Source organism: Thamnophis sirtalis, unplaced genomic scaffold (genome assembly GCF_051295495.1).
Source record: "Thamnophis sirtalis isolate CommonGarterSnake01/CBP01778 unplaced genomic scaffold, rThaSir2_p1.2 scaffold_3, whole genome shotgun sequence".
NCBI lineage: Eukaryota > Metazoa > Chordata > Lepidosauria > Squamata > Natricidae > Thamnophis > Thamnophis sirtalis.
The window spans coordinates 34368853-34511831 of record NW_028261383.1 but is presented as its reverse complement, the minus strand read 5'-3'; the positions used below and the strand labels follow the sequence as shown (position 1 = coordinate 34511831).

At 40.9% G+C, this 142979-nt stretch overlaps 8 protein-coding genes across 15 annotated transcripts in view; 3 read left to right on the top strand and 5 right to left on the bottom strand.

Moving 5' to 3' along the window:
* Positions 1-5568, top strand: part of LOC106544376 (uncharacterized) — a 16817-nt gene extending 11249 nt beyond the window's left edge. Inside the window, exon 2 of the mRNA XM_087708191.1 lies at positions 1-5568. This exon is cut by the window's left edge and continues 557 nt beyond it. Coding sequence (XP_087564317.1) covers positions 1-497 — 497 coding nt within the window. The 3' untranslated portion in view covers positions 498-5568.
* A 3370-nt stretch (positions 5569-8938) lies between these two features.
* Positions 8939-12045, bottom strand: LOC106544373 (uncharacterized). The gene is made up of 2 exons (XM_014060625.2): positions 11228-12045; positions 8939-10001 (listed from the first exon to the last, which is right to left on the bottom strand). The coding sequence occupies exons 1-2, from the start codon at positions 11874-11876 to the stop codon at positions 9490-9492; spliced, it is 1161 nt and encodes a 386-aa protein (XP_013916100.1). The 5' UTR covers positions 11877-12045; the 3' UTR covers positions 8939-9489.
* A 3970-nt stretch (positions 12046-16015) lies between these two features.
* On the top strand, positions 16016-36799 carry HDAC11 (histone deacetylase 11). Of its 2 annotated transcripts, none has more exons than XM_087708639.1 (10): positions 16016-16336; positions 18803-18951; positions 23640-23722; positions 25353-25469; positions 26423-26465; positions 28872-28948; positions 30340-30402; positions 31569-31665; positions 32487-32665; positions 33583-36799. In XM_087708639.1, coding segments are annotated over exons 1-10 (1047 nt in total). In that variant the 5' UTR covers positions 16016-16334; the 3' UTR covers positions 33820-36799. The 2 variants fall into 2 exon arrangements, with proteins under 2 accessions (XP_087564765.1, XP_087564764.1); XM_087708638.1 differs by having other exon boundaries at positions 16018-16336; positions 23622-23722.
* Positions 36800-48476: 11677 nt separating this feature from the next.
* On the bottom strand, positions 48477-136225 carry LOC106544375 (pantothenate kinase 3). Its single transcript, XM_014060627.2, has 8 exons — positions 136218-136225; positions 60770-60819; positions 58128-58480; positions 56443-56696; positions 55679-55855; positions 52970-53093; positions 50725-50850; positions 48477-49252 (listed from the first exon to the last, which is right to left on the bottom strand). Exons 2-8 carry the CDS (start codon positions 60795-60797, stop codon positions 49202-49204), a joined length of 1113 nt encoding a protein of 370 aa, XP_013916102.1. The 5' UTR covers positions 60798-60819; positions 136218-136225; the 3' UTR covers positions 48477-49201.
* On the bottom strand, positions 67210-75456 carry LOC106544372 (uncharacterized). Of its 2 annotated transcripts, none has more exons than XM_014060623.2 (2): positions 75121-75456; positions 67210-73117 (listed from the first exon to the last, which is right to left on the bottom strand). In XM_014060623.2, exon 2 carries the CDS (start codon positions 73088-73090, stop codon positions 71906-71908), a length of 1185 nt encoding a protein of 394 aa, XP_013916098.2. In that variant the 5' UTR covers positions 73091-73117; positions 75121-75456; the 3' UTR covers positions 67210-71905. The 2 variants fall into 2 exon arrangements, with proteins under 2 accessions (XP_013916098.2, XP_013916099.2); XM_014060624.2 differs by having other exon boundaries at positions 67210-73097.
* LOC106540579 (uncharacterized) lies at positions 82974-96013 on the top strand. Of its 2 annotated transcripts, none has more exons than XM_087708622.1 (3): positions 82974-83072; positions 85943-86064; positions 94155-96013. In XM_087708622.1, exons 2-3 carry the CDS (start codon positions 85977-85979, stop codon positions 95684-95686), a joined length of 1620 nt encoding a protein of 539 aa, XP_087564748.1. In that variant the 5' UTR covers positions 82974-83072; positions 85943-85976; the 3' UTR covers positions 95687-96013. The 2 variants fall into 2 exon arrangements, with proteins under 2 accessions (XP_087564748.1, XP_087564747.1); XM_087708621.1 differs by having other exon boundaries at positions 94152-96013.
* On the bottom strand, positions 104503-115631 carry LOC106544370 (uncharacterized). Of its 4 annotated transcripts, none has more exons than XM_014060617.2 (4): positions 114257-115631; positions 111074-111200; positions 108110-109696; positions 104503-105470 (listed from the first exon to the last, which is right to left on the bottom strand). In XM_014060617.2, exons 1-3 carry the CDS (start codon positions 115109-115111, stop codon positions 108138-108140), a joined length of 2541 nt encoding a protein of 846 aa, XP_013916092.2. In that variant the 5' UTR covers positions 115112-115631; the 3' UTR covers positions 104503-105470; positions 108110-108137. The 4 variants fall into 4 exon arrangements, with proteins under 4 accessions (XP_013916092.2, XP_013916093.2, XP_087564725.1 ...); XM_014060618.2 differs by having other exon boundaries at positions 108797-109696; XM_087708599.1 differs by having other exon boundaries at positions 104503-109696.
* On the bottom strand, positions 119452-136211 carry ZNF692 (zinc finger protein 692). 2 transcript variants are annotated; one of them, XM_014060639.2, is made up of 10 exons: positions 135823-136211; positions 134351-134382; positions 132995-133522; positions 131416-131467; positions 128666-128806; positions 127012-127074; positions 125378-125507; positions 124444-124558; positions 124124-124223; positions 119452-122549 (listed from the first exon to the last, which is right to left on the bottom strand). In XM_014060639.2, the coding sequence occupies exons 1-10, from the start codon at positions 136011-136013 to the stop codon at positions 122231-122233; spliced, it is 1671 nt and encodes a 556-aa protein (XP_013916114.2). In that variant the 5' UTR covers positions 136014-136211; the 3' UTR covers positions 119452-122230. The 2 variants fall into 2 exon arrangements, with proteins under 2 accessions (XP_013916114.2, XP_013916116.2); XM_014060641.2 differs by having other exon boundaries at positions 125429-125507.
* Positions 136226-142979: the final 6754 nt, after the last annotated feature.

Genomic DNA, 142979 nt, shown 5'->3' with positions numbered 1-142979 from the left:
TTGACTGTGGGAAGAGCTTCAGTTACAACTCTGGGCTCATCATACACCAGCGAATTCACACCGGGGAGAAACCGTATAAATGCTCCAACTGTGAGAAAAGCTTCAGCCAAAAATCTCACCTCCTTTCGCATCAGAGGACCCATATGGGAGAGAAATCTTTCAAATGCCCTGACTGCGGGAAAAGCTTCAGTTACAACTCCGGTCTCGTCATACATCAACGGATCCACACTGGGGAGAAGCCTTATAAATGTTCTGACTGCGGAAAGAGCTTCAATCAGAGGTCGCACCTTATTTCTCATCAAGGTATTCACACGGGGCAGAAACCATATACATGCCAGGATTGTGGGAAGAGTTTTAGCTTCAATTCTGGGCTTGTTATTCATCAAAGGCTTCATACTGGAGAGAAACCATATAAGTGTCCCAACTGTGGGAAGAACTTCAATCAGAAATCGCACCTTATTTCTCACCAGAGAATCCATATTGGGCAGAAAACCTAAATTCTAAAGGAAATTCTGTATAGTTTATTAATATTAGCATCATCTTTGCTCTCTAAATAGTAGCTTTTGAAGAACTATGTGTCGTCATCTGTGTGTCCAGAAGCAGTGGACTTGTTTTAGGGTTTTGAAATTCTGTTTGTACTTTACAAATTCATTATTTCAAAATGTGTAGCAAAAAGAAAAGTGGCAGCCAAGAGCAGTGGATAGGACAAGAGGACTGAGGTCAGGGGTTAAAAAGACTACAATAAGTATAAAAAATGCCAGAAAGCTTCATGTACTTTAATGTTCATTTTTTTTAATTTTATGAGAAAATAATACTCTAGTTTTAAATGTAAAAGATTTAAAAGTAACTATAGGAAAATGCTTTAAAATGATCATTAAAGTGTTAATATAGATTCTTAGCCTGTGCAAAATATATAGCCCTCCTTCCAAAGTCTCTTCAAGGCATAGAGAGATAGAGGGTAGTTGGATCCCCCACTGCTGAACACGATGCTTTGTTCCTTTTTTGGCTTGGGAGTTTGCTATGCTTAGATTTGAAAAGGAAACCTTACATTTCTACAAACAAAAAAAATCATAACGTGGAATGCTGGAATAAAGATGTGATACAGAGGTAGTAGCCACAGGCCAATCTTTGTTCCTCTACAAATCCTAGACCAGGGGTGGGTTCCTACTGGTTCGGACTGGTTCGGCTGAGTAGAGAGTAACTCGGTCTGCCACACCCTCCAACTAGTTCTATCGTCACCACAAGTGCCACCATCTTGTTTTTTGCTTCTGCGCATGCACAGAAGCATTTTTTTACTACTGCGCATGCACATGCCGTGCACTTGAAGTGCGTGCACGCCCAAAGCGCATCCCTGAGTGAACTGGAAATACCAGAAGCTGGAACCCACCTCTGTTCTAGACTATATTGTATGGAGGCAACTTTGGAATTTCAAAAGGTAGTAAATCAAGAATTTACCCTTGTTAATCTCTAGATTTTCTCTTAATGCTTTTTATAAGAGGTTGCCCAAGTGCAGACTTTAGTATTTAGAGAATGCATTAAGGTTACAAATGCAAATTAAAGTATGGTTTGTTTAAATTAATACATAGCTTAAGTTTTGTTCAATTTAAGTGCTTAGGTGTGCTTCTGAGCATCATCCAAGGTGCTGCTTATTGGCTGCATTATTCAAAAGATTGCCACATGAAGAGGTCCCATCAAGTAATCCTCAGGAATCCTGTTATTTGCTCTTGTGTGATACCAATATGTGGAATTCCCTGCTCCAAGTGGTCTGTGTTGGCCCTTTATTTAGTAGTGGTCAAAATTGGTATTTTAAAAGAAACATTTTGTTCTACCTCTCTTTCTATGCCTTTTGTGATTTTGTTTTAATTTTTGAATATTTGATCTAGGTTCCAGATCGTTTTTAGATTGCTGTTGTTATTCTTGTTGTTATTTACTACATTGGATCCAGATTTAGTCGCGCTTAAAAAAAACCCCACTGAAATCAGAGGGTTAAGGTAATTGTAACTAACCTGTACCATTGATTTGAATGTGCTTATGTGTAACCATGACAATTGTATGGCTTTCTTCATTGTTGCTGAACTCCAGTTTTCAACAGCACTTGGCATTATGGTATCCAGTGAGAGATGGTGGAAATTGCAGCCTAACAACATCTGGAAGGTCATTGGGTATCAGGTCTTGGACTACTGAAGTATTGGATGCTGTCTGCCGCCCTGAGGCCAAGGGGTTGACAATATTAAATGTAAATATTAAGTCAATTGTAAATATTAAGTCAGTCAGTATTACATTTTTAAGCATTGATCATTACAGCTTGATCTTCTGTACATATAACATTGCTGATTAGAATGGTCTATACGGTAGTTTTTAATGTACTGAAAATGTTTCTTTGCAATAAGTGGGGAGTGTACAATGCTTAAATGCATTTTTAAAAGATATTCTGATATTGGTTGCTTGCTTAGATTTTTACTTTTCCCCATTTTCTCTCCCTCCTGTTAAGCTAAGTCCAAGGTTGACGGAACAATTCAGCTACAGTTCAGTTCTTGATTTGCTTACACCCAATAGAAGAATCTTGCCAGACTAAACACTTACTACTCTCACTTTAACAGATATATTTTCAGAGATCCTAAGGAGTGGCTATTCTTACTCTCTTCCTCTGTCTCCTAACCAGCTCTGAGCTGGGCTGCCTCTTGTCTCATTCTTCTTTCCAAATGTGGTCTCTCCTTGCTGGAAAACTACCATTGTAGTCCATCACACTAATCCCCCCATTGAGGACACTCTCTCACACACCTCCTCAAAGTCAAATGTAGCCATTACAACTCTAAGGGAATTTATTTTCTGGAATTAACTTTTTAACAACACAAGTAAAACAGTTTTTTTTAAAAACAAAATCTGGAAGGCAGAAGGCACTTTTCATGTACCAGATAGTTGAAACTTTGACTTTGATAATGTATTTTCAGAACAGTTTTTCCTGCTGATCTGAGTTGTCAAGTTCATACTAAGAGGCGATCCCATAGGCCAGAGATGTCAAACTCAATTTCATTGAGGGCTGAATCAGGGTTGTGTTTGCCCTCGGTGGGCATGGCTAGTTAATATCACTCATGTTGGGGGCGCATGTGGCAGCCTGAGCTTTCTGCCAGTGAAAAGAGGCTCCCAAGTTCCATTTTCAGCTGCAACAGCCTCCTGCAACCTTCTGCCAGTGAAAATAGAGCTCGGGAAGGGTGCCCACAGCCCTCATGGGAGCTCCATTTTCGCTGGCAGACGCACCTCGGGCATATCCTTTGCGGTTTCCAGGGCAGCCCTGCGGGCCAGATCTAAGCACCCGAAGGGGCCAGCTAGGCTGCCCTAAGATGCATAGGGTTTTATGAGTCATTACTGCCCTTGAATTATTCCTTTGTTTTAAAGATAATTTTTAATTAAAATCTTTAAATACAAATACCTTGAATCATTCCCAGAAAACGCCAGCAATTGTTGATCTTTATTACAGGAATCATGTAATTTCTATATACTATGTCGGTCAGCAGCTTAGCTGCCCTGCTTGGTAGTATTTGCAATTTCTAGACCCTTTTCAAGAACAGCCTCACATGCAACACAGTTAAGGCAGATGGTCAACCTTGCCACAGTCCAGGTGGCTCAGGAAAGGTCGCAGTTGATGCAGTAGGTGATGCAGTTGGTGTAACTGTGCAAACATTCTTCTTGCCAAATTTGCCGTCTGCAAGACCGGTGACAGATGGAGATTGAGGGGCACTTCCAGACCCCCAACCTGCTCCCTCTGGGGGCTGCAACCCTGTGCAGAGCAAGCTTTTTTCCAATCCCAGAGTCCTATTTTTTCCCCCCAAACCTACAGTAGCTTCGATTTGTCTGGATTGAATTTCAATTTGTTTTCTCTTATCCAGCCTACTATCAGGGTTACTGATTCTTTCCTTGAAAATTGGGTGCCAGTAGAGCAGGCTTTCCTCAATATATAGGTGGCACCTACTTTGAAGACTCTGGACCATAATTTCATGTAAAGATCTTAGTACTAAAAATTCACTGTTTGACGTTGAAATCTATTTGCAATCTATTTGAGTGTGTGTGCATGTAGCTGAGAACAAGAAGTGTATTATTGTTCCCCTCTTGAGTGGTAATCTCTCTCAGCCTTTCCTTACTTCGTGTCCTTTAAATGGCTGGTGGAATATGGAAGTTATAATTGAGCACATTTGGAGAATACTAGATAGGAGATAGCAGCCTAGTAAATATTTCCTGATGTAAGGTTTTAGGAGTCATACTAAGGTAAAGGTAAAGATTCCCGACTCTAGGGACGGTGCTCATCTCCGTTTCAAAGCCAAAGAGCCAGTGCTGTCTGAAGACGTTCTCCGTGATCATGTGGCCAGCATGACTAAATGCCAAAGGCGCACGGAATGCCACTAAAGTGGTCCCTATTTTTCTACTTGCATTTTTACGTGCTTTCAAACTGCTAGCTTGGCAGAAGCTGGGACAAGTAACGGGAGCTCAACTCCAAACTGCCGACCTTTCTGATTGACAAGCTCAGCGTCTTAGCCACTGAGCCACCTATAAAAAAAGTAAAGGAATTCCAATAGAAATCAACATCTGGGGAGAGAATGTGGTTGCATTTTAGTGTTTTTTTTTTAAATTCTTCAGTGCATGCTATCAACTTTAGGAGTCAACCATGTGTAGCAATGAGGCAAGAATTCAAAATGTTTTGACATAGATAGTCCTTAATTTACAACCACAATTGGAACTGGAATTTTTTTGTCATAAATTGAATGGTTGTAAATCAAGTCATGACATGACCAGACTTAATTTTATGACCATTTTTACCATGGTTTTAAGCAAATCTAACTTTCCCAGTTGATTATTTTTTTTGGGGGGGGGGGGGACGGAAATCAGCTGGGAGGTGACAAATTGGGATCCCATGACTGCAGAATGTTGCAACTGGTCAGAAATGTGGTTCAAGTGTAAAATCACCCCTAGCCCCCGCCCTTCAAGGCTGTCTTAACTTGAAACCATCTTTCAATGAACAGTTGTAAGTATAACCATGTACCTTAGCAAGATACTAAAATATTAGTGACTACATTATTCCACGCCCATAAAGTGTAAACCTTTGGAAAATTAATAGTAATTTTAAATGGTCTTTTCATTGTGTCTTGTCAAACGCAATGTCTTGGATATCTTGCTCAATAAAAATATAATTTCTTTTTACAGTGTTGGATTTATTTGGCTTTTGTCTCTATTAACTCATATCCAGTAGCGCTCTAAAGTAAAGAAGTTGGTTTTGAATAAAGAATGGTATTTAACAGACGGTATGTGCTGTATCAAAAGCAGGAAGGCTTTTTCCTGCAGATGTAATCTGAATGATACTGGCTGGCTGAGGCAGCATAATACTATGAGTATTTCAGAATAGCTAAATGGGGCATCAGAAATGCTAACCTATTTTTTCCTGCACACACACGTTCCCCAATAGATTAACAGGCTCTGGATGACAATCCAGACTAGGGTTCAACAAGATTAAATATGTGGGAACCAAGTGTGGGATGGAAACTCAGCTGTTGCCTTAGTATATTTATTTAAGAAAATGTATATGGCTGCCCAACTCATTCTCAGTGACTCTGGGCGGCTTATGAGGATAAAAGCTCAATATAGAAACAATAAAAAGTAACCCTAATGACAAAAATCAAATGAGACATTTGATGGGTTTCCATCATACTCTGGGGTACACCCAGGACCATTGGCAAATCAGGACTCTAGAGTTTTTTGTAATTAAATAGTGATGGCGAATCTTTTCGGTACCATTCGCTTGTCTAGACCGCAACCCGGAAGAGAAGCTGCCTGGGGGCATGCATGCGCCAGAAAATGAACTTGTGGTTTCCAGCGCGTGTATGTGCGCCAGCCAGCTAGTCTTCTGCATGCACACACAACAATCAGCTGGCCGCCACGCATGCTCACGAAAATGAAAGACCAGCTGTCCCAGTTTCTGGCACTGCCACATGCACGAAGGCCAGCTAATCATTGGGCATGCCTGCGTGCCAGAAACCCAGAAGAAGAATGGATGCCGCTGCTCGTGCCAGGTGACATGGCTCTGCATGCCACTTTGGGCATGCGTGCCATAGGTTCGCCATCACGGTGATAAGAGTGTCAAAAGTAGGGGGCGATCATATCTTCTGTGGGATGATGTTCCACAGGGAAGGAGCCCCCATAGAGAAGGCTTTTCCTTCTGGTCTCAACTAGATGGACCTTCTTAGGAGAGAGGGACCCATAACATTCCCTTGGCCCCCCCGCTTTGGTGGTTTGGGTAGGTGTGACCATCTTTCAAATAACCCGATCCCAAGCCATGTAGGGCTTTAAAGGTGACAACCTGCAGCCTGAATTGGACCTTGAAGCAAATTGACAGCCAATGCAGTCCTTGCAGGAAAGTTGGCACATAGGCACAAAGTCACGTGGCTCATTGCATTTTGAACCAATTGAAGCTCCCAGACACTTTTCAAGGCCAGCCTATGTAGAGAACATCACAACAGTCAAGATGGGAGGTAAGTAGGGCATGGGTGACTATGAGCAGGGATTGGTTGGTCCAGAAAAAGGCATAATTGGCACACAGTTCACAGTTTCACAAAGGGTCTCCTGGCCATAACTGTCACATGCTCCTTGACCAGGGATCATGAGTTCAGGAGAATCTCAAATTACACACTGGATTTGTCTGTGGCAGTGGTACCTCACCCAAGACCAAAGGTAGCAATTCTCCATGAATCGAACAACCCCAAACCCAGAGTCATTTCATCTCGCCAGGGTTCAGCTTTAGCCGCTTGTTCCCCATCCAGCCCTTAACAGCCTCCAAGCACTGCAAGGAGATCTCAGGATTGTTTAATTCACCATGGGCTTAAGCTACAGAAGGATCTTGACAGAGCTGAACATTGAGCGCTATCTAACAAAATGAGTTTCAATGGTGAAAAGAGTAAGGTTCTACATTTAGGCAAGAAAAATCAAACACACAGCTATAGTATAGGTGGTACCTTGCTCGATAGTAGTAACTTTGAGAGGGATCTTGAAGTCTTAAATGGACAACCATTTAAATATGAGCCAGCAGTGTGCAGCAGCTGCCAAAAAAACCAACACAGTTCTAGGCTGCATAAACAGAGGGATAGAATCAAGATCATGTGACGTGTCAATACCACTTTATAATGCCTTGGTAAGGCCACACTTGGAATACTGCATCCAGTTTTGGTCACCATGATGTAAAAAAGATGTTGAGACTCTAGAAAGAATGGTTGCTAGAATTGGGTATATCTAATGAAAAGAAGGACTAGGGGAGACATGATAGCAGTGTTCCAATATCTCAGGGGTTGCCACAAAGAAGAGAGAATCAAGCTATTCTCCAAAGCACCTGAGGGTAGGACAAGAAGCAATGGGTGGAAACTAATCAAGGAGAGAAGCAACCTAGAACTAAGAAGATATTTCCTGACAGTTAGAACAATTAATCAGTGGAACAGCTTCCTTCCAGAAGTTGTGAATGCCCCAACACTGGAAGTTTTTAAGAAGTGTTTGGACAACCATTTGTCTAGAATGGTATAGGGTTTCCTGCCTGAGCAAAGGGTTGGACTAGAAGACCTCCAAGGTCCCTTCCTACTCTATTATTCTGTTATATACAGATGGTTGTCATCAACATATTGATGACATGGTGACAGATGATCTCACCCAGCAGCTTCAATGTAGATGTTAAACAGAAGTGGAAAAAACTACTGAGAAGTGGAGAAAACTCCACAGAAGTGGAGTCTTTGGACAGCGCTGGCTCTTCGGCTTTGAAACTGAGATGAGCACTGCCCCCTAGAGTTGGGAACGACTATCACATATGTGCGAGAGAAACCTTTACTTTTACCTTTACTAACTGGTAGAAAAATGAAGCCTGGTCATGAGAATTGAAGAAGGAATAGTTGTGAATGATACAAACACATACAGTATACTATAGGGCAGTGATGGCGAACCTATGGCACACGTGCCACAGGTGGCACGTGGAGCCATTTGTCAGGGCATGCGAGGCGCTGCCCTGTCAGCTGGCCAGTGCGCATGCGCCTGCTGGCCAGCTGAGTTCACCCTTTTATAAGCCATTTTTAACCCTCCCCAGGTTCCAGAGGTTTTATAGGAGCCTGGGGAGGGTGAAAAGAGCCTCCCCCCCCCCCTGGAGGCCCTCCGGAGGCTTCATGAGCTTCCCTGAAGCCTCTGGAGTGCAAAAAAACGGCCCTGCGGGCAAACCAGAAGTTCAGGAGCAGACTTCCTGTTTGCTCGGAGGGTCGTTTTGACTGCTCCGGAGGCTTCAGGGAGCCTCCTGAAGGTCCCTGAAGCCTTCGGAGCGCTTAAAACGACCCTCTGAGCAAACTGGAAGTGATTTCTGCTTTGCTTGGAGGCTCGTTTTGACTGCTTTGGAGGCTTCAGGGAAGCCTCCTGAAGGTCCCTGAAGCCTTCGGAGGGCTTCCAGGGGGGCGGGGAAGGCTGTTTTCGCCCTCCCCAGGCTCCTATAAAGCCTCTGGAGCCTGGGGAGGGTGAAAAAAGCATGCAAAAATGGGGGGGGGTCGCGTCTGTAGTGCACCCATGCACACGGGGTGTGTGTGTGTGTCGCACATTGCATTATGGGTGCGGCACGCCCGCACATGACTCCCCTGCGCTCCCCCCACTTATGGCACGCGAGCTAAAAAAGGTTCGCCATCGCTGCTATAGGGAGTCCTTGACTTATGACCACAACTGAGCCCAAATTTTCTGTTGCTAAGCAAGACAATTGTTACGGGAATTCTGCCCCATTTTATGACCTTTCTTGGAACAGTTAATTGAATCACAGCAGTTATATTAATAACATGGTTATTAAGTGAATCTTGATTCCCCATTGACTTTGCTTGTCAAAGGTCATAAAAAAGCGATCCCCTGACTCTGGGACACTGCAACCATCATAATTGTGCATCAGTTGCCATGTGTCTAAATTTTGATCACGTGACCATGATGATGATGATGCAACGGCGTAAATGTGAAAAACTGTCATGTGTCACTTTTTTCAGTGCTGTTGTAACTTCAAACGGCTGCTAAATGAACTGTTGTAAGTTGAAAACTATCTGTACAAACAATGCTCCATTGTGAATATATGCAAGCATTTTGTTTTCCAATACCTGCGTTCAGATAAAGTCTGTCCAGAAAAAAAGCCCCAAATAAAATCTGGTCAGCTGGATTTGGTTGCAAGGAAAAGGAAGGCTCCTATCAATAAGCTACTGTGAAGTCTTTTCTAAAGTTTCTTTTCTTTTTCCAAACCAAACGACCTAGATGTACATTATCTCTCTGTTCCACAGGATGAGCAAATTGAGAGATTAGGTAAACCTGGCTCAATATCTTACTGGGCAAGATAAAATGACTATTAAAAATCTCTGAATTTAGCACTTTAGAAAGCACCTCTCCCCCCACCTTCCTAACAACAAAGCTTTCCCATTCAAGACAAAAGTTTTATAGTTGAAAGAGAGACCGAAATTACTTGCTTTCCTTTGATTCCAAGAAGACTCCAGCCCTCATTTTCTGTGCAGGCTGAGATGGTGGCAGTATCCTGCTCGCCACACGCAAGGCCTCTGCCACAGATGCCACGGCATCCACCATCGGATGGAGGATCTCCCTGGTGCGCTGAAGCTCGGCTTCAATCATACCGAGCTCCTTAATCCTAATCTCTCTCTCCAGATGGTTGTCCCTAATCCTGGCCTCTCTATCCAGCTGGGCCTCCCTTGCCCAGGATTCACGGTCTAATTGGGCCTCCCGTGTCCGAGCCTCTCTGTCCAGATGCATTTCCCTCAGCACTGCTTCACGGAAGTCCCCGGCGTTGATTTCACTTCTCTCGTGAAGGGCCTCCATGGTCTCCCAGGTCCTCCTGTAGTCGGTCATGATTTCATGCATCATCTCCTCGTGCGACCGCCTCTTCCTCTCCCGCATAGATGCCATCCTTTCTGCTGTCGTCAGGGGGTGACCAAAGGACTTCTCTCGCCTGCCTCTACCTGTTAAGGGGGAAATGGGTTAGGCATCCGGACAATATTATCTACTGCTCAATGAATCTGTCCAGTGTTCTGACCTAGGCTTCCCAAGAGCCTGAAGCAAACTTCTCTTTTATTTCCTCTGGGAGGGGCCATTCATCGTCCACCTGTAGCCGTACTCCCAAGTCGATCCCTGTTCTTTAGCTGTTCCCTTCGTCTGGCAACTCTGCGCATGCGCACACTAGGAACAGGCTCCAGCTGTTCGTCTGCCTCACTGATGTCTGACTCTGAAGGCAGCTGATAACTGGCATACGGCTCTGGTCCCCTCTCTACCTCTGACACAGAGTCCTCATCAGAGCCTTCCCCAGACTCCAGGACTGGCCCATGTTCCTCCCCAACCTCCTCACTGTCTGAATCTGCTGCCAGCTCTGCTGGCGGGCCACAACATCCAGTTATCTAGCCTGGCAACAGGGCAGCAAAGGTCTGACATTGCTGGATTCTCTTATTTTGCAGGAACAGGGATTGATTGATAAAGTTTAAGTTGGAAAACTACTTCCTCTTTCTCTTTTTGCTCCACAACAAGTCTATGAGATGGGTTGGGCTGAAAGAGAATGACTAGCCCAAAGTCATTCATACCAGCCAGCTTTCATGTCTGAAGTGGGACTAGAACTCACAGTCTCCTGGTTTCTAGGCCAGTGCTTTAACCAATACATCAAACTGGCTCTTGATGTACCTATCACACAGACCATCATTTCGACAAAGTGGAACAGAGACCGCAGGGAAAACAGCTGAATGCTAGAATGAAAGCTGAATGCTTTTTTAAAAAATCTTGGTCACATAGCTGACATCTTCCTTCCACACACACCCTTTTTTAAAAAAAAGCACATCAAAAAACCCATAGGTCCATTTGATTCTATTGACAAGTAGAGATGGGAATCTACCACACTTACTTCTAGCCTGGCTCCTTCTTTGAAATTAAATCTCAGACTGCACTTGTCTCCCCACCTGTAGCTAATTTGGGCTTCTAATCAGGAGAAAATTCAGGTCATTTCTCTCTCTCCCTCCCTCCTTCTCTCCCTCTCTCTCTCTTTTTTTACAAACCAAGAGCCAATCTCTATCTTTGTGGTATCTCAGGCAAGTTCTTAGAGGTTCTCACAACTAACTTAAACCCAAGGTTATGAGATGGCTGAAGAGCTAAGAGCACCAATTGAAAAACAAAATGCCATTGAAGAAAAATGGCTCTTGCTCACCAGTAGCAGTGTGGTGCCCATCTTCACTGCAGCCTGGAACCGGTTGCCCACAAAAAGGCACCACCTTCTCTTCAGGACCGTCCTCAACTATCGTGTTTTCAATCACGTTGGGATCTACCACTGTCACTAACCCTCGTGTAATCCCCACGTTTGGTTCGGTTTCCGTGTCTGTGTCTGCCTCCATACTTGAGAGGGTGTTTGGGGGCGTCATTTGGTTGCTCTCTTCCTCAGAGGCCTGGGCCTCCATGTCTTTTGCATCCTCCCTTTTTACCACCACCCGCACGGATCCATCCATGCTGGCCAAGCTCCGGTTGGTGGCCCTATCCATTTCGCCTCCAAACATTTGATCCAACTCTTGGAAGTAACGGCAAGACACGGGCTCAGCTCCAGCACAGATCTGGGCATCTTTGGCTCTCCGATAACTTCGCTTCAGATCCCGGGCTCGGTTCCTACACTGCGAAGCGTTGCGCTCGTGGCCCCTGGCTATCATCTGGGCCGACAGGTCCTCGTAGATGTCACTGTTGGGTGGCCGGTTTTCAATCCACCTCAAAATCAGCAGTTCACCCCAGAGGGCAAGGAAATCTCGAGTTTCGGTCTCTGACCAAATTGGAGCCCGAGGCTGCAACCGTTGGCGAGGGGTATGTGGCATTTCTGCTTTGAGCCTGATTAATGCAAGCTCCACAGTGCCCCAAGTGATCTAGAAGCCACCTTTGGGTAGATAATGAACCAAGGTAACATAGAAGTGCAGGATCCAGAAAGAAAGCCAAGATGGAACCTTTTGCCTAAGGGAGCGTTCACACGAACAGCTGTTAGTCAGGAGTAACGTCGTGGGCGGAGCTTCGGTCCGGACTTGGAAGGGTCTCTTATAGACACTGGGAAGAGCCAACCCCCGCTTGTAACGTCAGAGCCACCGACCATTGAAGGGGTTGTGGTTAGGGAAGGGTGGAAACAGCCACGCCGCGAGCCAATAGACGAAGCGGGGAGGTGGAGGGCGCTGCTTCTGCAAACAGGAACAGGAAAGCGTCGCGGCCAGTGTATCGCAAGCAGCTCCCGTCCGCGCGTGGGGTAAATGGTCAGACCTGCGAGGTGAATGGGATCTTTCATGCGGCGGGGCTGCCTGGCGAGCTTATCTCCCGCCGCTCCCATTTCCCTACATTATCTGGGCTTTCTCCAGCGTAGAAAGGGGGATGCTTGTGGTTTCGAATTATTATCGAACTTTGGACTTTCGAAAACTTTAGAGATGTTCGTGGGCGGAACCCGGCTTGGCTGGGATCTAAATTTTACATAACAGCACGGTTGCTTTAAAATCCCGGTGGCAAAGTGAAAGGCTGTATTTTTGTTTCCACGTTTGGAGGGGTGTATGTGTGTGTGTATTCACACAAACACATATATGAGGAGTGTAACAAAGGATGAAGACGAGTGGAGAAAGGAGATGATGCTTTTTAGAACTGTGGAAATACATTAAAGCATGCGAACGCGCTGTTCCTGCTCAACTCTTTCAAACTTTTCTGTGACTAATTTTGGCTGTTGACACCTCGACTGTAGCCAAATTGCCTCTGTTGTCGCACCTTGGGGTTCTATTTTAAAAAAGGACCATGGGGGATTAGAATAGAATACAATATAATTCTTTATTGGCCAAGTGTGATTTGACACACAAGGAATTTGAATTTGTATATGCTCTCAGTGTACATAAGGAGAATAAAATACATTCATCAAGAATAAAAAGATACAACACTTAGTGATAGTCAAGGTTACTAATAAACTATCAAATCATACTAAGAAACAAATAAAAACAATATTGATTGAAAGATACAAGCAACATGGTTATAGTCATAAGTTGGAAGAGATAGATACAACTAAGGAAGAGAAGATGCCAACTAATAAACTACAATTATTTCTCATGGAACTTCCAAAACAAAACTTTTTTGAGGACAACTTTTCTTCTTCTAAGTTTTATCAAATTTGTTCACTCAGAAAAATATGCCTCTCAAAGAAGAACATGTCACCACCTGCATGAGTCTTTAAATATAAGATTTTTGCAAGAATACATGATTCTGAAATGCTAGGTGGGGAGTGAAGTCCAGACCAGCTTAATATTTGGTTGGGAGACTAGTCTCCCATAGCTTTAGGTTAGACCAGAAAGTTGAAAAAGCCAAACAAAACACCATCCTATATTGTTAGTTGCAAAGTTGTGTCCGACCCATTGCGACCCCAAGGACAACATTCCTCCAGGCTTTCCTGTCCTCTACTATCCTCTGGAGTCCTATTTAAGCTCATGCCTGTTGCTTCGGTGACTCTATCCAGCCACCTCATTCTCTGTTGTCCCCTTCTTTTGCCCTCCATCTTTCCCAGCATTAGGGTCTTCTCCAGTGAGTCCTTCCTTCTCATTAGGTGGCCAAAGTACTTGAGTTTCATCTTCAGGATCTGGCCTTCTAAAGAGCAATGAGGGTTGATCTCCTCTAGGACTGACCGGTTTGATCGCTTTGGAGTCCAAGGGACTCACAGGAGTCTTCTCCAGCACCATAGTTCAAAGGCCTCCATTCTTTGGTGCTCTGTCTTTGTTATGGTCCAACCTTCACAGCCATACATTGCAACTGGGAAAACCATAGCATATACACACTTTCTTTGGCAGGGTGTTTTTGGCATCCTATATTACTATATTTTTATTCTGCCTTTTTATATGTAACTTAGGGTAGCAAATATTTATTTATCTAACTTATATAAGCAGCCCAAGTGTGAGTCTGGACAGTCAATATACTATACTTAATGCCCCTTCCTCCTCTTTTCCCCACAAGTGGGTTCCACTTGAGTGACAGCCCCAAATCATCCAATTTTCATGCCTAATGTCAATCTGGAACTCAGTCTTCTGATGTTTAGGCCAGCACCACAGTAACTTGTTTTTAAGAAAGCAATGGCCTGCCTATTCCAGCAAGTGCTCTTCAAAGTCAGTCCTACTGCTATCAATGCTAATAGCACTTTATAGCCCCCTTTAAGCGGTTTACGGCATCACCATCTTGCCCCCAACAATGTGGATCCTTATTTTACCAGCCATGGAAGGCTGAGTTTAATGCAGGAAGTCCTCCCAATTTGGCCACCTAATGAGAAGGAAGGACTCACTGGAGAAGAGCCTAATGCTGGGAAAGATGAAGGGCAAAAGAAGGGGACAACAGAGAATGAGGTGGCTGGATAGAGTCACCGAAGCAATAGGCATGAGCTTAAATAGGACTCCAGAGGATAGTAGAGGACACGTTTGACTGCAATGGAGCATGAAATTTCTATTGTAAGTGATGAGATAGTTCTACACTGAAATACTCACATAATTGGATTGGATTTTTACAACTTTTTTTTGCAGTGGTCATTAAGCAAACTCCACAGATATTAAGTGAACGTGCAATCATTAAGTGAATCAATGTATTACCATCAGTGGTTTTTTACCAGTTTCTGACAAAAAGTCATAAATTGTCATAAAAATTGCTGTTTTCATAAACTTCATTGTCTTTATTCACCTTGTTAATTATGTGCTTTTAAAGAAAATAACAACCAGGCTAGATCAACCTATCATACCATTCTATCCAGGAATCTGCTAGTGGGACCTATTAGATGTATTTTCAAGCTTACAAGCCTAGGGTAATAGCTTATTTCCCAGCAGCTAGTATTATTGAAGGCAGATGTGATTCACAACACAGTAAATAGCTATCAATACTGAAGTTATCAATATATCAAAATATAACTATCAATACTGGGAGTCATTGATAGCCTGATCTTTCATGAAATGAGTTATTATAACTGTCAGCAGTTAATTCCACAATCTAACTATATATTATGAGAAAATGTTTCTTTTGGGGGGGGGGAGAATGGGATTTCTTTACATTTGATGGATGACTTTGCTGGGTTCTAATATTGGGCATGACAGAGAAGAAACCTTAAATGTTCTCTATTATTTCAAATATTTTTATCGTGCTTCCTCTTATGTTTCTTTGTTCCAACCTAGAGATCCAGTTGCTGTGCACAGTATGTAAACTTTTGTTTAAACGGATGCTACTCCAACCCATTAATATTTTGGTTGCCCTTTTTCGCATCTAATATTTTTTAAAACAGCAGTGATTAGAAATGAGTAAGTATATAGGCTCACCATTGGTCAGTATGATAAGTGCAATTCCATTTTTTGTCCTCATCTGTGCACTAATTTCACTGTGATGAATTTGAACAATAGCCAAATACCAGAGTTGTAAGAGACATTGGAGGTCATCAAGTCCAACCCCCTGGCTCAAGCATGAGACCCTATACCATTTCAGTCAATTTAAAAGAAACTACCAAAAATGTAACCTGTTTCAAGCCCTCGGGGATACTTGAAAAGTTTTGATTATTTATTTAGCGCTAGAGAACATAACTTGGAGAAAACCTGTGCAGTCACTGGAAGTTAACGATTCAATGGCGCATAATCAGATAGAAAGAAAGAGAGAAAGATAGATAGATAGATAGATAGATAGATAGATAGATAGATAGAGATAGATAGATAGATAGATAGATAGATAGATAGATAGATAGATAGATAGATAGATGATAGATAGATAGAATTTTAGATAGAATTTTAGATAGAATTTTAGATAGAATTCTTTATTGGCCAAGTGTGATTGGACACACAAGGAATTTATCTTTGGTACATATGCTCTCAATGTACATAAAAAGACAAGATACATTCATCAAGAATCATAAAGTACAACACTTAATGATAGCCATAGGGTACAAATATGTAACCAGGAAACAATATCAATATCAAAGTGTCAATAATATCAATAATCAGAATGTCAACTACGTAAATAAGTCAACTTTCGCATTTTAGTTACCCAACTTGAGCCTAATTTGGCTGATTCGGTGAACAAGAACTCCGGGTTCACACAACCTGCCGACTACGCCACAACGGAGCGTCACATCCCGCCTGTGTTTTTAAGAACGCCGAGGGCAGGGCAAGCAAGGCTCAGATAAGGGCAAAGTGGCCTCATTGGAAGAGTCTGAGCGTGCTCAAGAACAACTGGGCATGCTCAGCATTGCCCGGGCAGGACTTCGACACGTCGGGGGCTCGGACGGAGCTTCGCTTTAGGGCAGCATGTGAGTTGCAGGAGACGGGGTGGCGCAGGGTTTGCCCGGCGAGGGAGAATCCCCCGGCGAGGAGCTGTTTCTCCCGGGGGAGGGAGGGGGGAAAACAGCTGCTGCTGCAGAGCTACACCCACCGGGTGGGGGACCAGACGGGGGGCAACGCCAAAGCGGCGGGGGGGGGGGGGCGGCATATTAGGTTGCGGGAGGAAAGGAAGCAGACCTGAGTCCTGAGTCTCCATCGCGTCTTTCCTCGGAGCGGTTGCTGGGACGGATTTGTATGTTCTCACAATGGCTGAGCTCGGGACGGCAGGTTGCTGCCCCTGGGATCGGAGCTGCACCTTGAATCCTGAGTTTGATCGACACTCCTTTAATTCTTTTAACCTTTAACCACCCGGGCTGCGGCTTATACATAACATGCTAGTCTTGAGAATACAGACGCCTTGGAGGTAGTTGTTGGGATGTCTTGGCTCAAGAGAGTTTATAAAAATGGCGATACGGACTTTTCGTCCCACAAGGTTCGTGGGTTGCGTAGGTGTGCACCTATGTGGGTGCCTGCGTGAACACCCCGACGCCCGTGGTAGAAAATGGGAAAGTGAAGTGTTCAGATGAGCATAATATTACAGAATAAGGGAGTTGCAAGGGATCTTGGAGGTCTTCTATCTAGTCTCTTGCTCAGGCAAATGGTTGTCTAGTATCTTCTTTAAAAACCTCCAGTGATGGAGCATCCCCAACATCTAAAGGAAAGCCGTTTCACTTATTAATAGATACAAACTCAAAGTTAACTGGATTGCAGAAAATAGAACTTCAGCAACAGAATGGTTAGTGCCTGGAATGCACTATCTGACTCTTGGTTTCTTCCCCAAACCCTCAAAACTTTAACCTTAGACTGTCTACTGTTGACCTCACCCCATTCCAAAGAAGTCTGTAAGCAGCATGCATAAGCGCACCAATGTGCCTACCGTCCCTGTCCTAATGTTCCCTTATTATATTTATTTATTAGACTTATATACCGCTTCATAGGGCTTTCAGCCCTCTCTAAGCGGTTTACAAATTTTTTAGCAAATTGAGTCAGCAACTTGCCCCCCACACACACACAATCCGGGTCCTCATTTCACCCACCTCGGAAGGATGGAAGGCTGAGTTGACCTTGAGCCGGTGAGGTTTGAACCGCTGAACTGCAGATCACAATCAGCTAAAGTGGCCTGCAGTACTGCACCCTAACCACTGCACCACCTCGGCTCTAGTATCCATTTCATGTATTCAAAATCATGTTTATACATATATGTTATCTAATACATGCTTGACAAAATAAATAAAATAAATAAAATAAATTATATTATTCTCACTGTCAGGAAATTTCTCCTTAGTTCTAGGTTGGCTCTCTCCTTGATGAGATTCCATCCATTACGTCTTGTCCTGCCCCCCCCCCCACAAGTGCTTTGGAAAATAGGTTGATCCTTTCTTCTCTGTGACAGCCCCTTAGGTATTGGAATACCGCTATCGTGTCATTCCTAGTTTTTCCCTTTGTTAAACTAGACATCCTGAGTTCCTGCAACTGTTCATTTGTATGTAAAATGTTTACTCCATAACAATTGAAATAAACGATACTATTTGATAGAAACAATTTTGTTATATTCATATATAAGAAATTATATATCCTTGACTTACAATCACAGTTGACCCCAAAATTTCCATTGCTAAGCAAGAGAGTTGTTAAATGAACCATGCCCAATTGTATGGCTTTTTTTTGGTCACAGTTGCTAAGTGAATCATGCAATTGTTAAATGAATCTGATTTCCCCAATTGACTCTGCTTTTTGGAAGTCACCTGATAAGGTTGTTAAATGGCAATCAGAAGCCGGGATGCTGCAACTGTCATAAATATATCCCAACTGACAAAAAGTGGAATTTTGATCACATGACCATGGGTATGTTGTGACAATTGCAAGTGCAAGGACACATCATGTCATTCATGCCATTGTAACTTCAAACCGTCAGTAAACAAATGATAAGTTGAGAACTACCTATTTTCATGTTTGTTATTTTAGAGCTGTCACTTAAGTGAAACTTTATATGTCTAAGTGCTATTGCTATCCTAAATTTTAGATACTAATGAATTAAAATTAAGTAATTTATTGTTTTGGTTTTAATACTTGGTAATGTAATAGTTTTAGAAATGCTGTAAAATAAGTCTGTATATTTTAGATTTTTTAAATCAGATTTTCTTAAAATATTATCCTTTTGCTTCCTAACCTTAATAAAATTAATTTAATGCCTTTAATTATTTTGGCTCATTACTTTTTTCCTGCAGTTTGAATAACACTGCTGGTTTCTAAAGGAAATTAATGTGATGAACATAAATGAGATTCTTAATAAATGTAGCAAAATGGTTATGTAATTCAGAAGTATATGTATGAAATGTGGTTTATTCTTACCTATCAGTATATTGAATGTCTAATGTCATATTTATTTCTTCAAGGCCTCATAGGACAGAACTATATCAAGATACTCCGTCCACTTGCTGGCCTATTGTTTATTCACCAGACTACAACATTTCATTTCTGGGCCTGGAGAAACTGCATCCGTTTGATGCCGGAAAATGGGGGAAAATAATAAATTTCTTGAAAGGTAATAAAAACAAAGTAGTGATATAAATGTTGTTGGAAATTAAACTAGTCCTCTCTTAGAGAAGTCAGCTTGCAAAAAAGCAAACAGAAAAATAACAATTTTTATATCCGATATTTTCAAATGAGAAAATAGGATATCTTGTGTATCTAGAGTGTTTAATATACAGGCAGTCCTTGACTTACAGCCATTCATTTAATGACAATTCAAAGTTACAACGGCACTGAAAAAGGTAATTTGTTACTGTTTTTCACACTGAAAACCATTGCAGCGTTCCCATGATCACAGGATCAAATTTGGGACAACTGGTTTGTATTTAGGACAGTTGCAGTTTCCAGGAGTCATGTGATCATTTTTTTGGTTTTCTGATAAGCGATGTCCATGGGGAAGCCAGATTCACTTAACAACCATGTTACTAACTTAACAACTGCAGTGATTCACTTAACAACTGTGGGAAGAAAAGTAGTCAAATGGGGCAAAACTCAATTGTCTTGCTTAGAAACAGAAATGTTGGGCTCAACTGTGCTCATAAGTCAAGGACTACCTGTAATCACATGGGAATTTCATCCTCTCCCTAGTATAGAAATCAACTCCTACAATGTTTGCAACAGATGGCCATTCTATTTAAATACTCCAAAATCATTAGGTTTGTGTTTATTTATTATTTAGAATTTTAGGCCACTTCAATTGTACAATAGTTACATAATTATGAGCTCAGGATGTTTTGCAAAGGAAAAAAAAAGGTAGGGAATATATATTTGTAAGGCTGTGCACATATTTCTGTTTGCTTCTACGGCATTCATGAGGGAAAGTAGAGCAGGGGGAACAATAGAAACATTCTGAGGCTGGGTTTGAGTGACATTCATCTGATTTACTGTGAAGAAACAATATATTCAATATAACCAAGATATGCAGCCAGTTGCTTTTCAGCCTGTCCAGTTTATAAATGCTGCACGGATCAAAAGATTGGATCCTGGAACCTTTGATACTCACCACCAAGAATCTGGCTAGGCACTCGCAACACACTAGGCTAGACTAAATGGAATTGGGAGATTGCAATGGAGAGTTTTATGGGAATCCAGATGTTGCTTTTTAAGTAACCCATTCACATTAAATCATAATATGGTTTATTTATTTGGGACTAGTGTATCACGTGAACACAGCAACTATGTTTTACATGAACACAGCCTTTAAATAAAAGAAGAAAACCTGGTCCCCAAATTAGCTTGCCAGGCCACTTAGTCCAGAATGCAGCCGCGAGCGATTGTGGGTGCACCAAGGTACACCCACGTTACACCTATCCTCCGCGAGCTGCCCTGGCTACCTATTAGTCTCCAAATCCGCTTCAAGGTGCTGGTCGCTACCTATAAAGCCCTACATGGCATCGGACCTGGGTACCTGAGAGACCGCCTCCTGCCGATTACCTCTCTCAGACCAATTAGATCGCACAGGTTAGGTCTCCTCCAGATTCCATCTGCCAGCCAATGTCGGCTGGCGACTCCCCGGGGGAGAGCCTTCTCTGTTGCAGCTCCGGCCCTCTGGAACGAGCTCCCTGTTGAGATCCGGACCCTTACTACCCTCCCGGCCTTCCGCAAAGCCACCAAGTCCTGGCTGTTCCAGCAGGCTGGGGGGAGGTGAGAAGCATCTACCTCCACGGAAATTGTGAATGTTGGTTTTGTTTTTAATATGTTGTCTTTGTCTCGTTTCCCCTCTTTCCCTTGTCTTTTGTGAGCCGCCCGGAGTCCTCCGGGAGTGGGCGGCATACAAGACAAATAAATAATAATAAATAAATAATAAATAGTTGCTAAACATGGCAGTGAACAGAAATTGTATGAAAGGCTAAGACTAAAATTGTTCCAGTAACTCCTAAAAGTGAACTTAATACTCTCTAGATTTCTTTCTTTCTTTCTCTAAATTTAAATCCCGATTTAAATCACTAGTAAAAAGGCTTGATTTAAATCAACTCAGTTTAAATCATAATTTTTAAAGAGCAACTGTCATCTCTGTCCCGCAGCAGTTCCTCCTCTGACCCACTGTTGACTCACCGACAGTCCCATTCACTTTAATGGGACGGCTGGTGATGTGGCAGTGACACAACAAGGTGAGGGACATGGCGGGTAGCAGGTGCTGCCATGATGGATCTGAAATGACAGGTGCTCTGTAAGGACTCATTCTTGCTGGTAGTTAGAATATTTTAATATTATTATTTGCAAACAAAATGAAGGTTTCCTATTCAGCTTGCAGAGCTTGGATTCATTGAATGAGTTTACCAAAAATGTAAATATTGCTGAACATACAGCCTCATGCTGCATAACTAAGCTCCATTTCATGCTGAATAAACTAAATCATTAATGTATCTTAAATAGAAAACTATCTTTAGATAGATTTTTTTACTCCAAAAGCTTTTTATTAAAATAAATTTGATTAAAATAAAAAAAATCATTTTTTTAAAAAAATCATAGATTTTTATCCATCCTGCTCCCAAGTAAGTTAGACTATCGCTTCTTTCTTCCCTAGTCAGCTATACAGTAGGCATCATTGTCTAGGATAAAAATGTTTTCAACGTTTGTTGAGATATTTGTTTGGGGAAATCTGTGGTATGCATTCAAATTATGATATTTAGGAATGATAGGATTCATTATCCTATCTTCTCTTGGCAGAATCTCAGAGCTGCCCTTGGAGAAGGATCTCCAACCTCATCAACATTCTCTTGGGAAGCTGCGGGAAAAATGTGCTGCCAGGAGAATTCCAATATTAGAATAGCCAAAAAATAAGCTGGCAGGACATTGGAGTCATTGTATTTGCAGGATCTTCAGTTTCCCTGGCATGAATGCCAACCCATGCTAGTAGATGACCTCATTTCTCTCCCGTAGACTCAGTGGGAAAGAGCTGTAGGGAAAAACATATCCCACAAGCATTTAATTTGTAGATTGATCTATTGGTTTGTATTGCCAACTTCAAAATGACACTATGATTCACAGCCAGGAAAGTATAAAAGCATAGCATCATAGAATCATCATGGATAAAAAAGACAGTAGCTAATTTAAATACACCCAAATAGCCCCATCCTTCAAGGATACCAGGCAAGCCATGTTAGACCCTAAGAATTAGCCTTCACGAATAATTGCAGGCAGGAGCCATAGGGGGTTCCACCACAAAACCGCGCTCGACTAAACCGCGTACCTGACGTCATCAACAGCGCGACAACAGCGCGGAGACAGAAGCACTCTGTAAACGCTAAACCTAAAATTAACCCCTAAACCTAACCCCCCTAAACCTAATCCTAAACCTAACCCTAACCCTTAACCTAACCCTAAACCTAACCCTTAACCTAATCCTAACCCTTAACCTAACTCTAAACCTAACCCTATCCCTTAACCTAACCCTAACCCTTAACCTAACCCTAAACCTAACCCTAAACCTAACCCTTGAATCGGCTTGCTTTCAAAGCGCTATTTAAAGCGTCCTTCTTTCTCCGCGCTCACTGTTGTCGCCCTGTTGATGACATCAGCGACGCGGTTTAATCGGGTGCGGCTTAGTCGAGCGTGGTTTTGTCATGCCATGGCCATAGGGATCTCTGGAAGGAGAGTGTTCAAGAGGGCAGGGGCAACCAATGAGAATGCCTACCTAGGTGCCAAGGTGGCGCAGTGGTTAAATGCAGCACTGCAGGCTACTGCTAGATCAGCAGGTCAGCGGTTCAAATCTCACCGGCTCAGGGTTGACTCAGCCTTCCATCCTTCCGAGGTGGGTAAAATGAGGACCCAGATTGTTGGGGGCAATATGCTGACTCTCTGTAAACCACTTAGAGAGGCCTGAAAGGCCTATGAAGCGGTATATAAGTCTACTGCTATTGCTATTGCTATTGCTATTGGTCCCTCTCTTCCCCAAAACTAAAGTGGTGGATCTGAGGCACCCCCTCCATGAGAAGAATGCATGTCACCCACATTCCATGTGGAACGGGGTGGGATTGAAAAATTTAGGAACCAGTTCTCTGCCCAGTTGCTGGGTGGGCGTGGCCATGGGGGCATGGCCTACTCGGCCTCCTGCACCACTGCGGGGGTGGGGTGGGACCATTTTTGCCCTCTCCAGGCTCCGGAAGTTTTGCTTGAGCCTCTGGGAGGGCGAAAGCGGTCTCCCCTGGGCTCCAGAGGCCCTCCGGAGTCTGGAAACTGCCCGTTTCCAGAACATCCAGCAGGCCTGTTTTTCACCCTCCCGGAGCCTCTGCGCGGGCCCTGCACTTAACTGGCATGATGAACACGCCATGTGGAGAGTCCTGGGAGGGGAGGGGAGGGGTGGGCAAGGCCAGCCAGTCCTTCCAACTACCGGTTTGGCAAACCAGATGCAAAATTAGCATCCAGTTCACCCGAACTGGTCCAAACTGGCGGAATCGCACCCGTGATGTGGGAGAGAGGGCCCTGAAAGTGCCTGGGAATCAAAGTAATAATGAGTTTTAAAGGATAAAATCAGCTTTTTGAATAGCATGTGGAAACCTGAAAATATAGTAGCATCTAAGGTTAAGTAGGTTTTTTATTTGATCCAGCATAAGTTTTTTACTTAAAATTTAAAAAAATTGAGTTTGGCTTGGCTTTCAAAGTGTTGTAAAAGTGAATCTTATTTGTGTATCATTTATTAACCCTCCATATACCCCCCCCCCTTTTTTTTTTAAAATTCAGAAGCAAATTTAATTACAGATGACTTGATTGTACCGGCTCGAGAGGCAACCGAAGAGGACCTTTTAGTAGTTCACACAAGACATTACTTGAATCGATTAAAGGTATGATGTCATCTTCAGTGAAACGTTTTAAAAATCTTTCCTCCCTAGCGTATATTGCATCTCTCCCTCTCACTCCCTCTTCTCTCTCCTCTCTCCCCCTCCCTCTCTCTCCTCTCTCTCTCTTCTCCCTCCCTCTCTCCTCTTTCTCCCCTCTCTCAGGCAGTGATGAATGTCACAGTTTGCAAATTAATTTTGGTTACAAGTTATGCAAAATATTTGAATATTGGTTACCATTTTTTATTGCTTACACAAGCATATATATCAGAAAGTTTTGAAGAGGTATTCTAGATTCCGTGCTTTTGCCATACAGTGGAAAGTCCTATCTTTAGAATACAGCTTAGTTATTTGTTGCCTTGTCCTTTCAGTTGTGCTGTTGCTACATTAGCTCCATCCAGCAATTGAAATCATTGTCATTCATTGCTGCTCAATACTTTTGCCTTTGCAGAATGTTCTTGCTGTTAATATTTTTCTTCACCAGTTAAACACAGTTATCTAATTGTAGTTGGGCATAAAGTGAGGTGTAAAAAACATTGTTCTAAGCTAAGTGGTCTGTCTACATGGAAAAAAAAATACATAATATAGTTGTGGGCTGTTTCAGATGATTGAATAAGCAGAAGGCAGATGAACCTGTGGTTTTTCCCCCTCTTCCTTTTTCTGTTCTTATGTGGCTTCTTGGATGCCTACCTGCTTGGTGTGTCTCTAATCTAGATTATATGGGGACCTCTGGAACAAGTGGGGGATGCAGGAAAAAAGGAACAGTTATCTCAAATCATTTTTAGACAGACATAACTACAGATAGTCCTCGATTTATGACTGTAATGAACCCCTCCATTATGGTTGTTAGAGAGGGGTTGGTCACATGAGCGTGGGATTTTAGTTTTTTGCAGCAGTTGTTAAGTGAATGGGGCATTCATTAAGCAAAATCAGTGGTCATAAGTATAAATGCATTGTCCATTGTAGGTGTGATTTTGCAGAAAAGGAAAGGCTAAGTCCCCCTTTTCAGATAAGATATAACTTAGTGACCGGTCTTAAGTCGAGGACTATTTTATAAGGGGAAGGATGGCTGAGAAAAATCAGGAACATAAGTCATCTTCTCAATCTAGAATCCAGCCTTAATCTGCTCTTCTTTGTTTATCAACTTTTTACGCCTCTGTAAGAATGTCGCATATGTTTTTTGTGGTGATCTACATTGTTGAAATAAATAAATGCTTTTCCTTTGCATACAGCTATAGTAATAATGTTACAGTTGAATTATTAGCCATTCTTTTTTGAGTTAGCCCAGTTTAACTTGATTGGACTTACTTCGGAGTCAGTACATTTAAATTATGTTGTAAAGGGATCATATCTTTGCAGGCTCTCATCCTACAAATGCTGATTTGGTATAAATCTCTTGATTTGAATAAGTGTGACTTGGGTAGACATGCATAAATGTATTGAGAAAAATTAATCTTGAGTCAGATTTGGATATATATATATATATATATACACACACACACACACACACACACACACACACACACACACACACATACATACATACACACACACACACACATACATACACACACACATACATACACACACACAAACATGCATACATACATATAATTTCCTCCTTCTCTTCTTCCAGTGGTCCTTTGTAGTGGCTACAATTACAGAAATCCCGCCAGTCCTTTTTATGCCAAATTTCCTTGTTCAGAGGAAAGTGCTCAGGCCTCTGAGAACCCAAACAGGAGGAACAATAATGGTAAGCATGTCTTACTTGGTTTCTAAAGCTGAACAAATCTGCACATTGGTCTAAGCAATAAGAAGGAAATGATCAACTTGATGAAAGAAACTCTTATAAAACTCAGATCTTGTCCCATCTCAGCTGCATTCACATGGCAGAGTGACCCATCAGTAACTTTATAGCATTTAGCCTTATGTACTGCTTCATAGTGCTTTTACAGTCCTTTCTAAGCAGTTTACAGACTCAGCATAATTGCCCCCAACAATCTGAGTCCTCATTTTACCCACCTCGGAAGGATGGAAGGTTGAGTTAACCGTGAGCCTGGTGAGATACAAACTGCCAAACTGCTAGCAGTTGGCAGTCAGCAGAAGTAGCCTGCAGTCTAACAACTTCTCCACCATGACTCTTTATCATTGCTTTCTCAACTTAATCCAGCTTTCCTGAGCTTGCATAGCCCATTGAACCAGAAATCAACAACAATTGAATTTGATACAAGTTATTTTTTATTCACTGCATCATTTAAATGCAGCCATTTTAAAATTCTGATTGTTAGTGGTTCTCCAGATTTTACCTACTTCCTTTATATTAAGGACCTTAATATTAAGGCATCAAAGAAGTGTGAAAAGAATATCTCTTATGGCCCTCAGAACTTCATCCAGTGCGGGTGGCCAAAAATATTGTCTCCTTTTTAATATTTGTGGGTGTTTGGGATGGTTTTATTAAATGAAATTGCACCTTAAATCTTGTAAAAGCAAAGGGCACTCATTGAATCCCTTAAAAATCTCTCAACTTCTTCCAAAGAAAGCAGGTTAATAGAAATTTCACTTTGAAGTTCAAAATCCCATGCATTCTGGTTGAGTAAATAGGAAGGGTTTAATTTCACAACCGTGCTTAAATGTTTGCAGAATTCTTTGAGGGGGGGGATACTTTTCATAAGCTAATGCTTTTCCCCCCCTTCTCTTTATCTTAAGGCAGGGAAACTGGCTATTGAGCGAGGATGGGCAATTAATATTGGTAAGTAGGAATAGATTTACTTCCTTTATCACAACCAATCTGTATATATAAAAGCCAAATACCACTCACTCATCACAAATTCTCCAGAACTGTAAAGCCTACTAACTTGAAATTGCGCAGGTATGTTCCTCTTGGCTTCTAGGTGCTCGCTAAGAAGGATTTTTCAAAATGACCATCAGATCATCAATATTTCTTATACAGTATTATATTAACACATGTTGATGCTAAGGAGTTAGATGTTCTACTCCCTCTCCCCACCTAAAAGGAACTCTGTTCCAACTGCCAGTTGCCTTATATGAGTGTGGCCAGCATGTGACTCATCCGGCCTGTGGGCTGGGAGTTTAGACATTCTACTTCCCCTCCCCACATGAAAAGAACTCTGTTCCAACTGCCAGTTCCCGTATATTAACATGCTCTGATGCTAAGGATACACATTCTACATTACTTTTCAAGCTTTAAGTGTCAATTTATGAAGCCTGATCACATAGTTTTGTAGCGAAGCTCGGGTGTCTGGCTAGTTCTAGAATATAACCTCATTGCCTCTTACCTACTTACAGCCATCTGGGGTGTGTATGTGTGTAGATATAGATACAGATATATATCATGTTTCCCTGAAAATAAGACCCTGTCCCGGAGTCCTTCGGGATTGGGTGGCCTATAAATCTATTAAATGAAATGAAATGAAATATTTTTTTTGCCACCAAAAAAAGGCACCAGGTCTTATTTTCAGGGGGATGTTGTCCACTGAATCACCTCACTTGTGCACATTGCCCCAGCCTCTTTTTTGCTATCAGAGGCCTTCAGGAAAGCCATTCCTGAAGGCCTCTGAAGCTGATAACAGAGCTCCGGATTGATCCAGAGTTCTGTTATCAGCTACAGAGGCCTTCAGGAAAGCCTTGCTGACTGCAGCAAAAGAAATGGATTGAGGTGTGCGAGGCCTGTCTGCAACTGTCCATAGGTAAATAATAGGGCAGCTTCAAACTCCCTCCCCCTACTCTAGCTTAATTTTTACCTGTGCACCCTGGAGTGGGCTGGGTCTTAATTAGGGCATATTTCGGGGGTGGTAGGGCTGATATTGGGCACGTGTAAAAATCAAGTTAGGGCTTACCATATTTTTCGGAGTATAAGATGCACCAAGGTTTTGAAGAGGCATTTTTTTTAAAAAAGTAGGTAGGTAGATAGAGGGATAGAGAGGGAGAGAAAGAGAGGGAAATACAGTAGGTAGGTAGGGAGAGAGAGAGAATAGTTAGGTAGGTAGCTAGGTAGGTAGCTAGGTAGGTAGGTAGGTAGGTAGATAAAGGGATAGAGAGAGAGAAATAGAAAGAGAGGGAGAAATACAGTAGATAGGTAGGGAGAAAGAGAGTAGGTAAGTTGGTAGGTAGAGGGATAGAGAGAAAGAAATAGAGAGGGAGAGAAATACAGTAGATAGGGAGGGAGGGAGAAAGAGAGAGAGTAGGTATGTTGGTAGATGTTTCCAGGTGTATTTATCCATGTGCTGGAGAAGGAAATCACTGACAATCTGCAGCACCTTGTTTCTGCTGGCACTTTATCAATGTAATTCTCATCAATCAGTTAAAGAGCTTCCCAAAAGGGGGGGAAAAGTTTTTGCACTCTGCAAATCTCCCAAAAACAGCCCGTTTTTCACGAAAATGGGCCCAGTTTTTTTTTTTTTAAAGCATGAATAGCCTTGGGGGGGGGGGGGGCTTGCAGAGTTCTCCTGGGGGGGGGGATGAGGAAAAAATGACCCATATTTTGCTAAAACGGGCTTGTTTTTTATCAAAAGAATTGCATACATAGCCTTATGGAGGCTTATAGAGTGCTGCTGGGGGTGGGGGGGATGGCCCATTTGTTGCTCATTTCTGCACTCCCCAGCCCCCAGGAGCTCTCTGAAAGCCTGCATAAGAGTATGCACAGCAGTGGTGGGTTGCAGGCGGTACGCCACGGTACGAGCGTACTGGAGCCACCCCGGAGCACAGGATACTGTTCTGGTACGGTGCTCTGGAGGGCTCACCCACCCACCTGAGCTCCTTACCAGTTTTTAAAGGCTTCTGCGCTTCCGCACAGGTGCATGGCACGTACAGTGCCTGCGCGATGCTCCGCGGAGCAGCTGGAGCGTTGCGGAGACACTAAGACGTGCGCACTGCGCGCGTCCATGAGGATGACGCCGGCTCCGTTCCAACCGGTATGGGAATTAAACCCCACCACTAATGCACGGCCATTTTAGGTGAAGGGGCGTGGCTTCGTGAGGCAAAAAGCTGTATTCGATGTATAAGATGCACCCAGATTTTCAGCCTCTTTTTGAGGAAAAAAGTTGTGTCATACTCCGAAAAATACGGTATTTTCTGAGTAGGCTGTATTTTCAGGGAAATACGGTAGATACACCAGATTTTCTACTTCTTTCTCCAGGTGGTGGCTTCCATCATTGTTCAAGTGATAAGGGTGGAGGCTTCTGTGCATATGCTGATATCTCATTGACTATAAAGGTAAGCAAAAAGTTTGATTCTTGATAGAAAATGCAAAACTGTCTCACATCTGCAAAATCAATAACTGATTTTGTTCTTAGTAATTTATGTAATGAAAATAATTTTCTTCCGCTTGAGAGAGATCAGGAAATAAGATAATCCTTCTCTAAGGATGTACCTTTCCCCAAGGATTAAATTAACGTCTATATACTTCATTTCTTCCTGCAATATTATCTGACACAATTATCACAAGGTTATTTGACTGTGTTCACAGATCCTGGCTTGTTTTGGCTTAGCATAAAATTGAACTCAGTAATTGTAGCCTGTAACCTCTTGGTTCAGCATTGTGTATGAACTAAGCCAGCATAACTTGATCGACAAACGGGGTGGAAACCAAATTTTACAACACGAGTAAAGTTTTTGAGTGTGCTTATGATTAAGACTGAATGATTTTATTGATAAGGGAAGGAGCCAGAGATAGTAACACAAAAGCCCCCCTCCCAAATCTTGTACAGAATCCAACAAAATTTTGTACTATACACAAAAAAGCTCAAACAGCTCAACAGAGATGATTGAGGCAGTAACCCATGACCAAACCTGCTTGGTTAAGGTCATGCCTGTTTCTCTTGAGTTGTTCAGTTGCTAAGTTGTGTCTTACTCTTTGCAACTCTAAGGACCATAGCACACTAGCGCCCTCCTCCCCGCACTCCACTGTTTCCCAGAGTTTGCCCAAATTCATGTTCATTCCGTTGATGACACTGTCTAACCATCACATCCTGTGCCATCCTCTTCTTCTTTTGCCTCCAATCTTTCCCAACATCGGGATCTTGTCCAGCAAGTCCTTTCTTCTCATTTGGTGGCCAAAGTATTTGAGTTTCAGCTTCAGTATCTGTCCTTCCAAAGAACAGTCAGGATTGATTACTTTTGGGATTTTTTTCTTTAGCTTTTTACAAACAATTGGGAATTGGTAAAGAGATGAGAAATAATACATATATTTATGGAGTTTATACAAAACATTGTTCATATATTAGAGTGTTTGAGACTTAACATGGTATATCGAAAGAAAGAAGATGTAACTTACAAACCGTAATTGAAAGATTAATACAACAAACTAAGCTTATCAATGTTAACTTGAGCAGGATGTGTGAACTAGATTCTTGAATAGATGACTAGGATGTTGCTTTTTCCCTGTGTGTTTTATGAATGAAAAGAAGTAAATTTCAGTGCAAACTATTTGAAATGTTGGGAGTGTTTTCAAATGGATATTCTGTATTATAGTGATAAAATAAATAGCCCATGATATATGCCTTATATGACAAATTTCTTTAAAATGTTTATAGCAATGTTGTACAAAATTTGTGCTTTAATTTTGAATTTTTTTTTCTTTCCTATTTTTGATTTATTTTGCTCAGTTTTTATTTGAAAGAGTAGAAGGAGTTTCAAGGGCAACTATTATCGACTTGGATGCACATCAGGTGAGTGATCAAATTAAAATGTCCTGAGACATACTGTCATAAAGAAACTTAATTGCTCAACTGGAAGGTTCAGGATATTTTTACAAAGCAAAACTTAACAAGTAATGTTTAATGCAATATAGATATTCCTCAGTTAACTAGGCAATTGGGATCAGAATTGCTGTTGCTAATAAGCAGCCCGATCATAAAAAACAATGTCATGTGATAGGTCTTTTAATGATGGAAGTTCTGGCACTACCAGTTACCATCATTAAGCAAATTACCACTCATTGTTCAATTCAATGTATTATTACAGTCATGGTCCAGAGACCAGAATAAAACCACTCCGTAAATATATAATTAAAAATTCTGGTATAAAATAATAAATAACTAAAATCTATGATAAACACCAGTCTGTCAATTATACATGGTCTAACTATACTAAAATTATAATCCATAAAATGTGTGGCCTGTTGTCAGTTTAATACTAAAAGGAAAAGGAATAAGCAGTGCAAATGGTTTACCACATTTGTTATATAGCATAACATTATTATGGTGGATTAGACATGTGTTTCTGACAAATCCCCTGTGCTGGCACACTCATCATTAAGCAAATTACTTTAGTTGTTAAGCAAGGACATCATGTGGTTACTGTTGGCAACCTCCTGCAATTGATTTTGCCCATCAGAAACCATTAAAGGTTGCAGATGGTGATGGCTGGAACTCCAAGGTCACAAATTTGAAGAGTTGTTGAATAAGTGGTCATTAAGTGAGGACCACCTATAATTAATTGTCATCTCCAGGGAACTTAAAAATTGCAGACATTGAGTAAAAATGATCTTATAAAAGTGTCTTAAAGGTGAGAAGAAAAAATATAGGATGGAAAAACAGTAGTTCCCTATGCTTTGCCAAATTCATATTTGGAAAGAATGCTATATGTAGGTCTGAACATAGAAGCTGAACTAGAACAGTCTAATAATTCAAAATTATTAGAATTAACAATTAGGAGGAATCCTATAATAGGTGCTTGCTATAATTAATCTTGATATCAATAACAGTCCCACACAATCACATTCTGTTATATCACAATAAACAGCTAAAGTTGTTTTAACCTACATATTAAAAAAAAGAACCAAAGTCAACATGTTTTGGCCAAATTAATGCGTTTTTATTATTTCAACTTGTAGGGAAATGGGCATGAAAGAGACTTCTTGGAAGATAGGAGAGTATATATTATGGATGTTTACAACAGGTATATTTATCCAGGAGATGGACTTGCTAAACGTAAGTAGATAGTGTGTTTGAAATTAATATGATCTAATTAGTGCAATCTAATTTGTAATCATGAAATTATTACACTCATAATTTAATATTATTCCCTGAAAATTTACTGCAATCTGTGGGGGTTACCTCTTAAGTAAATTCTGTAGATTTACACTGTAAATGTTTAAAAACCTATTTACCACAGTATATTTGAATGAAGTCAAAAACCAAAAATCCTATTCACAGAATGAACCATTAATGTTTACTTGTAAGGTTCAAAGAGGGGTTATTTATCATATTTTTCAGAGGATAAGATGCACCAGAGTATAAGACCCACCAAGGTTTTGAAGAGACAAACTAAAAAAAAGAGGCAAACTAAAAAATACTCTGCAAATCTCTCAAAAATGGCGTTTTTTGCAAAAGCGGTCCCGTTTTTTTCATCAAAATAGGGCATGGATAGCCTTTAGGAAGCTTATAGAGTGCTGCTGGGGGGGGGGGAATTGAGCAAAAAACTGCCAGTTTTTTGCTAATTTCTACCCTCCTCAGCCCTCAGGAGCTCTTTGAAAGCCTCCTATGCATGGCCATTTTGGTGAAGGGACGGAGTTTCGGGAGGCAAAAAATGCTGTATTTCATGTATAAGATGCACCCAGATTTTCAGCCTCTTTTTTGAGGAAAAAAGGTTCGTCTTATATTCTGAAAAATACGGTACATTATTTTAAATAGTTTCCTCCTAGATATGACTAAAGAGATGTGTATCCTTAGCGTCAAAAGCTGTTTTTTCTATTCTTATTCCTTATCTTTCCCACCACCTTTTAATTGTGTATAATCCTTGTAATTATTAGGAGCCATAAAACGGAGAGTTGAATTGGACTGGGGCACAGAAGACTTTGAATACCTTCAAAAAGTAAAAAAACACGTGGAAGGTGCACTGAATGAAATGAGACCTGACATTATTATCTACAACGCTGGAACTGATATTTTGGATGGTGATCCTCTGGGGGGCTTAGCTATTTCACCTGAGGTTTGTAGATCACAAAATATTTGTTTATTAAAATACAGTGGGATGTAGGAGCTTGTCAGTATCTGAACTATGGCGCCCACCTCAGTATTCTGATATCCTATTTCAGCCCTACTTCACCTCCTGAGTTAATCTCATTTTTTATATTTCTTTTTCTGTGTTTCTACTCTCAACTATTGAATGTTTTTATCTTGTGCTACGTACTCTATGTCTCCTCAATTATTGACTGGGGCTGTGTAGTGCTCAAATGTTATTCCAAAAATATTATGAGAGTATGGGAACATAAGAAGGTACATTGTCTGCAACTCTTTAAAGCAGCTGTGTCTTTCTCCAGGATCCACACCTGTCCTTTGCGGTTAAGGCACACAGTCTTGTGGGGAAATGCAAGTGGTTTAAGGAGTTGCAGAAAGGCACTAGGCTTGTGTTGCTGCATTATTTAATTTAGATGTTATTCTCAGAATTCTGGTGATTTTCCTACTGCTTTGCCTGGAATGGTTCTGGGGAAAAAGTTTCACTGCTAGCAGTTGTTATCTGTTAAACGTTTGCAAAGAAAGTGAGATCCTGTCTGCTTGATACAGAGAGAATTAAAAAAATGCTCAACATTTCATGCCAGATCTGATGTGATCCATCCTTACTGCCTCAATAATACACCTCATGTAGCTGCTGAAAGGACTTACTTTGACACACAGAATGCAGGAATTCAAAAATTCATTGTCAACTATTTGCTTCGTTGGCTGTTGATCAGCTCCTAGGTCTTTTTTATTGGTAAACGGCTCACAAGTAATCACAGCTAGTAATATTTAATTCACAAAAGATATTGGTGTAAAGTACATGCAATATTGTAAAACTATGACCTGTACAGTTGATTGTTAGGAAATTCAATATTTGCTGTTTCAACTTTTGGTATTGTAAATTTCCAGGGCATTATCGAAAGAGACGAAATTGTGTTCAGAGCTGCTCGAAAGCACCAAATCCCTATCCTGATGGTGACCTCTGGGGGCTACCAGAAGACGACTGCCCGGATTATTGCTGATTCTCTTCTCAATTTGCACCAACTCGGGTTGATTGATCATGAGCTTGCAACTCGGGAGGCTGGAAGCACTAAGGTAGAACTAATGAGCAAGGAACATAAGGACAATCATCTGACATCTCAGTAAAGGAGGGGAATTTGGGATCCCTGCATAATACACAATTATAATTGTTTAATATTTAAACCATGAGATGAGCAATATCCCAAGTTCTCATAGAATTAATATACACTAATGGAGACTGATACTTAATAGTATCCTACTTGCTTTCCAAGGACAACCCCCATGAGGGTTGTCAACGCAACTTCTTCCAGTTCTTTTAGATGCTGTTTTATGAACTTTACTCTGCCCTGACATCTGGAATGAATTAGGCTTGCTGTGGTCTGAGAAGAGAAATGAGCAGTACATTTTCTTACCTCACTTAATCTGGCTCTTCAAATAAGATTCGCATTGTTTAAGGGAGGCAAGGATTTCTGAAAGTGATTACAAGAACATTTTGAAAGCTAGAGCAGAATTATTTTCTGGAGAACAGCCAGGATAATGGAAACATGAACAAAATGCAAAGCAAACTGAGTGTGCGTGTGTGCGTGTAGCATTATAATGTCTTCCAAATATTTTTAAATAAAATTCTAGTGGGAAAATGGAAATATTTAAATTCTTTATCAGAAAGGGAAGTCAGTATAAGTATCTTTTTGATCATCCGAAATGTGATTATAATTCAAAACTACAGGCAAGGATAACACTGCTAGATTCAAATCTTTTCTTTTTTTCACACTCTTTCCAGAAGTATATAAGAGAATAATGGTCTGTTTCTTATTTTCACTGAAGATTTAGGATTATATGCGCTAAAATACCACAAATAAATGTAAGAGCTTATCACTGATTTAAAATACAACGCTAAGTAGTGCATAGATTGTAACAAAATGTATGAAGTGACATATATAAAGTAATTTGCGCCAGATTTAACAGCAAAAAGATAAAACAGTTGTTACCACTTTTTCTAAAATGGTGCCTATAAAAAATGCATGATTGAGGCATACTTGTTTGATAAAAACAAAGTTCTGTGTTGTAATATTCAATCATTATCTTTGATTATAGATCTCATTGATAATATGTATTTCTTTATAATGGTACAACTTTACTGAATTCTGAAGCCTGGAAACACTATAAATGTAAAGTAAAAATTTAAATGTTTTTGTTTTCAGTCACATTTCTAGAAAGTGTATAGATTTTTTGAGAGGGATAGGACATGCAAAGGTTTCTTTTTAAATGGTAGAAAGCTATTCTATGTAAACATTAAGTGCTTTCTTTAAAATGGCGCTACCCTTCTCATTCAAAACTATTTTTTGAAGAAGTAGTTCCTAAGAAGGGAAAACTTGTCTCTAGTCTCAGGAGCTTTTATTATTAGAGACGATTAATGGTCAGAAAATGAGAAGCAATGGAATTGATTTATATGTATGTCTACAGGTCCTATAGAACTTAAAGGCTCCTCCTGTAGTACACAAAATAACGGTGTAAAATTAATGGTAAAAAAATAATAGGAAAGGCAGTGGTGTGCCAAAGGATGCTAATTCTCAGTGGCCTTGATGTTTGCCAGAGTCTATACATCAGCACTGAAACTGAAATGCAGTAAAAGCAGGCAGGCTGCAGATTCTAAAATATTCCAAGTTCCAAATAAGCATTTTCTCTTTGAAAATGAGAATTACAGTAGTTAGGTGATTAGTTAAACATGTTCCAGTGTGCCCTGAAAAAAAGATAAACTATTGCAAAACAGAACAGAAAACAACCTGCCATAAATTTACTGGGATGATAAGAGCTGTGGTGGTGCAGTGGTTGGAATGCAGTATTGCAGGCTAATTCTGCTGACTGCCAGCAGTTCGAATCTCACCAGGCTCAAGGTTGACTCAGCCTTCCATCCTTCCAAGGTCAGTAAAATGAGGACGCAGATTGTTGGAGGCAATATGCTGACACTGTAAACCACTTGGTGAGGGCTGTGAAGCACTATGAAGTGGTATATAAGTCTAAGTGCTATTGCTATTGTTATTTTGAATTTGGAATGAGTTGTGCAGTGGTGAAATTCAGTCAGTCTGCACCTATTTGGGAGAATCAGTTGTAAACTTTCTAAGCAGTTCAAAGAACCGGTTGTTGGAAGAAATCTTCTTTTGTTTTTTTCCCATTTTACAGGGCTAATCCTGTAAAGAAGGCAGGAAGGAAACATTCTGGTGTTGTTTTTAGCCTAATCTTTATTGCTCTGCTTATAGAAACTGCCTCTTTGGTTAACCCTTATTACATTTTAACAGCTTATGTGAAGTGCCCATTGACCTGAATGACATTGAGTTGGCCACGCCCACAAGTCACATGAGCCACACCTATCCAGCTGGTCATTAGGACAGAGAACTAGCTGTTAAATTATTTGAATCCCACCAATGGTGTAGTGGGAAACAGATACATGTCTTGTGCCTGAACTTCCACCATAGCAGCCATTCCTGCAGTCATTCTATGAAATCACCTGCAATGCTTTTGAAATCGCCAATAAATTCCCTAGCCTGAAAAAATTGTCTGTTCCTGAAAAACAAAATCATATACATCCCAGTGCATTCAATAGGCTAAATTAGCTATTTTGCAGAACAAGCAACATGGCAACTGAAGTGCATCCTTTAGTAATAAACTACCCAGGTTCAGGTTCATAGATATAGTGCTTATATAGCATGGTCATGAAATGTCAATCTTTTTCAAGGGTTAGAATAAATGGCTTGCAGGGCTTGAGAAATAATGTAACGGAGCAATTCAAACTGAGTTAATATTAAATCTCAACCTGAGGTACATTGTTATAGAAAGAATTCAAATGTGCTAGGAATTATTTTCATTTAAGTAAACTTGATGCTCTGGATTAATAATAAATGGCAATATTATCTTTAAACAAGCACTTTCCTCTAGTGTTTAAAACACTTAAGAACTGAGATGTATTTTTTACATGGTCTAATGTATTTTAGAGTTGTTATATGAAATAATTTTTTTACTGTTTACATTTGTATTAATTTCAATCACTGTAATATGTACTAAATGTTTAATTTTATTTATGGATAAAATTAAAATACTGTTAATTTTTCTCATCTTCCTCACTTTTTCAAACATGCACAGTAATTGCAGTCACATTTTTAAAAATGGGGTTTATTTTTAAAATTGTTTTTAAGAAAGAGTTTAATACTAATTTGGGGAGCTTTTAGTCCGTGTATGCTTATTAGGATATAAGTTGCCATAAAGTTGAAGGGGTTACTTCTATTGTAAGTATATTGTCATTCATGGACAGAGAACTTACTCCTCAAATGATTTTGTGCTCTCTCTGTGTGTGTGTAGGGGTGTGTGTGTGTGTGTGTGTGTTTGTGTATACACACTGATGATCCGGCAAATGGACCTCAAAAAGACCAAGAAAATTAAAAAAAATTGCTAGACCAGTGATGGCTAACCTTTTTGTCCTTGCGTGCCAAAAGTGTCCACGCAAGTGCCCACATGCATAAATCAATGTGCACGCAACACCCCTGGCACCAGAATTTCTGTTGCTAAATAAGGCAACATTAGAATCACATTAGATTATACAATCTTTTTTTACTATGATTGTTAAGCGAATTACTGCAGTTCTTCAGGGAAGTATGTGGCTATGAAGTGGCTTCCTCCATTGACCTTGCTTGTCAGAAACTGACTGGGAAGGTTGTAAATCAGGGGTGCCGAACTCACAGCGTCACATGGTCATCACGTGACATATTGCGACTCCCCTCTCCCCTTCACAAAGCCAGGGATGGGCATGGCCAGCAAGTGACACGCCCGACTGGGCCACAAGTTTGACACCCCTGTTGTAAATGGAGATCACAGATCACATGATCTGGTGGTGATGCAACCGTCATGCCATTTGCCAATGCCTGGATTTTGAACACGTGACCCAAGCACTAGTCATAAATACAAGTGCCAATGCACTAATCATAAATCTCATTTTTTATTGCTGCTGTAACTTTGAACAGTCGCTAAATGAATGGTTGCAAGTTGAGGACTACTGGTAAAGAAATAGTCCTGCTGGAAGTTAATTTATTCTGCACCTCTTTCATGGAGCTTAGACAATTAAATCATTTCTTATTTCTATGGACTATGTCCATTATAAGAACAATCCCACTTCCGAGTAGGATCCACCAGATAAGGCTGCGGGCATTTAATGAATACAACAACAACATCTTCCCAAAGGGCAGGTGAGCCATCACTATTTCAGGAGGCAGTGAGCCTCCTAGTTTAAAGTGCTTTACACTGAGAAATGCTTTTCTTCTTCTTCTGAACCTACCTTCTCTACATTTCCTTAAGTGCCACAATTTCTATTGTGTTGAGAAAGGTAGAATAATCTGACAGTTGATCCCTTCTCCATCAATTTACATCCTGCCGTGGCACAGTGGGTAGAATGCAGTACTGCAGGCTACTTTTGCCGACTGCCGGTTGCCTGCAATTTGGCAGTTCGAAACTCACCAGGCTCAAGGTTGACTCAGCCTACCATCCTTCCGAAGTGGGTAAAATGAGGACCCAGATTGTTGGGGAACAATAGGCTGATGCTGTAAACCACTTAGGGCTGTAAAACACTGTGAAGTGGTATAGAAGTCTAAATGCTATTAGTACATACAACATGCATACCCAGACACACGGAAGCATGGAACAGTCAAGCGTCAAGTGTAAAATGTTTTGACGTGCAAACAAGTGGACACAATAATACTTTTAAAATATGAAATGTCTGTGATATAAAGAAGGTCAAAACACCTCAACATTCTGTCCCGGCAATCCAAAAGAAAGAAAATACTTGCTTCTCTGTGTTCTGTACCTATTTGTACATAAATCTGCATAATTGTTGTATGACACATTTGTTGTTTTAGACATAAAAGACCCTTCAACTGAATCTTGCACTAAGAAACCTTCACCAAGATGGGCTTTGATATCTAAAGGAACAGCTGAGAGGAACATCCCCCTCCCCCGCGCAAAAATACTGCCTTTATCTGACATGATCCATCAATAAAGTTACTTCTTTTACTCATTTGGCTATGCCCTGGGCTTGTTCTTAGTATTGACACATTATTTCCCATGGAAGGAAATAAGTCACTCTATCTTGCATTTGTCCTAAGACCTAAGGAGTTAATTTTTTATATATGTGAAGTATCTGGGGGTGCCCTTGAAAAATATTCGGAAGCTTCCATTTGGTTCAAAATATGCAGCCCACGTGGTTTTGTGCAAGTCAGGATTTGCATGTGTCACATCTCTTGCAGGAAATCAGCATTGGTTGCCCATTTGCTTCCGGGTCCACTTCAAGGCGCTGGTTGTCACCTTTAAAATCCTAGGTGGCCTGGGGGAAGGTGATTTCAAGGACTCACTTACATCCACCAAACACACTCACCAGAGTGGAAAGGCAGGGGATGTTATGGATACTCTCGCTTAAGGAGGTCCACCTAGTGGGACAGAGAAGGTTCTTCTTCGTAGTAGCTGCCACATCCATGGAAAGGTAAAACTAGCTCCCACTTTGACAGTATGAAGGCCATGGATATGGTTTTGCCAGTAGGCCTGGGAACCCCAGGATGGTATGAAGCCCATCAAATGGTTTGGCTTATCATATGGAGGTTTTGAATTTGGGATTTTACTTCCACAAGCTATCCAATCACTGTGAGTTAGGTGGCCATATAAATTATCTTCATAACAAACAAAATCAAATCAATCATCTATCCATCCATCCATCCATCATCTATATTATTTATCTAATGCAACATCAAAATTGAGCCACTGTCCCATTTTTAAAAATAATGTAAAACATTTCCCTTACTACATATGAAATGAAGCAGTGAAATGAAGACAGCCAGGCTCTTTAAAACTGGTTGCTAAAAATATCACGTTTCTCATTAGCATTATGACCTAATTCTCCAATTTTAGTTATGCTCTTTCCAAGGGATTTTCTATGTCCTCCTTAAAATGCAATACCCAGAACCAGCATATTATTGTGGATGCAATTTGATCAATACAATTATGTTAATGCTGATTATGGTGCTAACATTGATTGTTCCATTGCATTTCCCTTTCCTTGCTGCTCATGTCTAATTTGTGATTCACCAATAGCAATTCTTTTTGAATACTGTTGTTCAGTATGTCATCCTGTCCACTTGCCTCTGTATGCACGGCTTAGATTTTTCCTATCCAAATGTTAGACTTTGCATTTGTCCCCATTGAAATTCATCTAGCTGGTTCTATCCTAACCACAAGAAGCTGCTGCTTGAATGCAGCCTATGTTTGCAAAGGAATGTTTAGGCTCTTGGTATCTGTTTACCTCTTAGCACAACACAATTTCAGGTAAAACAAAATTTCCAACTCTACATGGAGCAGTCAGGAATTAAGGATGATCCTTCAAAGGCCATATGTAAAGCCTACAGATGTTAAGAGATGCTGGTGACCAAGTTCTCTTAAGGGAATGTACATACTACACCTCAACTCCATGTGTTCCCAGAGAAAATTTTCCATTCAGTACAAAATCATCAGCAGAAGAGATTTCCCCAAAAGATAAGTCAGCTTTCTACCCAGTGAAGCAAACTAAGGTGCTGGTTATCACCTTTAAAGCCCTACATGGCCTAGGACCCAGATATCTGCGAGACAGTCTTCTGCCACATACTTCCCAACGACCAATAAGATCGCACAGACAAGGCCTTCTCCGGGTTCCATCAGCAAGACAATGTTGGCTGGCAACTACCCGGGGAGGGTCTTCTCTGTAGCCGCTCCGACCCTCTGGAATAAACTGCCCCCAGAGATCCAGACCCTACCCACTCTCATGGCCTTCCGTAAGGCTCTTAAGACCTGACTATTCTGGCAGGCCTCGGGCTGTTGAACTCACGATTTGAGTTCTAGCCCCAATTAGACTGAGTGTATGTTGTGGTCTTTTTAATCTATGTTTCTGTGTTTTTAACTTCTATTTTTAAATATATTGTTGTAAGCCGCCTGGAGTCCTTCGGGATTGGGCGGCCTATAAATTTATTAAACATCAACACATCAAACATTTATCCTTAAAAATGATTTTGACTCTATAAGAAAATCAGGTCTTCTAGAGAGAGGTCAGTGTAAGAAACTTTGGTAAGTAAAAATGCAGATAAAAGTTAATGTTCAACTCTGGATTATAACTTGAAACAGAACTTTTATAAGTTGTACTTTTGGCATGTAATACCTGCTAAAATTGTCAAACATGTATATGGGTGTGTCAAATGTTGGAAATGTACACAATCTGAAAGCACTTTTTATCACCTCTGATGGGCATGTAAGAAAGCTAAGACTTTATTGGAGTCAGATACATAATTTAACTCAGAGAATTCTTAACCTGAATGTATAAATAAAGTCAGAGGCTTTTCTTTTAAGGTTTGATGGATAAACAGGTAAGAACAAAACATGGTTCTTTGTTCTTATAGAAAGACAACAGCAGCAAGGCTTCTCTTAGGCGCAGAGATGGAAGGACTTATATACCACAATAGAAGAAAGGTGAAATTAATGTAGTTGGTGGAGATGACAAAAAAACTGATTTGATTAAAGAAAAGACTCATCTAGCTTCATTTCTATACTTGGAGATCACTCCTGGATTTTTGGGTTGAAACTGAAAAAATGCCCCCCTAATCTTAGGTACTGATGATTAGACTACTTTAGGATGAAAGAAGTTACAACTCAGGAGTTACTTTTTTATATACCCTTTTCCTGTGTCTGATTTTGCTTTTTCCCTAGTCTCCCCATTTTTTTATTTTTTTCTCTTTGCTTTTTGTATATTTTTTTCCTGAAAGGTAATAAAGTTTTGCTTAAAAAGCTGATCATCAATTCAATGATTACCAATTACTAGTTATTGGATTTCAGTCTGTTATTATTGGAATGTATATTTGAATGGATCAAATGTATTTTTTAGAATTCCATGGTATTGGAATGCTAAATTTCAGGATGAGCCCCTGAGCACATTCCTAGTGTTACTTTAAGGGTGAAAGCAGGCGACTATGACTATTACTGATTTCCTGCTTGCAGGAACATAAAAATGACTTGTTGGCCATGATGTGTTTTTTTACACACTTTAAAAAAATCACCTAAATGAAAACCTTGTTATCAAACCTAACTCTTTGTTATAGAATAGATAAGGTGAAGAGAGGGCTCATTATGCAGGGGCTTGAAACTTCAAGTAACTAAGTCATACTCCAAAATCTAAAGGAGCAAAAAACAAAACAATGTTGTAATACTTCTATCAGATTTCATTACCTGCTTGCTTGTACACACTCTTTGTAAGAGTCACTGATAAAATATGACTAAAATAAGAAAAAATGCTACAAGGATTAGACCAATCCTTTGTTAGTGATAGCTTACCATAATTATTCTTTCTCTCAGCAGGATTACAATACTTCTTTGTTGCTCTGATTTTATCCACCAAAGTCAAGTTTATTTTCTTAAACATAAGCTAGATTTCTCACTCTTTTATTAATATCTTAAAAAAATAAAATAAAATATGGTCAAGGGAACCATCCATTCGACTTTATTTAGAAAAAAATAAAATTCTGTCTACAGAACACTAAAGCTAGGAAAAAACACACAAAAGCCCATTATTGAACAACAAAATTAGGTTTCACATTTACTCATGCAAGCTGTCAGGAATTTTTATACAATTCTGATGGGAATGAATGCAGCATAGATTTCCATTATTTGGTTGCATGAAAACAATACAGAAAAGCTTTGACATTAAAAATAAATTAAACACTTTACAAAAGATGTTAAATAATTTAGTAACTATGATTTAAATTTGCAAAACATACATTTTTACACCGTTGTCAGAATCCTAAAAGCCTAGACAGTAAGTTTACTGCAACAGAATAAGGCAATATATGAGAAATGGTTCTCACAGTATACTATATATATATTTTGGAAATAAGAACATGTCACGAAGTTTCTAAGTACAATTTGAGTCATTAGATTTCTTTTGTTTTTTTTAAAAAAAGTTAAAATGCCAACTTTGCTGGGAAATATGAAGACTATCTTCTCTATTTCCAAATAACATGGATATTAAAATGTCCTGAATACTAAAACCAGACCATCTATAAAACTTTCATTAAAAAAAACACTTAGTAATTATCATTAACTGCAGCAAGTTAACTATTGCTTAAAATGCGTTTCTTTTCACTGCTTAAAATGAAACCTTAAATTCATTCTGATTCCAGAAAAACTGTCTGCAATTTTAGTAAGTTTTATGGAATGATAGGTTTAACCAAAATACAACAAAAAATTAAAAAATTGTTTTCACAATAAAAATCGGTAGGGAACATAGAAATGGATTCAGTTAACATGGGATATGTTGGTTGAATCATGAACTTTATACAAAGACACCTGAATTACAATGATTGATGAACTCAGGAACAATTCTTTTTGTAACTCTGGAAATAAATTTCTGTATTTTATCATATATATGCTAATTACAGTGTTTTATGACAAACTCTTTGACTACAAGATACAGGGCTTGAAGTAAGACCATGAGAAACAGTTTTACCTTAGACTAACTTGTGATTGTTTTAAAGTTTCTCTCCATGCCCCTCATCTAGGGCTACTAAGGGTCTTACCTATATTTGACTTTAAACAAGCATTTGAAAAAAAAACATGCTTATGTTACACGTCTACTTCCCTTCAGGACACCTTTAATAAAGAGAGGGTGCAAAATATACTACGCAAAAGAGATTTCACCATCAGAGAAGCAGCCCCATCATCCCCTCATTCGCTGAGAGGCCTGTTGGTAATGGTGACTAGGCCCAAGTAATTCATTCTCACAACTTGATATTGTTCTCCCTTCCTTCCTTCCCTCTTTCTAAAAGGCCAAAGACTAGGATGAATCAGCAGGTGAATTATTAAGAGAGAGTAGCAGCAGCAGCATTATCTCCTAGAATGTAGTTGCCTCCTTGAATTTGCCCACTTCCCTTTGGGTCACTTGTGGAGAAAGAAATCCAAGGCAGAATTCAGGGTAATCAAGTAAGAGAACTGCCCTTCTGCAAGGAACCTTCTCTGTCCAAAGGGAGATGCCAAAGCCATAAGGAGGTATGGATATGTTTTTGCACTTCCTTCAGGAAGCTCCAGGGCCTAAGCCTTTCTGCTGTGTGGCCTATATCTTGCTACACATTTCCCTCAGAAAGTGGAAAGCAAGCAGAAAAAGCGAGGAGAGAAGAATAGAAGAGATTGCGGTTTACAGTGTTTTTCCTCCCCTGGTTGTTGGCTAATACTTCAAGTAATAGTTATTTCATTATTAAGGACCCTTAACTGTTTAGTACAGAACTCTAAGGAACAATTCCAGTACTGTTGCAAATTTTCTGTTTGAAAATATGATTTAGTACAAAGCAAACAAGGAACCGCACTCATGTGCTTACACGCACACAGACACTCCTCCTTTCTCTGGCCAAATTGTCTGAATTGGCGCTTGCTAGGGTATTTTTAATACTCTTTGCTTATAAGCCAGAATTATAAAGGGGAGCTGCAGTCTAACCCATCTGGAAGGCAAAAGGCTGCTTTAAGCTAACCAGAATTCATTTCCACAGCTTTGTCTCTCCCTCCCAAATTCCTATTAAAAGAAGTTCCGGGTGTTACAGTATAAGCAGCTGTTTGGGCACATGTTGCACAACCCAAAGCTGAATTCTGCTTTTTCATACAGTAGTCCAGTACAAGTCAAAGGGTATGACTGAGAATAGAGTTCTAACCTGATGCTTCCCTATTTAGCTAAGGCAGCACTAGTTCTGTCCTATATCAAGTTGGCCTCCATCATACCGAGGATAAAAATACTGTAGGGCCAAACCGATCTAACCTTCCCATGGCATGGGCGCACAAAGCTATGGTGTTCTCAGCCTTATGTTTCATGAGAAGTTCTAGTTATGGTTAAGTAATTGAGGCACTCCTTCTATAATTTATTTTCAAGTAACCCAGAGGTTGCGGTTGAAGAGTAGAGCTGCTTTATACAGTACCCTAATGCCCCAGGTTGACTCCCTGGAATCTCCAGTAAAACTGATAAGGACACAATGAGGAATGCTGCCAGTCCATGTTGATAATACTGAATAAGATGGAAAATATTCTGAATTAATAAAGGCAGCTTTCTAGATTCCTCTCTATTTGTCCCCTATGCACAAAATACACAGTAAAGGTAGTAAGAGATGCGAATCGTCATCATTTGTAGAAGTAATGCTTGTGTTCAAATATTTGGCAAAACCTTTAGAAATAGATCAATTAATGCATATCAGTCATGTGACCAACAACTGACCAAGAGGGATACTTCCTGCATCTCAAACATGTCCCAAAATCAAATGTGTCCCCAAATGTTAATTTTTAAGGAAAATTAACATGTGTTAATATAACATAATTACTAAGGTATTTTACCTAGAAGAATGCTTGCTTGCAGGATGATTTCCCATTAACCGTTTAGAATATAAAGTATATTATTTTGTGTAAGAACACTTATATTGTGCTGCAATGCATTCTATAACATATTTAAAAGGAGGTTACTTTTGAATTAAGGAAGCGGCTGTTTCCCCAAAACAGAAAGTTTGCAATGCAAAAGCTTAGTTACTTTAATTTACAACAGGCATAAATAAGTTGATGCTAACATGCATATGACAAAGAAGGGGTGGGGGAGGCAGAAGAGGAAATATCAATCAAAGAAATATGAACGTTCATTGTGTTTTATCAAAACTCTATACTTAAAAGTAAAGCTAGATTTAGTATACCATTAAAATGGTAGTGAAAGGTGTTACTTTTAATGGCAGATTACTTTATAGTCATAATCCCTATCTATTTTTTAAAGTTCTACCATCCATACAGCATTGATTTCCATTTAAGAACAAAAATACTGGCTCCTAAAAGGAGGCTGACTTTTTAGAAAGCTAAAAATTCTAAATTATGTAATTTACCTAGTAAAATATATATTGAATTAAGCATTTAAATTATAAATATACTATCTACAAAACAATTAATTAGTGGAGAGTGGTCATTCAACTGGCTCTAAGTAAAATCATGCTTTTTAAAAAAATCCAAAGATAACTTTAAAAATCAACAGGAGTACACTCACATTAAAATTTAGCATGTTGCTGTTCAGGCTTTCAATGGGCATGATTATTTCCCTTCTAATATATCTATCTATTCCATGAAAGCATATTGCAAAACAAAAAACAACAAAACACCACCTACAGCTGATACTAACAATGTTTTGGTGCATGTTTTGGAGACGATCACCTTAAATTACATCATGCTAAACCTGAAACACTTAATTGCACCCTATAAACCAAATCCCAAAGACATAAGGAACATTGATCAAATGCAGTTCGATTTTATATGCATTGTCAAATTATAAGGTTTTATAATGCTTGGGGTAGGCAAAGCACTAAATTTTCCGATCCCAAGCATCATAAAGAATTTGCAAACGGTCACAATACAATCTTATTATTCAAGATATAAGGAGCAGTACAGTGAAAAGGGCCAACACATTACTCTTAATTCATTTGATCAGTGAGATGCAAAAAGATTGTGCAATCAACCCACACTGCAAACAGGACCACTCTTACAACAAATCAACGGGACCACTCTTGTTATATTCTGAAATGGATAAAAAGAGTGATCTGGTTTTTATACAATCTTGTTTTTCATGGAATGCTTAAAAGGGCAATATAAAAATGAGAACTAATTCAAAGAATGTAGGGGGAAAACTGGTCCATTAATGCTCTAATTCAGTAGTTTAATAAGGGATGATCATATGAGAAGCCTTACTCAACCATACTTTAATAGAATAACTCTTGAAAATTGTATTAGCTCCAACAGCACACTACAAATATGATCTGGTTTAAGAAATAAAAACTGTCTCCTTAGCAGCCAGCATTCTCTTATTTTAAGAGACCGTGTGTGTGTGTGTGTGTGTGTGTTTGTCTGTGTGTGTGTGTGTGTCTGTCTGTCTATCATCTATCTATCTATCTATCTATCTATCTATCTATCTATCTATCTATCTATCTATCATCTAATCTATCTATCTATCTATCTATCTATCTATCTATCTATCTATCTATCTATCTATCTATCCATCCATCCATTCATCCATCCTATCTATCCCCTAAGGATAGAGGTAGAACATTGTTACCTACCAGTAAGGACCCTGGGACTATGTTAGAACTGAAAATAAAATGGGGGAAAAAGAAAAAAAACCAGTATCATGGGTGAATTTTGTTTGAAAGCTGCCAATATTCAAAGCCAAGAAAAGCTGAATATGTCATTGAAACTCCAAAAGGAACCTTAAGGCACTCATGTGACTGTTGGGACTGAAGAGCCACTACACTCAGAATTTCTCAAGGAGAGAAAAAAAGAAATGTCCCTTCTCTTGGCTTATCTTTATCTTTTCAGGAGAGATCTCTGCCGCTCCCAACCAAGAAAGCTTTTGCAGTAGTTCTAAATGAGGTTGCTAACAGCATGAATTCACATGAACAATGGCAGAATTTTGTAACATTGCAATGGCATTTTTGTAAAAGCACTGTTCTTACAAATGCAATTACATAATGCAAAAATAAAAATAGAATTGTCTAAGATAAAAATTGCCAATGAATTCGTTTATGGGGCTTATTCCAAACCTATGATGTTACCAGGATGTAAACCTGTTGAATTAAAAAAACCATTGTATGATAAATAATTTTTAGTAATGCCAAAAATGTCTCTTCACAACAGGAAAGGCAGACAGACTGTTTGCTTCTATTGTTTCAAAACTCAAAATGAAAAACAATATTTTTTTACTTTCCTGGTATGAATTGGGAATTAATCATACTTTGTAAAATAGACCAGGATTAAAATAATCAAGTATAATGTTTCTATGATGAGTTGTTTTACTGAAGTTGTATTTTCTGACTTCCTCAAACCAGTGAGGTACATAAAAATTTCTGGATGTTGCCCTGTGCTATAAAGAGATAATTTCCAAGTTCTAAAAACAGAAAATATTTTAGGTGATTGCTACATACTACAAACCAATTACTAATACTAATCATTGAATATAATTATAGACAAATGATTTTAAAAAAACACCTAAACCAACCAAACTTCCAAGAATGTTGGAGTTGTTTTTCATATAGATATTGCTGTATCAAATATTCATGTGCCAAAATAGCATATCACCTTGATCAAGTAAAATAAGCAGTACCTAAAACTCAAGATGAATTCAAGTCAGTGGTAGATTCCCTTCTATAAAATTTTAATTCATGGATTGGGTAACTGCATATTCCTTCAGGATACAATAATTACATCCTTGTGCATAGAAAGTTTCTTTTCTGAGATTATTCTTTTTTTTGTTTGTTTTGCTGAGGTCTTATGGTAAGTTTTGTTGCAGCAGTCTATTAAATATGCCACTATTGTAAACTTTACCATTGTATCCAAAGTGGCATACAGTAAGTATAGGCGTTTATCTCAAGGCCACACTGTTGCACCACTGGAACAGTTTACTAAGGTGCAATGAACACCGGATCTATTGACTCTGCAGTTCAACCTCTACAGCTGCCATAATGGTTTAAGGACACAGCCTAGTCCCAACTTAATATTCTTAATAGAGGTTCCATGAGATCAACTCACTTTCTTGGAGTTGGGAAGTCACACCAAAGGCATCTTATTAAAGATCTGTCTTTCCAGCCTTTGCCACACCACTGCTGCTTTGATTTCAGTCATATCTGCTGGAACTGTTTATAGCAGTAATTCTGAGATATATGGGATGGTTGTTGTTGTTGTTTTTAACTGTCATCTTGTACTGCTACTGGTAGTTATACACACATTCTTGATTAATTCATTAAATCAATTGTACAAAACAGTTGCTGATGTTTTTACGTTTAATGTTTGGAAACTTAACACTGATGCCTGAATAAGTATTTCAACATGCTGTAACTTACTTGCATTGAAACACAATACTTTGCATCAAAGATCCTTTCTTCGTTCATGGCTACAATCAGTTTTAGAGTTGACTGGATATCTAAATGAACTCTTGAGCACAAGACCATGTCAAACCTTGTGTAATTACATGCAACCCAATTGCTTAAGGATAGTTTTGAAGCAAAACCGGGTTAGTATTGAAGGGTCTAGAGAGTTAAGATTATGTCTTTTGAGTTTAATACACATGCTGAGTATTAAATGTCTATTACGACATTCCCCAGCTCGATGCCCCTTATTTGTGTATTGCAACCAGCATAATTAACCACTATACCAGCTGAGAAATTCGAAGGGGCACCAAGTTGGAGAATGTTGATGAAATGGATTAGAGAATGCCGTATCAAATCCTCTTCTAAGTGCTTCTTTATAGGAGCACCCAGATGTCAACAATGAGATAGTTTTATCCTCCAGTTAAAGACATTTATAGAAAGATGGCAGCCCTTCTGCTCTTCCAGTTGATATAAAAACAATATGTAATAATGCCAGAAAGTTAGAGAACCATTCAGTATTGTGGTGGCTTTGAGCTTCAGCTGAAATTTGGCAATCCAAGAAGGGCACCAACTGCTCCAAAGTACCCCTGCATTTAAAATAAGATTTTTCACAATTCAGTTTTTGATGACACATTATATTTGATAATTTTGAAAAAATATACAGAATTATGAAACAAAGTCTTTTTTCCTTTCCCTTGTATAAATATTTTGGGACAGTTGTGACTTTTCTATCCTCTGCACACTATCTTTCTGTCAAGCTTACAAATACTAAGTCTTAAAAGAATTAACCTGCCTGGACTGTATGAGAGCACCAATTGACATTATATTCCCTTTAAAACTATATGTATCTATGGCTACTTTCATCTTTTTTTCCTACCGGAGATAATTTCTTAAGGAAAAAAATATAAAAAAATTGCCCAAGACTTCCTTGATGGGCTCTGCAAGGAATTCTGTTTGGAAACCTCCTTACTGTCAAGTTCTGAATTCTTTCCAACCTGCTTGAAGGCATGAGAGGCTATCATGATTGTGACTGAGCTCAGTTTACCGCTAGCTTCCCTATCAGTTTAAGAAATTGCATATAAGACTACATGAAAATCAAATCTGTGTGCACTATTTCTCTGTGTGATGGTGTGTTTTACTGGGCTTATAAGGTTGCATCCACTCTTTTTCCATTTTGAGAGAAGTTACTAGAAGAGAATCCCTGAGTCTTTTCTTTTCAACCTGTATTTTTTCAAGCAACTGAAACCCATTTTAATATAAGCCAATCACTTTGAATACTATTAAGTTTTATCATTCTGGAAGTCCCTCAAAATCTGGTAGTGTCACCAGGGCCTCCAGCCTCTTAAGGAACTGGAGACATTCTTAGATGGCTCTGTAATTAATATTTTTACTCTGGGATCTGTGTATTTTAAAATGTTAATAATATTTTCATTTTAAATAATGTCATTTTATATTTTTTGGCATTTTTTATATATTTGTTGTGTTATTTGATTGTTGTACGCTGCTCAGAATTGCCTTTTGAGAGAAGGGTGAGCATAAAAGTGTGATAAATAAATGAGGGAGGGAGTTCAACTATGACTAGGGTTGCACCCAACAGGATTTTGAAGGGCATGGTCCCAAAAAACTAATAAAGTAGTGAAGATTACGGACTGGCACTTGAGAGATCCAGATTCTAGGTTTGCCAGGTACCTTTAGATCAGTCATTTGACTCAACCTCTCTTAAATGGCTGTTGTGGTGGTGGTGGGAATGGGAGAGTGTGAGCTATGAGCTCCTGAATAAAAGATGGGAAATAAATCTATCAAATAAATAAATACATGTTCCCAAACATATTGCCAATAGCTTTAGAATGAAACCTACTGTTCTCTTCAGAAGTGTCCTTCCCCCAATAATAGTAATGCATAAAATCCAGCATTTAAATTTGTCTCCGATAATTCAACTACAAACACATCATCTATGCATATATTTATATCAAATCAAGAATAAAAATAACTACAGGATACTGGACATTGTTACCTTATATAAGTAAAGATATGTAAGAAAGATATGATTGATACATACCTCATGTTCAAGGAACAAAGCTTTCAACTGGCCTTTGGACCAGTAATCCAGTGCATATGCCAAAAGCTTCATTGATAAAGTATTCACACGTAGAAAGTTACCAACAAAGACAACTCGGTTTATTTTCTGAAGAAAAAAAAAGATATTTCTATTCTTGAATATAAACTTGAATACAATTCAAATTTTCCTTCTGAAGTGGAAGAAAAAATGAAACTACAATTTTCAGCAATTATTATCTGGATTTATTCATATATAAATGTGCGTAGGAAAATAGACCCATTGTTTATGCAAGTTACATTCAATAGAATTATTTTACATACTAGAATTATATACTGCCTTTGGCCAGGTGCTGTTCTAGGACAGTCTACATTTTATTTAACTGTAGAAATTTATCAATTTATACACATTACCACCCACTTAAAGCACTATGCAGACCTGTCAGTGAATTGGACAGACATTTTCTTATTTGAATAAAAGCTGTATTTTCCTTCTCAGAGGTCTTCTGAGCCAGTCGAGAAAACTGAGATTTCTGCCAATTCTCCATCTCCCTCTATTCCCAGACCATATCATACTCTATTCTATAAATTCTCCCAAATCTCCAGAATAGATCTGCAGTTAGTATAATGGTTGCAAGGAAGCTGAACCATGTAAATCATTTACCACTTTAATACTCTCTCTGAATAAAACTCAGCTCAGGAATGCAATTGGAATCAGTATGAATATGACAAAAATTCTGCTTCCTACTTAAAATTGTTCTTGAATTTGTTCAGAAAAAAAGAGAAAAAACAGTATTTCCAGGTAAGTTTATTTGATATCAAGATTCATGCCTTCTTCACACAGACAAGACATTTTAATTTGTCAGGCCTCTGAGTAATTCATTGAGTCATTGTTAATTTGAAATTGCTTTATAAATTCTGGTTGCATTTTATTAAGCGTTAACTATACCAACAATGCAAGATCAAAGTAAACTTTGGGCAATGACATCAGATGGTTTGCACATATCCCTATAATCTTTATCCTGCATACACAAAAATACTAAGGGGCATTCCTCAAATTTTTATGTGTTAGGTATAATACAATTCAACCACTGTTTACAGTGAAGCAATACTTAGTGTCTTCATAGCCCTGTACAATGCTGCTTGATCCATATGCAACAAGGCAGCACTGTAAAGAAGCCAAAGACAGCAAGAAATATTCCCAATGAGCAACTAATTCTTTCTCCTGTTGGGCAAAATTGGTTATGTTAAAGTTTTCCATGCATAAAAAACAGATGCAGAAATTCAGAGAGCAGCGCTTCAGAGCAGAAACGTAGAAGTGTGTTCACTATACAAACTTCCTGAGGAATGTATATGGGATAAAAACGATTGATTTACAAGATTTATATGGCTGCCTATCTCATACAATGACCCTACCTAGAACAGACCACAACAATCCATAAAACATAGTTTAAAACACAGACACCTTTTCCCCAAGCACTAGGCCAAACATCATAATTAATTAGCTAATATAGTTGAATGGACTACTGCAATAAGCTGTACATGGGGCTGCCCTTGAAAATCATTTGGAAGCTACAACAGTCCAGAATGATGGAACAGGCAATGACGGCATGCTCTAAAAGCTGCACTGGCTATCAATCAGCTTCTGAAGGTAATACAAGATCAGTATTATCACCTATAAAATCCTTAATGGCCATAGGAACTGGCTGATGGAATGCCTATCTCAATTGTTTCTTTCCACTGGTGAGAATGGAGCATTCCTGATTCTTTGATAAAAAGTGTCATCTAACAGGACCCACGAAGCCTCCCTTCTCTTGGTGCAGGAGCTGTTCAAAGGAAGAGCATCCACCCACAGGTCTGTGCATTTGGATAACATTCAGGAAGTAAGTCACTGAAAATCTGGCTTTCTTCAAGGCTATGAAAAGAGTTGTGGTTGATCTTTGTAGGACATTTTCCCCCCTTTGGTTATAGAGTGTTTGCCTTCTGGATACTAGTTATTTTTTTAATTGATTAAGCCACCTAGAGTCATTTGGAATAGGACAATCTCTAAATTGTATGACAGACAGAGATTTAGATGCCAATCAACTTTAGGATTGCTCTGGAGTATTTCAATTCAATGAAAGAAAAAGGACAAATATTGAATAGACATTATAATGAGAAAGAACTTGCTTATCCTTAACACAAAAATTGTTCCAATCTGTATTTAAGACAACCCAAAGTTTCCACATCCTTCCCCTAACACTGTTTACCTCATTTACAGCACACATTCGTGCTATAGATCCAATGTTATTGGTGATAGTAACCAAGGTTGCTCTAGCCAGGTCTTCTTTGCTGACAGACTCCCGTTTCTCTTTGCAGATCATATTCCCAAAGCTAGAAAAAATGTTTACAATGTTGATGTTCATCAAAAAAAGTATATATTATCATCTCTCTCCACCTGCGATAAGATGTACTTCTTTATAAAAGCTGCTTACAAAGCTTGAAAGGACTTGTGTCATGCTCTGTAAGCAACAATAACTATTCAACAACCTTCGCACTCAAAGCTCAATACAGTTAAGCCAGATGGTGCACTGCCAAAGATCATTATCTCTTTTGATGGATAGAAGCTTTTGTGAAACTCTGAAAACACAGGCTAGGGACAGATTCTCAAGGAGAAAATCTATCTATGTGGTTGCTAAGAGTTGGCACATAATTAGACAACAAAAAGCACCTTTGCACTTATAAAAATAAACTTGCAAAATTCCCCAATTAGAATTGATACTGATCTATATTCTTCCAGTTACACCTATCTACCTATAGAAACGATTTCCTCTTTGGGAGATCAAAAATGTTCAGTGTCAGAGCAACAAGATTTAAGTCTAGCCTATTGGTAGGACTGTAGGATGGAAAAAAGCTAGAAACATCCACGGTCATTAAATGCTTCATAGTATTTTGATATAACTGGCAGACTTTATTTTGTGCCCATGCTTCCAAATCACCCTTATTGATGAATCAATTTATTTTTTTTATTTAGTTTTGCTTTTCCCTTCTGGAAGTAGCAGGAAATTGGGTGACAGTGAATGTATGCAGGCATTCTTGACTTAAGAGAAAGAAGAACTAAGTGCAGTCAAATATATATTTTAAAGTAGACTGTTAATTACTCTGTGAAGAAGAAAATTTTTACCATGTATCAAATAAAGGAAGAGCTATTGTGTCTTCTGAAATAAAAAAAGTCCTGGGATTTGGAAATTGTGAAAGGCAGGTTCATCAGGCAGTACTGAAGATTACGCAATAGAAACATGAACAGGAAATAGTTTTTTGAATTTAATTTTCCAGGACCAGATTAATTGCACCCTTGGGCACTGAAGCAATTAATTGATAGTCTGGCAAAATGATTTTCAACTGCATGATTCTTCTATTTACTGCCAAGCAGTCACCTACCAATCACTATTATCTAAGAAAAAAATGAAAGCAGTATAAATGAGCTAATTCAGTCATTTTTGTGTGCGAAGGAAAAAAATACTGTATTTTTTAGTGTAAAAGGCGCACTTTCCCCCCCTAAGAGGGTGAAAATCTGGGTGCATCTTATACACTGAATACAGTATTTTTGGCCTCCCACCCCCCCCCCCTTCACAAAAATGGACCTGCAGAGGGTTTGGGAGGCCTGCAAAGTGCTCCTGGGGGCTGGGGAGGGCACAAACAAGCGAAAAACAGGCCATTTTTTTGCTCATTTTTGCCGCTGCCCCTCAGCCCCCAGGAGCACTTTGCAGGCCTCTCGAACTCTCTGCATGCCCCGTTTTTGCATCTTATAGTCAAAAAAATACGGTAGATTGACAAAGTAGATATTGAATGGAAATCAAACATAATTGGCAATGGGAAAGAATGTTATTCTGTGCAACAAAACCTTAGTCTGTTAAGCTATAAATCAATCTTCTGCTGTTTTCTAAGCAAACCTAGCTGAAAACCTCTTCAGTCATATTATTATGACTATGATTGCAAAGATATTTCAAGATACCAAGACATACATATTTTATTGTTTAACAGACATTCTGGGGACTCAACTGAAGTGCATATTTAAATCAATTTCAGTTGGCAAGCACTACTTGTGGGTTTGATGACAGAAGTCAGTTCAAGGTTTTCATGACAACTATTGGTGCTAGGCAATTAATTAGAATTTTAACCAGATAACTCTACGAGTTATGATTTGATATATGCCATCAATTTGTTTTTGACTTGTAGTGACCACTCAGGCAGATTTTCTCCATGACAATTGACTCCTAATCTGTTACAAGTCTCCCAATGGCATAATCTTTATCACTGTAATTGAATCTGTCCACTGTAACAGAATAAGAGAGTTGGAATGGATCTTGGAGGTCCTAGTCCAACCCCCTGCTCAAGCAGGATATCCTATACAATTCTGGACAAATGGCTGTCCAACCTCTTCTTTAAAATATCCAGTGATGGAACACCCACAACTTCTGGAGGCAAGTGGTTCCACTGGTTAATTGTTCTGTCAGGAAATTTCTCCTTAGTTCTAGGCTGGATCTCTCCTTGATAAGTTTCCATGTGTTATTTATTGTTCTGCTTTTAGGTGCTTTGGAGAACAGTTTGACCCCACTCTTCTTGCTACCAAAGAACCTTCTATCAATTGTCCTTTTCTTCTCTTTCCTTCCTCCTTCCATAGCATTAGTGCTTTTCTCAGAAACTATATGGCATGAGAATGTAAATTTAACTTAAATGTCTTACTCAATTTTGTTCTACAAATCTTTATTAAAGAAAAATATTAAAATATATAATTTAATGGGTGGAGGGTACTATTAAAGCTACTCTTTCCATGCTACCAACATGTTTTCCATTTCAAAAATATATTACTGTTCTATATTTCTCGGATATTTGTAAATTAATAATATAAGACAATGGATATATTACTAACACATCACGTCATGAATTCAGGATCTGTGTTACTTTGCAGTACCTACCTAGATGCCACTGCCCATCCTGGCAAGCCAAATCGTTCATAGTCTCCCCCATAAATATCCCGGACTAGCTTGTCAGCTTGTGTGCTGTCGCCTTTGGATGCCATTTCTAGAGCTTCTTCAAAACTTTCACATCCGGTCAGTAAACTGCACAAACCAAGAAACGTCCCACCACCTAGACTGAACATGAAATATTTGTAAAATTATACATTTTAACTAATGCAATGATGATCATGTCTCACCTATTTAAAATTAGGAGAGATATATGATCAACTGATATAAAAGGGGAAGTGTATTTAATGAACCAACATATAATAAATACTTTAATTTCTATTACAGTCTGCTACTCCACAGGGTACTTTATGAACATTATTCTGAATGTAACAAGTCCAGCTTAAGATGTCTATCTGGAAACCAAGATAGTCAAATAATCTGTCAACTCACACCACAAATAAATTACTGCAGCTATTACCAAAGGACTGATCATCAGCAATTGGGACTTTCTTAATCTTGATGGCTTGCTTTCCTTTGATTTTTTTTTAACCTATGACGATTTAAAAATAATTTATCTAATAATGATCAGTTCATAATATTCTCAAAAATAAACCTGAGATGGCCATTCAATATATTTCATAAACACATAAGCATAAAAACTCATACTGTAAAATCAAAGATACTTTGAAAAAGACATAGTTCTGAACGGACATATCTGAAAGATAGTTGAGAAAGCACGATATTATAAACTTGGCATGCATTTATATGTGTACCTTGTTCCAGTCACTCTCTTGTAGTTGTCTTTGGAATGAACTGCTAGAATACTGACTCCTGAGCCAATGTTTACAACCAGCAAAGGGTATGGATCATCTAGGTTAAAAGGCATCTTTTGGCATCTTTCAGGTTCTGATGCATTTTCAAAATAGTAACATTCTGCCTGGCCATTAAAACTGACAGAATCTATATATAACAAGCCTTTGACGAGACAATCAAGTTCATCCAATTTGTGCAGCTGGAGGTCTCCAATCTCCAAAAAGAAGAGAAAATATTGATTAGCGTTAACATGTTTCTGAACAAAACTTAAAGAGGCTACAGGGGCCTGATCTTTCATTCTAGATCTAAACCATCTTTCTACCATTTTTATAAAATTTAATTTTTTCTCCATCTACACCAAATGAGAGCTTATGATCTCCTAGCAGTTGAACTACAATTATAGCTCTGGTAAAGGTAATACTGGAAGCTATAGTCTAAGAGCCAGTTTGGGCTAGTGGTTAAGATGCTGGCCTAGAAACCATGTATAAATTCTAGTCCTCCTGTATGCATAAAAGACAGCTGGGGAACTTTAGGCCAGTCATTCCCTCAGCCCAACTCACCTCAGAGTTGTGGAGAAAATAGGGGGAGGAAGGAGTATTAGTTATGTTATTTAGGTTATTTGGTATGCCTTGGGTTATTTATAAAAATTTATAAAAGCAAGATGAAAATATTTTTAAAAAATTTGGAGACCCTTGTGGATAGATTTTATATATTGATATATCAGAGCACCATACAATATATTCACTATCAAAATATGAAAGTCAAGTTTCCACTGCATCACTAATACTATCCTTTTATAAAAATGTTATAATCATTTTTCTTTTTAAAAAAGACTTTAGATTGCTGCAGCTGATGTGTTATATTGCAACATACTGGAGTAGAGGGTTGTTGTATACGTAATATGCAATGCATGAAAATTTATAAGATACATCAGATAAGCATGTGCTACTCAGTTCACATGTTCAGCAAGTATCTAAATTTGTCCAATTGCCTTCCTACTTTACATGTAATAATTGGAACTGCTGGCTGCTAAGCAAAGAAAAAGACAAAAGGAAACTGCCTGAACAGGGCAAGGCCCAATATATCCACATACTCCAAATCCCATCTATGTCACCATATCTTAATTTTTTTTTTTGCTGTAATACTTAAAAGAACGATTCAGGGAAATCTTGCCAGCTCTTTTGTGCAGAATTGCAAAGAAAACAAGGAGTTATTTAGGAAGTTATTCCTCCCTACATGCAGACAGTGATTCTTCAGCAGTCAAATTCCAAAGTACAAATCTAGAGATCTCTTTGCCCTTATCAGACTCTTGCCTTATGAAAAATAAGTGACTGCCCTGGTGGCGCAATGGTTAAAGGGCAGTATTGCAGGGAAACTCTGCCCATAGTCTGGAGTTTAAATCCTGACAGGGCTCAAGGTTGACTCAACCTTCCATCCTTCCGAGATCAGTAAAATAAGGACCCAGATTGTTGGGAGCAATGCCCAAATAATGACATTGTAAACTGCCCAGAGTGCTGTAAGACACTATGGATAGGTATATAAGCCTAAATGCTAATTGCTACATAGATTAATGACTATCACCGCAGATGATCAGTATACATACTCTGTCAATCAGAGTGAGAGAACATGCAACTAAACTACCTACTGTGCGAAAATCTTCTTCAAATTTATAAGCACCACCGCCAGTGGCACAAAGCACCGTATGTAGCGTGGAAAAGTTTTTATTTCTTCCCATTTGAATAAAAGTAGGCAAGTCATGTGTTGGGAATCTGATAAAGTGCAAATTTCCCTTTCGTCCAAAGAGTATCAAGTCTTTAAGTTCAAGGTGGACATCTCGAATACCAGTGGACCCATAGGCCACATTTGATGTTAAATATTTGCGAATACTCTTCAGACTTTCAACCTCTTCCTGCTCTTCTTCTGCAGTAATATCTATAGGTTCAAAATATGCAAGTTTCACTAGCGTTCCACCAATATCCATTCCAAACCATGGAAAAGCTGTGGAGAGAGAGAGAAAGAGAGAGGGGGAGAGAGTGCTTTATTGTTAGAAATACCAAATATTATTTTATTTACCAGGCCACTTTATTCTATTAAAAAATTAATTAAAATTGTTTGGTGTTCATAAAAGCTCTCATAAGAGGATAAATTCACTTCTATGTATTTTCATTGATTCCCATATATTATAAGGATTTTGTTACACAATATATAGTATATGATAGCTTTGCTTAAATTCTGTTATCTCCAATGGGCTGGTCAAGTGTGCATATGCAAATATGTATGCATATGCACAATTCTAAGAACAAAAGCACTTCAGTGTTTTTTCCCCCAAAAGCAGCTATTTAAATTACTCAGGAATCAGTGAATTGAAGCTAAGACCAACCAGAATACTTTCAGAATGGCTTAAGCATTTGAAAACATTAGATGGAAATGTTTGGGTGCAGATTTGATATTATTTTAAAATAATACTTTGCAATAGGCTGATTAATTTGAAGAGGCTGTAAAACAGCCGTTCCCAAATTGTGAGATATATACCATACCTCCCTTGGGGAAATGGAAACAGAGTCCAAGGGAGGTGTAAAGCATCTTTTAGTTTCACATAGTTACAACAAATTCACTCTTCTCTAGTTAATGTACATTTAGTTTGGAGTATTACTTTTTAGGGGAGATATGGAATTCCTGCTTTAAAGCTTTTTACATAGGTTGCTTCATAAATTGTAATCAACATATTACAATCCATACTTCAAATAATATTGGAACATAGGTCACATGTTTATAACTTTTTTTATTATTGTGCAATAAAGTTAAATAAACTAAGAAAACCTTGAACATTCTTTCTGCCAACAAAACAGCTATTATTTTCAGCCTTAAAAAATGAACAACCACATATCTGAAGTTAGATTTTATGGATTTGTTGGGAAACATGAGTTTGAATTATTCTACATGTGATTATCAGAAGCAAGTTAACGCTTTTAGTTTTCATAAAACTTTATTTAGGTACATTTTCATTTGAAGATCTTAAATCTTCCACAGTATCTTTTTGTTTTTACAGAAGCAGAATTTTCGTTAACACAATTTCAGAGAGACCTTATTTCTTTCACAGTCCTGCATTTGAAGGGGTCTGTGTTAATTTTAATCATTAGGAAGGAAAAGCAGTGACCTTGGAGGTGGCCTCAACATTTTGTTCCCAGACCTCAGATAGAGAAGGCACACTGTAACTAAAAGTACTATCCCATACGGTGAGGTATATTTTAATACAAAAGCTGTCTTGTTAAAACAACTTTTTACTAGCTGATTATGCATGTACAGCAGGTTTTTCAGTCATCATGTACACATTGTTCCAATAAATCAGAAAGTATTTTATCCCTGCAAATATGACAAAAATATTCTGTATTGTACTCAAAACTGATGAATACAATTACATATATATATTCTTCTACAAATGTCAAAGCATTAAATTAACCACTTCCCTTTTTTGTACTTTAGCTATTAATACTGGCATTCCAGCTATAGAAATAAAACGTACAAGTAGTATATTTTCACATTTTAAAAAATTGTTTAGGTATAGGGCACGTTCTTATTAAGTTACCAAATGCAATACTTTGTTTTAGTTAAACTTAAACAGTCTTGCATAAATAGTTTTATGCCAAGACAAACAGCAAGAGATGTCACTTTTACAGGTGTTCTGAAAAAGTGAAGTTTTATTTAGGAAATTGTACTTCCCCTTGATCATTTCTGCTATTCTGGAATGGAGTGCTGTACACTCTAGGGAAGTATATAAGCTTAAATGCTATTGCTACTGTAAACATTTGTAATATATATAATCAGTTCCACTTCACAAGGAATTTAGTTCCCTACATCCATGCAACTAGTCAAAAGAAAACAATATTGATTTTTATTTATGTTTTCACTATTAAAAAAAACCCATGTTTTTTCCTCAATACTAAGTTAAATAGGATTAATGGGATTTACTTTCAAGAATGCATTTATGCACTGGATGCTCAACTACTAGTAAATGCCTCTGCTTCCCCCCCCCCCCCGCCACACACACACACACTTTCACAATCATTTCTTGGTCATTGTTTTAAAAAAGTATTTTGCAATACATTGTTTTAAAATAGTACTTTGCAACAGTCATTTCTAATGCAAAGAGAAGCAGAAAAAAACCTATACAGAAGCTACGTGGTGGAAACACCCAGGATTGACTATAATACAGATACCCGTTTCTTTTTCAAAAGCAAAGCAAAAGGCAAGTCTCCAAAAGAGAGAGAGAAAAAGGATCTTTCTTACATGGTTTTTTGGCATCTTTGATCTTCATATCTCCGCCGTTGTCTTTGCGTGGGCAACTCCACTGGGGCGCAAGGCTGTTTCGCGTCTCGATGTTACTCAAGGGGCAGGAGGAGGAGGAGGAGGAGGCGGCGAAGATGAGTCTCCGGGGCTAAAGGAGGCGCGAGCGCGCTTCGGCTTTGCGTCTTGTGGTTTCGTCGCGTGCCGGCAGGGTGGGTGGGGGGGGGAATGAGATGTGGAGCGAGCGAGCGAGCGCGCGCGCCGGCCTGACAGCAGCACCAACCGCTCACGGAGAGACGCTGGGACCGGAGGGAGGGAGGAGGAGGCGGAGGAAGAGCCAGACCAGGTCGGGCCAGGCTGGGTAGAGCCCGGGGTGTGGGGGGGTACTGTTGGCCTTTAACTCCCGAGTGGCAGCGCTTCTTAAGTCGCGCCGTCCCTCTGGAGCCGAGCGTGAAGAAGGCAGGATCACCCCCACACACACCGAGCCGGCCCCACCCACACACGGCCCCGCCCGCCCTCCCAATCCTCCCCCCGAGGGCCGCCTGCTCACATCGATGGCGGCGGGAAGGGCCTCCGGGCTGAGTAAAAAAACCCGGCTCCCAGTCACCCCGGCCGACGGTCTGCCGCTGGATGCCGCAACGCCACCTCCCTGCACCTCCTCCTCCTCCCTCCTCCCACCGCCTCCGCCCCAAGGCAGCAGAGGCGCGCAAGGGCCGTCGGGAAGTTGAACGCGGCTCCGTTCGTCGCTCCTACAACTCCCACAGTGCACCGAGCGATTCCATCCCCTTCACCCCTAGCGTTCTGAGGGCCAGGAGCATGCAGGGAAGCGTAGTTAGCGCGGCGGTCCGAAGAAGGTCGTCTAAGCTTTGCCATTTCCCGTCTTGCAAAGCAGCGATGCTTTCTCCCCCACCTCCCCGCGCAGCCTGGCGGCGAGATCCACCCCCCTCACCCCATAGGAAATAAGCCAATGACGGGCAACGGCTCTCCTCGCTCCACCCTCCCAGGTGTGATCCGGGGCGGAGAAAGAGGAAGCCTGTAGCATTCGCCTCAGAATGGATTAGAATTCCTCTTTCTGGGTGTAAAGGAGAAGGGGGTGTAAATGCGTATAATGTCCTTCTGGGGAGAAACGGAGAGGCTGCTCTGTCCAGTTTCTCCTAGCTTGGACTGGGAAAGCTCTTAAATGCACGAAGAAGAGCTGAAAGAATCTACAAGTTACACACTTGCGCAAACTTACACGGCTGGAAAAATGCGACCGCGACTTGGAATTTTTTTTTTTTTTTGTCAAGCGGAATTTCCATTCAGCCCCAGTGGAAATTTGTACAAAACCAAGAACCAGCACGAGGACAGAATGACACATAATTTCAGAGAGGTAGCTCAGTGTTGTGTAAGACCACGGAAGGAAAACTGCTATAAAAGTCAATTATTGCATCATACCTAAGATAGGAAAAGCACCCCGAACGGTTTGGATGCTTCATAAATGGGCTTTGGATTGTAGAAGGAAAGGTAGTGAGTGGTGTAAGAAGCAGAACATACTGATAACTGTAAATTGCAGAAGTTGAATATTTGAACCACTTTTTGTCAGTTTGCTTACAATTGGCCAATTGAATCCACATCCGGACTAGACTGTTGTTTCTCAGTGTCATATAATACATGTGGGTATATGCATAATTTTGTATTTATTATGTCATTTTTATGTAGTGTATACTGGAGGCGATGACCCTTTGAGAGCTGTATGCAACGAAATTTCATTTTCATGTATGCCGATTAGTGTACATTCAAAGTGACAAAGTTAGTCTAAGTCTAAGAAGCATTTTTTCCTGTTCAAGCTACCAAGTTCCTTAACCAGGAAGACTTTATACTGTTTCAGATAAATGGCTGTCGAAACTCTTAAAAATCTCCAGTGATGGAGCACCCATAACTTCTGAAGGCAAGATGAACAAACAGCAAAAATGTATGCCATTTACATTGTGTTACAATGATGTACTTTTTAGATTTCTTCAACAATTATATATTTTAATCATTCAAAAAAGTTTTGACTTTCCCCTGTTCTGCTATTTTAATAGTGACCTTCCATCTGCTTCCATATTCTGCATCAGCTTACGCCATCGGGAGATTGAGCATCAAAGTTCTCTGATATGTTTGTTCCTCTAAGATTTTTATTGCTGCACTTGAACATTCAGGTCTTTAACCTTTGCAGATTGTGAAACATCTCTGAACATCCAAAATATATAATTCGTCTGTTTTAAACATCACATACCACGATCCATTAGGCAATAAATCTCTCTTGTAACAGCCTTTGCTTTCCTATTAGCTCACCAACTGTAGTACTGGGATGCGATTTGGGGAGTGTCTAATTGCTATTTTATGGACTCCATATTCTATTACTTTGAAAGACAACCGTTTTTTTCATTTTCCGTTTGCCTGAAATCTATTTCAGAATATTGGAATTAGAATGAAGACACAAGCATATTCAAACTTCTCAGTAACTTTTGATACAATGGATGATGCTATCTTATCAAGTGGCACTATGGTGTTGTATTGGTTCCATTCCTATCTGTGGAGCCATTTCCCCAAAATAGTTATGGGCAATACTGTCTCCACAGTATCAAACTGCAGATCCATAGGATATAATCCCATTTTATTTGATATCTATATATGTAGAAAAGCAGGTCAGCAGATTAAATAGCTAATAGACTCAAGCCAAAACTTTAAGATGGGTAGATTGTCACTACAACAATGGTCCCTAATGTATAATACGGATTACCTCAGGGGTGGGATTCAGCCGGTTTGCACTGGTTCGGGTGAACCGGATCTTAATTTTACATCTGGTTCACACGAACCGGTAGTTGCAAGAACTGGTTGGCCCCAACCACCCCGCTCTGCCCCTCCCAGGAATCTCCACTAAGTGCAAGGCCCACGTGTAGGCTCTGGGAGGTGAAAAACGAGTCTCCTGGAAGTCCAGAAACATGCCCATTTCTGGCCTCCGAAGCCCAGGGAGGCTGTTTTTGTTGTCCTGGAGGCTCGAGGAAAGCCTCTGGAGCCTGGGGAGAGTGAAAATGCCCCTCCCTCCTGCTGTGGTGCAGGAGGCGGAGTAGGCCATGCCCACCCAGCAACCGGGCAGAGAACCAGTTACTAACATTTTTCATTCCCACCCCTGGATTACTTGCCTGTAAGCTCTAACTGGTTCTGGATATCAATAGCTGAGAGACTACAAAATGATCAGTACTGGGCAAAGCAACCTGAACTGTTATGATTCTACCCTGCAAGAGGCAGTACATACATTAATGGGCCTTCTCCACAGTAGCACTAGACCTTGGACTGCTGGCACCTCACTGTATATTTTAAGAAAAAAAAGTTAAAGACTTGCTTGTTTACTTTGGTATTCCCTAAAATCTGAATTCAATTTGACAAAGATTTATGACTAATATTTAGCATTCTACTGCTGTTATGTGATTTTATAGGTAGAGTCCACCCTGAACATCATCAGGTAGTAGGTCAGGGCATAAATCTAATAAAAGCAAGCAGGGCTGCTGTTGAGTGCAACTTGCTACTATCTGCACTCTCCCTACTTGTTCTCTTTGGCAATAATATTCTTACTGTGATTTTCATAGCCTATGCTAGGAAGGCAATTATAGTATCTGTGATAAGGGTTATATTGTGTTATATATTAACATAATGGTTATTTAGATTATTATTTTACAGAGTTATATTATGCTTTAACTTCTCATACAAGATACAATGGTATTCAACCAGGGCATTCTGATTCAAGCAGCCTCTTGGTCTAATGTTAGTTGACAGTTATTTCTAAAAGCAGAAAGCCAAGTGGAATGAAAATCTAGGTTATAAATATCACAGAAAGTTCAGGAAATTATTGAGATGACTAAATTCAGGCTGAATTGAAAGACAGGTGGAATATCTGATGCCTCAAGGAATATATGCAGCTGTGTACAGAATGTACTACTGTTTACTCTTGTGTACAAATATTGAGATCTGAAAGCCTGTTATTTTCAGTCAGTGGGGAGATGTCCTAGGAAACTACAAGCACCTGAGCATTGGGTTCTTAGTGGATTTACATGCTATGAATTGCTGTGCTAAGGGCTCACTAAATAGCTGAGTTACTATTGTACTGCACTCCTGGCCAGCTAACAGCTAATTTGGAGATAAAACTCAATTCGGCATTCACTGGTGGCAAAGCAAAAGGGAAACATTGAGAAAATACTCAGAAGAAAGAACAGAACATTGAAGCAGAAGAGTGAGAGAAGTTCTATAACAGGATCAGTGAGCTACTGAGAAGTAGCATAGTTTGGCATAATTTCCTACGATGCCATGCTGGTCTGGAATCTTGAATAACTTTTATGTGGAGAAAGGGAGTGGGAGGGGTTTGGTGAAGGAATCTGCTTGGCTAAGAGATCCCTGGGAATTCAACCTTCAATTTGAATGTGAAGAAGTAATATTAAGTAGAAAGTGAACTTTTGGTTGTGTTATGTTACCTAATTATTGTTATGTTTTATCCAGACTCTATTTTGGCTCAAAGCAATGTTCCTACCTTCTACTTTTCACACAACAATTACCTTGTAAAGGTGGGTTGGTTATATTAAAGATATAAGTGGCCCAAAGCCCTCCAGTTGCCTTCCATGCCTAAGAGTGGACTAGAATTCATAGTTTTCTGCTTTCTAGTCCAGCACCTTAATCATTATATCAACTGTAATTTTTCATTTACTTTTATGTGTTTGGGAGGTAGGAACTTTGTAAGTTGTGCAAACCCCATTCTATCTGGGTTGGTTCTGGGTGATGTGAGAATCAATAAAATACATTAATTCAGCATGGACAAATACAGTAATTTTCCAGATTCCTTTGAATTATCCTTGTTACTATGCCATCCTTTTCACCACTATACAATGGGGGAGGGGGTACTACCCATTTTTGGTTTCTTCCTGTTGCCAGACAATATTAGGAAAATGTTAGGAGAAAAAAAAAACCTAAGTGGATCAACTAAGTATGGACTGAGAATGACTGGCCAAGTCACCTGGCTGGCTTTTATGCCTAAATTGGGACTATAACTCACTCTCTCCTGGTTTCTAGGCTGATGCTTTAAAACATTACACTAAACCAGAGAAAAGTGAATAGAATGTTCTTCCCTAGTTTGCAACAAAATTGTATGTAGGAATTGGGATACAGCAGTATCTTACCTTGCTCATATCCACCAGTTGACAGAAACACCTAGTAGTGCTATGGCTTGTAAGAATGGTCAGGAGCAGCTACTGTGGCTATAGAAAACTCATAGCCAAAATCCAAAAGTTCATTGCTCTGGGATTCTGCTGCTCACCCCAACTCCTCTGCCACCTCTAAATTAGCCTCCAAATATGGGTATTGGGATCTACTTGCCAGTGATTTCAATGGGAAATGGGAATGTTGTCCCTTTTGGAAGCTTTCTACTCAAACATCTGCTACAAATGTCTTCCCCCAAAATGCTACTAATGCTATTTTAATATCTCTGGATGATCTGTTGCAGCCTGTGAAAGCTCAGGACAGCATGTTCATATCCCTCAAACATCTATACACCCCTGTGTTACATGCCAGTGTTTTCATCTCAGAGCAGCATTGGAGCCAAATCTTTTCCAAGAGATACAGTGCAAACTGAGAGAGAATACATTAATTACAGTAATTAGGTTTCAGTTAAGGAGATGGATTACTTATTCATATGAAATGCAAATCTACTTAGCTTGGTGAATGGGAATGAATGTGCTACCTCTTTATATAGCTCCTTAATCATGGTCCATAGTTTTCCCATACTGTACCTGTAACACAATTTAAGGCAGCTGCCAATTTTGGTCCACAGGATCTGATTCAGGTGAGTATTAACTGGAAATGTCTAAAGGTTCAGATGTGTGGAAACCGTTGATCATAATTAAAGACTTGCATGAAACAAGACAGAGAGGATGTAGTTATATGAACTTTCCTGGTTACCAGCCTGAGTGATTAGCATGTTTTGTGACATACTATTTAAATTTAAATTACTCCATTAAAAAACTTTAAATTTAAATTACTCCATCAAAAAACTTACAGTAACCATTTCTCAATCTAATTTACAGGATAGTTGTGAAGATAAAGTAGGAGGTGAGCTGTGCATCCTGACTTAAGGTACTTTTAAAGATTAAAATGAAAGATTAAAAGAGAAGTTTATTCTAAGGCAGGTTTGTTAGAACTTTAAATGTTTTCCATACCAAGGCTTAACTTGTGAGCAAGAATATTCTGAAGTTTGTATTTTCACTTGTGGCTAGTTCACCTCTGCCTCTGGACATATTGTCTGAATTTGCTTCAAAGGGAATGAAGTAATACTGTAGTTCATTTCATTTATAAGTTGGTCGATGCTACCTCCCTTGGCACGGCTTTCTTACAATCTGCTATTCGGAACAGAAATAGTGCTTGAAAAGATAAAACACAGCATTATAGAAAATTTATTGAAAGAAGGGCCTTTAAGGGACAGTTGATTTGGCATTCTGCTATTTGTATCATTTTTTATTTTTTTAAAACATTTCATAACACTTTGATTAAGCATTTTTGGGTAGATGAATTATCTTGACCAGTGAACTATCAGCATGATATCTGGTATATACAATGGCTCAATGCAGTACTTTAAAACTGGATTAAAAATACATTTGCTGTGTTCACATAACAAGCAATGCCCAACAAGTTTTGTTTAAAAAGAAATCACATATTCTTTAAAGTGGTGGTGTAGTTCATAGGAAGTTAAGACTGTCTGGATTTCTATAAGATGCTGAATCATAAATTCCCCTCAACTATTACTGGTATATCCTAGCCTCGTAAGTTGTGTGGAACCAGACAGTCAATACATTATACTGTATGTCCACTTTTAATGCTAAGCAAGTATTCATCCTCCAGATATTTTCAAAAGAGGAAAAAATACAATATCCTGTCCTTTGATATGAAGTCAAAACTGGTATCAGAATTAAATGATAGCAGTTCCTAGAAGGTTTCACACCTATTTGCACTATCCAGCTGACCCTGAGGGCATAGATAAACTTCCAAGTGGCCTCAACAATTCTCAGAAAGAGTGCTAATGACCAAATGACTGCAAGGAATATAAATCCTTCCATTCTCCACCATTCAGTCAAAACTGAAGCAGCTTCTGGGATGAGAAGTGAAATGTCTTCAAGGAAAAACAAAGAAAAGCACCTTTGGAACAACCATGACCTGGATCTCCATAGATATTTATCAGAATTAAAGTAGTAGTGCATATGTACATTTCAAACCATGCTTGATTTCTGTGCTCAGCTTTCAACAGCAGTGTGATAACCTTCCTTATGTAGTACAGAAATGATAATGATATTTGCTATATATATTTACATGGGCCTCCATTTAAATTTCCCTTTGAACTTCTTAGTTATTCTGCAGAGGTGGCAAACAATGCAAAAATAGGTTATAATACAGTATCTTAAGTGAATCTAACACTGTGCTTGATTAGTTACTTCAAGTACTTACAATGAGTATTAAGTACAATATCCACTTTATGATGCTTTTACAGAATTCTAACTAGTGTTTGAATTAGTCATTAAAAACATACTTCATTTTGGAAAAAGTTGGGATATCCAAAAAATGGGACTCAAGATTGTGTTGCAGAAAATACAAGACAAATGGAAAATGGTTTGAACCTTGACCCACACACATATTTGATACAGTTCACCTTGGCCACCAGTCCTGGTACAATTTATTCAAAGGGTTAAATGCATATTATTTTATATTATTATATGATGCACCCTCCAACTTTCCTCATCAACATCAATTTAATTAACGCATTGCAAACAAGACTAAAATGATTTGCCACTTTCAATTTAAAACAAAACTAAGTATACTATGCTGCAGTACGTCAGAAGTAGAAATATAGGATTGGGGAGCCTCAACTATTTTTTAAAAAAAATCTAAAACCATTCTATTTTTTTGTGTTTGAAATACTGTAGCTTCCTTCCTTTATATACATACCTTGGGACAAAATCTCTGCAAATATACTGAACTTCTGAAAAAGCATGGATGGGCATGCACTACACAGTACAAATCACTGGTAAGCATATGACATGTATATATTTTAGGAGCGTAACACATCATCTTATTTTGATGTTCAAGAACCAAGGAAAACAAAAGTCACAACACACCTCTCAATACCGGAAGTAGAAAACTTATCAGGTACTCTTTTGCAAGGTACAAGCAGAATAATATATCTGAACCAGGGGCGGGTTCTGGCAGGCACTACTTCTGCTCCACTCGTGTACGCACTGTATATGTGCGTATGCGCAGTGAAATTAAAATTGTTCTGCGCATGCGCAGAACTGAAAAACAAAATGGTGGCGCCTATGGCACTGCCCGGAGAACTGGTTTGGGGACGTGGCAGGCCTAGGTCGCTGCCAGTTCCAGTGACCCAGGCCACCAAACCACTACTGGTTTGGCTGAACCAGTCCAAACCAGTAGGAGCTCACCACTGATCTGAACCATAATGGGATGGAGATCATCCTGATATAAAATGGAGCAGGGCTTTAAAGGGCAAAGAGGAGAAACGTTGAAATACTTTTAGGTATTCTGCAGCCATCAAAATTAAGGCATCTGTCTTTTTTCTCTTTATTTCTCAGAAAACGAGTCTTTCCATCTGTTCTTTAACTGAAATTAGAGTCACAGTTGCCTCAAGGGAAGGCAAGAGCTTCTCTTGCTCATGTTCATAACAGATTAGTATTCTGAAATTTTTACTCCTTTCCCTACGATTCTTCTCGTGTAAAGAGGAGACTATCTTTCCTGGCTCCTCATTTCCCCCATTACCATAGTTCTGTAAGTGCCAAGGTAGATTTCCATAATGGGAAGCCCTCTCTTATTCTAATAAGTTTCTTTCAAGAAAATAACCGAAAACTCAAGCTTCTCTGCTGCTAAAGATATTCCTCCAATAGGTGGATAGTTCCCTTCCTTATGTGGGTTCGAGGGGCATCTTTATTTGTGTGAAGACCTTTCTAACTAGGGCAGCACTCAAAGAAATACAGGTAGCCCTTGAGTTACAACTGTAATGGAGCATGGTTATTATTGACAGAAGTCAGTATGATCTCTAAAGAAATTGTCTCATTATTGACCCCTCCCTTTCCCCACCCAATACATTTGTCATTAAATGGGGCATCTCAAAAGTGGGGGAGACTCTGGGAGGCCTAATGCAGGCACAGACCTACCTGCATTGGGCCTCCCAAGGGCTCTCCCTACCCCAAGATACTCTATGCTCCAATTCCCACTCTTTGGGGTTCCCACAGCCCTATGGATCTCCCCCTTATCTCAGTCCATCACAATTGCATGCTTACCTTTCAAAGATCCGCAGAGCTAAGGAGATCAAGATAGGGAAGGAGGACAGGTCTAATCTGTTCCTGGTCCACGTGGCAAAATCAAGAAGAAATCCTGCCAGTTTCCCCTTTATTGTTAGCCTTAGCTCCCCCCAGCACTAGCTGCACTAGCATAAAATTAGCATAGCTAAAGCTGGGGGAGCCAAGACTAGTGATAAAATGAAAACCGTCAGAATTTATTTTCCTCAATTGTGCCACATGGCCTAGCAATGTCCCAGCAAGAGCAGCCTGCCTGCTTCCTTCCCTTGACTTCCTGAATCTCTTCAAAAAGTGAGCAAACAATGACTGGGGTGAGGTGGCATATGTGGAACCTGGTGGGGCGGCAACGCAGGCCTAGTGTCTGTGGGGGCCTTGCAGCGCAAAATGGAGGGGGGGAATAGGTAGGTGGACATGCTGCAGCATTTCCATGGTTGGTCAGTCTATGAGGGCACTGCAGGGGTTGTAACTTTGGAACAAGGTCATATGTAGAGGGTTTTTTTGGGGGGGGGGAAGGTCTGCTGTAACTTCAAACGGTCAACCTTCATAACTCGAGGACTACCGGTATTAGAAGAACTCACATTTCCCATCAAGGGGTGTGAAAATTAGCCCAAACCCAAGGAGAAACACAGTAATAGTGTCCGTAGGGAACACATTTAAGCTGTTCAACCTGTATAACCTTTGCAACATTATAAACAAATAAGGGCTATAATTCCCCATACTGCAAATTTTACGGGGCTGACTTACACCAAGAAAATACTTGCCAAGGCCAACAAGCAGGAATCTCAGTGGCGACACTGAAACCGAAGCATTTCCGATGCATAATTCAGTCTTTAAGCCACTATCCTATTGTCACTTGACAGAGAAATCTACTCCAAAATGTTCAATAAACGCCACTAAAAGGTAAAACAAATAATAATAGAAAAATAATGACATATAATTTAAACCTCTGATATTGTCACTACAAGCCTACAAATGCATGGCAGTGACCAGGCTACATAAGATGCCAGATTGTTCTTCAGTAATACCAAGGAAGGCCATCTGCTTTTTGTGCTTCTTAGGGTGTAACATGACATCCGTGGATACAGAACTGGAACTTATATCAGATCGTTCAGCTGTTTCACCCAGCACTTTTATTCCAATTAGCAGTACTGTTCTATGGCAACAGTCTTTCCCACTCATGTTATCCAAAGATATTTTAAGATGAAAAAGCAAGGGATTGAAACCATGACCTGCTGTGGTAGCATGAAGCCATGAAGCAGTCCACTGAAGGGTGTATGTCAATTTCATGTGGTAATATTATTTGCTGTTTTCACATGCTACTAGCAAATAAAAGAGATTTATCTCATCAGAGTTTGATATGAGTGCTAATTGTTTCTCCTCCACTGCTATCGACACAACTTTTCTCAGCCTCATGGAAACATGAGGGATAGTAGAAGGTTAAGATATTCTGAGAATTCCAGGGGAAAAGTAATGGCTGATACGCCTGAAGGTATTTGAAATGGGGTGTCATTTTTAAAATCATAACAAGGAAAAGAATATTCCAGGGAAGATTCTAAGATCCTTTTAGGATCTTGGATGGAAAAGAGGGAATCTTGAAAGTGGATTTTAACCAGTGCCAGGGAAGAAAACATTATATTCTTGCAGGTTAGGTTCAAGGGATTTGGACAAAAGATCCTACAGGAGATGAGGAACAAATTGCTGTTTGAGACATCCATCACTATTTCTTCAGGGGCTGTAATAGAGAGGAACTCTGCAGAGAGCTCTTCTTTAGAAATTACACCGCATGGGTTTTTTGATGTCTAGTCAGATGTGAATTCCGGTTAAATCTCTTCCCGCACCTGAGGCACATATAAGGTTTCTCGCCTGTATGGATTCGCTGGTGCTTCTTGAGACATGAGCTTTGGCTGAAGCATTTGCCGCATTCTGTGCATTTGTAGGGCTTCTCTCCTGTGTGAATCCTTTGATGCTGGATCAGATCGGAGATCCCGCGGTAATTTTTCCCACACTCAGAACAGAGATAGGGTTTTTCTCCCGTATGAATTCTCTTATGAACGACGAGGTGAGAGCTTTGGGTAAAGCATTCACCACATTCTCTGCAAATGTAAGGTTTCTCTGCAGTGTGTATTCTCAAGTGTCTGATAAGATGGGAGCTGACCAGAAAACCTTTTAAACAGACAGGGCACCCAAAAGGCTTTTCCCCTGTGTGGATTCTTTGGTGAGCAACAAGATTAGAGCTCACGCTAAAACTCTTCCCACAGTCGGGGCATTTATATGGTTTCTCTCCAGTGTGTATTCTCTGATGTGCAATCAGGGTTGAGCTTTGGGAAAAGCTCTTACCACACTCGGGACACGTGTAAGGTTTCTCTCCTGCATGGATTCTTTGGTGCTTCACAAGGGCCGAGCTGTCACTGAAACGTTTCAAGCATTCGCGGCAAACGTAAGGTTTCTCTCCGGTGTGGGTTCTTCGGTGCCTGATAAGTGGTGAACAGCGCTTAAAGATTTTTCCACAGTCAGGGCACTTATAGATTCTTCCACCCTTCCGGGCTGTGGCTTGGTTGGGTTCTCCAACAGTTCCTCCCCGTGGCATGGTTTTACAATGTCTCTTTCTTGGTATGTAACCTGAGATCTCAGGACCAAGTTCACTATCACAGGGTATTTCATCCCCTTGGATTTGAAAAACATTGATTTCATATTCTTCCAGAAGGGAACTTTCATCTGGAAGAAGTACCTCCTCTTTTACTAGGTTTTCTTCATTCTCTGGGAGTATCACCTCTATTTTCACCAGACTTTCCTCATCATCCTCTTCTTCCTCTTCCTCTTCCTCCACAAATATTCTCTCTTCTTTCACCAGGTGTTCTTCATCCTCTATAATTGTGAATATTTCCTCCTCTTTTACTTCCTCCTCCTCCTCTGATAGAATTTCCTCCTCTTTCACCAGATTCTCCTCTTCTCCCATCATCTTTAACCTGCTTGAACAAAAGGATTCCTGAAATATAGAAGCCATAGTATCAACAAGTTAAAAGTTAGGAAATCAGGGGCACAAGGGAAGGGGGGTGGGGAAATGAGGTAAACAAAAGCTAAAAAATTAAACAAGAAGTATATTTTCTATATTAAAGAAATCATACTATGAGGTTTTACTCACTCAATCATTACTATCTAAAGCAGGATTTGGCACCTTTCAAATCTATTTCCTTCTTAAAAATGAGCAAAATTCTATGACTCAGTCTCATGATTCAATAGCATTCTACAGCACTTGAAAATATAACTGTTACCTCAGTAATTTGTACAACAGCCCTGTAAGGTGGGTCTTTTGTTGCAAATGATGCAGCTGACAGGTAATATTTTCCCAAATCTGACTAGAAAAGCTGACTGAACTTGTCTAGAGCTTGGAAATGTGTTTGTGCTATTACAGGGTGATCAATGGCTGATCATAGTAAATTTAACTAAGGCAACATTGTGAAGCACAGCATTTTAGAATGTGCTAGGAAATTCCTGAGTCAAATATAAGCAAGGCATAAATTCATAGCCTTGCAGTGGCTTAAATGTGGTTGTAAATTGCATAAAAATAGTAGGACTTACTTCTAAGTAAGCATGTTCAGGATTGTATTATATTTGGCCTTAAGTATACTCAAGGCCCTCACTTTCCAAATAAGTAAGTATAACTGATGAAATATTTGATGAATTTATAGGATTATTCTAAGGATCAGAGTGACCAACGCAGATTATAACTGTGTATAATTATTACATTATTATAATGTAGTACATTATTATTTACAACAGGGATCATCCCAGAGCATGCTGAAATTGTGCTGCTGAAATTTGGCCATAAAATTACCTGATTTCCAAGACATGGTATTTGACTTAAAAATGGAAATACAATTTTTAGGAAATAAGAAAGAAGGTGAAAGATTCCTATTTTCATTCTTAAAAACTCTCAAAAGACCAAATATAATGAAAAATATGGTCCAAAAATGTTCCATTTTCTCCTTCCAATGATGTCAAAAACCTATTTGACTCCTTAGCTGGTTGGGCTGATGAACCTGGGATCCCAATCTCTCAAACTGCCTAATTTGGATATTAAGGTACATGTTTTAGGAACATTGCAATCAGAAATCTAGTTCTTCATTATTTTGACAAGGTCATTTGCAGGAAACTCTGTGTTTCAGTCCCTTGACCTTGAAAGGAATCTAAAAAAAATCTCAGGGAGTGCTTTTGTCAAAATTGACTTAAAGCATGTGGTATCAAAGGAAAATTGTGTATCCCAACTTATTTGAACTCCCCAATTGCCATTTAGAGGCAATTTAAATAATCCCATAAAATGGAACCATTGTTAAAGAATCCTCCCCTACCTGCCCCACCAACCAAAGTACAAATATGAGTTAATCTTTTTCAATCTGATGCCCTTCAGAAATATTATTGCAGCTCACAGCTCACAATAACCACAGACTTTTCTGACTGGAAAATCTGGAAGCTGCTGTAATACAACTCCTGGAAGAAAAGAAGTGGCTGATTTAGGACTGTAGGAGAACTTTCATTCATCCACCTTCATGATGAGCTGGTCCTGCACTCTTGGGTCCTATTTATTGCACAGACATTCTACTTATTTTAATAAAATATTCTGATTCCAAACAAATACCTATGAAGATTGGAAGCTTTTCATGCAACTTATTTAATTGAGCACACAACGGTGGAATAAAGATGCTCTCTATTTCCCCCTCACTCACTCCCTTCTTTCATATTCAGGGGTTGAGCCCTGACATTCAAGGTAACCTTATCTGCCACTTCGTTGTGCTTAGTTTCCCCTAAATTCGACGGGAATTTTGCCCCCAGAAAACGTGTCAGGGCTGCAAACGAAGACGAAAACGAGCCTAAGCTGCCTGGAGGCTCGACGCAAAATTCGTCACGAACAATGCACTCCTCTCCCGTGTCTAATACAATAAAAACCCTAACCCTAACCCCCACCCCCATATATCGTTTCCAAAACGTTACCTGCGGTTGCTCAAGAGTTAATGGCTGCAGCGCCCCGGGAAAGCGAAACGACCCTGAGCTGCGGCGGTTCTCACTCCGGTCCGGTCGTGCGCCCGGTGAACCAGCAATCAGCGTCTATCCCCGGCCCAGAACATGGGGGGTTGGGTGGGCGTAAACCTCAAAGGGAGCGGATTCTGCAAGTGTTTCGCGACGCACTTTCGACGTTAAAGTAACTCGGGGGGGATAAATGAGAAGATACATAAACGAACACACGAGTGGAAGAGCGGGCCGCCTCTCTCCTTTTGTTCTTTCTTTTCTTTTCCCCACCCCGGATCTATTCCTCTGGATTCGTCCGCGGTTGCTGGCCACGCACGGCCCCGCGCTCTTGAGCCAACCCCTTCCTGTGCCGTTACGGTTTCTAAGCCGGACTGCAACCATCTACGCTTCCGCAGCTAAACTGCGCCTCGAATCGCCCGTGGAATAATAAAACATAAATAAACTGTAGTAAAAGGAGCTGTAGTACGAACGTCCTGGACTTGTCACAAGCAGAAATCCAACCATTAAAAACACTGTAGTTAGAACCAGGTTAAAGAAAGGAGGCAAATGATTTCCCCCTTTGTAAGGATTCTCTTAAGTTCTCTCTCAGGGGTAATAAGATTTAGAATTTGTTTTTGGTGGGTGACTCCTTGTCAACTTTTCAGGTCGCTCTTCGCTTGAGGAGTGAGAGGAAAAATTCATCATTAATTCAGCAAATGATTTCCAGCTCAATGGATAGCTTGTGCAATTATATCATATCTGGCCATTAGCCTAACTATAATGACCTGTTAGCAGTGTTATTCTTGATATGTAGAAAATAAGCTGTTTTATTGTGTTTATCTTCACTTTTAATTTTTAGCAGAATTTGTTCTTTATGTATTACAGATTTATGGTTTTTTTAAATGTTCACTTTAACAAAAAAATAAAATGGATTAATTGATAACTTAAAACACTAGGCTCCTCAATTTATCAGTCAGGAAAAATAAGAAAAGAATCTTCATTCTGATTTTCTGTCTCCCCTTCCATCAGGCAATGCTCTCAAACATGAACATTTTCCTCGTAAGGAAAAATCTGGCATTATCAAGAATCTAATTACTTGATGCCATTTCTTGAGCCATTAATCTTTCAGATATTCAGTTTAGGGCTATCATATCTGGGCAGCAGTACATAAAATGTTTCCCATTTAAGAGATGAAAAGAAAGTACAATAAATGCCATCTGAAGATTAGAATTACTGCATTTCCCCAGGCAGTCTGGTTGGATAGGGCAGACTTGATGGGAAAAGCTTAAACTGTTCTAAATGTGTCTTTTATTATGAAAATGAAGTCTGTTTCTGTTCTAGGGACTCACTGCCATTGCCGGTCTTGGGTTAGGGAAGGGGCAGGGAAGCAAAAGGCAAGGGATCCTGCTTATGATTTACATGTGTATATGGGACAATCCATTTGCACTTTAGCGAATAATTTGTATTTAGACTGTGTATTGCAAGCTTAAGATTTCTAGGAACTGCTTTTTTGTTATTTCTGCCATGTTCTGCTCTCTAAGCATTTGTGAAGTGGTTGCCGTAAATGAGGCAACTTCTGAGGCTTAACCTCAGAATTTTGAAGTATCAGAAGCTGACTTTAAGTTTGGATGTCACAAATTCTTAGAGTAGCTGGTTACAGCACAGTCCTGTGCATATCTACTCAGAAGGGATTGCAGAATTGGTCCTAAGGAGTTACTATTGTCCATTGTCACTCTTCTTCTCTTTCCCTGGCTACTTATGACAAGGAGAGGACACTTTACTCATAGGGAGGGAAGTTTTTGTGTGAGGGGTGCTGGCTAAAGTACTGTTTCTACTCTTTCCCAGCGTGAAGGGAAGCAGTGGAAGTCCTTCAAGACTTCATTGCTTTATGGAATCTTGGCAGCTGTGTTGTAATTGTTCAAGAACTCTTTGCCTAGTCTCTTTTGGACAGTGACACCAGGGCTCTGTTGAATCTTTTGTGTAGTGGTCACTTCTAGTCTCTGCCTCGCCTCTTGACTTATCTCAGTTGGAACAACAGGGTTGTCCCTGGCAACCTTTTCCAATATCTAATTTGTGATGAGCTTTGTTGAGTCCTGTATTTTTATTCCCATCTGTTTTCCTGCAGCTGCCAGAAAAACCCAGTTCTTAATTAGCACGTACCATACAAAAATAGTCATGCTTTTTGGTAGAAATGTGAATTCTCTGTTCAAAATATCTACGCAGCTATTACCACAATGGCACAGGGAAAGATTTAGAAATAACCAGTCAATCCTAAATCAGCCGCATTCATACCTAAACATTATTGCAATTTCATCATCTCAAAACAAAAACAAAACAAATGAATGGCTCTAAATCCCTGTTCTGACAAGTTCACTGGACATCCAAAGCCTTCAAATAAGTATATCGAATAAAATCCCAAACATTTTTTTCAGTATTTTGATACCTACCCCCACATTTCCATTTACTGGGCTATTGATTTCAATACACAAAACCAAAGAGAGATGTTTATGTTGACAAGAGGGTACAAATCAGATCAAACGTGCCACTCAAATTAAAATTCTATACTGGGGCTCTTTAAAAAGTTCTGCCATGGCTATGTTGGCAGGGAATTCTGGGTGTTCTAGTACCAACTCACATGGAAGCCACACAGTTGAAGAAAGTTGGCGGTGCATTCCTGAGCACAGCTTCTGAATAGGGGCTTGCATTCCATCATGATGGACAGGTTAAACAAAGGGTTGGTTCAGCATACCATACCACACCTTAATAACCCAAAATAGCTTATATGTCTACAGCAATCTTGTAACGTGGGCTCCTCATTTGCTTATTTATAACTTATATTTATTATTTTTTTGCCACTCATCTATTATCTTTTCTACATACAATAAATCCGGAGCTTGTTTTCTGGTGGCTTCTATTCGGACAACAGACAGTGAAGTGCTCTGCTATTCATTTGAATTGACCACACAGAGCTACTGCATACATTTATAGAATATAGAATTCTTTATTGGCCAAGTGTGATCGGACACACAAGGAATTTGTCTTTGGTGCATATGCCCTCAGTGTACATAAAGAAAAAAATAAAATAGAATATATTCATCAAGAATCATAGGATACAACACAGTGATAGTCATAGGTTACTAATAAGCAATAAAATTATACAAGGGGAAAAACCAATACAAAATTTAAAGATACAAGCAACATAGTTATAATCATAAGTGGGAAGAGATAGGTACTAGGAAGGAAGAGAATAATAATAGTATTACAGTCTTCATAGGTAATATGACAGTGTTGTGGGAATTAGTTGTTAAGCAGAGTGATGGCATTTGGGGAAAAAACGTCCTTGTGTCTAGTTGTTCTGGGGTGCAGTAGCCCTATAGTGTCATTTTGAGAGTAGAAGTTGAAACGATTTATATCCAGACTGTGAAGGGTCTGTAGTTACTTTCATATATTTTATATATTATATTTGTATAATATAATTTTATACATTATATTTGTATAATACTGTACTGCAAGATTGCTATGCATTGACGAGCAGCGTTGAGTTTGAGTTTACAGTATAAAAGCCCCTTGAGATGGTTTGTAGGGAGGGAGTGTAGTTTCTTAATGGAATAACCGAGTTGAAAGAGACCTTGGCGTTCTTCTAGTCTAACTCCCTGCTCAAGCTTGGAAATCATCTACCATTTTAGACAGAGAACTTGCATAAACGAGCTGAGCCAATCCTGGCTCCGAAGCAGAGCGAGTCTGTGAAGGGCTGCCTCTCCAGAAGTCTTTGCTTCCTCTGTGAAGGGCTGCCTCTCCAGAAGTCTTTGCTTCCTCCGATTCAGTTAGACCTGAACAGACAAACCTATGTAATCGAATCCACTCCCTACCCCCTTTGTAAGGCAGCTGAGTCTTAAATCGAGAGTGGGGAAAGAAAAAAGGCAAGGACAGGAAGACAGCCTATCTTCTTTTCGATTTCCGGGCTCTTCTAGGAATCCCAGCACTGTTGATCTCACCGTTGGCAATTTTTCGAGGCATCTGCAGGGACAGTTGTAATCTCCATTCTACTGGTGAAAGTTCTCCAAGCATATGATTAGAGTATCTTGTACTGTCAGAAAAGAGGAGGACACTGTCCTTAAGGTTTAGGTTCAGATGCTAAATTACCGCCCTTCCCAGAACATGCCCTCCAGATGTTCCAGATCACAATATTTCCTAATAGATGCGCATAATACAAGACTGGGGTGGAGGATAAGAATTGTCTTCCCAACACATCTGGAGGGAATGAATTTGTGTGAGACTGAAAGTACGATTGCCTGTACTGCTTGTATTGCTCTTGGCTGTCCCAAGGATTTGCAAGAAACTGTTTATAAATTGGATTATCTGGATGTTATTTCTTTCCTGTGCTTTAATAACATTGCTTTTTAGGTCTTACATGTTTAAGCATTTATATATTTATAAATATAGTACCTATATCTTATTTCTATTGTACATCACAAGTGATGAATTTGACTTAATCTCAGTAGACATTATGTTTCAGGTCTACCACCTACTTGATATGAGTTGGCTATAGCCTTTCTCTCTCTCTCAACAGGCTTTTGGGGCAAAATCTGGTGGCAGGTTCTTGATAATCTGTTACTTTGAAAGAAACAAGATGCAAACGTATTACAATAGAGATGCAGCCCATTCAGTCTCTTTCCTAATAAGCATTACATTCTATCTTCATCCCCTTCTTCTTCTTCATGGGCCATCTGTTTCTAAAAGTGTGATCCCAGGACCCTGGTGGGTCCCCCCAAGATATACTCAAGTCTGTGAAATCAAAGTTATTAGCTAAATATTGAAGATAGTTGCAAAAACATTTTAAAAATGTGCTCTATTTAGTATTTTTTTAGAAAGTGTTCAGAGAGCAAAAAAAATAAGAAACATTGGAAACACATTACATGATTTGCAAGTAGAAAATGTCACATTCATCCCCGATTCAAAAGACTAGTTCCGAAGCTTTGGCTGGATATATGAATATTTTATTAAGGCAGGACCATTCCAGTGAAAGCCTTAAGACCACTGATAAAAATATCAGAATCAAGAAGCTTTTCCAAGAATATCTCAAGCAAATGATTATGTTGTCAATGTTTATTGCTACAATCAAAAGGAAACTCAATGCAATGTTGCTATTTTTAAATTAAAGATCCTTTTACGGTCCTTTTAAATTTCATGGATTACTTCATCACCATTCTATCTGATTTACATGTTCTGTCTCTTGGGGTCAACATGGAAGCAACCATTTGCTGAACAAAAAAAACCTGTTCAAATAGAAAAGAAACTAAACTGTAAGAAAACTAATTTAATATAGGTAAATAGGGTGAATTGGTTTTTTTTTAATTTCAGTTTTTTCCATTCATTCCCATCCTAATATTTTCCCTTCAACATATTTCTTTCATCTTCCAGAAAGGACTCCATCAAACATACATAGGTATCCTTAGTTGCGATTGAAATTTTACAAGTCTGCACATTTGGGCCTTATTCATTATGCAGTTTTGTACAGGAATTAACAGTCCATTTAACATTCAGATTAAAATGAGCTGGGCCATTTGTGGTTTGGTGTGCTGTGGGAATCCTGACATTGTTTTGGAATGTTGTGCAAACTGGACCAATCCTATTAAACAACAGTATGATTTCATTGGAGACAGCATAGCATATAAAAGCAGCAGTTCAGTTTTGTCAACTGGGGTTGTGGTTTTGCATGCTATGTAAACCAGCTACTGTAGTGTATTACCTGACTTGCTTGAATGTGCAGAAGAGTTAACAGCTTCCTACACCCTCTTTACAATTATTAGCCGTTCAAACACAGTGGAGGTACTGCTGCACCTTGCTGTTCACCCCAGACCTGGCTGGGATTTTTCAGAACTTCTAGCAAGGTGCTCTTTTCTGGCAGTAAATGATGGAGTTGGAGTAGTGGTAATCAAGAGAGCGATAAAAAGGCTTGAAACACTGGTGAAAAGGAGAAAGAGAAGTCAGATCAGAATTCGGGCACTATGTAACTGACTGCGGTCAGGAAAATAACATTTGCAAAGACCCTGAACCAGACACTGAATTGATGGTACTTCTACCTCTCTGAACATCTCTGTCGGCAGGCCTGGGGTCGATGAGTTCCCTTCCCCTCTCGAATCATGTGGCTGTTGGTCGTTTTTAAAATTCCCTGTACTTTTTGCTGTAGTTCTTGTGTTTCCTTCCCCTCCTTTGGGTTTGTGCGCCGCCCTGAGTCCCGCTGGGAATAGGGCGGCATATAAATAAAATGAACCTTGAACCTTGAACATGTAAAACCATTGTTAAATACTATCATAAATGCACCCAAAGCATGGTCATGTGACTACAGAGGGAGCCTGACTCTCACAAAATCAAATCTTGGCTCTAAGTCCCCTTTTCCAGGTGGGTCATAATTTGAAACAGTCACTAAGCAACCAGTGAAAACTACCTGTATAAGGATCCTCATTCTTCAGAGATCTTTCAAAAGGTGTCCCTGTGTCAAAAAAAAAAGATGGCAATGCATTTTAAAAAGGGACAGGGCCTTGAAAGCATCATTGTGGTCATCATCTTGGGGTTTTAACCTCCTACCTGTGGAGACCCTCTGGTTCTTGCACTCAAGTATATCCCAAGGGGCACCTCTCTATACCTTATCCTTTGTGTGGGCATGGTGTCCATGGGGTATAAGGCCTGACATCACTGTGTGCCCCCGAGTTTTCATGTGTTTGGGAAACCGCATACATGGGATAAAATGTACCTGGTGATCTTATTTATGTATACTTGACAGTCCTTCGGGTTCAAAGAAGACACACTGTTGTGCAGTTCATCTGTGTACACGGAGGTGGCTCTGCAGTCCCAGCCCAGTAGCGCAGTCTAACACAATGGAGACACTGAAAGTCCATTGTAGTAAGAATTGTGACCCAGCCTGTACGGCATGCCTAAATAGCAATTCTGCTGACATCAGTTTCATTTACTGCCAAGAAAGGATGCTGATTCACAAAAGCTGTACAGGCAGAGCCCGCTGGACCCCAAAGAAAATATGACTTCTGCAACAGAGTGGTCAATGCCTGGAATGCTCTACCTGATTCTGTGGTTTCTTCCCCAAACCCCCATAACTTTAACATTAGTTAGTATGTCTACCGTGGACCTCACCCCATTTCTAAGAGGTCTGTAAGGGGCAGGCATAAGCGCACCAACGTGCCTACCGTCCCTGTCCTAATGTTTCTTTTTATTCGTATCCATTCCATATATCCAAAACCATGTTTATACATATATATCAGGGGTGAAATCCAGCAGGTTCTGACAGGTTCCGGATTTTTGAGTAGTTCTGAGAACCGGAAAACTGGCCCCAGAGTGGGATGGGAATGGGGATTTTGCAGTATCCTTCCCCTGCCACGCCCACAGAACCGGTAGTAAAAAAATTGAATTTAAGCACTGATATATATGTCGTCTAACACATTTTGACGAAATAAATAAACAAATTAAATGAAGCCGCCACATTTTAAGGCTGGAAAATGTCACATGAAAGATCAGATGAGGATGGAGTTGCGCGTCTACGGACTTTAAGGGTTCAAGGTATCTGGATGGCCGTATACCTAATCCCACCCAAACAATCCCGGTCCGGGCTTCAAACCCTTCCAGAGACCCCCGTCGGGGACCCATCTTTCGAGGGTCCCCGATGTGGGCTGTGCCCGCCAGAGGGCTCCTCTTCCTGTTTAGAAGGGGAAGCTGCTCCTTTCTCGGCCGTGGCCGCCGCTCGGCAGCCCCACTTACAGAGGCGGAGTTTGGCGACTCAGTCGCCGCTGCACATCCGGATTCATCTTAAAGGGTTGCCGCTGTGTCCGCCGCCGATCCTCCCCCCACCCCCCCGCAATAGAGGGACTCCCCCCTCCCCGCCCCATCTGCAAACTTGCTGGAGCTGCACCGCAGGCTGATTGCAGGTGATGTTCAAGGCAAATCCTGGCGGAGGGGGTGGGGCCGTTGGCATCCAGGCCTGGATGATTTTTTTTTTTTTTTGGCAAGGATTGATCCCAATGTCCCTTGCCTCGGGTGCTCTGTGTGTCTGTGTGTCTGTGTGTAATGGGTAGGTGGATGGGGAGTCATTGATCGAAATAAAACCAGTGCGGTGGTGGGGATTTGGAAAGAAGAGAGCCCCAATTGAGCATCGGTGGCACGTTCTTGGGATGCGTCCGTGTGTGTGTGTGAGTGTGTGTGTGTGTGTGTGTGTGTGTGTGTGTGAGAGAGAGAGAGAGAGAGAGAGAGAGACGGGGGGGGGCCTTGAGGAGGGTAACTGAGAAAGAGCTGCACTTAGAGGGGGATATTTCTTTTTCTGCCCTTTTTAAACCAAAGAGTCAATCCCTGCATTGGATTGCCGCCCCCTCCCCCTACCTAATACAAGACCTTTTAGGCATAGACTGATCAGATTTGGGGGCCAATTTGCTGCTCCTGGATGGGATCATATATATGTTGCAGTGGCATACACACCTAATTAATTTTCGGGGTGTCTGTATTCTAAGTGGCCTCTTCCTTAAGGAGCAGGTGGCATATTTCAATGTATATTCAGGAGCAGAGGTTATTTTATTATATTGTTATTTAATGTGATTGGGGAAAAACACACAGCATGGGCCTGTTTTTTGAACTATAGTAATAGCATCCTGAATATACATCAGTGCAAAGGCATTGCATTTGTTTCCTCCCTTGTAATCTTCCTGCCACTTCTGGGGATGCCCATCTCTTGTATCCTGAGATATTGCATCTTGCCACCTAAATCTCCTGGGTGGCTGAACAAATCAATAAACTGGCCTGAAATGATTATCGATACTCTTGTGTACATTTGATTTGTTGATAAAATGGTACAGTTCCACTAGCAAAGATCTGAGATAAAAATGACAGCATCACTCTGCAATGTTGAAGAAGCTGAGTTTATGTTGAAAGGCTATATGATTGGGACAAATGACTATAATAAGGCGTGGTCATTTAAATAAAACACCTTTTGTGTTTAAATAATAAAAGAAGCCTTGCAAAGAGATTGTATTTCTGTGTGCACTTATCTGGAGGTTAAGTATAGCTGGATTCAATAGGACTAATCCCTGAATAGATCTGCATTAAGATCTTACAGAATGGCTTAAAATTTCCTTCCAGGGCTGAATGAATTTCTTTTTAAATGTATTTTTAGCCCCTTTGCAAAACTACAGGTTTTCTCACAGTAGCTTATGATACAAAGGCAGACCTGTTCAGTACCAAGAGGATTATAAAAGCCCAGACATACAATTTCAAAGTCAGAATGCCTGCCGTTGTAGATTTTTGTCTCTTTCCAACCCGATTCAAAGCATGTCAAATCCAGCAAGCTAAGTTTACCCATTATTTAGCACTTGGATCAAGACTTGCTGTGGTGGTGGGAGTGAACTTTGATATGAGAGAATTTAAGTTCGGAGCACGGCATTGCTTAGGAACCTGCTGACTGCAGTCAGAAAGGCTATTTGCTAAAAAGACTCACAAAGCCAGCCTCTTTGCTGCAGGGGGCTGCAGGAATCTGCAAGGACAGAAGGGTAGTTCAAAATAGCCATCAGTTCACATATATTGTTAGCGGAGCACTTTTGCTTCCTGGAGGGAGGTGAAGATTCAGCTGCTTCTGGACAGCTAGGTAGATTTTAAGAAAAAAATGAAGGATTTTTTTTTAATCTGCCTCTGAGGGGCGAGAGATGAAATGAACCAAGTTGGAAAAGGAAAGCTGTGGTGAATGTTTTTTTTTTTTAAAAACCCTGCAGGTATCACTAGCTGTGGTCCCAGTGGAATGAGTTTGCTTCAGTTCCCTGCCGATTTTACAGAATTGCAGAATAGCAGAGTCGGAAGGGACCTTGGAGGTCTTCTAGTCCAACCCCCTGCTCAGGCAGGAGACCTGTACAGAATCAGAAAATAACAGCATTATTTTTTAAAGAAATAGTTTGCTCCCCTTCCTGCCTTCCTCCCAGGGCTAACAGGGAGGGACTGGCCCAAGGTCACCCAGCTGTTTTTGTGCCTAAGATACCACTAGAACTCAGGATCTCTTGCTTTGTAGCTTAGTGCTACACTAAACTGCTTGGGGAAATGGAGAGGATTGAGGAAGCTTTCTTTTTTTTGGGAAAAAGTCTGGCAGTTCCTGGGGATTCTTGGAAGTCTTCCCTTCTCCTCTTCCCCCAATGTCCTTGGAAGGATAACATCCAGGGTCTCTTTTTGAGAGAGGAAAACACAGTTATGAAATCAATGTAAGCCTATAATGTAAAAGTCCTTAAAGGCCTGTGAAGGCCTTTTCTGAATTGAAACTGGAAGCCATGGAAACCAAGAGCAACCAAGGCCTGGTCCCCAGATGCCTGCAAGAGTCTGGTGCATGAAAAGCCCTTCAAATGGGCTTTTGTCCTGGGGCCTTGTATGGGAAACTCTGCTTCTGGTTGTAAGAGGAAGCTCTCTCTGTGTATTTATGGTTATGAGTTTTATTGGCATGGAGAGGCAATTACTCCTTCTGTCCTGCCCCCGAACCCCTCTGTGGTAGGGCAGCTGTTGCTGTTTTTACGGGGCTACTGCAGTACATTATTGTTTCCATTTTGATTTTTTTTTAAATCAAAAAAGCTGGGATCAGATAAAATATGCTTTATGCTTATGGGATATTTTGTTAACATTGATCCAATAGGATGCAATGATTGCTACAAGTACCAGAGACCAGATCAAATATGTGGGGAAAAAATGCAGCTGGGCTGCAAAATACGATGGGAGGGCTCCAAGGATGGGAAGTCTACTTCAGCAAAATCCATGGCATTTAATTTGTTTTTGACAGGTGCTGGTAAGCCTCTGGGAACACTGTTGGTATCATGGAGCCATGGGTGTATCTAGACCAGCGCCAGAAGGCTCTGTATCGAGATGTTATGCAAGAAAGCTATGAGACACTGATGTCTCTTGGTAAGAATACACCTTCCCTTTTCTTCTGTTTTGGAGTCACTGTTCTTGTTTGCTCGTATTTGTATTTGATTTCTTAGGTCTAATAAAGACAGTCCTTTTTCATCTGCCATCAGTAGCATTTAACTGGTAGGACATGCGAGGAAAGAGCTGAGTCTTCTTCTCTCTGTTCTTAAGACAAAGGGGTATGGATCCCCCCTAAGGAAATATTTAAATAAACCATCTCACGTACCTCTCCCCCACCACCTCCAGATCTCTACTCAATATAAAGTGAGCTGGGCATTATTGCATATTTCTCAGCTTAGTCTCATAAGGATGTTACAAGGATAAAAGGGATAGGTAGGAAACATTTGGGATTTGGAAGAGGCCCTGACACTTGTGTTGAAGAGTGACAAGGCTTCTAACATACAAATTGTTCCTGGCTACTCCTCCAAGACTCCTGTGTGTATAAGAATGCCTCAGGCTGAATGTTGCTTCATTTGATGTCAGGATTCTGCAGAAGGAACAGTTACTTACTATACCGCTTTTGCATTGAGAGAGTGATGTGAAACAGGGGTTCAGCCAGCCCATTTGGAACCAGAATGCGGAAGTGGTGGGTGAGTGCAGGGGTGAAATGCTCTGAAGTCTGCTACCAGTTCGCTTCGCTACCTGTTTGCTTTGCATGCATGCACGCCAAACGCACGCTACCGCGCATCATTGAAAAAAGAAGATAAAGAAGCCTTTTCTGAGTCTGCAAAGGTAAGTAGAACAGCGAGGGGGGGGGGAACAGCTGTGCCACGCGATTTAGATTCACTAGAAAGCAGGATTTCCTGCTTTCTAGTGAATATAAATCGCGCTGCATAGCTGATTGTCGCAGAGCTTATCGTCGGAATTACTGGTTCGTCCGAACCAGTAGTAAAAAAATGCTACCCGTTCAGGCGAACCGTAGTTCCAACAATCAGCTGTGCGACAATCAGCTAGGCAGCGCGATTTCTAGAGAATGTAAATCGCGCGGCCCAGCTGATTGTCGCCACAGCTGATCGTCAGAACTACTGGTTCACCTGAACCGGTAGCATTTTTTACTACTGGTTCGAGTGAACCAGTCCAAATCAGTAGCATTTTACCCCTGGGTAAGTGCGTGCGCATGAAGCTGAAAGTGGTGCGTGTGCGTGAATGAAACCATCCCCTCCACAACTCCCTTCCCCCCCAATCCCCTGAGCTGGAAAGGTTGGAGATGGCTGATGTAAGAGATCATCTCCACCTCTTTTGCAGTTGGAAAAGTGGTGGTTGATCCCATGGATATGTATTTAAGTTCTTCTTAAGCTTTCTTAGGTATGAAAGCAAATATACATTTCCCAGGATAATGTTGCACGATCCAGTCTGGGTCGGTCACTGGGATCACAAGTTTAGTCTTCCAAGCTTTCGGACTCATGCTGGAGCCCATCCTCAGGGACCTTCTCTCTACCAGAATGTGTCTTGCTTACACACATTTAAGAAGCGCACTGATTTTTTAAAATTCAGCTCAGTGTTCTAAATAGGAATGATTTGAGTGATGGGGGTTAACGGGCTTCTGAAGAGGGGGAAAGATAAACAGTTTATGTCCAGGATCACCATTTGTGATCTTAGGTATAATAATTGGTTGGAACATGTAGGTTCCCAGATCCCTGAAGAGTAAAGAATGTGGTTGAAAGGAAACAAATGCACATGCTTTCCAAAAAGAATAAGTATCAGACTTCTTACGCATGAGCCCAGCTAAGGTTTAATTCAGGGGTCTGCCACCGTAAACACTCAAAGAGCCATTTGGACCCATTTCCCATAGAAAAGAAAACACCGGGAGCCACAAAACCTGGGTGGGCGTGGCCAAGTCAACGTCACTCACTCCCACCCAGTCATCTCTCTCTCTCTCTCTCTCTCTCTCTCTCTCTCTCTCTCTCTCTCTCTCTCTCTCTCTCTCTCTCACTCACACACACACACACACACACACACACACACACACACACACACGCCTAACCAGGTTTTATGGCTCCTGGTGTTTTCTGTGGGAAATGTGGTGGGATCACCTGACAGGGAGCTGCAGCAGATGGGCGAGGGAGCCACAGGTTGCTTACGCCCAGTTTAATTGAACAGTCATTAGTTTTGGATTTTCAGACACATTTTTTTAAAGTTTTGTTTGAGGCTTTGTACAGAATCCAGGGCACTTTTTGGGGGGATGCATAAAGCATTGTGTACATCATTGCATCTTAGGAGAGACGTGCCGAACAGGCTTTATTCCAAGCAGTTCTCAGACTTGTTGAGCTAGAAATCCAAGTCCAGAATGTGTACATTGCCTCTGCACTATTGGTTTGATTTACTTGCGGATGGTGTAGGAAGAGTAAAGAATTTGTACCTTTCGTGACTCAGACTGGAGCTCGTTAGCTCTTTACATCAAATAATCCTTCTACCACCCTCTACTTGGATCATCTTCCCCACTTTGTTGGTCTTCAGATGTGATCGTGCTGGCTGAGAAATGATGTGATACCTGCCACGGACTTCGGTCATTATGTCAGGATGCAAGTAGGAAAGCTTACAGTTTGCATCTTGATGTCACAAGGTCTGTTTTGTCCCTGTAATTTGTATCAGAGGCCTATGAATCCCAGCATTCTTGGATGCCTTGTTGGAGGAGATATCTGATGCCTCCGTGTGCCAAATGAAATCAGCAATAACAAGCAATTTGTGTGGGGTTGTGGTGCTGGAAACAGTAGAATCAGTGGCGGATTAAGCCTCACTGATGCCCTAAGCACTGACAAATCCGATGCCCCCCTCCTTTGTACATACTGTACAAATCTTCATCAGTATTTTTCTTTCTCAGCTTTGTGGTGCCCCCTTTGGACCTGGTGCCCTAAGCACCTGGCTAATCTGCTTAATGGTTAATAACCATTAAGACACCACTGCTGGGAGTGTGTATCAATATATGGAACTGCATACTGGCTGCTCTTTGCTCATTTCAATAAGAAGGTGGCAAAGACAGAACAGAAAAGATGATTTTGTCCACTTCATTGATTCAGAACGTACTACTATTAACTTTTATAAAGAATCTGCTTAATGAACCTGCACAGTTCAGTCACTTCCCTGAATCTTACTAGCAGGTTCTGGTCCTGCCTCATACTACTATTTCTTCTGCATAATCTGCAGTTAGTAAAATAAAAAGTGTTCTCCTTGAATAGGCAATGTTGCCCATGTGTGACTGCAAAATTCTAGCTAATGTAGCTACAGTGGTCAGGTTTTTGAGTAGAAAGGAAGGAGGTTGAGGAACTTAATTAAGTTTGGAGTTAGCCCATCCCCTGCCTGGTTATTCCAGAGTTGAGATGAGTTGTTCCAAAAGCCAAATGGATCTTGGTTCCCTTCATTTGACTCCATCTAACATCTCATTTTACAGAGATCAAGACCGTTTTCTGGATTCCAATCACACAATCTCCCCCATTATAGCCTTGGAAACTTCCAATCCTGTTCTATACAAGACTCACATCTGCAAATACTAGAATATTGGATTGCAATTTCAGGCTGCACAAAAATTTCTTGCAAGATCTATATAAATGTAAATTGGATGTTCTAGTTCATATAGATTTGAACAACCCATCCAAGTAATCAAGTGAAGCTTCCTCCTGCCTTTACAGTTCAGATTCCACGTTTTTTACTTGGAAGTAACTTCCAAACAATGTTTGGGTTAGCAACTGCAATTGATGTTTAGCCAAAACAAAGATGGATCTGAAATCCCATATCAATGGTTTCTATATTTGTTTGATTTATATTCCACTTTTCTACTCAAGCAAGCATACGAGCCGAGGTGGTGCAGTGGTTCAGCTGACTGTTATCTGCAGTTCAGCGGTTCTAATCTCACCGGCTCAAGGTTGACTCAGCCTTCCATCCTTCAGAGGTGGGTGAAATGAGGACCCAGACTGTGGGGGCAATATGCTGACTCTGTAAACCGCTTAGAGAGGGCTGAAAGCCCTATGAAGCGGTATATAAGTCTTAACTGCTATTGCTATTCAAGAGGGCTAAGAAACTGCATATATGTTAGAAATGAAAAAAACAATTTTAACTTAAACTCTCTCAAATGTAAATTTACTTAGCACTTTGTTGGCAGAGCTTACAAAATAGGATAGAATTTCCTTTTAGAAAGGGGAAAAAACGTGAGCGCTAATGTGAGGGAATCAAAAGCTAGGCCAAATTAATTTATCCTAGATGGCCAAGAGACTAGTTTTTTCTCAATGTGGTACCCTCCAGATAGCCCATATCAGTGTTGGCGAACCTTTTTGGCACTTAGTGACGAAACGGGGGTGCGTGCAGGTGCACTGGAAACAGGAAGAGCAGCTCCCTGGTGCGCATATGAACTGAGCTTCCAGTTTCCGGTGTGCACATGCATGCCGGTCACCTGGTCTTCCAGTTTCTGGCATGCACGCACGCACAAAGACCAGCTGGAGACCAGAAGCTCAGCTTCCTGGCTGCTCTTCCGGTTTCTGGCGCTCGTGCCTGTGCACAAAGACAAGCTGCCCAGTGCACTGTGCACGCCGGAACACGAAAGAGCAACAGGCGATGGCTGGCACACCCGGAGAGATGGCTCTATGTGCCACTTCCGGCACGCGGGCCATAGGTCTGTATAGTATAATTTCATTAGCCCATCCAACATGGCTAATGATAGGTTGGGAAGTGAGTATGGAAGCTGGCTTGCAGGTTTAAGAACTTGCTTTCAGGTCAAGACAACGGAAAACCACTATCTAAAATGAGAGAGGGAGGGAGGGAGGGGGAGAGAGAGAGAGAGAGAGAGAAAGAAAGAAAGAAAGAAAGAAAGAAAGAAAGAAAGAAAGAAAGAAAGAAAGAAAGAAAGAAAGAAAGAACATGTTAAATGTCATAGCCACTCCTTTGGAACATCTTCCCTCGGACTTTTCAGACCCCACTTGGTGACTGTGATTTATGGCAGATACATTCATGGTGGGGGAAAAAAACATGATTTAGTCAATTAATATTGAACCAGAACCTGGAGACTGACAACACACTAGGCAGAGATCTGATTGGTTAGTTGTGAGTTAACCAGACTTTCCACTTAAAAGCTGGCTGGAAGTTGAGTGGATTTTAATTTTTGTAGGGTCCTGGCTTTCATGCAGACTTTAATAGTAACTTTTGTCCCAATTAGATATGCAAGTCACTGATTTATTTTTTATTCACTGAGGAAATTTCTTTTGAGTAGGTATCCACTAACCTCCTAAGCACTCTTTACTTAGCTTTGCCCAGAGAAGTAGAGCTATTCCTTGGGTGTTAAAAGCTAGAGAAAAAAGACGAGTCATTTAACCCTTTATGGGAAAGTCTTGGCTGGAGCTTGTTGCATTGGAGTCAATGAGCTTCTCTTATGATGACATTGTCACACTTATAGGCAGACACAGGCTAGCCTTATGGCCCCTCAACTCACATACTAACTTGCTTTCCTTTAGACCAAATATGGCTACTTCAAGTCCTGTGGATTGCAATTCCCAGAATTCCTGAGCCAGTATAGAATTCTGCTTTAGATGTGCAAAGATCTTAACCCCCCCACACAGACATTTAAAAAAAAACTTTTTTAGTAGGATCCTCTCAGGTGACCTTTGAAAAAAGCCATACAAGTTTTGGAAAACTTATCCAGGTGGGACAGGTTACTCAAAAGTTCTTGCATCCCACCTCTGAATTTTGACTCCTCCCATATCCTCTGTGGGAGGGTTGTTTTTTTTTAAAAAAAATTGGTGGGCTCCACCCATTAGACAAATAGCCATTCCCAGGCCTAAAGGCCCTTCAGTCTTTCTCTGGCTGTCTTCCTGGAGGAGAGAGGAGAATAGAACCTCATCTGATGGCAGACAACAGGAGAGCCCAGGAAGACCTCTTCCAGCTGCTTACTGATCCTGGTTAGTATACCTGGTCAATGAAAAAAAGATGAGAAGTAGGACGGGTGGGAAAGCTTCCTTTTCCTTGGAAAGGCTATTTCATGATTTTTCTGCTTGGACTGTAACTTTCTGCATCCTATTAACTGCTTCCTACTCCAATTCTGCCTTGTTAGCTAGGCTTATGTCCCAAAATGGATGTCCTAGACTGAAATTACCTTCCCTGTGCCCTGCCCCTTCCATCTTCCTTCCTTGTATCTTTTACTTTTCTTTCTCCAGGAGCCCCCTTTCTTTTTCTGCTGACATCCTAAATCACCCTTTTGGGTTGCCTTCCCACTCCCTTTGCCCTCCATGTTAAGCAAGGGTGGTGGTGGAGGAGGAGGAAACTATGGCCTCTTTACAACCTGTGGACTTCAACTCCCAGAATTCCCGAGCCAGCCAGCATGAAGTCTACAGGTTGTAAGAGGGCCATATTTGCTCACCTTTGATGTTAAGCATTCATCCTTGGAGTTTGCCTAACCCTACTTCCTTCTCAGTCCATTTTTCCCAATTCTTTTTCCTGTTTGCAAACCTCATATCAGTCACCTGGTTCCAAGCCAATTTTAATTCCTTTAGCTTTTAGACTCAGAGTATCCCAAGAACTTGGACCGTGGTTCTGAGTCTGTTTGGTGTATCTGCTACTTGGTGGGAATGGATTGGAGATGGTGGAAATTTTACTTTTACTCAGAGGGTCCAAGAAAAACATTCCCTATGCAAGTGAAAATTGTTTTCTCTTTAAATAAAGGATAAAAGGATGGGTGAGAGTATAAATGTGAGAGGCAGAATATAATTGTAATTGTAATCTCTAATTGGTAGCTATTGTATTTAGGGATTAGGCTAGTTGGCCCAACATAACATTGGAATGGTGCTTCATTCTTATGGTAATCGCCTCTATTTTAGCGCCCTCTAGTGCTTTAGGCTATAACAGCAGTAATACATTTGCTAGTTTGGGAGAACTGCTAAGTACAGTATATGATAGAAATTGTGGTCTGACACGTGTGAAGAGCATTAGGTTGAGGAAGACTGTGAATATGTTTGCCAAATTTATTTAGTTTCTTTATTTAAAATATTTCTATAGCCCTTTTTCCTTTTCTATTGCTGCTCATAAAGCACTATTATTGTTTTTAATTGCAAAGTCGTGTCCGACCCATCACAACCCCATGGACAATGTTCCTCCAGGCCTTCCTGTCCTCTACCATCCTCTGGAGTTCATTTAAGCTCACGGCTACTGCTTCAGTGACTCCATCCAGCCACCTCATTCTCTGTCGTTTCCTTCTTCTTTTGCCCTCCATCTTTCCCAGCATTAAGCTCTTCTCCAGTGATTCCTTCCTTCTCGTTAGGTGGCCAAAGTACTTGAGTTTCATCTTCAGGATCTGGCCTTCTAAAGAGCAGTCAGGGTTGATCTCCTCTAGGATTGACTGCTTTGATAGCCTTGCAGTCCAAGGGACTCGCAGGAGTCTTCTCTAGCACCATAGTTCAAAGGCCTCCATTCTTTGGTGCTCAGCCTTTCTTATGGTCCAACTTTCACAGCCATACATTGCAACTGAGAAAACCATACCCTGACTATATACACTTTTGTTGGCAAGGTGATGTCTCTGCTTTTTAGTATGCTGTCTAGTTTTGCCATAGCTTTCCGCCCCAGGAGCAAGCGTCTTTTAATTTCTTGTCTATAGTCCCCATCTGCGGAGATCTTGGAGCCCAGGAAAATAAAATCTGTCACTACCTCCAATTCTTCCCCATCTATTTGCCAGGAATTGAGAGGGCCGGATGCCATGACCTTAGTTTCCTTAATGTTGAGTTTCATGCCAACATTTGCACTCTCCTCCTTCACCTGCATCAAAAGCACTATTAAATCAGAACATAATAATAAGCAAAAGTGAAAATAATAAATTATTTTGCTTTTGCAAATTTCTAATGGTTGTTGCGTGGGTGGAGAAGTAAAAGTCTTCTATAGCCTTATTTTAAATATTATGACTTGTTAATTTTTAGGTATATGCATTCCTTTCACAAGATGCTTATAAAGAAGCATTAGAAGAAATAAGATGCTTTTAAAAAATGAAGCGATGCTTATGATATTTTCCAGGAATTTGGATGTTTCGGTGATGAAACACCAAATTAAAAGAGTTGGAATAACATGGGCTGGGTGTGATGTTGGTCAGGAGTTTAATTTTTTTGCCTTTGTCTTAGCAGCTAATCAACTGCTAAACAACAGTAACCACGACGATGATGATGATGATGAGGAGGAGGAGGAGGACGAAGATGAAGGCATGGAAGAATTGCGGCCAGGGACCTCTCAAAGTGCGCCCAGAAAGGTCAAGCCCTTGACGAGACGGGAAACTCCCAAGCAGCCAAAGCTCATCCCAGTGGTGAAGAAGGACAAAGCCACCCAGCGTGGACATGCCTTGAAAAAAAGCCTTGAGAGACGCTGCTCAGATTGTACGAGGACCCTTCATTCCGCCGGCAGAGGGCGCCAGAGGAGTGAAGCCAACGCCGCTCGGGAGAAGCCGTTCCAGTGTAGCGACTGCGGGAAATGCTTCATCTGGAGCTCCCACCTCGAGCGCCACCGCCGGATGCACACGGGAGAGAAGCCCTTCAAATGCCTCAACTGCGGGGAAGCCTACAGCCAGAACTTCCACCTCTTGCAGCACAGCTGTGCCCAGCTGATCGAAAAGCCCTTCAAGTGTCCTGAGTGCGGGAAACGCTTTGCCCAGAGCTCGGCCCTGGAGAACCATCAGAAAGGCCATACGGCAGAGAAGCCCCATAAGTGCTTGGACTGTGGGAAATGCTTCATCTGGGCTTCCCACCTGGAGAGGCACCGGCGGGTCCATACCGGAGAGAGGCCTTTCAAGTGCCCTGAATGTGGAGAGTCGTACAGCCAGAGTGCCCATTTGGCCAAGCACCGGCGTAACCACATGGGCGAGCGCCCTTACAACTGCCCTGCCTGCTGGAGAAGCTTCGCTCAGATCGCTGAGCTGGAGGAACACAAGAAGACCCATCTGGGCTGCGAGGACTGTGGCAAGGTCTACCGGAGTCGGCAGACCCTGATGCGGCACCAGCGGGGACACCACCGCGAGCGCACCCATCTCTGTGAAGAGTGTGGGAAAGGCTTCGTGTGGGCCTCCCATCTTGAGCGCCACCGTCGGGTGCATACTGGGGAGCGCCCGTTCCCTTGCCCCATCTGCGGGGAGAAGTTTGCCCAGAAGGTCCACCTCCTTCACCACAACAAGACTCACTCTCACACCCGGCCCTACAAATGTGGGGACTGCGACAAATGCTTCGGGGACAGCTCTGCTTTCCTAGCTCATCAGCGGGGTCACGCCATGGAGAAGAACCACAAGTGCCAGTATTGCTCCAAAAGCTTTGCCTGGAGCTCCCACTTGGAAAGGCATCAGCGCATCCACACGGGGGAGAAACCCTACAAGTGCCCCGATTGCCCCGAGCACTTTAGCCAGACTTCCCAGCTCTTCAAGCATCAGCGCTGTCACCTAGGCAAGAGGCCCTACAAGTGCAGTGAATGTGGGCGCAGCTTCAGCACCACCCTGGAAGTCCTCATCCACCAGCGGACCCACTTTGGGACCAAGCCCTTCCGTTGCTCCAGCTGTGGGAAGGGGTTCACCCGCCGAGCCAACCTGCTCAAGCATCAACGGTGCCATGCTAAGGAGTCCCCTAAGGAGCATTTAATTGAACTGAAATGTGAAGGCAACGGGTTCTCCGGTATTTAGCGGTTGAGAATCCCGGCAAGAGGAGGCCATTGCCGATGTTCTGGGGTTGTGGAGACTCCAGTCCTTGTTCAGCTCTTAACAACAGGACCCGATGCTATGGACGTGGTGGGAGAGAAGGACGCTTTAGGAAATGTCTAGGACAATGGGAAGGCCACAGAAAAGTCTTGGTGAAGAGGTATGGCTGTCACCAGCATACGAAAGAAGATCTGCCAAGAAGACCAATAATAGCCATGTCCATCGGCGATGAGGATCCTGATTTAGAGTCCACGCGGATGACTTTATTTCACATTTAGTCGATACTGTACATATCAATGTGCCCCAAGAATGGGGGGAAAAGCTTTATTTACTGTTCATCTTTACGTTCGGTAGCCTTTCCTCAGATAGACCAATTCTCCCCCTCTCTCACAATCCTTTTTTTTTTTTTTGGAAACTCTGGATAATGAAGCTTTAACAAATTCTGAAGGCTGACCTCCAGACCTTAATATGCCTGACTGAGACTTTACTAAATGGTGTGGAAATCTGCATGGGGGCCTGAAAACAAGCATTTTTAAGCCTCTTGAATGTGGAGGGGAAAAAAAAGCTTTATTGACTAAAGAACCTAAACACCTGAGGCTTTGTGCTGGCCAATTGTATTTTAGTGACTACCATAATTAGATGGTACAGTAGAACCTGAATATCTAGAGACTATCTTAATATCAAACTATTCCATTCTTGATACATTGTTGGGGGGGGGGACATACGCGCTACATGGATAAAAAAAACCTCCCTATTTTTTCTTGGTTTTTAGAATTCTAGCTGTTTAGTTTCTGCTTAACTAGTTTGGAGATATTACCTGCGCACAGAAATATTTGGATTTCTTTTTCAGCATTAACTATAGAAACACTTGACTCTCCTGTAGTTATGTGGAGTGTTGGTTTAATGAGTCCCAGTCCACTAAGTACACTTGATTTTGGTGCTTTAACCTAGGTGTTTCTGATAGATTGGTCACTCACAGTGGTTCGATCTTACGCAGGGAAGTGGGATCTGCTTAACCAAGAGAACAGAGGGTTCATTTGGGTTGATATGGCCAAAAGGAGTAATGTATGGAGGGTAGACAATAGATAGGTTCCAGAAGAACCCAGATATGGGAATGAGGAACACATTTGTGGATAGTTTATGGATGATGGAACAAGTCAGAATTCAGAGGTGCCAGCCTTTCGTTTTTCAAGAAAATTAGAAGCGGTTTCAGGCATTGACCTGAGTCAGCTGTGTAATTTTTGTTTCAGAATTATGAGGGACATTTATGAGGGGCCTACCGAGGAGGTGTTGACAAACAGCACCTTGTGGTATAAAAAGGAAAGGAACAACGATACCCAGAAATGTTGGATTGTCACGAGGGTAAGGGGAAAAAGAAGCAGAATATGAATCTATTCCAGAGAAGAGCAGGCTAGAAATAGAACAAAAGAGGACAAAAACTCAATGGGAGGGAGGGAAGAAGAGCCTCCTGGCTGTGCAAATTAACCCTTAGCATTTGCCACTGGAGTGTGCATGATGTCTCTAGAAGTGGGGAGGGGAGATGGCAAAAGGCTTTAGTGAAACCTGAAGAAGCTTGGGGTTTGAGAAAACTTGCTTGAGAAGATACCTATCTTCTACCAGGTGACTGGTGACTGGTGATGGAAAGTGAAGTTGTCCACCAGGGAGAATTCTAGGCATGGGGGGAAGGATGGCAAGGGCCTCAAGCAAAACCACCCTTGAGTCCTGATGACCAGTGAAGTCTGAAAGGCTATATGATGAAAACAGAGGGGAGGGTTGCTTTTCCAGTTGCTGAGGAGGTGAATTGTTATTTATCCAGCTGCTGTACTTTCCTCAAATCCTACCTCAGATTCGTGTACCAGGTGACTTAACTGGAAGAATCCATCTCGCCCTTCACGCTGTGCGGCCTGCTTCCTGAAGAGATGCCCACAGAGGACTGGAAGCCTGGCCTTGAGGGAGAGTTTGGAGTTATTGCAAACATCCTGTGATTCTGCACATCCACAACAACTCTTTGAAATACCAAATCACAGGATTAATATAGATGGATGATGTATTGGTAAAAAGGTCTTTGTAACCCCGTCTCTTTCTCATCCTATTTGCCTGTGCTTCCCCAACCAATTTCCTTTGCTTTACTCTCACGTTTTCCTTCAGAAGTTCATTTGCTTTATTGCTTTTGAGGTACCTGTTTGACATGATATGCTTCTCTTGATTTTGCTCTTGCCCTATTCCTCCATTTGTTTTTGTCTAAAGCAAAGAAGCATTTTTTTCTGTTTTAGGACCCCTTTTCCCAACTGACTAATAGAAGTTTCTAATCTCTGATTTTCTTGGTTGATGGTTAGGAGTAATCAAGTAAAAAAACTGTAGCATTTGTAAGTCTGATTTTTCTACTATGCGCCGTGCTGTGTGGTTTAGTTCTATCATTTCAGCAAGCTTGCTGGATGTTTTCAGTGGCAATTCTGAATGGCTATGACATATAGGTATATATAACCCATGGAGCTCATTTGGAAGCCAGCTCCAAAATGCTCACCCAGAAATGTTGCCTAGCCTATTCATGTATGTGTAGGAGTCCCAATATTTATGGAAGGCATCAGGCCCAACAGCTGAGCTAAAATATTTGCGGTACTTTAGTTGAAAAGGTCTTTTTCAAAATAAAAAAGGTCTTCTGCAGTCATGACATAAGCCTAAGACTGAAAATCAGGTTTGTCAGATGTTAACATCTTTTCTATCCTGCTCTACAGAGTAGAGAGTTGGTCTCTGACCAAAAACCACTTGAAGAAACTAGAAGCATTTGAAATGTGGATTTACAGACGGCTGTTGTGTATAGGCTGGGTTGACAAAATCACAAATGAGAAGGTGATAAGCCACCTGGGAAAGCAAAAGGGAAATCATCAAAGCCGTTGAAAAGCGAAAGTTAGAATATTTTAGACATGTGATGTGACACCCAGAAAAATATGCCATACTTCTCTTAATCTTGCAAGGAAAAATTGAAGGCAAATGAGGCCCAGGTAGAAGAAGAACATCATGGCTTCAAAATCTAAGGGACTGGTTTGGACAAAACTCAGCAGCACTTTTTCATGTGGCTGTTGACAAAAATAGGATTGCCAACATGATCGCCAATGTCCGAGGATGGCTATGGCACAAGAAGTTGAAAAGGAAAACGGGTGTATGGGAAGAGATTTGTAAGATTAGACAGGATGGGAAGTAAGTGCCCTTACTCAGATGTTTGGCCTCCCCCAAAGAAAACATTTTGTAGTATTCAGCTAATGTGGCCATTACCAGGGAAACCAACGGATTGTAGATTTTTAAGACTGGCAAAATCAAGACCAGCTGCCATTCAGTGGGATGGTCTCTAGCACTTGGTGGCTTTAAAATGATTTCATTTACCATATATTTTAGACTATAGATGCACCAAGATTTTGAAGAGGTAAGTAAGAAAAACAGTTTTTGTCCTCCCTGCCCCCCAGGAGCACTCTGCAGGCTTCAGGCCTGGTTTTCACAAAAATGGGATGGGGAGGCGGGGTTTCGGGAGACCAAAAATGGCTGTATTTGTTGTATAAGGCGCACCAACATTTCCACGCTCTTTTGGGATGGGAGGTGTGTTTTATACTCCAAAAATATGGTATTTTGCTGAATCCCAATGTTACTGAGGAAATTGGGGGGGGGGTTGTGTTTTCCAGAAGCTTCTGCATATCCATTGTTGTGGGAAGGAGGAATTAGTCTAGCTAGAACCATGGCCTGATCCAGCAGGGATCTTGTGCTCAAGCATATGGCAGGTTGGGAGTTTCAAATACATTCCCAACCAAATTGACTGAAGAAAATACTTGAGGGTGAGGGGAAGAGTAGGGTTGGGGCAGAATTTGAAGTATGGGTGGTGCTACAATTTCAGGACAACTGTAGCCTCTTCATTTTTCTGATAAGCGGTCCCCTTGGAAGACACCAGTCCTCATTATCACTGAACAAATGGAATTGAAGTCACAGAAGTTGTAATCTTCAACACTTTCGTACTGTAATGGCATCTCCAGGGATGGCATTTGCTCTCCAGTTGATTCAATGATTGCAATGATGGTCACCTCTATTCTCAATTGTTCTACCAAATCCAAAACACTAAACAAAAATTCCTGAGTGGATTGTGTGCCCTAAAAGTATTATTTTTTAAACTTTATTTTCAATATTTGTCTCCACCCCTGAGCCAGGATAGTTTTTCATGGTAGTCCTGCGTCTTTTCAGAATAGGAGTTGGAAGAGACCCTGGAGGTCTTCTAACCCAGCCCCCTGTCGAGTAGGAAACGCTGAAACACCATTTCAGATAAATAATTGTCCAATCTCTTCTTAAAAACCTCCATTGTTGGAGCATTCACATTCTGGAGAAAAATTAAACTTGTAAATGGGACATTATTATGATCGGTGGGATAGGATTTGTGGCTTGAGATGTTGATCTTGTTTGTACACCAGGAGTGTCAAACTGGCAGGCCATGCCTACTCCAGCTATGCCAAGGGGGAAAACGTCACGATACATCATGGCAACGCAACACCGCAAATTTGACACCCATGTTGTAGACTGTAATCCTGAATGACTAATTTATGTGGGAAAGGGCTTCTCTTTTTTTTGGGAAGCACTATATTCTGATTTAGAAGCCTTTTCATGACATGCAAGCAACTCTCTGGGGAATAACCCCCATCAGAAGAAGCAGCCGCTCTTCTGCAGATCACAATTTCTGGATCAAGAAGCAACAGGTATTTAGGTGCAATTCCAAGTCACGGGAAACCTGAGTAGCTCCCAGCAAGACCAGACCTCCATCTTCAGTCTACACACATTCATCTTTAAAGGGGAAGGAGCTTGTGCATTTCTCCACACTGCTTTCCAAAAGAACACATACATACATAAATACAGACGGGTCAATATCTCTTCTCTTCTTTTTTCACTCAAAAATCTCCAAAAAACTACCTGCTGAAAATGTCATCTTCCTGGGTCTCCCTTGACAGAAGTCTTAATATATTAAAAAAAACCACATGGTATCCAGAAAGCTATTAGAATTTCTCCCGCCAGGCCTTCATTCTAGTGGTGGGTTCCTAATGGTTTAGACTGGTTCGCCCAAACCGGTAGTGGTTTGGCGGCCTGGGTCGCTGGAACTGGCAGAGACCCAGGCCTGCTAGGCCCCCAATCGGTTCCCCTCATGGTGCCATAGGCGCCACCATCTTGTTTTTGGGTTCTGCCCGTACACAGAACAATTTTAACTTCACTGCATATGCACGAACAATGAGAATCAAGCGCATTCAGCAGTCCCATAAGTAAACCAGCAGTAGTGCCTGCCAGAACCCGCCCTTGCTTCATTCTAACTGGGAGCAGATCTTAAAAAGAAGATCCACTGAATATTTGCCTGCTATAAAGGCAACAGTCATATCCTGTAGCTTTTAAAAGTTCAGTCAAGGGAGAAAGAATGTAATGCTGTCATCTAAAACACAACTATCAGGTCTAAATGTAGGTTAAATTGTCCCCATTCAGTTGATCTGCAGTCCTTTATAATGTGGTTAGTGTGGTTAACACTGGCACATACTGTATGACTAGCCCCTTCACCCCATCTGCATCTCTATGGTTGGTATTTGGTTGGTAAAGCCACAATAAAACATACCCATTTTAATATACGTATATATAGGGCAAATCGTGTAAGAATTGAATGCTTTCTAATTGGTTTTTTTCTTCACAAAATGCATACACATACACACGTGTATGTTTAAAAGTCTGTGGAGATTCTCAGCCATCCAGGTCAGGGTTGTCCCAAAGGTGCTTTTTCAGGAGGCAACTGGATTTTCTTGTTTTTTCTTTGAAGAGCATTCCACTATCCTGTCAGAGCTGAAGAAGCTTCTTGGATGAGAAGCAAAACATCTTCAAAGAAAAAACAAGGAAGTCCAATTTGCCTCCTGAAAAGGCACATTTGGGACATGTGTATGTTTGTTTTTCAGCTTAGCATGGTCCTTTGAGGGTTGGAGTGAAAGACTTTCTGTCCTAAATCAGCATGTCTAATATCCAAGGCTAAAACTGAATCTTCCGAAAGTCCAACATGTTTCTACTGGTTGAGCCGGATGGTTTCCAATTACAGTACCAAGAGGCTCTGGTTGGTTGATTGATTGACTGTTGGTTGCTGTAGTAGTCCTGGCAGGTCAGAGTTCTCACTTTGGTCAGGTGCTTAAGATAAACCAAGCCAAAATTTTGCAGCTGATCTAGGAAGCTCCACCTCTTCATATCCTGGTTAGAAATAATAGAGGTTGAATTTGTGGGGAACAGGCTCCCCTGCTTTAGTACCCAGGGCCCTCTGGTGGTGGTTGTTGCGGGTTGTCAGGATTCTGACGGATGATCTAATTAAATCATGAGCTTCAAACCAATTTCTTCTTTAAAAAAATCCAGTTATTTATTAGGAGCAACATGTCAGCATGTACCCAAGTGAAGCCAGCTCTGACCCTATGTAATTTACTGCCCAATTATGACCCTGTTTCCCCCCTTCCCCCAGGGTGTGTCATAAATCACATTCTCCAATGGAGCATTTTGGGGGCTGTAGAGATCATGCCCCTCTGGCTGTTGCAAGTAACTTGGGATACAGCCTTGAGAAAGATATGCGTGGAATGTGCTTCTGATTGTGGCTGCTGTGCTGCTCCATCAGTTTTCCCACTTATTGCCTATGGCAAATTGAGAGCATGCCAGGGATGCTTTGCGACTTGCCAGGTGCATCTTCTCTGAGGTCATGTTTAATTAGATAGGTAATGGTGCTTTTAGATATCATTGTCATACATTCAAATAAAATAAAAATAAAAATTTAATCCAGTTTTCTGTTCAGAAATTAAGAAAAACAATGAAGCAAGACATTTCTTTACTGAATGTTGCTGCGATAATCTATGCTTCCCTCATTCATCATCAGTAATTATGATGAAGTTGCTCTATTTGTTATGTAGAACTTTAGGGTTTATTACTAACATCTAAATAAAGGTGATACTATCATTTTAACATAGTGTTTATGCCTCCTTTTGAAGTTTAGAAAATCATGTGTTTCTTCGAACCAAAGAATTTTCCTTTGATATGCAAAAACTAGCCTTTTCTGAATCAATGATGAGAGCACTCAGACCACAAGACTGTATTCTTCACATTGCCTTGTACAACTTCTTACCTGACCTGAAAAGTCATTTTGTTCTCCCAAAATCTGGAGATTAACAATAACTTCTGTTGGATTCTGCCTAGCACAGGTCTGTTCTAAACTGGAGAGTAAATCTGGACACAGAAAGTGCTAGAATAGATGTGCCCCAAAAGTAAGGTAAGGTTCCCCTTGCACATATGTGCTAGTCATTCCCGACTCCAGGGGGCGGTGCTCATCTCTGTTTCAAAGCCAAAGAGCCAGCGCTGTCCGAAGATGTCTCCGTGGTCATGTGGCCAGCATGACTAAACGCTGAAGGCGCATGGAACCCTGTTACCTTCCCACCAAAGGTGGTTCCTATTTTTCTACTTGAATTTTTACATGCTTTCAAACTGCTAGGTTGGCGGAAGCTGGGACAAGTAACGGGAGCTCACTCTGTTGCGTGGTGCTAGGGATTTGAACCACCGAACTGTCAACCTTTCTGATCGACAAGCTCAGTGTCTTAGCCACTGAGCCACCACATCCCTAAGTCCCAAAAGTACAACCCCACTTTTCCCAAAAGAATCCCAATCTGAAATAAATTCAATCTGACACAATAAAAAGGTGTACACCATTCTTTATTCCATAATCCATAGAGAAGACACCTTGCTTTTGATGTAGGACTTATTATTGTAAATAATGAAACAAATGAAAATGGCATGGACATAATTATTGGTATCTTTAACCTAATATTTTGTAGAACATCCTAGATTAGAGACTTTTTCTGGCCTAGGATAGCATGAACACATGTGGGACAAAACTGGGATTTGGCTAGCTTTGTGGTAATTGAGCCACAGTGTGCCTAAACTGGCTGTTGCTGTTCTTATCATCATCAGGGAATGCTGCATCTGGAATGGGTAGAACTAAAGCATTTTTTATTCCTTCTGAAAAACATCATACTCTAAAGCCTTGATTGCCCAAAGCCACGTAGATCATATAGATCAATATGTTCCAATGACAACCATGGCAGATTGTGACACAGAATGCAAGAGAAGGAAGTGATAAAAGGTAAAGGTAAAGGTTCCCCTTGGACATATGTGCTAGTCGTTCTCGACTCTAGGGGGCGGTGCTCATCTCCATTTCAAAGCCGAAGAGCCAGCGCTGTCCGAAGACGTCTCCATGGTCATGTGGCCAGCATGACTGAATGCCGAAGGCACACAGAACCCTGTTACCTTCCCACCAAAGGTGGTTCCTATTTTTCTACTTACATTTTTACATGCTTTCGAACTGCTAGGTTGGCAGAAGCTGGGACAAGTAACGGGAGCTCACTCCATTATGTGGTGCTAGGGATTTGAACCACCGAACTGTTGACCTTTCTGATCAACAAGCTCAGCATCTTAGCCACTGACCACTTAACTCCCTTAAGGAAGTGATAAGGAGGTTCAGATAATAAAGGAAATCAAAAAAGAGCCAAGGTGGCGCAGTGGTTAAAAGCAGCACTGCAGGCTACTGCTAGATCAGCAGGTCAGCGGTTCAAATCTCACCGGCTCAGGGTTGACTCAGCCTTCCATCCTTCCGAGGTGGGTAAAATGAGGACCCAGATTGTTGGGGGCAATATGCTGACTCTCTGTAAACCGCTTAGAGAGGCCTGAAAGGCCTATGAAGCGGTATATAAGTCTACTGCTATTGCTATTGCTATAAAAATGAAAGGAAGATAATAGATATGTTCTTTATGGAAAGATTAAATACATATGCATGGCAATAATGAATATACCCAGGGGATTGAAGATTTGGATTTCATTATGAAGGAAAAGGCTATAATATGTAAGAGGGGTATGAATTGATGGAGCAGATCATTCTGGAGAACATCTGTCTACCTGGTCACTAAGACCTGACACTGACTTAATGGCACATAATCAAGGTTGTTGGAGATGGGCATAGAAACAGAGACAACTTTGGGAATTGTAGTTTGCTAACTGACATGAATGGATGGATGAGAATGAAATGGGAGTAGAGAAAGCAATTGGGCTGTTTAGAGACTCCAAACGAATGAGAATCATTATTGTTTGGTGAATTTTTGTTTATTTCAGATAAGAGAATGCATGCATTTGTATAGCAAATAAATACAATTAAAATCATGACTGATTTGATGGTTTAAAATGAAAGACCAAGATAACTAGCAAAGGACACAAAAATGAAAAGAGGGTTTGAGTGTGGGACAGATAATCAGATTAGAAATGCAGTGCATTTTGGTGTGTATTTAAGAGAGACAAAGATAGTTTCAAGTAATGTGCTCAAAGAAAGTAAGGAATCATCAAGAGTCAGAAAAAAATGAGGAGAAATTTTGGTGATAATAAAAAATAGTTTCCTGAGCTCCCAGCTTTTCCCAGTAAGAATAATTACTATCTAAATGATGCAATAACTACACAGGATTCCGCACTGCTACGACAGTACTTGGCTCAGCATTCTTCCCAGATGCTCCCAAGACTCTCAGTCAGGAGATCTGGGTGTTGCTAGGTAGCAACTCCTGTTAATATTAATAAAGTGCTAAATAAGGGTAGCCTTTACCAACCACAATTGCGACTGGCAGCTTGGTTGTTAAGCAATGCAGTTGCTAAATGAAGCTGCGACTGTTCTTATGATCCTTTTTCAGCTTTCCTTTGCTTTACAGACCTGTGAGAGGCATAAATGTGAGGTTTGGTTGTAAAGTTACTTTTTCATTACCGTTGCAACTGCAATCAGTTGCTCCATGAGACAGCAGCTAAATGAGAACTATCTGAATCATTTTGTCCTGGACTGAATTTTTTTTTAAAGAAATGGGAGATAACCTGGAAGGGCAGAGGGGGAAATTGTCAATATATTTCTTAATTTCATTTTTGAAATGTTGAAATTCTAGTTTTCCCAGCTATTGAATTCATAGACGTGTTCATACAGGGGTATTTTGGTAGTAATAATGAAACAGTTCATCACTGGGATGTTTTTGACTTTCCATTCTAAGCTGTCATTCTGTCATCCTTGTTATTATCCAAGCAGATACTACAGTGTTTCCCTGAAAATAAGACAGGGTCTTATGTTCTTTTGACCTCCCAAAATAAGCACTTACCCTTATTTTCGGGGAGGTCTTATTATTTTTGAGGTGCAGGAGGTGGCGAGCGGGGTCACCTCATGGCTGCTGCTGTGTTGCAATATTTTCAGGGAGGGCTTATTTTAGCGCATGCACTCAAAAGTCCAATTGGGCTTATTATCCGGTGAAGTCTTATTTTCAGGAAAACGGGTTACTTAGCTTTTAAACTCAGATTTAGTCAGGCAAATTATGCTAACTTGGATACTTTACTGTTTACCTTTTTACTTTAAAATCACCAAATTAAATTTGGAGCCACCAAAATATACATTAAGAAAGGAATAGCTAAAATGCGTAACACTAAGTGTTATAAAATACTGCTGTAAAAGCAGCAGCCCCCCAAAATCAAGAAAGTTTAAAATTAACCCAGTCATCATTCAGAATCCCTGGGGTAGTAAACCCTTTCCTGGCTCACATTGAGAATAATCAGAGCCAGACATATTTCTCTGGAGGCAGCATCTACTATGAATACGTGGGTGGGAAAACACATTCTACATATAAAAAAATATCCCTCTTACTAAGTATTCAGATTACCAAATGAAAAATATTGACTCAAGAGCCAAGCCCTGAGAAACCCAGCCTCGTGTTGTTCGACCTCTCTGTGAGGGATCTGCTCGCAGGCAGTCTAGCTGGAATTCAAACAGGGTTTTGACCAGGGGTGGTTTACTGCTGGCATTACTGCCAGTTTGGTGCACGCAAAAATGTGTGCACATTTGCACATAAATAGGTCTGCGTATGCGCAAAATGTTAAAAAATGGGGGGAAATTACATTTATGCAATGAAACCGAAAATCAAAATGGTGCAGCCATATGAGAACCGGTTCAGGGGCGTGGCAGGCCTGGGTCGCTGCCAGTTCCAGTAACCCAGGCTGCCAAACCACTACTGGTTCGATCAAACCAGTCCGAATCCGTAGGAACCCACCACTGGTTTTGACACATTTATGAAGAAAAAGACGTGTTTCCTAAATTGAACCATTGTGGTCAAAGGCAGTTTTTTCAAGTTATCGAGACAAAGAAAGGACTCTTTCCTATAAGCCTTGGCCTGCTTCTAGGATTCCCATAAAGAGGTGGATTTACTGGTCGCTGCTGGAATTGGACTACGCATCACATCTGCCCATACAGTTTATTCCTTTAGCAAAATGGCTGCATTTAACTTTGGCTGATGATGCTTGGACGGAAGACTACCAAAGATTCCAGGGATCTGATCTAGGGTGGGAAGTGGAACAAATATCACAGAAGAAGGCAGGAACGAACCACTTGGTACTCTTCCCAAGAAAAGCACCTTTCTATAATCAGGGACTGAGTTCGGTTTAAGGGAATCTTTATAATATGTGGTAAAACCTCTGAGATGAAGAAGCTGAGGACTTAAGATACACAATGGAGAAACTGAGAAGATTTTTCTCTCCTGGCCCACCAATTACTGAGCCTCTTTTTGATTTCATGTTGGAATTTAAAATTAAAAAACAATGCATGTTTACAAGAAAATAGGTCCCATTAACCATAGTGCTTATTCACAAGTAAGAGTGCATAGAAGTGCACACTCAATTATTTGTGTGCATCCACATACAAAGATAGAATCCTATTTTCGAAGGCATTTTGGTTAACACCTAAGCTGCAAGAACATCATGCTTAAAAGAAAGTTATGTGGAATGAGCTAAGGGAGACAATTTACGCATATTACATAATGCATATTTTAAAAGCTTCCTTTTATTTCTCCCTTCCTTTCTAAAAAGGGTCAACCTTTTTAAACAATTGTTTTGCTTCTCTCTATTTGCATAATCTTTTCCCAGAATAAATTTTTCTGACAGATATTCCTCACCATATTATGTTTTGTGTGACAGAAGATCAGTGAGAGGCCATTTTCTTGGTTTCTGAACATGGGAATTACAACAAACTGTTTAAACCTCCTTTTTCCATGTTCTACTTTCAATCCACCGACACAAAAAACCCACTTCATTTTATTATTATGATTACTACTGCTTCTTTTTTGCAGTTTTGAAACGTTTTCTACAAACGTTACTATAAATAAATGTTACTTCTAGAAATGGGTGCTTCCAACTCTATAATTCTATATTCTATCAGCTTGGAATTGAATCTTTTCTTCATGAATCTCTTAATTCATGAATTGGGGAGAGATGTGGAGAATTTCAAGCATGACCACAATTTAGCTCTTACTGCATGGATGTTCCTACCTGTTTGACTTCAGTGGCTTTAATATCATTACAAGACTGCCCAGGCATGATCTTTAGTCTTTTGGGCGGGGTCTTTCAAATCAGAAATCCCACCTTCAGCTTCAACTGTACACTCAGAGAAACATCCATTCTGGAGGCTAGTTACAGTGGAATGCAGGCTGGAGATGGCTGCCTTGATTTCTGCAATATTAGCAGCCACCTGCTGCAGCACAGTCATTACCTGGCTTAAGGTAGGCTCAGCAGCCATTTTGTCTAGAAAGGGAAGAGGAAAAGATCTCTCCTGTTGTTCCATTTGGGGGGAACTCGAAGAGAAAAACCCAGTTGCAGAAAACCTCCTTATGATTTGCATAGCCAGGTACAAAGCTTCACCCATTTGGGTGTTAAGTGTTACAGGTTCAAACTTTGGGAAGTGTTTTAGAGTAACTCCTGATTCAAGAAGCCAGTTTCTGTTTTGTTTAGAGTACCACCAGTTATGCCTAATCAAGCGTTTCTGGAGATTATTTCTTGTGCGAGTTCTATGATGTGCTCCAGATTGGAATTTCAAATTTCTCCTGCTGAAATATTTTCTGTCCACTCTCCTGCGTTTTATTAAAGCTGAAAGGCTACTGATGATTTCCTCAGGATTGGAACAGGCATACTGTTTGAAAGAATTAAAATGCTTATTCTTAGGACATGTCATCAACTGACCTCCAAGGCTGACTTTGGAAGCGTCATCTTCGTTACTATGACTGGCATATCTGTACTGGGCTTCTGAGTCTTGTTGAACATCTGGATGAGGAACCTGTGTTGCTGGTTCCTGTAAAACACTTCCAAAAGAATTAAGTTTCTCCAGCCCTCCTTCATTTCCTGAACTATTAACTAGACCACTTTCCAGAATCTTCTGGTTTTCACTGGTCAAATCCGTACTTTCATTCAATTCAGCAGAACATATTTTTGAGCAAATGAGCACTGGATCTGAATCAGGACTTGGAGAAATCCTTTCCATAATCGTTTCCAATGATTTATCTACAGATCTAAAATCTCTCTGACTGTTGCGTATCAGTGGCTCAGTTTGTTCTATATCATCAATGGTTGCGCACCCAGCATTCCAATTTGTTCTGGTTTCATGGTGGACTCGATTTCTCCAATGGCTTCCATAAAATTTCTCTTTTTCTGACTGTTGCCTTTCCGTATCATTCTGTTCCACTCTGATTAAATTTTGTTGAAAATTCTGGGGATGTATCTTATTGGATATTCCATATGAGCCTCTTAGATTTTCTCCTTTCAGGCTTTTCTGATCATTGATAGATATTTCAGATGCACCACCTTCTCCATAATCAATATGTATGCATTGACTTTGCAGCCCTTCGTCACTGCCTAGAAGAATGATGTCTATGTCTGGTCCCATCACATTTCTTTCAGAACCGGTGAATATTTCTTCCTTCTCCAAGGTTCTCTTTTGCTGGTTATTCAGACAGCTGTTATTCAACTTTTCTTCAGGATGTTGTAAAACTGTCTCCTTGGATTTTTCAAGCCATTCCACTGCTGGTTCAAAGACTTCCTGCAAGGGATCTTCCTCTTGACTTTCTCCTTTGATCTGATCACTTGCTAAAGGAAAGAAACAACCAAAATGTTCCTTAAGCCCATCAATATATATTTGCAGTGAAAACTCTGTTTCAATAAATTAAGCATAATCTTAAATATGGTAATTTTATAAAAGCTTTGCATTCTAAATATATCAAAAAGTTTACCTATGGGTAGCATGTCTTTATTATTTTATTTTATTAAATTTGTATACCACCATAACTTATTCTTAGTTATTCTGGATGGTTATACTTGCTCTTTGTTGCAACCAAATAATATTTCAGATCACTTTTTAATCTTCTGCTGTGTACAGGTAATTCTCAACTTATGACCATAATAGAGCCTGTCCATTACAGTTGTAAGTCATGATGGTCATAAAATGGGTCAATCCACATTAGTGACCCAATTATATAGTGACCCTTTTTTTGCAGCAGTCATTAAGCAAACATGGCAATTATAAAGCAACCGCCACAGTAATTAATCGAACCGATTGTTTGCTATTGGCTGGTTTGAAAGTAAACTGGTTTTTGGCAAAAATGTTATAAAATGTAGTCATATGACCATGTAATTCTGCAAATGGCCATAAATGTGGGCTGGTTGCCGAATGCCTGAAATATGGTCATGTGCAGTGGTTGGATTCAAATAATTTAACAAATGGTTCTCTGCCCTAATGACCAGCTGGGTAGGCGGGGCTCGGCAGTCATGTGACTGGGTGGGCGTGGCCAACTTAACATCACTCAGGTCAATGGGCGCTTCGCCTTAGCTGTTACAATGTAGTAAGGGTTAACTGGAGAGGCAGTTTCTGTAAGCAGGGCAATAAAGATTAGGCTAAAAGCAACACCAGAATGTTTCCTTCCTGCCTTCCTTACAGGATTAGCTCTGTAAAGTGGAAAAAACCAAAATGAGATTTCTTCCAACAACCAGTTCTCTGAACTGCTTAGGAAGTTAACAACCGGTTCTCCCGAATAGGTGCGAACTGGCTGAATCCCACCATTTGTCATGTGATTATGGGGGTCAGGATAGCTGTTGGAACTAGGTCATAAATACTCCTGGGGAGGTCTATCAATACCTTTGAAGATCAGCACCAGTCAAAAATCAGGACTACTTGTAGCCTGTCATTAATCCAAGAAGCTCAAGACAGCATACAAAGATTTGTGAAACCACCAGCTAATTAAAACATTTTTTGATAAACTCCGATAATATCTTTTATCTACATCAGAATTTAGCTTAGTCCCAAGGTAAATTAATCTGAGCCTTCCAAATCTTTTGGCCTTTGACTCCAATTACTTGACCCTTGTAAGCTATGGGAATTGTGGACCAAACATCTAAAAAAATAACAAGTTGCCTTAGTTTTCTAATCTTTAGAAAACCTCCATTCTAGGATTTCCTCAGAATTCTTACCCAGACCGGCTACATTATCATAATTTTGATGCATGACATTCCAATAAAGGTTTTTTTCTTTATGGTTGAGTAGAGTCCATTCTTCCTCAGTGAAATGAATAGATACATCTTCAAAGGTTATCATATCCTAAAATAATCAGAAGGGTTAGTCTGTTAATTGCATGAAATTTTGCAAAGGCTTCGAGATGGGATTACTGATCAAATATCAGCACTAGCCTCAATTTCTTTGATTACCCAGGTCAGGTCCAATTTTATTCCCAATTTGCAAGAGGGGAATAAGCAATGTACAACACATGATTACTGGATGGCTAGATATAAACTGAAAATAACAAAGCAATGAAAAATTATCAATATGAAAAGTAAAAATTTCATCTTCCCCAAATTGATTCTGCTGCCATCTAGACAATTATGCACTTCAGTGATATAACTCACACACAAAAACTCTTTTCTCCAGCCACTGCTTTTATTTCAGAAAAAAATAGTCTTAATTGGCAACTGGTTTGGATGGCTCAAAAAAAGGATTAAACCATTTATGGATTACAAGTTTAGCAACAGCTACTAACCATAACAGCTAAATAGATTCTCTAAATCAGCACTTCTCAAAATCTGGGTAAATTACCGCAAATGGGTCAAAAGCATTTTTCTTTGGATAATGACACCTAAACCCATTACTACAATAGGGATGTTTAAATTGCCTTTGCCACATGCAGTAAAATATATTCAAAAATCACCCGAAGTATTCATATTAAGATGAAAAATGATGCAATTGCTAATGGAAACTTGTTGATAAGACATAAAATCATTCAATAATATTGTTTCATAATACAGGTAGTCATTGAATTATGACCATACATTCAGTGACCATTTTGAGCCGTGGTGGTGCAGTAGTTAGAGTGCAGTACTGCAGGCTACTTCTGCTGACTGCCTGCAATTTGGCAGTCCAAATCCCACCAAACTCAAGGTTGACTCAGCCTTCCATCCTTCCGAGTTGGGTAAAATGAGGACGCAAATTGTTGGGGGCAATATGCTGACTTTGTAAACTGCTTAAGAGGGCTGTAAAAGCACTGTAAAGCGGTATATAAGTCTAAGTGCTATTGCTATTTGAAGTCACGACGGTGCTGAAGGAAAGGACTTATGACCGGTCCTTGTAGTTTGTTAAGACTTCTTGATAAGTGGTTTTTGAGTAATCAAGGAAAAGGTTTGGCAAGCATTGCTCTAAATTTTAGAGGCACTATGATACTGAATACAGGTTGTCCTTGACTCAGGACACAGTTAGGATCAGAATTTCCATTGGTAAGCATTATCTTCTGTGACTTTCCTAGCTGGCTTCTGACAAGCAAGGTCAATGGGGGAAATCAGATTTGCTTAACAACCATGTTATTCAATTAATCACTGCAGTGATTCACTGAACAACCATGGCAAAAACTAAGTTACTAGAGAGTTAGTGCTACTTGGAAAAGGCAGTTCTGGACCATATGTACTAATGACCAGAATCAGCCAGTTCGACTTTAGAATTCTACATCAGGATTATTGACTTGATCATGTTCATAATTTGTTAAGAATTGTATGTACTGTATTCTTAACAAATTATGAACCTGATCAAGTCAGTAATCAAACAATGGACAAGACAGCTTTGTAAGGGACTGGAAGCCGTTTGTGGACTTTCTACAATACAATAATGGTTAATAGATGGATTTGAAAACTAGGGCAGAAGTCTTCAAACTTGGGAACTTTAAGACTTGTGGACTTCAACTCCCAGAATTCTCCAGCCAGTATAGATGGCTGGAGAATTCTAGGAGTTGAAGTCCACAAGTCTTAAAGTTCCCAGGTTTGGGGATCTCTGGACTAGGGTAATGTTCGGGCTAATCAGTTGACTCTTCTTTTTTCATTTTTTAAATATAATTAGTTGTTGGGTCGGTTTGATTATTAGAGATTTCCAAATCTGAAATATCTGTTTATATATTTTTCTTGCTAAATAAGGATGAGAAAATTTATAATTATTTGTAAATCTGTTCAGTAAGAGGAGAAGAAATTATCAGAGTTTTTAAATTTTCTTTTCAGCATCCAGCGATGGTGGATTTTTGAGTATGTTCAATGTTAGACTTATTTATTGTTTGGGTCATTTTATTTCTTGTTTGCACGTAATTATTTTTTGTTACTAATGATGAATGTATGGTTTTCTGTTTTGCATATTATTCCTGTTGATAAAACATAACAAATATATATCTTTTAAAAAAGAACACACTAAAAGTTTTTTTTTCTGTTCCTGCCCAAATGTTTACCTATAAGAGCCTGGCAATTTGCTATTTATACACGGGAATATGTATGCATTTATTATAGATATATTTATTCCAATACTTATTTTACTGAATTCTAATTTTATTTTAGCTCCAGATCTTCCTCCACTATTCCAAATTTTAGCATCTTCCTGCCAAACACTGAATGTTTGATGACAATTACTGTGGAACTATACTTTTACTGAAAAGCTGAGGATTGAAGGCAATCTTTTTATTGCATGTCTTTGATCAAAGACCCCGCCTTTTGTGTATCAGCAAAGCTACCAAATCCATAGCATTCATGTTGGTTATACAACCAGATTACATGTAGGCAGCATAATCTGTGCATGGATCTGCAAACTACCAATTAACCCATATGAACATATGGACAGGAAGTATTTTCATTTTCCAATATACATGGGCTTCGAGAGCAATAAAAGAAGGAGGATAACAACCTTTCTTTACGCAATATATGCATTCTGAACCAGCTTTCACTCTCCCCAATTTCTAAATGAAGAAAGCATACAGAGTCTGCCAGCAAATTAAGGCTGGCTATTTTAGAGGATAGGATCTGAGTCATCCCTTGCTTTTCTGAATGTCTTACTCCGAATAAAGCCTTTTCCTTCCTTAAGGTGCAGACCTCAAATAAATTCCCTGTACTCACCAGACCCCTCCCCTCCTTTTCAAAATACTTCCTTATGGATGTCCTAGCTGTAAAGTAAAGGATTACAGCATTAGAAGGCCAGGCATTTTTCTCCATTCACAACTGCCTGCACTGCTCCCTCTAAATTCAGGAGCAGCAAGGGCACCACTAGAACCTCCAGCATCTTTAAACATCAACTACATTTTTCCATTCTAAAGATAATGTGATTCCAATACATCCTTAGTATACCCCATTCCCCAGCACCTGAATGGGCTTGGCAGGTTCCTGTCTATGATAGGCCATAGCCAGTTGAATGGCCTCCTCGCTGCTGCGTGGCTCCTGGGCTTTCAGCCATGTCTGCATGTCTGCTGGAAGCACACTGAGAAATTGCTCCAGGATGACCATGTCCACAATCTGGTCCTTGCTGTGTTCCTGAGGACGGAGCCACTGCAGAGCTGTGGTGCTCAACCTGGACAGCATCTCCTGCAGAGTTTCTCCAGGCAGGAGGGTGGACAGGCGGAATCTCTGTCGACCGGCTTCCCGATTAGCCTGGATTGAAGGCGAGTTCAGAGCGTGTTTCTCTTTACAAAGAGCAGGGTTTGGCATGTAAGTTCTGTCCACGGAGCTCTCAGGGAACTCATGAAAGCCAGGAGACGTTAAAGCCGATGGTACAATTGGCTCTTGAATAGTTGTTTCAACGGCAGTGACGGGTTCCCGTAAATTGGGTGAAGATTGGCGGGTTGCCTTCAAACACGCCCTCAAACGCTGTATTGTCTGACTTGGATGGTTTGCGCACCATTTCTTGGTACGAACTTCTGACAATGCATTACAACTTGCTGTATTCGTTTTAGGGATGGATTCTGGACCCACGGTGCTTTCTTCTGCGCCATGTGGCACTTGCTCAGCTTCTGCTGGCATCCTGGTGGGAGGATGAAGATGGGGCAAAGACTTTATAACCTGGTCGTGGCTTGTGTGAGCTCTTCCTGTACAACAGTATTTGCGGTATTCAGCACACTTCCAAAACGTTTTGTTCCCGCTTGCTCGGACTTTCTTATACAGATATCCTTTATAAAGCAGCTGATCCTTACCTCTGTCATCCTTGAGGTACTGCAAGGACATTTTCACAGTGACACCGCGTGTTTATATATATTAAGAGGAGCAGAGAGACAATGGCTTTACAACAAGGCAAAAGATAAAAGACAGAAGAAACCAGACAGGTCATGAAAGAAATCCCTTGCTACAATGACGTGCACTCAGATGGCCTCTTCCGGAGAGAACAAATACAAATAGGAAGGGAGATTTGTTGAATAGTTACCGAAGAATGACGGGCTTCCTTCTGGTCCGCTCAGGCTTTCCTGTTTCCCCCCCCCTCGGAGGCGAACATGAATCATGCTGCTCCCATTTTCTCCCAGGTCCTAAGGTTGACAGCCGAACCACATCTGTAAATTGACTCCTACTCCTTGCAGAGCACAAAAGAAGTTGCCACGACCTTTCGACGCGGTCTTCTTCCTCGTTGCGCGTCAGCTCTTGTTCTCCGTAACGTTACTTAAAGTCACGAGTCTATCGCGCTTTTAATTCTATTTGGGGATGAAGAGCCTAGAACTGGCTAGCGGGTACTCCTCCAGTTTTCATTCCGGTCCGAATCTACCGTAATTAGCTGAATAGCCGGAGAAACCCTATCTAGCCACGCCTCCTTCCATTTTAAAGGCATAAAGGCGGAAGTCCCATCACATGGGTGTTGCCTACCCAGCCGTGAATACGGTATCTGAGCGACTGGAAGATAATCCCGTGCGAAGGAAAATTTGGCAGGATATTTGGTTGAGAGAGCCTTCTTGTGGGGATACTCTGTAATTGTACGCGTTTACCTTTGAACAGATCCTTTGAACTTCAGGCTTTAATTTTTGGGAAAGATTATATTGGATTGTGGCATAAACCTGCCTAGGATCATCTATTGCCCAAAAGTTGATTTGCTTTTTTTGGTTTAGTGACTGTGGTTAATAAATCATACTTTTGTACAAAATCAGTTAATTTGTAGTTTATTAAATACATCTTGATTAAACCAGTAGGGCCTAATTCAATATGTAAATAACTTTCTAACCTTTGAATCTTTACAGGATCCTGAATTTTAGAATGGAGAGTGCCTGAGATGCTAATTTTAAAAAATAATTTGAATTGTAGTAGTGTTGGAAAAGATTCACAAGAATAACCCAGGAAAATAAACAGAGCGAAATCAAATCTATCTAGAATACTCAAAGCTTTAATGAACTCATTATATTATTCAGTTCCAAGTTGGGAGGGGGGGGGAAGACACTGGAAACATGGAGACCACTTGGAAAGATGGTTTTGTAGACAGGACCACATGGTTTGAGGTCCTGGGGAAAAAAGGTGATCACATGCTTTCAGGAAAGCTGTAAAAACTTGGCTATTCTGGCAGGCCTGGGGCTGTTGACCTCACTGTTGAGGTCCAGCCCCGACTAGAATGAATGTATGAGGGTGTTTGTTGTTTTTAAATTGTTTTCTTTTATCGTTATGTGTTTTTTTCTTATATTTTTTTGTAAGCTGCCTGGAGTCCTTTGGGATTGGGCGGCATATAAATATATTTAATAAATAAATAAATAAAATGCTTCAAGATGTTGGGTGAAGAAGAAAAAAGGTCAGAGATACTTAAAGTCTCTGGTTTTATGCCCTCTCTGGGCTTTGAACTTGAACTTGTATTCTGACTCAGACTCCCATATTCTGACTCAGACTCCCATGGGGCCATCTCTGTAGGCTGTGTTTTGAGTCCAAGTTTGGTTTAGTATTCCTTCTTCCCAGGTGCCATGTGGTGAGATTGGTAGAGGGTTAATCCTACCTTTGTTATGTAAAATAGACTGGTTCAGGCCTTTAATGGCCCATTGACAAAGGTGGGGGCTGCTGAATTTCTGCCTCTCTTGAGTTTCTACTTCTCTTTTTAGGGGAAATATTCTGCCTTTTTAATATTACCTAAGATATTTCATTTCTCTAGGAGAGGGGTGGGTTTTGACTTCCAACAATATGAAGACTTAGTTTTTAGAAGAAGTTTTAATAGAGGAAAAGAAAAAAGGAGACAGGTCATCCTGGAAAAAGGTCTATTTATATGGATGCCAAAAGTTATCAGCTTCACAGTACAGTATATAAGTTGAGGGTTTACAAACCACCAAGATTGGGTTCATTCATAGAAGCAGCGAACATAACAGATGTTGGTTTAGCATCCCATGCATGAACTCAGCTAAAACATTGTATTATTGCAATCAAGGTGGCTTCTACTGTAAAGTTTACAAAAGACCTCATTTTTAAGAATCTTGTTTTATGCCTGTTTTCCTGGCCTGGAGGTTACTGGAAAAAATAGTTGCACGTCAAAATATGGTTGTTATGTGACATATGACTAATTATATTTTTTCATCTTTTTTATTCTTTCCTGTAATAAACACATATAGTGGTTTAATAGTAGGCAAACATTTTAGATCAGTAGGTAATATAGGGACCCAAACCAGAGGTGGATTGCTAAAAAAATTTACTACTGGTTTGGGCCTGCTCCCGTGCTGATTCTGCGCATTCCCAAAGGCTTCTACGCATGCACAGAAGCATCCAGGCAGGTGGGGAGAGCCTCCCGCTGCCGCTACTACCAATTCAGCTGATCTGGGCTGAACCGGCAGCAGCCCAACTCTGACCCAAACATTAGTTTATTTGCAAATATTTCCCACTGTTTTGTTTCATTCTTATAGTAGGGGAAGATCCTGTCAGAGCGTTTGCAGCATTTGCAACTGGCTATACCAATGCTGATTCGTCCACATTACATCAGCTTTACATTGGCTGTTCAGCTTTAAATCATCATTACCCTGACAGATCCATTTATTCGTTTTCAACCTTCCAACAAATCGTAAAGATTTCATATCCATCTCCAAAAGAAATCAAAACAGCAGCCCCCATCTTCTTTTGGTACTGCAAAATTTAGAAATCCAGAATTTTTAGCATTTGTTCCATCTCCATGATCGTAAATGAAGAAAAATCTTGGGAATGTAAACCGCTAAATCCAATTTCCTAAGAACCTCAGCCTTCTTATCAAACATAACACAACTTTTAAATCTTCACTAGAGTTAGATAGTTAGTTAATATCTATGCAATGTCTGAAATCTCTAATTCAAGGGAAGCAGCCACAGAAAGTGATTACTCTGCATAGCTTTTTTCTCATCCTTTCCCATAATTCACAAAAGTGAAATAAATTTTGCTAAACTGGTTTGTTAGAATAAAAGCTTCAGTAAATTTGGTTTTAACCCTTTGATCAACGTTTCTTTCCAGAAACATATTGTCAGGCCTGCAGTTTTATCCCTTTTAGGATCTTTGGCCTGCTACACACACTCTCTTTTCATTATGCTGTTTCATTAGTGTAGTAGTTGGGAGGAGGGAATAGAAAGGAGTAGAATGGTGGAACGTGTTGTTGCCATTCTTTTCTAGTAGCCAAGGTCATCTTTTGTCTCCGCACCTCTGCACCTGACCAGAAACCAGTTGGGTGGAGATGCCAGCGTGGAAGAAGAAGATTGGACCATGTGATGGATTTGTGGGTGTGGGGACAAGAACATGAACTTTCAACTGGGTGGGAATCCGATGTAACTTCCAGAACTGGGCTTCCACAGATGTGCTAAGATATCTGATTTATTAAATTGGAACTTTAAGGATCATTTTGCCTTGGACTCTGATTTAATTCTACATGATACTTGGAACGCTGACACATATAGAACACAGCAGTGATGGGATTCAAAAATTTTTACTACTGGTTTTGTGGACGTGGCTTGGTGGGCGTGGCAGGGGAACGATACTGTAAAATCTCCATTCCATTCCCTCCCCACTCCAGGGGAAGGATACTGCAAAATCCCCATTCCCTCCTGATCAGCTGGGACTTGTGAGGCAGAGAATAGATGGGGGCGGGGCCAGTCAGAGGTGGTATTTACAGATTCTCCGAACTACTCAAAATTTCTGTTACCGGTTTTCCAGAACTGGTCAGAACCTGCTGAACGCCACCTCTGAAACATAGCTGTATGGACTGAGAACTCTTGGGTGTGAAGTCTCGCTATAGCCGCTTGGCAAGAAAATTCCTTGGATTTAGATCTATGCATTTCTAGGACTCCAGCATGGATGCGTTTGGCATGGCTTGACATAAAACTGGGCATAACTCTCCAAAACCTTATGAAATTGAAACACTTATAAGATACACTGGAGCGTATTTCGCAAACTTATGAAAGCTGAGGTTTTTCACATTTTATTTTATTTTAAGAAAAATGAGACTGTGAGGAATCACTCACTCCTATACTCCAAGTGAGTCCAGAGGTGGCATCCTCATAACAGGACCTCATACAGAGCAGCAATGGAAGCATTCCCTTCATGACGGGAGATGCTTATGCTGCAGAGACAGCACCATTACCTGAGGAATAGAGTTCTCCAACAGCCTTTTAATACATTTATTTCTCTCAACGTCCTAGAAATGAATCAAAGGAGTAATATATTAAGACATATGAATTTTCCCAAGTACATATCTTCTGCGCCTCCTGAAAAAGGAGAAATCTAGATCCCGTGTTGTTCAGGGGATAAACTTAAAAAGTCCTCATCACAAAATATTTTGTTTTTCAGTGTTTATATAATCCTGAGAGTAAGAAGAAAGCTGCCTTTTAATTACCACAACTCAATACAATTCTTATTCGTCTTTTGGTGGCAAAATTCCACGGGCTGGAAGTCGCCGTCACCCTAAATGTCGGGGTAGGAACATCCAAAGCAGATAGGAATTGAGGCCGATGATGACTAAACAGGTCAAAAGCAGAGTTTATCGGGAAGGAAGAATCAAGGTTGGCACAAATGCTAGATTTCATCTTGAAATTGCAGCTTCCTTCCCTCCAGTTTTGACTTGTACACTTCTGTATTTTTTGGAGTATAAGACGCACCAACATTTTGAAGAGGCAAATTAAAATTTTTTTTTTGCACTCTGCAGACCTCCCCAAAATGACTCATTTTTTCACAAAAATGGGTCCTGTTTTTGTCAAAAAAAAAAAGGACATGCATAGCCTTTAGGAGGCTTATAGAGTGCTCCCAGGGGCTGGGGGACAAAAACAAACAAAAAATGGCCAATTTTTCGCTCATTTTTGCCCTGCCCAGCATCACTCTGGAAGCCTCCTACAGGCTATGCATGGCCATTTTTCAAAGGGGGGGGGGAGGTTAGGAGCCAAAAATGCTGTATTCAGTGTATAAGATGCACCCAGATTTTCACCCTTTTAAAGGGGAAAAGATGCGCCTTATACTCCAAACATACGGTATTTTTCTGATTCCTGGTTTGACTTAATTTTTTTCTGCCTGGCAACATCCTGTTTCCAGAAGCAGGGAAGTGCAGCCCTGCTTGGCAAATACGAAACATCGTTCTGGCTCTGTGGAGCACAACAGCAAAAACTATTCCTACTAATGGCTGTTATTGCAATTTAAAATCTGGGCTGGCTAGACAAGAGTGGAAAGTTAATCAATACAATGTGCATTTAATAGTGACATACAAATAGAAAAATAGTAGCGTATGAAATTGTCCGTGGAATATGGCCTTCCAAGGAACCCAGTTTCCACTTTAAAAGTACATTAAAAAATCCCTTGTAACCTTTCTTTAAATGCAGCCATAGGCTTCAATGTTCATGAATGATGCCACGTGGCTGTCAGAAGTTCATACATTCTATTTCAAGTAGCCGGGGCTAAGACTTAAATACCTGACACAATATTTTGCGCCTGGCAAAGTCGATCATCATGGTTAGCAAAACATAATGGCATAAAATATGCATACAGTACCTCCATTGCCCCGTATATAAAAATTGCATTGTTTATGCAGGCTGCAAAAGATTGTTCCCAGAAGCTATAGCAGATCCCTCCATATATTCCACGATCACTGCCTGACCAGGCTGTGTAAAGTCAGGACTGCACTTGTGTTTACGTCAGTTAGCTGTTCTCCATGTCTCTGTAGCCTCTCCCTTTACACTCACAATCTACATAAAAGATTTGGTAGCCAATTGCCACAAAAGATAGGCTTCCGAAAGATTCTGATTGGGCCAGGCATATCCACAAACATTCCCTACTTTGGCTCAAAGAGATCTTCCTCCTTGGTCTTTGGCCAGGTTGAATGATGCAGCTTTGTTCTCATCACTGATCATTGCCTCAAAGGTGCTTTTTCAAGAGACAACTGAACTTTATGGTTTCCAGAAAGTCCAGTTGCCTCTTGAAAAAGCACCTTTGAGACGACCATGACCTGGATGACTGAGAATCCCCATAGACACCCCTGAACCTTGTTATAATGTCCCATTTTGTGTCCTTATTGACTGATTTTGGTTGCTATTGACCTGCCAACGTCCTTCCATGGCCATTTCATTTTGTGCTGACATGATGACAGGACCAAACTGCTGATCAGATCTGTGGAGAAGCAAATGCCCCCATGCCTCTATCCTTCTGAGAGATGTTGCAGTGACCTCCTGGCCAGGATATTTATTTTTACAGAGTTCTGATAGGTACATTACCATACCGAGGGTCAAATCTACTGATCAGAGGACTCTGGGGAGCAGCTTACCTGTCAAACTATGTAAAACAAATATCCAGACATGGAGATGGCTCTGCTACAGTCTCACAAGCAGATTGTCCCAAGACCTGTAGAACAGTACTTACACTGAAAGGTGCGGATAGAAGGCTAAACTCACTGATATATCCATTTGTCCAAACTTGTCTCCTGCCCCCCAGCTCTAGCACCAACCCATATTCAAAGGCATAATTAATGCGGCCAATGTTTTTTCCACTGGCTGAGAAATCCCGATTCTTCAACTTAACTTGCCCTGCAATAAACCGTTAGGACAGCACCACTCACTGGTCTCATTCGTGGCACCAGAGATCAGCTGTGTTAACAGAGCCAAGTAAACCAGTGTACTTTTTCACCCACAGATGGAAGGAAAACACATCAAACTGACTGTCAAGGCATGCCCCACCACTAGACATTCTGGAGCCAGGCAAGGCAGAATGCCAAGATTGTCCTTTTATTCCAGAGCCGAGCCCAGAAGAGCTGAGCGAAAGATTGTGATTGGTGGGACCTTGTTTTAAGGGGCTAGGGCCCATATGTCTCTGCTGATTTTGCAACCGGCTGACGTAATGCAACTGGCCGGCAGGAAAGGTCAGGATTTCTCTCTACTATTGCTTTTTCTCCTTCTGCTCGGTCCGCTATTCGATGAGGACGGTAATTGCAAGGGCAGGAGGCTCCACCTTTCCCCCCATGTCACACGGCTGATCCTGAACCACGTTTGCCATTGGCTCTGCTGCGAGTGGAGTGCTCAGAGGGGGAGGGTCCTGTGCTGGTGGGGGAGGCCCAGTGGCCCCCTCAGGATGGCTCTTACTCTTGTGTGCAGTGACATTGTCCTTCTTCTCAAACTTCTTGCCACAAACATCGCAGGAGAACTGGTAGAAGGAGTCGGCATCATGCTTTTTCATGTGCCAGTTCAAGGACGCTTTTTGGCGGCAGGTGAAACCACAGATCTCACACCTGGGTGAAAAGGAAGGGGGGGAATTCACCAAAGAAGAAAGGGGTCTGCCAGAAATCAATCTATCTATCATCTATCTATCTATCTATCTATCTATCTATCTATCTATCTATCTATCTATCTATCTATCTATCTATCTATCATCCATCCATCCATCCATCCATCCATCTATCTATCTATCTATCTATCTATGTTCCAGCATAACTCCAGAACACTGGGGCTGCTGAAATGAAAAGGACTGAATTATATATAGTGTGAAGTCACAGTACTTTTGACAGTGATAGTGTGCATTTTGGATTCAAATTCTGTTAAGATATAGCCTGTTGTGCCTTAAAATGGCTTCTATTGTACAGCACAGTGGAGTTGCCAGGGTAACAGCTTCGCAGTCCTCCACAAGGGGGCTTATTCTAATACAGGATTGGGATAAATATATACCCAGGCTAAGCCGGGTTATCAGCTAGTAGGTGATAAATCAAGCCTTGGCTCTCCCCATCACCCTCCTGACAACAGAGAAAAGTTGTCTTTGTACAACAGGGTCGGGCAATTCTTTTGCTGGCTCTGGCTGGCTGACTAACTTGATGAAGCAGAGTAGAAAATCAATACCATGTGGATAACCTCAGGAGCAGCCACCAATTCAAATATCTCTGCTCCCTATGTGGAAGCTGGTTGCTTGTCTTTTTCTTTTTTTAAAAAAAAAACCTGTTTAGTTAATGGAGCCATTATAAATATATATATGTTCACAATACTGTTCACCTGCCTGGAACCCACACTGCATTTCGGACATTAAAACATTAGAGAGGGTCCAGAGGTATTTTACAAGAAGAGTACACAACTCCTCTGCTCGTAATACAATTCTGTACACCACCAGGCTTGAAATTTTAGGCCTGGATAATCTTGAACTACCACCGTCTACATTCTGACCTGATCTTAGTGCACAAGATAATCTGCCATAACTTCCTATTGGTTAATGACTACTTTTACTTCAACTGCAATAACACAAGGGCTATCAATAGATACAAACTAAATGTAATCCGTTCTAAGCATAATTGCAGGAAAAACGATTTCAGCAATAGAATAATAAATGTGTGGAACACTCTATCTGATCCTGTTGTTAGTTCCTCTAACCCCCATACCTTTTACCTTAATCTGTCTACCGTGGACCTTACGCCTTTCTTAAGAGGTCCCTAAGGGGGTGTGCATAAGCGCACCAGCGTGCCTACCGTCCCTGTCCTACTGTCCCCATTTATATGTACTCCTTTTATGTGTTTATGGCTATGTTTTGCTTATTTTTATCCATTTGTGCCATTTTTTCATGTGTTTTTCCCACTTGTTTCCTTGACAAATTAAAATAAATAAAAAAAAATAAAAATGTTGGGATGATAATAAGTCAAGGACTACCTGTATTCATGTCTGCAACCTAGAAAGTGTGATTGAAAAAAACATCTGCTTTACGATTTACTGGGAAGGCTTCTCAGTTGATGACTGTGAGAAGGAGGAGGCTGGATTTGATGGGAGTGATCCTGATTGTGCTCAAGTCATTTCTGCAATAGGGGAAAGCATTGTGGAGCATACTCACTGTAGGGGTTTTTCTCCGGTGTGGATCCGCCTGTGGATAATTAAATTACTGCTTGTTCGGAAGAAGCGGGCGCAGAACTCACATATGTAGTCCTTTTTATCTGCAAGTAAAGGGCACAATAAGTCACCGGCCAGCCTGATCCTAAAGGCACATCCTTCATAATAGATACGGGCAACTTATAATTCTTTTCTCCCCAATACTACAATCGGGACTGGTCCAAGACATTTTGATTTAGGCAGACTGCAAGGACAATGAAAGCTGCAGTTCAAAACTTTTAGCAGGCACCAGTCGGATGAAAGACACATAGTTAGATTGCTCACCGCTGTGCAGTTTCTCATGTTCCTTCAGATGTTTCTTGAAGTTGAAGGATTTGCCACAGCTTGGATCAGAGCAGGTAAAGGTCTTTTGGTGAACATGCTGGTATTTCTTGTGGTGCTGGAAGATGGGAAAAAAATAGCCCAGAGGGAATATAAGGCTCTAAAATCTGTACCGCGCCTTAGCTTAGATCAGTAGTTCTCAAGCTTTTCTTCATTATGGACTCCCTTTAAATACCTTTTGTGGCCATGGACACCCCCCCTCCCAAGATTTAAATCACAATCTTTCTTCAAGTGTTCATGGACCCCCTCTAATGACACTACAGGCCCCCAAGGGTCTGGGGACCACAGGTTGAGAACCACTGGCATAGATAAGCCAAAGGAAGATATTTTTTTTTAGTAGCATATCGCATACACAATGATGAGATTCTGTAGTAGCTGGGCCATGCATTCCTTCTATCTCTCTGGATGATGCTTCTAAAGTAAAGGGGGAATTTTTCCTGCTATAAATTCTAAGATTTGTAGCAGTGGTGAAATTAATTTTTTTTTACCATCGGCTCTATGGGCGTGGCTAGGTGGGCGTGGTGTGGCTTGGTTGAAGTGGGCTTGACAAGGGAGGGATATTGCAAAATCTCCATTCCCACTCCGTTCCAGGGGAAGGATACTGCAAAATCTCCATTTCCACCCCACTCTGGGGCCAGCCAGAGGTAACATTCGCCGGTTCTCCGAACTACTCAAAATTTCCGCTATCGATTCTCCAGAACCTGTAAGAACCTGCTGGATTTCACCCCTGATTTGTAGTCTTCTATTAACTTCAGTACTCCTAGTCCAGCCAGAAGCCAACAAACAGTGCATTATAGAAAGTGTCACCTTGCTGCTTGCCTCCAAAGTACTGACACTTTGGAAAATTTAAATGAGACATGGAAGTTCTGTCAGTCACCTGTATCCAGCCCAAGAGACTGGTGACCACTGCTGTTCCTCCATCACTTACATTCAAGTATTGGCGATTGGAGAAAATTTTCCCACAACCGTCATAGTCACAAAGGAGAATCTCTCGCTTGGCTGCCTTCCTGTGAAGAAAGGCAAAGACAGAAGAGACAGGGAAGCCAAAAGGAAGAGGAAACATGTCAAATCTCCAGGCTGGAGATACGCAACAGAATTGCAGAACATAACCTTTGTGTACTCTTAGCTCAACATACAGAAGTATTTTATAGACATCTCTCCCCCACCCCAAAGTAAACAACCCTGGATTGTTTAGAGAACTTGATAGGTCAAAAATAATATGGACAAAGACAGTTAAATATATCATTTTATTTATTTATTTATTTATTTATTTATTTATTTATTTATTTATTTATTTATTTATTTATTTATTTGTCTTGTATGCCGCCCACTCCCGGAGGACTCTGGGCGGCTCACAAAAGACAAGGGAAAGCGGGGAACAAGACAAAGACAACATATTAAAAACAAAACCAACATTCACAATTTCCGTGGAGGTAGATGCTTCTCAGCTCCCCCCAGCCTGCTGGAACAGCCAGGACTTGGTGGCTTTGCGGAAGGCCGGGAGGATAGTAAGGGTCCGGATCTCTACAGGGAGATCGTTCCAGAGGGCCGGAGCTGCAACAGAGAAGGCCCTCCCCCGGGGAGTCTCCAGCCGACATTGGCTGGCAGATGGAATCCGGAGGAGACCCAACCTGTGCGATCTAATTGGTCTGAGAGAGGTAATCGGCAGGAGGCGGTCTCTCATTTTACTTAAACTACAACCAGTGTGATTTTAATCAAATTAATTTGATAGTAAAATTGATTAATTAACAGTTTTGGGGGAAGCAGCTCTTCCCAAAATATTTCACTAGATGTTTTCAGTCTGTAACTATTGAAGTCTCCATGATTCCAAAGAGAAGCCAATTACAATAATCCATTAGGTTTTTGATAACTTTTGTATTATTAGTAAAGGTTTCATGGATATGAATTTTTTAAATAGTTTCTGGTTTTCCTATTCTTGAAAAGTTACTGTGGGCCTTCCTAGCTGCTCTTCTCCTTCTTTGGATCTTGTCGTTGTTCCTTTGAGTGCAGCTGCTCCGTCTTATTCTAATGAGCAAGAGCCATGGTGGCACAATGGTTGGGATGCAGTATTGCAAGTTAACTCTGCCAACTGCCTTCAGATTGATCCTGACCAGTTCAAGGTTGACTCGGCTTTCCATCTTTCCGAGGCTGGTAAAATGAGGACCCAGATTGTTGGGGGCAATATGCTGGTTTTGTAAACTACTTAGAGTGGGCTGTAAAGTGGCCAATAAGTCTAAGTGTTATTGCTAATGATGGTTTTTATTTAATGACACATTATTTTTTGTTGTAAACTGCTTTGAGCTTGTTGGACTAAACAGCATATAAACTGCAATTTGTAAGTAGGATGGATGGATAGACAAGACAGATAGACAATAAATAGACAGAGAAGTCAATAATCTTTGTCAGCCTTGCAGCTTTAATCAACCTACCTAAACTTACTATAATCTTCTCTTTCTACTTTTGGCCCACGTTGGCTGAGGAGATCATGAGCAACCACGGACCTGAACTTACCTGATTCTCTTAGGACCAATTTGGGACACGTCTTCATCTCCTGGCTGTGCCTGCTTCTTGCAGCTAGAAAGAGAGATTGGGATTGCTTTTCATGAAAACTGGGCTAAAATGGCAATAAAAAACATAGAATCAATCAATGACTCAAATCAGTCAATAATAAAAACAAACATTTCTACACAGGGGCTTCGGGCTGACAAATATGGGGAAAGGAACTCCCTGGAAAGCGGGCAGAAAAATGAAGGAAGTGAATAAACCTGTCTAGGACTTGAATAGGTCAAATACTTCATACTGCAGACTAGTATTTCTAGTCTGCATTTCTATTTTAATGGTACTCTAATCTTTAAGACAGAGGTGCAAAACCTGAAACCCCAGGGTAGAACATGGCTCTAAATGCATTGATTAGACTGTTCCTTGACACACTATAATTCTTAAGATAATAATGATAGAACACTATTAACTACATGAAAGGTAATCATTTTTGTTGACCAGTGTAATTATATTTTTAAGAGTCAGTTTGGTGTAATGGTTAAGCTCTAAAAGGCCATAAAGTCCTTAGTTTGAAAAATAGTGTTGCATCATAAAGTAAAAGGATAAAGTAGTGGTTATAGGCCATCTTTTGTAACAAATAACTAAAAAGACATAGATCTGGGACATTGTAAATAACTATTTGAATCCAATGACATTTATAATGCAGTGTCTTATCGTAAACCTGTTATATCCCAGATAAGAGTCAAAGGATTTCCCACAGGATGACAGCACCTACTTGATCTTGGCTGTTCTTGAAAGACCTGGTTATACTTGGATGAAAGTCTATCAAGAAATCCCAGGACTATAAATAGAATGGGAAGTTTGCAAAATATCCCCAAGGTAGACAGTTCTAAATCACTTCCTGCCTTGCTATTGATTTATTTAATTTTAACTGATCTGTATTGTTAAAATCACTTAGCCTGGGTGTTCATTTGAGATGCCCTGTCCCAATGTTTCTCAACCTTGACAACTTTAAGATGATATATGGGGTTCCACCACAAAACCGCGGACGACAAAATCGCGGTTGACGAAAGCGCGCATTTGACGTCATCACAGCGCGACGAAAACATCGCACTGTGATAGAAAAATGTAAAAATAAAGCGAAAACCTTACCCTAACCCCCCCAAACCTAACCCTAAACCTAACCCTTAACCTAAGCCTAAATCTAACCCTAAACCTAACCCTTAACCTAACGCTAAACCTAACGCTAACCTTTAACGTAACACTAAACGTAACCCTAACGCTCTAAACCTAACCCTAACCCTTAACCTAACCCTAACCCTAACCCTTACCTTTATGTGAATCGGCTTGCTTTAATTTTATTTTTATTTCAATTTTTAATTTTTTTCATCGCGCTGTGATGACGTCAAATGCGCGCTTTCGTCGATCGCGCTTTTGTGGACCGCGGTTTTGACGGGTCACGGATATATGGACTTCAACTCCTACAATTCCAGGAGTTGAAGTCCATATACCATTAAGTTGCTAAGAGTGGGAAGAACTCTTTTATTCCATAGGTTACCCGGTATGAGTGGTACCCAAAGGATTAAAGGAGGTACTTCCTTGTTGATCTCTCATTATCCACACTGAAGTGGACTCTGCTGCATTTAAAATCTTCTAATTTCATTACCTATCCAAGGAAGGCTGATAATTTTCATCTCGCAGGTCGTCTATGTATACCATGCTATCTTCCTCCGTGAAATCTTCTGCTTCCTCCTCCTCTGGTGGACCAGGCACTGATTCTGGTGTCTCCCCTGGAAGAGTTAAAATCCTGAAGAAAATACAAAAAAATGAAAGGCCAAGATTCAGTCCGCAAAGATCCTTCATTCTGGATGAACCTTGGCTTGTTTAGTTTGGTACTTTCCTCCTTTTCAGCTGATGTGGTCATTGGCCAAGAATGGTAGGCTGTAAGTCAAGCCTCAGGTTATTTTTATTAGAGATCTGAAGCAGCTATCCCCTAGTGGTCATCCTCCAGAGATATGGACTTCAACTCCCAGAATTCCCCTGCCAATAGGTAGTCACTGCTGAATTTTCTGGAATATCTAGAGAACACAAAGTTGGGAAACACTGGGCTAATAAACCTGGGATCCTGCTGTGCAGCTGGTCATGTTGTGAAGAGCAGTACCTAGAGAATTAGTTTTTATTTCTTGCACTAGCTTTTGAGGCAATTAGAATAATTATTAGGTTAGTTGCAGACCTACTTTCCGCTATTGGTGATAAATGGGGGGATGGAAAAATCTGGTAGAATTTAAATCCTACTATGCAATCTCACTGTGGCAAATGTTACTGGGTCTGTGTGTGTTCTTGGGAGGGATGAGCAAGGAACACTGAGACAATATGCCAAGAGAATAAATTCTCAGCACGATTGCTCAAGACACGAAGGCCATCCCAGCTCCCAGCTAAAGAAAGCAGAACAGCAATATAGGCAGTTATAATATGATAAAATGCTGCAGGCAGATTATCATTTTAGTGACAATGGCATAACTTAATACTGCATGGGATAAGCCAATGATTATCTACAAAGGAAATCCCATAAACAGCAAGATAAAATGAGTGATGATGGGTCTCTCATGTCAGATGACACTCAATATATTATGAGAAGTACTCATGGTGTTTAAGATGTGGCTAGATTAAAGCCTTCAGGACTTAGTTGTGGATGTTGCCATACAAAAAAATGAAAACCTGAAGTGGCAAAGAGAGTTATGGTGAGAATGTAGAACATAAGAACTATGAGAATGGGAAAGCTCAATAAAACGAATGATGAGACAAATTGATTACACACACATTAATGCCAGCACTTTGAAATGAACCAGAATTGGACACTTTCAGTCAGAAGATTACACGGCCTGTTTTTCAGGGCATGGAAACAAAGAAGGGTTGGCATAGCCTTCAGAGGCAGGAAGGATATAGCCTTAGTTTCAGGGAGATCTTATTGTTTTTGAGGTGCCGGAGGCGGCGAGTGTGGTCACCTTATGGCACAATATTATGGAAAATATTGTGTTGCAATATTTTCGGGGAGGGCTTATTTTGGGGGGAGAGTTTATTTTAGCGCATGCGGTCAAAAGCCCGATTGGGCTTATTATCCGGGGAGGCCTTATTTTTTTGGGGAAAGAGTAATAATACTCAACATCGGAACGAACGGTAAAAATTGCTGAGATATCAAAAAAAAAAATGAAGTTTGCATTAAAAAACTGAAAGAATGACTTTTATATTGAAGCTAGAAGAAGCATGAAGCCATATTACAAGGGCATCTGTTGAAATAGAAGATGGAAAGAGACACAACAAAATGGAAGACTTTAAAAAGATGTTCAGATTGAGGCTGGGCATATTTGTGTATTGATTACTGTAGTAATGAGTGGACCTTCTGAAGGGTCGGGCTGAGGACAGACCATTCTGGAAAGGTCTATGTATATGATTGTGTTGTGGCCCGGCAGGAGCTGTTGGTGATGCTGATGGACTCCGATAGCGAGGAATCCTATGAGTCAGCTATGGAAGATGTGAAGGATCCTGGGCAGGGTTCAGACTCAGAACAGGGACCAGAGAGGCTGGTTGGCCACCAGGAGGCGCCTGAGGCATGGAGCAATGGGGAAGATCAAAGGGAGTTTGTCCAGGCAATGGAGCAGTGGGGAAGATCAAAGGGAGTTTGCCCCTGACGCCAGGCAACGAAGAGCGGAGAAACGGAGGCAGCAGTTACGGAGACAGAGTCATAAGAGATAATCAAGCCCAGGTGGTTGTGGCTTGGTCCCTCCCAAGAGAGTATATAAGAAGAGACTTTGGGAGGAGTCCTTTTGCAGGACACAACCATTCATAACAAGGGAGAAGCTCTTGTTTGTATTGTATCTCTTGTCTGTGGGAGTCTGGGTTGCTGCCAACGTCTTGCCTGTGAGTCGTGTGTGGGCTTTCAGCCAACAGGATTGTAATTGCTGTGAATAAAGTGTGGCTAACAGTAAGCCTGTGTCGGCGTTAATCACCGGACGGAGGGAGGTCAGAACAGATTGCTAAAAGTTGACATCAACTAACCAGTCAATCAATCATTAAAAATGGCCAAGCCCCAATGCTTTAAGGACATAAGTTTAAAAATTTCAGGAATTTATTCTACCCCACAAAAATAACGACACACACAAAGGAAAACCAGGAACAGATTTTTGTATAGAATTGTTGTGGATGTTCACTATGAGGCTCACAACAAATCCCTGGGATCATTATTCTTCCTCAATGTCTTTCCAAGATGTCTTTTGCACCACGTCTCTTGGGCAAATGTCATTTTTACAAAAAACACCATCAATCTTGTAAATCTGAAAGCCATTTGCCCTCAACACATAGCATGGCAAGCAAGTTCCATTTGGACCCTGCTATGATGGCATGAGAGAAGAAATGTACCTTTCAGGTCCCGGAGCTTCAGTGCTACCTGGAATTTCATCTGGTGCAGCTTCTACAAGAGCAAACACAGCAGTGTCAGTCAGACGGAGAGAAGAGAATCAACAAAACTGCACTCTTTTTAAGGTAGTCATTTAAAAGGAGCTTGAATGCTGAAGCTCAAAACTGGACATACAATCCCTTCCAAAACTATTTCCCTAGACCAGGGGTGTCAAACTCAAGGCCCGGGGGCTGGATCCGGCCCGCGGGGTACTTAGATCTGGCCCACAGGGCCACCCTGGAAACCCAGAGGGACTGGCCCCACATAGCCCTCCCAAGTTCTGTTTTCACTGGCAGAAGGTTGCAGGAGGCTGTGGCAGCCGAAAACAAAGCTCTGGAGACCGTTTTCACTGGCAGAGCACTCGGGCCACCACAGACGCACCCGAGAGTAGTGATGTTGAGCTGCCCACCCTATCCATGCCCCCCCCCAAGGTCAAACACAACCCCGATGCAGCCCTCAATGGAGTCTGACACCCCTGCCCCAGACCATATTTCTTTTTAAAAAAATACAGACATCTACTTGGTTTGCTTGTAATAGTCTCTTGCCTGGTTAGCACTGGTGAGCAAGAATCTCCTTTAGGGGATCAGACAGAAATATTTTTGAAAACTACAAAGGACTTCCTTTCTTTCTGGTTCCCCCAGAATATATGTTTGGTGAGTGAAGGCTAGTATTCCCTAAAAGTGCATTTGTTTGGTTCTTTATTCAAGAGCAGTGACATGGTCTTCTGATCTCCTACTTCCAATGTCAGGCTGCCTCTCTTTTTCAAAATGCACATCTCTCGTCCTCATTGTTGTAAAAACTAGTGTCTTAATTTTAGGGGGGGGGGGAGGAAGAAAGGTATTGCTTCCTCGCTGGTATTTTGTAGGGTTTTCTCTTTCTTAGTAATTTTGGACTAAGATTATTTAGGTCTAGCTGATAACCCGGGTATTTATCCATCCTAATTAGACAGGAAAAACCCTGATTTTGTTGAAAACGTCCAGACCAAACATAATTTCAAATGTTAGATTTTCGCCCTTACCAGAGGGAGCCCCCTTGTGGAGTACCATGGCAACTCTATTGTGCTGTACAGTAGAAGCCATTTTACAACAGTACGGTAGAAGCCATTTTAAGGCAGAACAGGCTATATCTTAACAGACACACACACACACACACACACACACACACACACAAACCCCGTCTTACCCCCACAGTATTTGTTTCCAAAGAGTAAGTCATCTGTGTACCAAGTTTGGTTGAAATTGCCCAAGGTGTTCCAGAGTTATGCTGGAAAACACACACACACACACACACACACAGCCATTTATATTTATATAGAATACTGGACACACAGTAAAAGTGTTATTTACAAGTTCAAAACTTTATAATAAACTTTTAGCCACAACTCAGCTGTCCCACACCCAACCCTGGCACACCTCTGCCCTATAGTCGCGCCACCTTCCTGCATGCTCTGCATATGCTACCAATCTGTTATCTTTGCCCAACACAAGCCTAGCTTTCCAGCCTCCCAATTCCATCAGTGGCTCCTCCATCCACTCTCCTCACCTGTTTCATCTGAATTTGTATTGCACAGTAATTCTGTCTCCTTGTCCAGACCTGTGCCACTGGGAGGAGACATACACGTGGTCCTCTCTCTGTCTATTCCACATTCCTCCTCCTCTTGGAAAGATGGTTCTGGCTCATCCACAGGACAGGGCGAGTTGGAAGCAAGTGCTAACGAAATGGCATGGGCTGCTGCTGCCTTGCGAAGGGAGCGCCGGCATCTGGTGACCGGGGAGGGTGGGGGGCTACGCTTGGAAGTGATTGTTTCCTCCTCTTGCTCCTGTCTGCCATCAGAAGCTGTTTGGCCAAAGGGTGGTGGGCTAATCTTTGAGGCAGGGGGACTCCAGGTGAAGGTATGACCAGCCGGACACTCCCATTCCAGCTGGCTGCAGACTTTCTCCTGCTCCAGCAAAGCAGTCTTCACATTAGGGATGAAGCCACATTCCTGGCTGTGATTGTGAGAAAGGACAACCAGACGTTGCAATGCCTCCGAAGGAAAAGCGATGGGATCAGCAACTGAGCTGTCTGATCCTGAGGAAAGGAGGAGGAAAAAAAGAGAGACACAGCTTTAATGGGGAAGCAAAACTTCAGTGTGAAATTCCTCACTCTTAAATTCTCAATCCTGTTTTTGATCTCAAAAGGAGAATAGCAATAGCACTTAAGACTTATATATTGCTTCATAGTGCTTTGCAGCCCTCTCTAAGCGGTTTACAGAGTCAGCCTCTTGCCCCCAACAATCTGGGTCCTCATTTTACCAATCTCAGAAGGATGGAAGGCTGTCAACCTTGAGCCTGGTGAGATTAGAACTACCAAATTGCAGGCAGCTGGCACCAGCAGTAGCAGCCTGCAGTACTGCACTCTAACCACTGAGCCACCATGGCTCATTCAAGCTGAAACAGAATTTCGGTTCAAGGAACTATATAATTACAGATAATCCTTGATTTATAACATTCAGTGACTGTTTGAAGTTACAACGGCATTGAAAAAAGTGACTTATGACCATTTTTTCACTTAGAACTGTTGCAAACATCTCCATGATCATGTGATCAAAATTCAGACGCTTAGCAACTGACTCACATTTATGACAGTCGCACTGTCCCAGGGTCATGTGATCCCCTTTTGTGACCTTCTGGCATGCAAAGTCAATGGAGAAGCCATTTTCACTCAACAACTGTGTTATTCACTTAACAACTGCAGTGATTCACTTAACAACTGTGGCAAGAAAGGTCATGAAATGGAGCACAACTTAACAACTGTCTTACTTAACAACAGAAAGTTTGAGCTCAACTGCAGTTGTAAGTCAAAGACTACCGGAATAAGCCTGCTCTAGACTAGAGATAAACCTGTAAGGGCATTTACCTGTTTTCAATACTGAAGCATGTGAACTGTACCTACAAAAGAAAGATAAGAGGAAGTGTGAATAGACAAGACTAAGTTGTGCTCACACATGAGCAATAATAATCTTTAAACTGCCTCCAGCACACAAGATAATTTTAATAATAAAAATCAGCATTACTGCAACCTTCCCAAATGTGGAACTTTCATGGACTTCAATTGGCAGAATTCTGAGGAGTACCGTATTTTTCGGAGTATAAGATGCACTGGAGTATAAGGCGCACCAAGATTTTGAAGAGGCAAATTTTTTAAAAAAGTTTTTGCACTCTGCAGACCTTTTCGTGAAAACAGGCCCATTTTTTGTCAAAAAAAGGGCATGCATAGCCTTTAGGAGGCTTCTAGAGTGCTCCTGGGGGCTGGGCAAAAATATTTTTGCCCTCTCCAGCCCCCAGGAGCACTCTGGAAGCCTTCTAAAGACCACGCACGACCATTTTTGTAAAGGGGCGGGGTTTCAGGAGGCCAAAATGCTGTATTCAGTGTATAAGACGCACCCAGATTTTCACCCTCTTTTTTGAAGGAAAAAAGTGCGTCTTATACTCCGAAAAATATGATAACTATACTACCTGTGGAATTCTGGGAGCTGAAGTCCACTTATCTGACAGCTGCCAAGTTTGAGAAACACCAAACATTTTCTACTGTTTCTGCCAGCTTCTCTTTTAAGGTTCTCCTAGCCAATTAAACATTGGAACAAAATAAGAGGAGGAAGAAAGGTTCAAGTTTCAAGGTTTATTAAACTTGTATGCCGCCCTATTCCTGGAGGGACTCAGGGCGGCTAACAAACCGAAGGGGAAGGGAATAATACAGACAAAAAACAAAAAAACAAACAAACAAAATACGAAAACAATTTAAAAGCAGTCAACAGCCACACAATTCGAGTGGGGAAGGGAACTCATCAGACCCAGGCCTGTTGGAACAGCCAGGTTTTGACGGCTTTGCAGAAAGTCTGAAGGGTGGTGAGGGTCCGGATCTCCACGGGGAGGTCGTTCCAGAGGGCTGGAGCAGCCACAGAGAAGGCCCTCCTCCGGGTGGTCGACAATTGGCATTGGCTGGCGGATGGAATTCGGAGGAGGCCTAATCTGTGGGATCTGATAGGTCTTTGGGAGGTAATTGGCAGCAGCAAGAAAAGGAGTTAGAATATCCCAAAACAAGGATGGGAGTGCCTGATGATGAGAGCGACTCTTTCTCTGTGAGGAGGCATGCATACTCAATAATATGTTTTCTACACTGTGAAATCTCAGCTTGATATATTCTCTTCCTTCAAAACAGAAAGGTTGCAACATTTGCCAAAACCAAGCAGGTTCAACCTCCCATTAAAGTAGCATGAGACACGTCACAGAGCCCTTCACTTAAATTCATAGAGTGTAAGGTTGAATGTTTACTTAATATTTGGAGAAGACTAACAGATGTAGAAATAGTCATTGCCCACAAAGTCTCACCTGTCAAGCAGATATTTAGCCAGCTGGGAATGGAGAGAAAAACCCAGCTTCTCTTTGAGCTGACACCACTGCTCCAGGTGGTTTCCGATACAGATTCGGCTCCTGCTGCGTTGGGCATCCAGCTCTTTACGTTTCTGCTTGCAAATAATCTTGGAGGCCCGCTGGCGGCCCTGGCATCCATGCTCCATCATCTCACTGAACTGGACAGACGGGCAGACTAGGAATCTGCATAGAATAGCCACTGGATCATACGTACATTACATGCCCACAAAGAGAGATTTGTCTCCAGCCATAGTTGAAGAGTCCAGGGGCTCTGGCCAGCATGGACAGTTCTGCCTTCTGTTTCAGGGGTTGTAGATATTCCAACTGTGACTTCAACATCAGAAGACCTTAGATGATACCACTGCTTAGAAAAAGGTGACCAATGGGCAACCTAAGCCGAGGAAGAGGACAAGATGTTATCCCATGTTCCTGGCCACACATAAACATCAAGATCTCTGTTCCATATTGTAGATCCCAATTTTGGAATTTTGTCACTGGAATAATTCTGATTTAAGAGCACCTCTTGCTCATGGAAGAGAACTATTTATAGTATCACATCAAAAAAAAAACCACGTTCCTATTTGGGTGCACATGTAAAATTCATTTGGAGCAAGCAAAATGGAAATCTTTGGAGTTATGTGCTAGGCAGATATGGCAGCAAAACTGAATATTTTTTTCAAATTCACCAGTATCACTTCCATACATTTATCTGACCCCACTTTTTTGCAAGGTAGATGGATCTTCAAGAAGTGCCTAATGGTAATCCTCAGCAGCCTCTTTTTTTAATTAAGAGTGAGCTAAAACAAAAGACAAGAAGGTTGAAAAGGATGTTCCAGAGCATAGTGGAAAAGCCTCAAAATCTTTATCTAATAGTCTTAAGATAAGGTACACTAGATATTTTCAATAGAGAGGTGAGATTTTTTTAGTTATGAAGGACCACGTTCTACTGAATCCATAATTCTTTTATTTGTCTACCGTCAGAGTTCTATTTAACGCGGAAACGAGATCGACGCAGTTAAACCTGCGATCCTAATCGGGAGACAAGATTTTAACTTGCACCAAAGAGCTACTAACACAAGGAATGAATACCAATTCCGCCTTCTTCCTTATCAAATCTCGGCGGTCATTCCGGTCTTCTCCTCTCGCCTTCCAAGGGGAATTTGCAGCGCAAGCGGGTCGCTTGGATCACGAAGCGCGCGCGGAAGTAGCGGGAGGGAAGAAAAATAAAAAGAGGGGAAAGGCGGCGGTTCTTACGACGGCAAAGCCGGAGGCGCACGAGCAGCTTTGGCTTTCCACTTAGTTCCACGCGTTTCCATGAATTGACACGCGGAAAACCCTACGCCGTCCCCAAGTTGCCAGGCGAGCTTCCCTCTCTCTCTCTCTTCGGGGTTAGTTTCAAAATGCCTGGCTGGGCGCGCGTGGCTCCTTCGCCGCCGAGCGAGACGGAGGAGTGACCCGGGATTCCGCTTCTGGGCCACCTGGAGGATGTCCGTCCAGTCGTCCAGTTCCTTGAAGGATCAGGTTGCAAATCCCGGATAGACTGGGAAAGCCGGTGCACCGCTGAAGCGGAGACAGTTGCCGCCCGGCTTGCAAACAGCAACGGCAACAGGAAGGGGCTGGATCAGCTCTCTCGGTCAGGGCTGTGCGTGGTCTGCAACGGCGGGCGAATAGGAAGAAGCGGCAAAAAGGGAGGGGGAAAAAAGGCGGCCCTCTGTAAATGGAGCTGCGGGTGTGTTTAGTTATACATTAATTTATTCCCCTTGGAGAAGTTCAGTCGCCGAAGTACTTTTCTACGGGTCTGATAGCAGTTTTCAACCGCTAGCCCGACCAGAGTGAGAACTTCCGCATCCTAAGTATAGGGCAGGGGTCCGCAACCTTAAATACTCAAGAGAGCCATTTGGATCGGTTTCCCACAGAAAAGAAAACACCGGGAGCCTGACTGTTTCCTGAGCGGCCACAAAACTAGCATATGTAGTTGAATTAAAGATTCTGTTTTCTTCTGCAACTTTTCTTTTCTTGGATTTATCCATGGTTGGGCTACGGGGTGGTGGTGTCAAAAAGCTTAATAAATTGCGCATCAGTGGGTGTCGAACATTGGCAGTTGTGATACATATTTTGAGTGACAGGGAGCCTCAGCAGAGGGGTGGAAGAGCCACGGGTTGCTGACCCTGGTATAGGGTCTCCTGACTTGAGCAGCAGGATGGACTAGATGACCTCCAAGATCCTTTCCAAATCTATTATTCTGTTAGACTAGGTTCGGATTGTTTCAGAACTCCAGCTATGCCATGTCAGCCACCCGCTGGGAGCTACCCTTTAGAAAGGAGGAAAGAGATAGGAAACTTGCCTTGACAAAGACCATGTCCTTTGGTGTAAACTGTAATATCCTTTCAGATGGAAAAGGCCACCATCATTAGGACTTTCTTGGTAGTCTCTTGATGGGAAAAAAGAAGAAGAAAAGGACTGATCCTTCAAATAATATTTCTGTAATTTTTTAAAAATCAGGCTAATGTTGATGTCTTCAAATATACAGTCACTGAGTCCATTTTTGAAATCAAGATTTTGGTCTTTTTTTTAATGTAACCATCAGTATCCACCAAGCTCTGCTTTCAGTATTTAAATGATTGTATGAAAGCCTCACATTTCAAAGAGTTAGTTCAGTGTTCACAGCCTTTCATACCTGGTGGTGTGTATGAAAAGTGGCAGTTTAGGGGAAAACATTTCCTCATAGTCCTCAACTTACAACCACAACCAGCACCAGAACTTCCATTGCTAAGCAAGGCAATTGTTAAGTGAATCATGCCTGATTTTAGCACTTAGCACTTAGACTTATATACCACTTCATAGTGCTTTGCAGCCCTCTCTAAACGTTTTAGAGTCAGCCTATTGCCCCCAACAATCTGGGTCCTCGTTTTACCGACCTTGGAAGGATGGAAGGCTCAGCCGACTTTGGGAGGGTCAGGATCAAATTGCTGGCAGTGGGCAGAATTAGCCTGCAATACTGCATTCTAGCCACTGTGCCACCACAGTACCACCTCTTTTGCCATGGTGGTTAAGTGATTCGCTGCTCTTAAGTGAATCATACAGTTATTGACTCCTGCTTCACCCATTGACTTTGCTTGTCAGAAGCTGGCTAGGAAGCAAATAGTGATCACATGACACAGAATGCTGCAACCTTCTTGAATACATGCTGGTTGCCACATGCCTGGATTTTTATCACATGACCATGGGGATGCTGTGATGGTTGTAAGTGTGAGAACCAGTCAGAAGTCACAAGTGCTGTTGTAACTTTGAATTGTCACTAAATGAAAGGTTGTAACTTCAGGACTATGTGCATCCTTTAAGTATTCTCTTGTCATCATCCTGCAAAATGTTATTAGCAACAAAACAATTCTCATATCTAGGCTTAGAAGATTGGAGATGCTCAGCCACACAATAGAGCTGGTATGTACAAACATTCAGCTTGACTAGATGCTTTTCACTGTGTGGTGAAAGTACCATTTAGAAGGGCAGGGTTTTTTCCCCTATATAATGTGAACATTTTAATTACTTTCTTTCCATGGTGTTCGTTTTAAGAATTTTGACTTATGATTATAATGAAGCCTGGATATCTGACCCAATTTTACAATCTCTCCCCCCCCCCACCAATTGTTAAGCAAACCAATGATTTGCTGTGGGTGCAGTTTTGCTGAAGACCAGAAGTAAGTGCCAACTGTCAACAAAACCATTGTAAAGCACAATTATGTGGTCATGAATGCTGCAAATGGCTGTAAATGCAGCCATGTTGCTTAGTGCCCAAAGTTTGGTCACATGACAGGAGTGGGGGGGATGACCATTGGAACCTCAAATCCAAGTTTTAACTAGCCCCAAGGTAGGAATTTTGAATGGTCACCAAGTAATTGTCAAGGACTATTGAAACGGATCCAGTGCTAGATGGCCAGATTCCTGCAATCCAAATCTTTCTCCAATTTTTCTGCCTTGCGTTTCTTTTTAGTTGTATAAATTGAGATGAGTAGTTTTGTGTTCTGTCTGGCCATGGAGCAATGCCTTTTCAAGACCCATAATTGAGATGGATGATAAGCAAGATGTGGAAAGATTATGATTTTTGCTGCTCTTTGTAATTTTTGGAAGTGTGAAAATTCCTCTGTCATAATAATACTAATTGTTGATAAGACAGACAAAAAAGTCTGAATAATGGATGTGGCAGTACCTGGACACAGCAGAATGGAAGAGAAAGAACTATTGGAGATAACAAAATACAAAGACTTATATCTATAGAATTAGAAAGGCGGTGGCAAAAGAAAATAAAGGAAGTATCAATAGTAATACACTCCTTGGGTGCAATCCCAAAACAACTGGAACACCACTTGGACACCACCAGCTTTGACAAGTTCACCATCAGCCAATTGCAAAAAGCAGCTTTATTTGGGACAGCTTACATCCTGTGACGATACCTTTAATCAAATATTCACATTTGTCTATCCCAGGTCCTTGGGAAGGACTCAATAGGTGGACAAAAATTCCAAATGCAGTCCGAGTATCTGGCTGAGCATGTGACAAACAAAAATTTATTAAGCAAGTATGCTGCATGACTCAATGATTTTACAGTGAAATAAAGTACAATAAAATAAAAAAGTAAAGATAAAAAAAATGGCAAGCATGATGAAATAAGGGGTCTCACTCTCCCAGATCAAAGGCTGGAATGAAAAGGCATTAAACTATGTTGCTTCTCAGTAAAATAAAGCATGTTTTATTCTATTTTTAAGTATTAATCTGCAATTTGGATTTCTATTTCGGTTCTGAAGTAGAATGAAATTTGCAGTAACGTTGAAAGAAGATTGTAGGACAGTGATGGCTAACATTTTTGGTGCTGAGTGCCCAAAGCGCATGTGTGCAACCCCAAAATGCAATGCGAGCATCCCTCCACGCATGCCCCCTGCCCCCTATATGCGCATGTATTTCCCACGCATGCGCCCCGTGCCTCATTTTGGCTTCCAGGTTGGTGCAGGCGGCCTTCCAGGCCCAAAACAGGGCACGGGGTGGGGGCGTGCACATGTGCGCAAGCCCCAAAATCAGGCCCAAAACAGGGCACGGGGTGGGGGCGTGCACATGTGCGCAAGCCCCAAAATGCAATGCGAGTGTCCCTGCACATGCACCCTGCCCCCGCGCATGTGCGACAGAGGCCTAAAAATCAGCTGGGCGGCACGTGCGCATATGTGCTATAGCTGGCCTGGGGCAATGGCTGGCACATGCGCCATAGGTTCACCATCACAGTTATATGGCAAGACGATAGTTCAGTGATCAAACATGTTCTGCTTGCAAGTCATTCTCAGTTCAAGTAGAAAATACAACCCTCCTAGAAACTTAATATTTGTATTTTACTACTTAAGTGCCCTTTTAAAAAATGAACATTGTACCATAATTTGGTTATTTATTCTTATGGGAGAGCTTTGGAAACTAAACATTAACACTTCTTTATGATCTGTGGAAATTGATGCACAGTGATTAACATTTGTCATGGTCCTGCTTGAAGTTTCATCTTGTTCCTGCCCACAGCCAATGAGCATCTAAGGTGTCACAATGTCTTCTGTTGGCCCCTGCCAAAGAGAAAGCTCAGGAAGTACATTATGAGGTGCCGGGACCTGATTGGATATCCTTCCTACATCAGAACTTGCAACTCTTAGTACACCAGCAGACTATCAGTGGGATGAAGAGAACTGGAGCTCCAGACACTAAATGAAACCAACGCTCAAAGCCACAGTGGCTTTCTCCGGTGGAAAAAACTGAAATAACTTGGAAACTTTGGGGCAATGGCTGCTGCTCACAGACCAAGACGCAGGACTCGGGTTCCAAGGAAAAAGAAACAGACCAGAGGCAGGAAGGGAACACACCGGAAGCTGTTGCCAAAGTGCAGAAAGCAACGTAGAAAACAAGGCAAGCAGGGAACAATGGTGGTGAGAAAGCTAGGTGGGCCTCAAAAGCCAGGTCCGAAGCGACCTTATGATGAGTTTATTTCTAAAGTCCTGCGTCGGCTGCATCGGGACAAAATACCCATCTCAACCAAAGCAAAGGGAAAGATGATCTCCTTCATAAGGAAGTTCTACAACAATGTGTCTGAGAAGGCCCAGTGTAACAAGAAAGTCAAGCAGAGCTGTACCATCGGCTCCAAGGAATTACAAAATGCATTAAAGAAAGTGATGCGCAAAAAGCAGGCCATGGATTTGGTCCAAACTATACGCAAAGAGCCACGACGCTATTAGAACCGCTCCTTCCTATTTCCTTTGGTTGGCCCTTGGTGACATCTACAAACAAGAGGAGGGGAGAGTGAGCCAGCCTTCAAAACAACGCCCCCCCCTTCAAAATCTAGTTTCCACCTGATGAAAAGTCCTGACAATACTCTAAAGATACTGAGACTCTCTTCCTTTTTAAGGAACATCTCACGAAACCACAGGAACCAACAACCTTCTGACCTGCAGAAAACTCCACATCACTGGAAAAAAAAATCTTTGGAAAAGAAACATCTTATTCTTAGGAGTATAATAAAATGGGGTTTTACCAGGTCATTTCATGCTTATATGGTTTTTTTCCCCCCTTTTAAATAATGTTGGCTGCAGTGTGACTTGAAAACCCAAACCTTCTTGCACACTGAACATTAGAGAGCAGGGACAAAACAGGTAGATGTAGCACTTCTGAAAATTGTTATGAGATTTGGAGGTTTAGTTAAAAGTCACTGCCTAGTGAGTTTTTGATGATTACCCAAATGGAAGATTTCATACTTGCAACATAACTTGGATATCTGAGTTTATTTAGAAACAAGAATGGGATTAGGTACTTTGAGCTCTTCAAATCCTGTTGTTGAAAGAAATGTCCTCCTGGGTTCGGCTCCAAGTGGGGGAAAAGACACTGGAGACATGGAGGCTACTTGGAAAGATGGTTTTAATGGTGGACAGGACCACATGGCTTGAGTCCTGAACAGAAAAGGTGATCACATACTTCAATGTTGGTGGAGAAGAAGAGAAGGGCTGAGGGAGGGGCTTGCTAGGCTTTTTATAACCTGTTCAGTCCCATCTCTCTGTTTCCTGTTCCTGTGTAAGAAATGTATTCTGATTGGTTGTCAG

What these genes read in the sequence shown, in the direction of transcription:
- ZNF692 (XM_014060639.2), bottom strand. Translation starts at nt 136,013, where the DNA reads ATGATGGAGCATGGATGCCAGGGCCGCCAGCGGGCCTCCAAGATTATT. An exon ending in GAAGCTCCGGGACCTGAAAG is followed by an intron (nt 128,807 to 131,415) that starts GTACATTTCTTC and finishes TATTTTCTTCAG; the next exon opens with GATTTTAACTCTTCCAGGGG. An exon ending in TATCAGCCTTCCTTGGATAG is followed by an intron (nt 127,075 to 128,665) that starts GTAATGAAATTA and finishes CTCTCTTTCTAG; the next exon opens with CTGCAAGAAGCAGGCACAGC.
- HDAC11 (XM_087708638.1), top strand. An exon ending in ATTACTTGAATCGATTAAAG is followed by an intron (nt 23,723 to 25,352) that starts GTATGATGTCAT and finishes CTCTTCTTCCAG; the next exon opens with TGGTCCTTTGTAGTGGCTAC. An exon ending in AGGAGATGGACTTGCTAAAC is followed by an intron (nt 31,666 to 32,486) that starts GTAAGTAGATAG and finishes TGTAATTATTAG; the next exon opens with GAGCCATAAAACGGAGAGTT.
- LOC106544370 (XM_087708599.1), bottom strand. Translation starts at nt 115,111, where the DNA reads ATGTCCTTGCAGTACCTCAAGGATGACAGAGGTAAGGATCAGCTGCTT. An exon ending in AACCTGCCAAGCCCATTCAG is followed by an intron (nt 111,201 to 114,256) that starts GTGCTGGGGAAT and finishes TGATTATTTTAG; the next exon opens with GATATGATAACCTTTGAAGA. An exon ending in TGATAATGTAGCCGGTCTGG is followed by an intron (nt 109,697 to 111,073) that starts GTAAGAATTCTG and finishes TCTTTCCTTTAG; the next exon opens with CAAGTGATCAGATCAAAGGA.
- LOC106540579 (XM_087708621.1), top strand. Translation starts at nt 85,977, where the DNA reads ATGGAGCCATGGGTGTATCTAGACCAGCGCCAGAAGGCTCTGTATCGA. An exon ending in TGAGACACTGATGTCTCTTG is followed by an intron (nt 86,065 to 94,151) that starts GTAAGAATACAC and finishes CCTTTGTCTTAG; the next exon opens with CAGCTAATCAACTGCTAAAC.
- LOC106544372 (XM_014060623.2), bottom strand. Translation starts at nt 73,090, where the DNA reads ATGATGGGAGAAGAGGAGAATCTGGTGAAAGAGGAGGAAATTCTATCA.
- LOC106544373 (XM_014060625.2), bottom strand. Translation starts at nt 11,876, where the DNA reads ATGCCACATACCCCTCGCCAACGGTTGCAGCCTCGGGCTCCAATTTGG. An exon ending in TGGGCACCACACTGCTACTG is followed by an intron (nt 10,002 to 11,227) that starts GTGAGCAAGAGC and finishes CCCCCTTAACAG; the next exon opens with GTAGAGGCAGGCGAGAGAAG.
- LOC106544375 (XM_014060627.2), bottom strand. Translation starts at nt 60,797, where the DNA reads ATGAAGATCAAAGATGCCAAAAAACCAT. An exon ending in TTGAAGAAGATTTTCGCACA is followed by an intron (nt 56,697 to 58,127) that starts GTAGGTAGTTTA and finishes TTCTTTTTGGAG; the next exon opens with ATTGGAGACCTCCAGCTGCA. An exon ending in CTTTGTTCCTTGAACATGAG is followed by an intron (nt 49,253 to 50,724) that starts GTATGTATCAAT and finishes TTTTAAATGCAG; the next exon opens with GGGTACTTTGGAGCAGTTGG.